Source organism: Colius striatus, chromosome 12 (genome assembly GCF_028858725.1).
Source record: "Colius striatus isolate bColStr4 chromosome 12, bColStr4.1.hap1, whole genome shotgun sequence".
In the NCBI taxonomy this organism is placed as follows: domain Eukaryota; kingdom Metazoa; phylum Chordata; class Aves; order Coliiformes; family Coliidae; genus Colius; species Colius striatus.
The window spans coordinates 23,190,481-23,333,539 of NC_084770.1; the positions used below are offsets into that span (position 1 = coordinate 23,190,481).

Consider the following 143,059-nt stretch of genomic DNA (forward strand, 5'->3'; position numbering starts at 1 on the left):
GGCTGTAATGTGTGTGTTTGAGGAAATCCACAATTCCCTTTGTGCACAGGTTTGTTGGAAATACAGCACAGGTGATCTTACTCCCAGGAAACATCTGACAAGCAAAGAGTGGTTTTTAATAGGTGACTGTTACATTGATCAGCTGTTTATATACTGTGGAATCTGAAATAGTATGTGATGAATGAGGGCGACCTGAAGTGAGGCCAATCACATATCTTCTATAATTGAACTGACACAAGGCCAGATCTGAGAAAACCTTGGGTTTCTACCAAGCTACTAGAAGGAGCTTTGTCTACCATTTTTATTGCTGAACAGAGATGATGAGATGGAAATCCTCAGGGCCAAGTGCATGGCTGGCAATAGCATATCAGCCAAATCCTTGTGTTGGCCTCAGAGTACCTGACTTCACATTTGGAATCCAGCAAATTAAATTACCTTAAAGTGATTCTGCCGCTTTCTTGGGAAAAACCCCAAACAAGCCCACAAAAACTCACAGAAACTAAATCCTTGACACTGAAAGCTCTGAGTTAGCAGAGGGCTGAGTTTGGCTTGGAATGGGAAATCAGTGCTCAGAGAGATTCATTAGACTTTATTAGCATGCTTCAGTCTTACATTAGGCTTTCTCAGTGTCTTCAGTCTCAATAGGCTGTGTTATAATAAAGAAAGAAAGTAAAAAGAGTGTGGCTGAACCACTGAAGTGAAATCAGGAGTAACAGTAATGATCTGGTTTTCCTTGCTGTATTGCAATTGTGCATTCCTCTGCTCTCATGTTGCTCTCTTGCTGAGGTTCTTGTTCTCTTTGTTATGTGAGTGAATTTGTCCAAAACTTTCTTTACAAACTTTTACTTGACAGACTTTTTTTACCTGTAGGTAAAGTGCTTTTTCATTCTTAAAACAGATTGAGTCATCACCCCCTTGTTGCATGAAGAGATTTCAGACATAGGGCATGATGGACCAGCAAAGGATACCTGCTTAGAGAAAGCACATCAGGAACCTGAAATATGCCATGCTTCTCTGAGAAAATAGATATTCACTGCCACTTCTTTCATCTTTCTCTGCTTGTTCAAAGCCTTTAGGCTTGGTTCTTACTTCAGCAGTGACTGCATGATTGTAATTGTGTTTCTCTCATCTGCCCTCAAATGATTTTCCTTGAAAGTCTTCCTCCAGTTGTCACCCACACTGTCAGCTTTTTTTCCTTTTTAGACACATCATGGATGAAAAGGTATTTTCAGTTTGATAAGCTGTAAATTCCAGCCAACACTTTTGTTGGTGCTTCACATCCCTTTGATTGTTTTGGTGATGTCCCTTCGACTGCGATTAAAGACAGTTTCCGCCTCTTTTATCTTTCTCATGAAAATATTACTGACTAGTGTAGATGAGAGGACTGTGATTTTTCAAAGTTTGCTACTGGAACATGTACTTGCTCATGTGAAGCACAACACAGCTGCCTGAGGCTGTGCACTGTCCCTGGCTCCAGTAGAAAGATGGATTGAGAAGGACACTTGAGGCTCGGGGTTCACTGCATTGCCAGGAACTGCTCCAGCGACTCCTGGGCTTTTAAAAACAGCTCTTGGGATTTTGCTTTGAGTTCTGCATTAAAGCATTGTAATTAAGCAAGACTGCAAAAATTTTCCTGAGTTTAATGATGTATTCATCTGCTTTTGCCAATTTGGCATCACCATAACACTCTTAATCAGAGAAATGTCTGAGTGAGCTTCGAATCCCACAACCATGAGTCTCTGCACTATGCTTGAATTTTTCTGCCTTTATCCTCTTCTCAGTCATACTTTCATGAACCTGACTATCTCCAGTCTTTTTCTGGTTTATCCACATTGGAATACATGTTTGCTAATGTGAATCTTGTACCTTTCCTTAGTTTCTTTAAACAAGTACAAGGATTAGGAAAACCTGTTTCTGTTTTTTGTGTGAATGGTTATTTTTTGGAGAGAACTGTATTCCTCCTCCCCAACTCACAGGTGCAAAAGAGAATCTCAGCCCTGCACAGTCAAGCTGGGAAAACAACTGACTTTTAAGTCTTTTCTATCCCACTTTAAAGACTGTTTCTACCCCTACCAGTGTACTTACTGAGGAGGCACACTGATGTACTGCCAGGTGGGCTGCACTGAAACACTACTGACCACAAGCCAGGGTAGAGGAGTGTCGTGTTTCCAGTTGTGGTTGTTGTACCAACAGCAAGAGCAGTGAATCCTCAGCCTTGCCCTCTGATTAGTAGTTATGTTTTCCATCGGTCCAACAGAGTAAAATAAACATATAAGTTGAAAATACTCAGTGTTTGAACATAATCTGGCATTCTTCTCAAGCATTTCCCCCCCATAGTCTCTGAGAAGAGCAATGCATGTTTTCCATCCAGCCTGATTAAGTAAGATTCTTCTGGCAAGGCTTTCCAGATATCTTAGTATCCTGCTGACACGGTATGTGAAGTTTTTGTTGGCCCTGAGCCTGGATTCTGCAAGCTCTTTATCACAATTTGAGTCTCTAAACTTGCAGATCAGAGAGAATGGACTTGTCAGCGCCTTTGAACGGCTGTTTTCTAAGTGTAATTTTTGTCTCATTTGGGAGGATTTTGTTCACTATCCCATTAAAATATTCATGAGTCCTTTCTCTTGCCTCAAATCATTCAGAAGATGCTCTGTGCTCAGTGGCTAGCTCTGTGCTTCCCTCCCTTCTGCATCTTTCATTATTCCATGTGTTCCTAATCTAGTCTTTTTGGTTTTACTTTTGTAGATTAGCAGTTTTAAATATCATTACTGGGAAAGATTAAACTGCAGTATGAAAGAAGGCAGCTTCATTATGAGTGTGCTGAAAATTCTAGGAAATACTTATACCTTTATTGTCTTATTTTTCTTGGAATTAGGATATCTGTAATTTGGCAATCAGCACAGAGTTTAAAAAGCCTGCCTGGCTTTCCTGGTCTGTATTTCACCAAAGTTGATAAGCAAGCAGAACTGGGCCAAAAAAAGGAGTTACAACAAAGATGATGGACTTTCCAAAGCCAAGATTCCGTTTCTTTCCATTTATTAGCTTTCTAACAGGTATAAACTAAATCAGTTTGCCTCGAGCAAGGCTGAGAAATAAAAGCAACTGCTCACTGATGCCATCTCCTGAGACACCCCACAGGAGTACGCTCTTTTGTGTTCTAGGTGGTGTGGTTTAGTTACACAAGGAAGTAAGTTGCAAGATTCAAGTAAGAAGAGGATTTCTGCCCCGAGGCTGGCACCAAGAATCCTTGCTGTGGACCTTACAATGACATTTGTGTGCAGATATCCTGCAGCACGGAAGAGAACTGGGGTATGTGAGATGTAACATGTCCTGAGGATCTGTTGTGTGTGGGGCTGAGCTTAGTACAGTATTGAAACATTTGGAAGAAAACTCCTTTCATTAGCATTAGTAATCTTTCATTACTCCCATCATTCTATAGTTTGACGTTAGTTTTGTACATAAAATGTTACATAATCTCACTAATTTCACTCAGATGCTGTGGCCTGTCTTGGGCGCTGCTCCACTGGCTCAGATTGCTTTGTACATCTTGGCAAGGCACTTGCCAGTTAGACACCATTCAGTTAATACAACTGAAGCAACTTTCCCAGACACTGTTCTGAACCTCCTCTGAGAATGTGTCAACAGCTGTGTAGCCTATCTAGTTGGAAAGGACAGATGAGTATTTAGGTCTTCTATTAATCATGGCATTTTACCTAGCTAAGTAAAGAGAATGAAGCTTCATATCCTTCATCTCTTCCTTACGTTTCTCCTGAAAGAAAAACACATATTCACAAGTTTCTGCAACCTTGAAGGACTTAAACTGTGCTCTTAAATTAAGAGGCAAAGGTGATGATGATAGGAGAAAATCCACAGTGATATGATGTGGAGGATTCAGTTCTCAGGGAAACATTGGCCCTTTTGAAACGTCTGTCATCAGCTGGGAGAGTGAGGCTGACAGATTGAAAAGGTTAGTAACCTAATGACTCAGTGTTTTCCCAACATAAGAGAAATGAATTATCAGATGAGAAGTTCAAAAGACTAATCCTGAACTCCTTTGCTGTTGATGTCAATAGAAAATTGAAAGACCTTCGGTTCTTTGCATCCACAGATACTTTAACGGCAGCTGCATTCACCATTGTGAGTTCTCACACCTCTAGCTAGCTCTCTAAAGTAAGAGAGCTCGCTGACAATCACACTTACAGAGAGTTTTCTTAGTTGGGATAGATTGCTTTTCTGATTTTTCACGAGCAGATGCATTGTTGGCAGTTTGTAGTAACGGCTGGCTGGAGGGTGACAGAGTGGACACTCTTGCTAAAGCTGGTAGATTAGTTTTCACACAGATTATGAAAAGCAATAGAATTGCTTTGAAAACTGTCATATGAGAGAAGGTTCTCTGTCTTTCTACAAAGTCTAGCTACATGAAGGTATCTGATAGTCCTTCATCCAAAGCTTACTGGAATCAATGGTATCTTACAGGCCACAATCTCCCTTTCCTACGAACTGGTACACAAGTCCAAGTTAATTTGTGACTTGACTTTAGAAATTTGGCTGGAGCTATCATAGGTAATGAGTTAAGTCTCCATTTTAGTGTTTTCAGTTGAAACATTTTATAAGCTATTCCTTGGGAGACAAGAAAGAAAGGACAATATTTGTGATATCTTGAGCTAAGGTCTTTTTAGGTCATGTTACATAAATAACAGCAAAACCATAAAAACAAGAGCAGTGAAGAGGAGGAAATACAAGTAAAATCCATAGCCATGGAAATAGCTGTAGATATGATAACTTCTCAGTGAGGAGAAATCATCTCTGAATACAAGGACATGCACAACTTGCACTGGCTGCAGAGGGGCAAGGAACAAGCTTTGAGCCCAGCTCCTCCTGTCACTGGTGACTTATATCAGACTGATTGTTTCCAGGAGCACAGGGCTGCTCTGACCCACTCTGCTTCAACTGCTACATGTCCCTGGAAGCTGCACAGACCATCTGGGAGTCCACACAGCTCTCTTGCATTTAAAGTTGCATCTGATGCACATAATATGTTCAGTTTCTTTGCTGGTGGTTGGTTTATTTAAAATATTCAGTATTATTGCTTTTAAAATGAAAGATGAGTTCCTTTGTCAAGAAAAAGCATGGAAGTGCTCTGTGACTGATGCTACCAAAATCACAACTTCAGCCAGAGCACTTTCCTAAAAGGCTGAGCATGCAGCTTATGACAATTTGAGTATTTCCATATCAAGGACCTAGTGCTTCCCAATAAAGTTATTCTCTGTACAAGGAAGAGGTGAATTGAGAGTGTAACAGCCCGTGTCACAAACTTTGAGAACCACTAGGTCCTTGTTATAGAAATACTCCAATTATACTGAGCTGACTGGAGAGGGAAATGGGTTTAGGGAGGAATGTGTGGTTTTTTTCTTAAAGAGTGCATTTTCTTAAGCTCAACTAGTAACAGTTTTTGGCAGTGCCCATCTTAGTTTACTTAGTTTGTGCAAACAGATAATACCCTTATACTACATGGTTTAAAAGGGAAGATTTTCTATGTGACCTGAATTTTGAGCTGATAGTTACAGATCAAGGTACTCAGGCAACTCTCAGCACCTCTTCTTGTTTAGAATAACTTGAAACCAAAAAGCATCACAATCTGAACACGTCCTTTCACACACACAAACCACCTAGGGAGGTATTGGGAAAGTACAACTGCTTCCTTTTGTAACCTGCAGTATTCCTGCCTTGCCAGTCTTCAGATGTGATGAAAACACTGTCCTTTTGATAAGCTCATATTTCAATTAAACCTTTCCATTTAAAAAAATCCCTCAGAAGAATGATTTCCTTTTGTATTGCAGCATCCTCTTTTACTGCCTTTTCCACCCTTTCCAATGCAAACTCATCCTTTACACCAGCAAAGCTGACAGACCTTTTGACTGTCACTCAGAATTAATTAGCAGCCCTTTCTTTATCCAATACTCTAAAAGCACTTCAGAAACATGCAGGTTTGGTTACCCTTTGGGGAAGAGGTAAGAGGAAGTGGCTGTGTTACGAGGTGTGATTTTCAGGGACTGCAGAACACAGCTCTCACAGAGAGCAGAGCAGTGGTGACAACCAGCACTTGCATTCTCAGCCCCTGTGACTTTTCATATCTTTTCAAATTTATTAAAGCTGTGGAAAAGAAACTGTTATTGTTTTATTCAGTGGCTTTACAGAATGTCTAAAAATCACCCAACTTGCTTTATGCCCTGTGTTTCTTTTACAATCAATTGTGGGTCTTTTCAGCCTTACCCCAAACTCTCTTTTTTTCCCCTCTATTCTTCCAAATTTTTCCAATGTTTCAAATCAGAATAGAAATCTCCCTAAAGCAGTCCCAGGAAAACCTAAGCCCTAGCTGCCCTCCCTAATGAGTGAGCTTCAGAAATACACTCTGGAGCCTCTTTTTTCTCCTTGAAGCTGGCAGAGGCTGCCACCTTCCTGCAGAGCTGCTCCTCTCCTTGGGCATCTCTGGGAAAGAGCAGCACGTGTCTGCTACTTTGCTTATCTGGAGAAGGAGTATTAGTCTGCATAAAAATCATCTCTTCCCTTGAAGTGAAGCCCCTGAGAGTGTTTGCAATGTGTGTGCAGAGTGGACATGATTTCCCCCTTCCTTTATTTTTCAGTAAAAGAAGGAGGTTTGCTTTGGTTGTGCATGCAGCAAGCTGTCCCCTGTGCTTTGTCCACATTCTTTGGTTATCATTTGTGATAGCAGTTATAGCTGAGGTGTCAGGGTAAAGCAACCCTTAAAACACTGGCTTCCTTGCAGAAATCTTTGGTGAATAACAGTGTCTTTTGAAGAAACAGGTCAGTGCTAGAAAGATAATTTTTGTTGGTAGAGGTAAAAGCAGTGATAATCAGTGAATGCAAGTGCTTAGTCCTCTAGAGGCAGAACGTGGTTCCAGAGCTTTCAATCCACTCATTAGAACTCAATTTCATCCTCACTCTTGGGGCTGCATTTCCTGGTCTGCTCATTCAGCCTTCCTTGAAGCTGAGTGGGAGAGAAGTTGATGAGGAAGTAAGCATGGAAAGAGAGACTAAGGGCTAAGACAAGGCACTGCAGAGCTCTGGAGACTGTACAGCAGGCAGTGAAAGGTGCAAACAGCGTTACAAATGGCTTTTGTGGTCATTAATTTTATTACTGTTGGAGAAAGTTCCACATATACAGCTGATTATCTTACTGCTTCCAGATGGGGTCATAGCTGGGTCACTGAGGCATATGCCTTCTTCCTTTTTTCCCCTCTCCCTTCAGAAAGGGATAATTGTTTCTTCACAGCTGTTTGAATTCACCAGTTAACTCTCTCAGCACAGTTTTCCCCAGGAGTGTGGTGGTACCACTGCTCAGCTCCTGCTGGGTTGCACAACATCTGCTTTTCCTCCAATATGCTACCTGCATTCTGCAGGATGTGAAAGGAGTGATTGCTGAGCACAGTGCTGCATTGGCTGGATTTGTTGAGTCATGAGGTATGACCACACTGATACAGTTGCATTTTGGGGGCTCCACTGCCCCTGGAGCTGCACAGCAGTATGAGAAGAATTCATATCATGCTGTTCTAGTCAGAGCCCGCTGTGCTCTCTATTAGAGAGCAAACAGTTGCTGAGAGGAGATGTACTGCAGAATTGCTTCCCTGCCAGCTGCCTTGTCTCCTCCTAACAATTCCAAGAGCCAGTGGCTGCTCAATAAAAGTGACACTGTGAAGTGTCTCGTCTCGAGAGAGCAATTACACCACACCCAGCAGAATGTCTCAGTCTCCATGCTGTCCAGAATGGAGATTCTCTCCGCTTTGGCAGCTGTATATTTTGCCACCATTTCTCTGTCTTGCCATGAACTAGAGAAACAGCACCTTCCTGCCTAGAGCTGTCCCTTTCTCCTCTTTGTGTATGCAGCACATACAACTTCACATCTCTTCCCTTTCAGCCCTGGAGTTATTATTTCATAATTGTGTGTCTCACTCTGGGTTGGTCCCACCTTGAACTGAATTTCCTGAGTAACAGCACATGAGCATCTCTGGCAGCGTGCATGCAGTGCAGCCCAGACAGCCCCGTCCCAGCCCTCAGACCGCCTCTTTGCTGCCATCCTCATGGAGCCTGGCACTCTGTTCCCTTCCCTCTGCGGAAAGATACACCGTGCTCACATCTCAGCCAACCAACACTTGGAGGCTTACGTACCATCAGCTCAGTTTGTCCCTTACTGAGTCGGTAACTCTCCAGAGGTGTTGTAGTCCCAAGTGACTGTCTGTATTTACAGCAGGGAAGCGAAAAGGCTGCAGTTTGTGAGCTCTGACAATGGGCAGTGCTGAACACAGGCCCACCTGCTCAGAGAGGCACTGCCCCACAGAGGGATGGGCTGCAACCTGCTGCTGAGCACCAATAACCTCCAGGTTTCCAAAGGAACATCTGCACAGCGAGGTTCTGTTTGTCTCGAGTTGGAGCTGGTACAGTCCAGCCCATAATGAGCACAGAAGTTAAATCATATTTCTAGGCTTAATGGCATTACTCCTGATTTACACGGCTGTAATTGCTCCAAATCAGTAAGCACCCTTGTCCTCCAGCACAGCGGAAATGGATTCAGTATTAGAGTATCTGCCTTTTATTAGAAGCCACCATGGACTGAATTCATCCCAGGCAAATAACCAGATGAAATAATTAGCCACAGTTTAACCATCTTGTGTCTGATGGTGCCGTCTGAGTCTGTCTGGGACACACCAAACAGGATGGGGTGTTTCATAGCTTCCTAAAAATCTGATTAAAAATATCTAGAAAAACTGAAACCATTTTCTTTCCCATGGCAAAGACACCTGGGGAACCTTGTATGTCTGCATTTCTGCCTGGCACAGAGGTCATGTCACCTTCTGGGATGAAATATTGATATGGCTGCTGTAATATCCTTCTCTCTTGAGTGGCAAAAGGAAGTAAAGCCATAAGTCAAAGCTTAGCTTAGTGCAAGGTGTGAAAATAAGTCGTGATTCAGACACTAAATAGGATAATTTTTTCACCTGTGTCCTGTTTGTTGGCTGTATTTTATGAATGGTGAATATCTGATTGTCTTTACAGGCATTTGTGGATTGTTACATGCAGCGTGTCCCCCGGAAATCCCTTCGTAGAATATCAAGTGATGCTGACTCCTCCTTTAGAGAGATGTCCTTGTGCAGGGCTGTGTGAAATGAGGCCAGACAGGAGATTTCCATGCCTAATGTATTTTCACTTTGTGATCATTGCTTAGCAAAGAGAACTGGCTTCAGGATAAAGAATATATACCTATATTGAAAAGGAGAGGAGAGGCAATAGTAAGGGTCTTAATCTACAAATTCCTGCCCACCTTGACACAGTCCAAACCAAGGATGCAGCAGCAGACAAAGGTCTCTTCTTCTTTCTCACGGTTTCAGTAAGATCATCACCTGTGGCTTTTTGGCAATGCTGTATTATTCCATTCTGGGACAGGTTCTTTAGAAAACTTAGGAGGAGGTGATGGCACTAACTCTCTGATAGCCTTCCTGCCCTTGCCACCCCCAGACCTAATTGAGTCTGCTCAGGAATGGCAGGGAAATTTGGAAATGGCATTACAGTTGCAGAGAGAGTGTTCCTGTAAGCTTTGAAGGACTGCAGTATAAATTCATCATTTAGAAGAGAGCAGAGAATCTAATTCAGATTCATTTGCCCCAGCCACAAGAGAAGTTTCAGAGCTTAGACCTTACTGGGCGTGCAAGTCAACTGCCTGAAGGCACAGCTGTGTGGAAAAAGCCTCCCTCTCGGTGCAGTTACTTTCTTACTGCTACCGAGCTCTGGTTTTAGTTTTAAGATGAAACTGGTCTTTCTATATCTGTTTTATTAGAATTTATCAGTCACGTTAAGAAGAAAGCAAAAGAAGAAGGGAAGCAGCTCGATTGCATCGCTCCTGAGACCTTTGGCTTATAACTATGAAATGACCAGGGGAAAGAGCATTTCCCCATATTGTAAGTTATGGTAAAAGCTGCCATGGAGAATGGCAAGGTCCAATTCATGTCATAAAATACATTCTGTGGGAAGACAAACTGTAGTAACACGTCATCTGCCTCGAAAGGGTATGGCCATAAATAAAAGTGACTTGCTTAAAAACAGCCAAGTGCAAATGGAACGTACTGCTCTCACCAAAGAGCTCCAGAGCCCTGGAGGATGTATATTCACAGCCAGTAGAGCAAGGGCAGTAAAGGGTGTGAAGAGGGTTGTGCTGAGGGAACTTCTGGGAAATTTGTGGTCGGTGTCTGCCATCAGGGCTGTTGGACATGTGGTGCAGGTGATAATGACTCAGGATATGGGACAACAGGTTTCCAATGTAAGGCAAATACATTTCTCGAGCAGCAGTGATGTGTCAAGAGCAAGTGAAGGTGGCACAGGGGATGGAAACAGGGAATTTAAGAGTGAAAGTAACTGATTACATAGTAGGAAGCACTAAGACATGCTGGAGTGAATGAAGCTGGTTTCACACAGTTCAGCCTCCAGGTTAATTGAAATTGCAGCAGAAACTCTTTAATGATTGGAGTATCTATCAAGCCTCTGCTTTGTGTTCACTAGCTTCTAGTGAAGAGGGAACTCTACTGCAGCCTGCTGTCATCTGTCTCCTCTGATCAGTTGCTCATTTTCATAAAACTTGTGAGAACTTTAGCTTCAGCACTGTCAGACTGAGATGAAAACTTTCATTTTGTCAAAAGAGATTGAGGGTGGGGAGTGGAAGAGATGTGCAGGCATGGTCATGTGTTTCTGGAGGAAGCCAAACTAAAAAGTCAATGCCCAAACAAGGGTGAATGATGCTTCTTTCTCTTCTTGGGTCTTGGGTATGCTTCTGCCCAGGCTGACACTGTTAATCTTATGAACACTGTCCTTAATTTAAAGTTCACCTGCAGGGGCAGAGGTGACAGTGATTTGTAAATAGAAGGAAATGAGCCCTGGCCTTTAGCTGGCACAGCACAGATTAACAATCAATAGTCCAGCAGGACAAATAAATCACAAAAGCCAAGTCAGAGCCTGTGCAGTTAAAGGCCAAATGGATGCTCCAGATCCAATGCTTTGTGTGGAAGGTGGGATGAATGCTCCTCTTTTGCAAATTTCTGATGTGACGGTTGACCTTTAGTCCTGATAAATAACACAGAATCCTCAGGAGAGAGGCAGCTGTGATGTGAAAGGGAGGATGGAGAGGCAAAGGCTCCCAGTCAGGCTGTGTAGGAGTGTGGCTTTCCAACAGGTCCTGCAAGGAGGACAATGGCTGTACAGGGCATGTGGGGCTGGCTGGAAGGCTCAGTCTGTTTTGAGGCACTTCCTAGAGCCATGGCAGGGCAGCTGGGAAATCAGAAATGAAGGAAGGGTTATTCAGGTAAGTTATTGTTGCCCTTAGCTCAGATCCTTGCAGTGTGGGCTCTGGTCACACAATGCAGCTGCCTCCCCTTGTTGTCTTCCATGGTCTGTTCCTTTGGGCTCCAGCACCTTTTAGAATTGCTGCCTCCAACCCTGCCCTGCCCTGGCAGGAGGGAGGATGCTTGAGCACCCCAGCTGTTGGCTTGACACAGCTGATGCGTTTCAAAGTGAATAGAATAGAGCAGGGATGAGGTTGTTAATGGCACAGAATTCTCTCTGAGTGGATTTGTAATGTTACCCAGGCTAGCAAGTAGTAGCAGCAGCCTTACAATATTACTCTTAATAAGAAAATATTTGTCCTGCACCCCCATTGCATAATTGAACTCAAGTGGTGCCAAAGAGAAAAGAAAGCCTGAGTCCTCCAAGAAAATTGCATCAAACATATCTGTCCACTTAACCTCTGAGTGCTGGAAATCACTTAAAGAAGGACAGGGAGCTGCTGGAGAGAGTTCAGTGCAAGGCCACCAAGATGATTCAGGGAGTGGAGCATCTCCCTTCTGATGAAAGCCCTGAGGGAGCTGGGGCTCGTTAGCTTGCAGGAGACTGATGCATGACCTCATGAATGTTTATGAAATCCATAAAGGGTGGGTGTGAGGAGGCTGGAGCCAGGCTGTGCTCAGTGATGGCCAATGACAGGACAAGGGACAACAGGTACAAGCTGGAACAGAAGAGGTTCCAAAGAAACACAAGGAGAAACTTCTTCACTCTGAGAGTGAAGGAGCACTGGAACAGGCTGCCCAGTTCCTGTGTGACCTCTAGGTGGTCCTGCTCTGGCAGAAGGGTTGCACTGATGAGCTTTCCAGGTCCCTTCCAGCCCTGGAGATTCTGTGAAATTGTGTCAGCTTGTAAGTTTCACGGGTATTGCACTTTCTCCAAAGAAGTGTTTCATGACATGACAGAGTGCACTTGACTGTTTTTACCTCTATATATTCAGCTGGAGCAGGCAGTCAGCGTTTGGTGCGGCTCAGACTGGAGTCATGGGGAACTGGAGCTGTGTAAAGCCCCGGCTGAGCTGAGATCCCCTGCGCGGCAGCGGCGGGCTGCAGGGTCCGTATGTCGTGTGTGTGTGCACTCACCCACCCGCAGCCGCGGGAGCAGGGTCCGTGTGCGGGGTGCGCGCCCACCCACCCGCAGCCGCGGGAGCAGGGTCCGTGTGCGGGATGCGCGCCCACCCACCCGCAGCCGCGGGAGCAGGGTCCGTGTGCGGGGTGCGCGCCCACCCACCCGCAGCCGCGGGAGCAGGGTCCGTGTGCGGGGTGCGCGCCCACCCACCCGCAGCCGCGGGAGCAGGGTCCGTGTGCGGGGTGCGCGCCCACCCACCCGCAGCCGCGGGAGCAGGGTCCGTGTGCGGGGTGCGCAGCCACCCACCCGCAGCCGCGGGAGCAGGGTCCGTGTGCGGGGTGTGCGCCCACCCACCCGCAGCCGCGGGAGCAGGGTCCGTGTGCGGGGTGCGCAGCCACCCACCCGCAGCCGCGGGAGCACGGTCCGTGTGCGGGGTGTGCGCCCACCCACCCGCAGCCGCGGGAGCACGGTCCGTGTGCGGGGTGCGCCCACCCACCCGCAGCCGCGGGAGCAGGGTCCGTGTGCGGGGTGCGCAGCCACCCACCCGCAGCCGCGGGAGCACGGTCCGTGTGCGGGGTGTGCGCCCACCCACCCGCAGCCGCGGGAGCAGGGTCCGTGTGCGCGGTGTGCAGCCACCCACCCGCAGCCGCGGGAGCAGGGTCCGTGTGCGGGGTGCGCGCCCACCCACCCGCAGCCGCGGGAGCAGGGTCCGTGTGCAGGGTGTGCACCCACCCACCCGCAGCCGCGGGAGCTGCTTGTGCTTCACCTTCACGGAGGCTGCAGCGGCGTTTCTCCTCTCCGAGCTCCGAGTGCAGGAGTGCGAGAGAATGAAAGCAACAGCCCAGCTCGAGGTGCACAGCCCCGCAGCGGCCGCGGGCTTTACGGGAATGACACGGCTGACATCAGATGTGAGTTATTTGCATTGGATTTCGGTGTCAGCAGCGGAGGTGTGGCTTAGCCGGGACACTGTTTCAGCCTTCCGACACAGCTAAGAGGCAGCTCCGGCTGAAGAGATACTCACTCCGTTTCTGCTCTCCTGCTCGCATCTGACTCCTCCCTCCTGCAGCTCGGAACAGCACAGGGTGAATCCAACAGCCTCTCGTTTCTACTATGTTTCTCTCTGAGCTACTAGAGCTTCAACATACCTGATGTTCTGCCTTCGTTTCAGCCGAACTCGTGAGCAAGGCACATTGCTTGTTATCCGGCCAAAGTGAATGGCATGCTGTAACCCGAGGAGCCTACGTTAACCATCCTCCAGTGCTGAAAGGATTATGAAGAACTGCGTTTTTCCCACCGGCTTTGATACATCATTGTGCCTGACTGTTCAAGAGCATTAGTTGTTCTGGTTATCAAGGGTGCTTTCACCTAAATGTTTCCTCATCCGATGCCACAAGGGAGTCAAGGAAAACAGAGGAATTTGTGATGTGAAGCTAACAGTTCTGGTGTCAACCAGTGAAAACTTGCAGAGTCAGGCAAAGCAAAAATTTGCCAAGGACAATGTCAGCAACGCCGAGTAATTTGTCACTCAATGGGACGAGCTTCTTCACTGAAAATCACCACCTTATGGAGAAGCCCAGCGAGCAGAGAACTTTGAACGTCTTTCTGTTCTGCTTGACTTCTATCATTGCATTCACAGCACTTCTGGGCAGCGTTTACTCCCTGGTTTCCCTGCTGAGAATGCAAACCAAAACCACGGTGTCAATGATTGTGACCTCTTTGTCAATAGATGATCTCATCAGCGTTGTGCCAGTGATTATTTTCATGCTCACCCAGTGGTCAAGTGACATCCTCCCCCAGTCTCTCTGCACCACCTCAGCGCTCATCTACTTATTCCAGGGCATTTCTAGCAACCTGAAAGGGTCTCTTATAGTTTCTTACAACTTCTACACCATCAACAAAACTGAGACAGTGAGCTGCAGCACTTCCAAGCGGCGGGTGAGCATGGTATGGGCCATTCTCACCATTTGGATTGTCAGCTTGCTGATCTGTATTTTGCCTCTCTCTGGTTGGGGCAGGTACATCCCCACCTCCTGGGGTTGCTTCACTGACTGCAGCAGCTCCTACGTCTTGTTTTTATTTATTATCTACTCGCTGTGCTTTTGCCTCCTCACAGTTCTGTCTGTTCCTCTAACTTACCAGCTCTTGTGCTCAGATGAGCAACAGCTCTTACACATTGATTACCAGGAAATCTCCCGAGGCTACACCACCCCTGGGACACCTGCAGACTGCAGTGCTGCTACCCCATCCCTGTCACTGCTGGACCCTGTGGATAAAACCCTGCAGCATTTCCAGAACACGTGTCCTGGCTCGGAGGCAGTTTTTAGGAGAGGTGTGGCTGAGAGCAGTGCTCTCGAGCCCCGCTGCAGGGACGGCACACAGAGCAGGAGCTGTACGGTGGGCTTTGCCCAGAAACGGTTCTCGCTGATTCTTGCATTGACAAAAGTCGTTCTGTGGCTTCCAATGATGGTAAATTGTCAGATTGCTTTACTTTGTCATGTTTTTGTTCGTTTAAACGGGATTCGAATTGCTGTGCCATGTATTGAAACAGATGAACAGCAGTCATTGCAGCTCTTCCTTAGAGTTTATGCCAGCAAAAGTCCTTTTAAGCAGGTTTGTGTCACTACATGAATTTAGCGGGCTTGCAGCAGGTTTGGCAGAGCCTGATTCATCAGTGTGTCACTCTGTCATCACATCACTTGTCTCACCTAAATACAGGATGAATAAGGTCCACCCTTCTGTCTTGCCAGCTGTCTGACAAGCCTTTGTTCAGCATCATGGGGTCTGTGAACTGCACTAAGCCAGCTCTTTTGCCCCTCCTCACATCTCTGACTTATGTCCTGTGCCATACTGGTTAAAAAAATAGGAGTTTGTTAGAAAAATGAGTTTTGCTTGCATATTTATCATGTCTGTAGCATTGTGAGGGTGGGAAGGAGTACTGGCCATGTGCATGCACTAGTATATTTGGGAACAGCTACAGTAGTGTATCATTAGAAAGGAGTTTGTGAGAACACAGCCCATGGGGCTGGGGCAGTGTTACCCCTGCCCCAGGGTGGGCACAGACCTGGTGCCTGAGCTTCTCCCAAGGGAAAGAGCATTGCAGAGCACCCTCAGTAGGGCAGCCTGCTGCACTGCCAACTTCTCTCTCCTGTTCCACATCCAGAGTTGAGGTTCCTCAGGACCATGCATGAGAGGCTGAGCTAGCAGTCTCTTCTAAGTTGCCTAGATTGTGAGTTGCTTGTTTGAATAGTTCTCAGGCACTGGTATTTAGCTTAAGCAAGAGGGTTTCTGAGGAATGTGGATTGAGGAGGAGAGCCTCTGTCAGTGTGTTCACTCGCTGTTACAAACAACATTTTGAGGCTCAGCAAACGTGATTGACAACCTGTGCCTTGTGTCATATTCATGGCGAGATGTTCTGATTATTCCTGGAAGTGTCTCATGTGCCTGAAGTGATTTAAATTTCAAAATGTTCTGTCTTTCAGATAGAAATGGTTGTCCAGCACATCACTGGCTTCCAAAACCTTTCCTTTGAGACACTTAGCTTCCTGCTGACTTTACTGGCTGCCACAGTCACCCCAGTATTTGTCCTATCAGAACACTGGATTCACCTGCCCTGTGGCTGCATCATTAATTGCAGGAGGAATTCGTATGCAGTATCTTCAGAAGAACTCAAAAGTAAGTTCAGAAGGGTACATGTAGCTGGAAGGTTTCTTGTAGTAAAGAGGATAGGAAGTTAGTAGCAGGACTTAGTACTCCTTGAAATCATTTACCTGAGTTATATAGACATCATTCAGCAAAATACATGAGGCTCACCATATCAGTGCAAGGCAGCTGGATGGAAATGGTGGATGCTGAGGCACAGGAGCTTGGCTGGTTTTCCCAGGTCACTGCCCTGTCTCTCAGCAGGGTCTGATGGACGCTGAGTCCTTGTTCTGCTCTCTTCTCCTGTCCTGCCCTGGGAAAGAGGTGCCTACCAAACTCTGACTTCTACAAATTGAATACATGGAGCATGCTAAACTTATTTCCCTGCATGTTTATGAAGTTTACCTTGCTGTAACAGAGGATGCCAAGGCTGTGTTTCACTGGGCCACCAGCTGGAAGCATCCCTGAGTGCCACAGCCTGTGTCCTGCCCTAAGACAGCTTTTGTTCTTGTCATAAAGAACTTGATTGTGTGGTAATGATCAGAGGGACAGAAGACAAAGAAACACAGCTACCACTTCATGATCTTATCTCTAGTGAAGAACACATTTAGGCTCCTGTGAACATGAATAACACTGTCCTATTTGTGGCTAAAACATTGTGTAGTGCTCTCCTGTAAATTCCCTGGCTGCAGATGTGTAGGAAATACCTCAGCCTCCAGCGTTGATGTGTCTGCATAGAGGGATTGAAGCTTATTATACCTACTAATAGAACTTCAGTATCTTTATTAGTGACTGATTTACATGCATTACACACGTTGATACATGTTTGTCATCTGGGACAATCCAAAATGTACCAACTTCACAACATTTAGCTGTTCAACAGTAGGTAATTATGGACAGTTTTGAAGGGCAGAGACCTGCTAGAGGATAGTAAATACATCTGCATCTGTTAGACATCTGTAACATCTGATGAATGTGTTCTGCTAAAAAGATCAGTGAGGAAGCCTACAGAGAGGGAAAGTAGAACAATAACTGGGTTTTTTTAATCATAATTATTATCAAGAATAACAAAACTCATTTCCATTTCCTATTTATAATGCTGCAGTTGTACTCATATCTAAAAATGGTAGGTTTACATATTAATGTTTCAGAAGCAAGACTTGCAGTGCTAGGGTTTGATAGTTGTCCCCTGAGGCCTGGTCCAAGGGGAACTCAAAGTACTGCCAAGTTGTATTTTAAAAGTTAGAATTAGGGTAGGATAGATGAATGAAATAGGAATAGAATAGAATAAAGAATAAGGACAGTTAGATTGGAAAGGACCTACATGGATTATTTAGTTCAACTGTGAAAGTTCAGAGGTAAACACTTGTGAGGTTCTGGGTGTTGTTTCCCATCTCTGACATCAGTGGGTGAATCCCTGACATGCACTGCCTGTGTAGGGAGAAAGTTCCTGAATCCCAGAGCAAAGCCATTCCCATTCACAGCTTTCACTCCTTTTGGGGACACACTCCAAGGACAGAGTGGCTGGTGCTACCATCGTGGCACTGGTGCCCTTTGAACCGCTTTCCCAGGGAGGACCACTGCAGCTCATCAGGAAGGCAGTTTATTTCAGATGTTATTGAATGATGCTGCTTAGAGAGATAAAGGTCCAGCAGATGGAAAAGTAGCAATTATGAAATGATTTAGATAAATCAGTGACTTTTAGATATTTATACTAAAGACTGTTCTCCAGTTTTAGCACAATGACTGCTGAGGTCAGGATTTCACCCATAATTACGTATGATCTAGTGAGCCCACAGACAGATGAGTAGAAATAGAGCTTATATAAATGTATCCACATTTCTTTTATCTTACAATTTAGCATGAAAGCTTTGTTGGGAAGAAGATTTCATTGGTTAAATAAAGGCCACTTCTCTATTTACTACATAATGTAAGATGAAAAGGGTGAGAATGACAAATCTCAAGTGATTTGTGTGAGAAAGGTGGAAGAATGAAAGGGTACCAATAATGATTTGGAACTTTCATTTAGTCGTTCAGTTGGTGTGTAAGATTAGTTGGAGCTGTGATTTTAGAATGGAGAGAACACAGAAGTTTCATTGTCTAAATGCTTTAAATATTTATTTTTACGGTAGAATTCTGTTTTTCTTGATGCTGAAGGTTAGTCACAGGTTCTCAGCACTGTTGTAGCATTGTGCAGTTTCTCGCCTTCAGGAATACGGCTGAAACAGGCTGTGAAAAGAAGAGTATTGCAACACTTGAGTATTTTCTTCCTCTATGTATCCCACAAAACATCATATGTGGTGTGCTTTTCAGAAAGAGAGGTAATAGACCCATTTCTGGGAATCCATTAACTTTGGAATGTGTCATTTCTGAATTCATTGAGAAGGCAGGGCAAGAACATGATACTTGAAGAGTCTTTCCTGTCAGCAAGTCAGTGTTTTTATGGATAGAACATTGTTTCTAGCGGTAGATAAATATTTATTCCATGTTTCAGAATGTCATTTTCATGGTATCTGCAATCACACTTTCCTTCTTGGTTCTGACTCTTTCTAATTCAACGTTCTTCCCTTCCTGCTTAGCCAAGCGCAGAGGTTTCGAATTCAACCTGTCCTTCCAGCAAGGCTATGGCATCTACAAAATATCCCACGAGAACCGCCACCGTCACGACGGTAAATCCTCCTCCTATCACAACCTGGTGAGCTACGACTGCGATGACCCCAAGGAGCCTGGCAGGCGGAGCGGCGGCCCGCGGAGCGCCGGGGCCGCGGCGTTCAGAACCGCGGGGGCGGCGGACAGCTCCCGGCGGGCGGCGGCCGCGGACGGGGCCGGCAGCGGGGCCGGGGCTGGTGGCGCCGCCGCCGCCGAGGGGCCGGAGCGGAGGCTGTCTCATGAGGAAACCCACAGGCCCGGGCTCAGCGACTGGGAGTGGTGCCGGAGCAAATCGGAGAGGACCCCTCGGCAGGTAACGCAGGAACTCACCCTGATTTCTGTCTGACAAAAGAATCATTTATACCTAGGTCGCAATTAGCCGGTCTTACTGGTGCTTGCTTTCAGTAAAAATCGTACTTTGCATCGTGTGTTTTGGCAACCACGCAGCTGTTTGCAGATTCTGGTCCTGCAATAATTTCTCTTGTGTCTTCTTAATCGTGGGGGTTAATAATAACAGCAATAATAACCATAATAACAATGACAATGATGATGAGGATGACGACCATGGTGATGATGGTGTGTGTGCACCTGCATGATCTGTAGATGGTAAGAGTTCTGTACTTATTATGTTAATTCATCTTAATGAATAAGAAATTTCCCTCCAAAAGATAACATTTTCAGGAGTGTTTCCAGGTATCTGGTGACCTTTTTTTTGCCGTCCTTATATTTTGAGTAGGGGAAAAAGAGAATTGCAAAACCAAACATGAACGTCTGCAGAGAAATGCAGATTTCAGTCTGGGCACAAAGATTCCTGTTGAAATCGAACAAAAAGACTGCAAATATTGCATTATTCATCCCTTTCCTTTAGATTGTGGATAGAAGTTACAGGAAATGTGTTAGTTTTCAGGAGCTCTGAGAGCAAAGTTAAGGTGGAGTCTTAACACATTAGCACATCAAAGACTTGTTAAAGGTGTCTGTCACCACAGCTTGTGGGGTTCTTTGCACAGAGGTTCAGATTCTGCTGTCTTATGATGTTGCCTGTTAAAAGGGTTTAACTGTCTCCATAGAAATGAGAAGTTTGTAAATCTGAGAAACATGCTTCTGGGTGATGGAGTTGTACATCTCTGCTCTATTCAAGAACAGTGGAAGATGGTCAGTAACATTCTTGGAAAGCTTAGTTTTTCCCAAGCTACCCTGCTGAGGGTCTGAGTGTGCCCTGTGGAATTCAGTACATGTTTGGCATTTCAAGGGGTGGGAGTGGGGTGAGAGCCTGTATAAAGTCCATAGGGCAGGGGCTGCAGAAGGGTTTAGGTTGAGAAGGATCTATGGAAATCATCTAATGCAACCTCCTGATCCAAGCAGGGCTGATTTCAAAGCTACATCAACTTGCTCTTGCCCTTTGGCACGTACATTGGCAGGATGTATGAGATGTATTTTATATCTAAATGAGGGAATGCCCTCTGCCTTGATAAACACCAGTTTGCTATTTGAGTCAAAGTAGGAATTTAATACAAATTGGACTGATGATCCTTTTCACGAAAAAGCAAATGTTCACTCTGTTGCAGTGGGCAGTGATGAACTGCTGTGCTTGTGGGCAAAAGTAAATGATGACTCAGGCTGGTTTTCATCCTGTAGCTCTTGCTAACCCCCCGTGTGCCGTGTACAGTTTGGTTAATAAAGTCAGTATATCACTAGGTTCACTGTTAACTGGGGCTCTCCTTGCAGTAGTTTCCAGATGGTCTTTAAAATCAAAAGTAATAAAATTTCCTTTCCCCATCTCCTGTGGCTGCCATTGCAAACTGCCAGCCCTGTGACTTCCACTACAGCAGGTACAAGCATCTCTTTGGGAGGCAGCTGGCAATGACCGCATGTGGATGGCTTTATTTACCCTTGGGCTTCTTATGTCATTTTTGGACATAACTCTTCAGTACTTGAATTACAAGGAATCCCACTTCATCCTTTTCTGACATTTTCCAAGTTATAACCCAGTGTGCAGTTGCCAAGCATTAAGGCTCTGATGGTCTAAAAGTTCAAGGCTTCTGAGTTACAGATCTCACCGTTTCTGACATTCAGTGTGAGTTTCCAGAGCCTCTCAGCGCTGACATTTGCTTTGCTGCTGAAAAGGGCAGAATGTGAAACTCCAGCAAGCTCTGTAAAAAAACCTTTAATGCATTTCTCAGATGTGTGTTGGATGAAAGATCAATTTGGGCTGAACATTAAATATGTTGAAAGCCATCCCTTTTATTTGTCCTGTCTCGAAGTCCCAAAGTCTCTAAGAAAAGTCACTTTCCCCTCATCACTCTCCATTTCTCACTTTTGTTAAAGGAATCTGTCACGGTATTTATTGGCCATGGGCATCTGTTTAATTTGTCAATTAAGCTAGTAAGAGCTATTAAGCTGTTCCTTAAGTTGTAAACCCTATTAAGCTCTGACTGGGGAGAAGGTACCAAACCTTACGAAGAAGGAGATGATTACCCTAGTAATTGTCCTAATAGGACAGTAACTTTCAGTACTTTCAGACTACAAATGCTTGATCACAGGAATAAATACAGTTGTTCTTATAAGAGTACTTTCAGCTTTCTTTGCAATAAGTAGGGCTTGTAGTAACTTACAGCAAGAGGAAGGACAGCAATTACACCAGGATTTTCAGCTTAGCTGGAAGGGATGTGGTAAATCTGTCCTTACTGAACTGGTGAATTTCCACACAGCAAAGGGCACAGATGCCCTGCATGAGAACTTGAGTAAAAAATCATCTGAGTCCTTCTGCACATACTTATCAAAAAATGGATGGTGAGTTGAATGCATTTTTCTCACGTGAAGATTCTTTCACCATAGCTATTGTACTGGCTGGTTTGAAAGCTTTTGAAATTAAGAGCTCTCATGATAGCCCTGAGGGCAGCCAGATGCAATTCTTTGAGTTCCCTCTCCTGCCATGTGCCTCTGTGCTCCTTCACGTTCACAGACACAGTCTTTTATTCACACAACCAAACAATTTGGAGTTCTGCAGCAAAACAGGGGCCATTGCACCAATCAGATCTGAAAAACACCACACTGGTTGGAGTTGCAGGTGAGAGAACCACAGTCGTCTTTGGGCAGGAATTAAAGAAAGCATTATGGAACAAAAGCTGCCTTGCCAAGTGCAATGAATCCAGACATTTCGATCAGAGCTAAAAAGGCGCAGTGGTCTCATCCTGATCACCAAGCAGCAGCAAGCCAGACACACTGGTTTTTCACAGAGGATGAGTTTTTCTTACCAGCAGGCAAGTAAACCCTTTGCAACATAATCATCCTGCTTCCAGTAGTGCAGCAACACTGACTTTACTGTGCAGATGAAGTCACTGCCTTAGTCTTTTCCTGGTGCTGGCCACAGCACTTCCCAGTACTGCACAGGGCAGCAGAAGTGAGCTGGGTGTCACCAGCTTTCTAAGGGCCCACTCTCAGGCCTTTTTATTAATCCTCCTTGTAGCCACTTTGCAGGTTGAACAGGAGAGGAGAGAGTAAAAGCAGATGAGCTGTAATGCACAAATAATATCAGGCTTGAGCAGGCATCATTTCATGAAATAGCAGCTGCCCAAAGTGTCTCTGAGAAAGCTCAAGGAGCTGGTGATGAGACCTTGCAGCTAGTTAGTTTTGTGCTTCTATTTACTCAGAACTGGGGTGAAACCAGAGAAAAGCAGGACAGGAAAGGGTAAGTTCAGTTACATGTATGGATGGAGTGAAGTGACTTTATGTCTACTCCAGCAAAATCCACACTCCAGAGCCACTGAAACAGTGCTGGTGAAATCTAGTGCAGTTCAAGGAAGAGCCATCTTTCCTTTTATGGCCTTGTCTTTTGAGGAGTGTCCAGTTTACTGTATATCATTATGTATTTGTTTTTAAGCATTCACTAATATGTTTCAGTCCCCCACCCAGCCATGTGCTATTAGCCAGTTCCAGTCACTGCACTGCAGCTGCTCTCCAGGCTTTTAACAGACCACAAAAAACCCCCAGGGTGTGAAACATTCTGTTCCTCATTTCCAGAAACATCCATTCACACAGGCTCTCTTTTCCCCTCTGATAACCAAAAACCCTCTGATCATACATCTCTTGTAAGCTCTGCCTGTACTGACAGTACTTTAAAGTTCTCTGCAGTTTTTTCCAGGCTGCCATCAAAAAGAATTGACCTGATCTCATGGAAATTAGTTGATCCCTTTCTTGGTCATAGATGTTGCTGCTCTCACTGAAGAGTTGATCCTAGTTCTGATCTTAGAGGAATTGGCTTCTGTCAGGAGTTGATGCAGTGGGTTAAGTTCCACAGGCAGCTCCTCTGCCTCTGTGAGGTACTAAACTGGAGGTCTAGGCTGCTGGAACTGTGATGTTTCTCATATGTTCCCTCTGTTAGGGAGGAAAATGATGTGTGAAGTAGTAAACACTCTGCAGTGCCTGGTTCTGCCCTTCTCTGCTCACTGCTCTGCTGGCTCCCATGGCAGCAGGGGCCAGGGGAAGGAACACAGGGCTGAGCTGGAAGTTCTTGCTTGGCCAGTGCTGAATCATCTTAAGAATATAAAGGGAAAGTGGAATTTCGCTCTGTCCTGCATCTGGATAAACCTTACTGAGCTTCCTACAGATCAAGTTGGGGCAAAATACTCACCAACCCAGCAGGACCACGAGCCCTCTGGTCCCTGCACAGCTGTAACAGCTCGTAGGGACAGCAGATCCTTTGCCTGCCACTCCCCTGGTTGGATATGATTTTTGCTTTCTGGAAGGAGCCCAACAGCAGTGCCATAAAAAGCCAGTGAGATGCAATGTTTGCTTGTTCCTTTTTCTGTCCCATGGGCTGGCAGCCCGTTGGGTGGGGTAGGAGGAAATGTCTGATCAGATGAGCTGAGCCTGAGGCAGACTTCAGGAGTTTCCCTGCCAGGACTTCTGTGCTGGGGCTGAAGGGGAGCCAGAACTGGGATGGGGATGGCAGGGACTGGTAGAACCTTTCTGTGCTGTGGGAGATAGGATGTGTACAAGAGGAGGTTCTAGGAAGGAAAGGGAAGGCACAGCTCCTCCCCTAGGCTACTGCAGTAAATCCATCCTTGGAAATCCTTTTTTCCATATTATACCACACTCCTAAAGAAAGGCAACACTTACCTTGGCTTGTGTTTGCCTTTTATTTCCTTCTTTAGCACTTTCCAGTGACTTTTCTCAACCCTTTCACCTAAAAGCTGTGGTTTTGCCTCTGTTTCAACCTGGGCAAAATGAGCACAAAAAGAAAGCTCCCATAAATCTTGTCTTGCTGCAGAGTTAGCACATGGCAGTGGCTGTGCAGAGGAAAGGAAGGCAGAGGTGGCAATGCTGGGTGCAGCACTGTGTACCAAATCACAGTGTTTACAGGCAGAAATATGCTCCTGGGCTGCATCCAGAGAGGAGGGACAAGGCTGTGCTTTTCCCATTAACACTAATGGAAGTCAAGAGGCTGGAGCACACGCCAGTCCCTGCAAATGTGCTCCTCAGGTTTCTGTCCTACTAAGCCATCTTGTACATTTTCTCCCAGCTCTGCTTCTGTAGCAAGAGGTGCTCAGAGGTGGTCAGTGGCTGTAGCCATCATGCTGATGGTCATTGATGGTGTTCTCACAGTGATATGGAAATGTTACTTACAGTGAATGCTGAGCAGGTTGGCCCAGTGTTCATACCAAGGGTAAAAACCCTCTGAGGCAGAGCACTATCTGCAATCTTACTGAATTTGAGGTGGTGATTGCAATCCCCCTTGAAGGCAGTTTGCACTGCTCGGGAGGGGTGAGGATCCAGTGAAAGGTTTTGCATCTCTGACTCAGAATTTACAGAGTAAGGAAATAGAACTGCTGGTCTCCTCTCAGTGTCAGGTCAGGTACAGTTGGAATTAGTGTCTGGTGTTCTGGTGTGGCCCAAACATACAGTCACCCTGCAATTAAGAATTGCAATGTGAAAACCTGTGTGCTTGGCTAAATCCTGGCCAGCTGTCCTGACCAAACAGGATTAGTTTCAGCTGAATGGAGACCAGTCAGCACTCAGGACTCTGTGGTTTGAAATCTAAACCCTGCCAGCAACACCTGCAACTTGTGAATATGTCTTGGCTGACTTTAAAGTTCATCCTTGCACACACTGTGTGGTGGGGAGTTGCAGGTTTCCCTACAGACTGCACAGTCTGCCTCATGACAGAGGCTTGAGAGTGAAGTCTCCCCAGCAAACTTACCTCTTGCCTCAGGTGATAGACTAGGATTGGCTTTGGAAGCTGGAAGATGAAAAGCAGCTGTGGGTAAGTTACCTTTAGCAACTCAAGCTTTATCAAAATGGGGGGAGAATATCCAACCATGTTTTTGTAAAGTGTGTAGATAGCAAGGTTAGTCAGCAGTGGGTCTGACCCCAAGCACAGCCTGTCCGAGCAGCCCAGCTACACAGAAATGGGAAACAGTTTGGGGCTGGGTCACAGCCTGTTGAAAGCTTTCATTGAAAAGCTGCTGGTGTTTCCTATGTGGGGCACCAGCAACCACTCGGGTACTGGAGGGGAAGGGAACCCTTACCAGGACTGAGAGGAGGGACTGCCACTGCTCACTTGCCCAAAGGGATTCAGGGGATCAGAAGGCTGCCCATTCTAATTTGTGGTGTGAAAGCAGTATTTTTTCATTCTGTTGTTTTCAGGCTTTAAATAAGCTGTGAGAGGGGTATCAATTACTTTGATTCAGCTTTTTAAAGATTAGGGTGCCAGACAATATCAGTGATGGCTTTGATTTTCTGTGGGAGCTGCGTGCTGCTTGGATGATGGCACAGCCTGGGAGTGATAGTAATGATGCTGTAGCTGGTTGTTTCCTCCTTGTCTGTTCTGTGAGTAAAAAGGACTCCATCAAAGTGATTTCTCTGGAATAAAAGTGGCATGAAAGGAGAACAAGGCAGCAGGTTTTATTTGATACCTCTATGGGCTGGCTGTAATTGAGAGGGAGAGAAAAATGGTACTTGTCATTTCTGACTCTTGCTCAGCTGCATTTTTGATATATACTGTTAACATCTCATAAAATAGCAGTGTGTCTCCCTTTCCTAAAGAGATGGAGTGTAAATATGTCCTGTGTTTTCTTGCCTGTACTTCAGTGCCTTCAGGCAGCAGCAGGCTCCCAGGCTCACAGCACGTTTTTGGCTGATTCTTTTTCTTTCTTTCACTTGATAACTCATCCATGGTTTGCCTCAAGCAAACTCTTTCAAGAGACTCTTTGTGTAGAACCTATTTATGTCTCCTGCAAAGAGAAAGCAGAGGGGGGCCCTGTAAATTCTTTCACTTAGGAGGAGTCAGTGCTGTGTCTCTGTGTGTCTGCGGGTTGAAGGTTCCTTAGCAGTGGTAAATACACAGCATCTCTCTCACTCCAGGAAAGTTGACAACGTCCCAGCAAACACCTCCTGTGTAAACACAGCATGGGAGCTGAGTTACCCATAGACTTGAAGGTTCTGTTTGCTTTCCTTTTGCACTGTGCTGCTCTGCTGTGATGTTCTCACCTGATCTCTTCCTGCTGGTGGTGTTCCCTTGGCTGGAATATCACTGTAGCATTTCACCACCATCTTCTAACTTTGCTCTGTGTGGGAGAAATCGGTGTGGTCTTTGTGATGACTGATGACTCTGCTTGCAGCTGAGCTGCAGTTGGCACTGTATTGAATTGCATGAGCAGGAGAAATGTTGAGAGTAGAAACATTTGCACAGGAGAATATAGGCAAAGCACTTTCCTCATGCTGGCACCCCACCAGCTTCTATGGCTGATGTTTATTCTGTCTGGTTCAGACCTGTTGCTTGAACAGGTTTTGGGAATGCTGGATACAAGTGTATGTGCACACACAGGACAAGAGAAAGGAAACGAAAACTGGGCAGTGGAGAAGTAATGAGGATAAATGGGCTTTGTGGAGCTGACCAGTGGCTGTATGGCAGAGGCTCTTACAGCAGCAAAAAGCTGCCACTAATTGGTATCAGTGTTCCTTTTCTGAGAGAACAGACAATGCTGCAAACAAAATCAATATCTCACTGACCAAGGCATCCTTGTACATTGGCACTAATGCTGCTTAATGGAACAGGAGTTAAAGCAGCAGTGCCATTTAGACACCTTGCAATGGAGCTGTCACACTCCAGGCTGATATGATCTCCATTTTTTAAAGGCTTGTTCTGTTCTTCAGTCTGTTTTTCTTCATTATCTTTTCCTAGTAAGGTAAAACACCGTTTCAGTTTAACTTTACCCTACCTACAGCTCAGCAGAAAACTTGTTATTGTGATGCTTGCAAATGAACTCGGAGGTTTTATCCAGGACTTTCAGTCCATGCATCAAATAAACCTCATCAGAACAAGGCCCAGTCTTGTAGCTGTTACAGAAAAGGGAATGAATGTCAAGGGACCATCTCCTGTGCAGTGATGGCTTCCTGGCAGCAAGGCGAGGGATGGAGCTGGACCAGACATCCCAAGCTCTGAGTTCTGTACCCACCACATGCTGCCCCATGGACCTCCTCTCTCTGCTGTAGTGCTGACCTTCAGGCAGTCAATAGTGCAACCAGCCCCAGCAGTCAAGACTGTAAGAAGTCAGTTTCAGACATTCATGGCTGGAAGATCTGGGCAGTCAAATATAACTGTACAAATGCTGTGTTCCTTAGAGTGTGGTATGTAGCTTGCAGGAAATGTTTCTGTGGCCACAAGCACTGCTTTAACTGGGGTCCAGTTGGCAAACCCCTTCTTGTCTGAGACTCAGGGATGCTGTGGAGTGGAGGTGCAGGGGAAGAGCTGTCTCTACAGCCAGGAGTGAGGTGGTTGCCTCATTGCTCTGCTTTTAAAACCTCAGGTAGCTTCTCTGCCTACCTCTCCGTGTGAACATGGATGTGTACACATAGACCATGACCTTGGCCTTCAATTGAATGGTCAGTTATTGCCCACATTCACTGTACCACATGAGAAGAAATACAAGAGCCACCATTCATTTGCTCAGGTAGCCACAGTGCTGACATTCTAACAATTGCCAGTGCATGATGTCACAATTTAAATGTTGCTCTAATATAGCCTTGGAGTAATATCTCTGTTTCTTGCACACACCCCAAATACCTTGATGCAAATAGCTGAAGCTAACACTGAAATGTTAATTCTTTTTACCTCAAAGTGCAAATAATTAGAAGTTGTAAATATGCCCTGTTGTGTTGTGAGAACAAATGCACAGAACTACATAAGGACCAAGTCTGTAGGGTCACAGACAGGTTGTTGAAAGGGAGAAGTTTGGTGAAAGCCAGCCCCATCAGCAAATCCTATCAGGAAAGCCTGTTTCCACACTAAAGGCAGCTGTGTCACCTAAAATCATCTGCTTTGTCTGTGAAGACTGTTTAAATGTTAACAGATTAGAAACAGCAAATCTTTACATGAAAATATAGATTGACTGTGATAATGTTATCGTTAGGTAGGTGCAGAGCATCCAGACCTGTGTAGGACATCAGCGAGGACAGAGACACTGAGGCTGATGGCAGATGATTGCCATGAAGCTCTGCAGACAGTGCAGAAGTTCTGCTGTGTAGGTTTGAGTGCTCTTACCTTGGATGCCTCTGCTGCACTTTCTCTTACTAATTTGCTCCACATAAAGGTCTGTCAACGTCAGGCAGGCCAATGACAAATACTGCTTTGCAGGTCATCTGAAGTAAGCTTGTCTATTCTTGTCATAGCCTGTTAGCTCTCTAATTCACTGCAGTCAGCCTCTTAAAGGACAAAACATCTCAGTAATTAATTTTGCTGCAGCTAATTTTTCTTCAGAGGGAAGTGGAAGACTAAGGCTCTGTTTTAAAATAAACAGAAAACACATTGTCTCCGGAGAGGAACGTCGGGATCCTTCCTGGAAACGTTCTGAAAATAGGACTTTTCAGCTAGAGCTGTGTTCCACCAAAGCACTCAGGAATGCAGACTGTTAGGACTCTGTTTAGGTCGCTGATGTTTCTGTTTGGGGAGGCAGAGTGGCCTGATGGGAGTGGTGTTGGACTGGGGAGCAGCACAACCTGACATCTTGCCTCTACCACTGTGCCCTTCCACAGGCTCCACAGAGTCACCCTGTGTTCTGGGACCTCACATCAGAACTCTCCTGCTGTTCTCTAATCCCATCTCTGCTCTGACAAACACAAAACTGGAGCTGCAGGAAAAAAATGTACATGAATGATACATGTGTGTGTCACATGCTGCAAAACTGCGACACAAAAGCTGCAAAACAGCAGTTTGGCTGAAAAGAGAGGGTTTTACCTAGCTAAAGAGCCACTTGTGGAACAGTCACCTTTGTTCTCAGGAGATGATGCATTAATTGATAACCATGTTTGGAGAACAGAGGTGTTCCTGCCTTCCTTTCCCTGCTCTGCAGGCATCTGCTCCTTGAGATTAAAAATCACCAGGAAATGCTGAGAAGTCTGTTCTTAGCCAGCCTGGACAACGGCCTCTGCAGATGCTCAGCAGTGGAGAACTGGGATCACCGAGTCTGAGAGCCTTGTAACAGCAGATAAATATGTTTCATATCAAACCCCCAACATATGAAGGAAATGTTTGGGACTTGAAACATTAATATGTTAGCCTCAAAGAATTTTCTAGGCTTCCTGTAGCAGAACAAATTCTTTATCCCTTGTAAACTGCAGTTTAAATGATTTTGAACATCATGTGTAAATCCATCAGAAACAATAGCCCAGGTTGACTGCAGTCATGCATTCCTGGCTTTTCTGCAAGCACCCAGCTCTGAAATCTGCTGTTCAGCTCCTGCAGCCACTAAAGGGAAGCAGAGTGAATGATGTACACCCTTGGGAAGCCCCTGGCAGCATACAGAATGAGGCTCTGCTTTGGCAGGTGATGATATTCAAGTTTTCTTTGAGTGTACTTGCAGATCAATACCCATTTATTAACATTTCACGTAAGTGTAAGTATTTCATGGCAACCCAAGCAGAAAAGTGTGTTTTGCTTTGGTTTCTACCAGTTTGCAAGGAGGAACACGCTAACAGATTATGAGTTACCTTCCCCATTCCTTCCCTCCCCTCTCCAGCCCCAGGGATTCTCTGTGCAGGGAAGGCTGAGGAGTTCCTAAGTTCCATAAATGGCCTTGGTTGGGATCATCTACACACTATAAATCAGAAGGCCCTTGGTGAGCCCTTTCTCACCTCTTTGAGCATTCCCAGACTGAGACCTTTCTGCAAGGGCCAGCGGTTGTAGCCTCTGCAGAGGCTGAAGCCTCCCCCTGTGACAATATCCTCCCCTGGTGAATCCAGCTCAAACTGTGCTCAGGCAGCTGGAACAGGACAGGGGAGCCTGATCTGAAACTACAGTGGTTATAGGGAAGGTTTGCCTCAGCAACAACAACTGCATTCTGTTGTCTGTGGCATCTGGAAGGCGAGTGGTTTAATTGAACAACAAAGGGGTTTGCTTTATCAATTATGCAGAGATTCCTCTGTTCAGAATGCATCAGCACTCCTTAAGGAACAAGTACATTTGTGATTTACATCATTGGAATTGTTGGTCTTTGCTGTTTAAAAATGCATGTGCTGGTCCATGTAGTCCTCCAGCGAAACCCCTGTCCCAGATTCTAACAGGGAGGACAGCCTCCAGCCCTCTCAGGCAGGAGCTGTACAGGGGCTGTGCCCTGTGCTAGGGCATGGTACAACTAAACCCTCTCCACAAGAAGTGGTCCAGGCATGGGCAGAGGCAGCTGTGGTTGGCAGGAGCCGATGGCAGCCGTCACGGCAGGGCTCACGCTGCAGCTGATGGAATCCGTCTGCACCTCTGTTAATCAACTTTGCCAATTGCCAGCTTGCTGCTTCTGCCCTGCAGACCTGCAGAAAACAGTCCTGCAGAGGGATTGCTCAGAGTTAGTGCCAGACTGCAACTCTCATGAGATCTGGCAGGCATTGGATGGCATTCCGTTGGAAGTGGCCTCGGCATAAGGGTGGTGACTTTGGCTTGTGGGATGTTTTGGTAGGGGAGTGCCAGGGTTTCTTTCATTGAAACACTGGAGCATTTCCAAAGGGAAACCTTTCAATCCTACTGGAAATTAAGAAATTAATAGTAAACAGGTAATGATTTTATATACATCTATGCATGTGTACAGTGAATAAATGTGTACTTGTAGGTTTCTAAGCATGTGTGCAGGCAGAGAACAAGGACCTGGAAGGGGATATGAGAACCAGAACAGCCTTAATTTACATCTGCTGTGTTCAAGCACATAAGTGTCTGATCCTGCCTTCACCTCTCCTAGTTGAGAGTGAGTAAGGTCTCAGAAAGACAAATCCTCACTGCACAGGATCAGAGTCGTTGATAGCAAGGCTTCCTTGTCCTGTGAGGTTGCCATGGATGCCAAACTGGTATGGGATGCATGAGAGTCAGAAAGAAAGCACTTCAGCTGAGGGGTGTCCTTGTGGCAGTGCTACAAATCCTGCTGTAACTAATTGTGAAAAGCCAAACACAATATCAGAGCTGGAGGAAAAACAAGCCTACATTTTATTTAGACATTATAGTAATGATATGTGTATGTCTCATGCTGCAACACTGCTGGGACACAAATGCTGCAACATGGCAGTTTGGTTGAGAAGAGAGGGGTTTATTGCACACAGCTCTTTATGCTGCTACTATATTCCTGCATGCATTGGCAAGGTGGCATCAAAACATTGTCTTTGTGAAGATGACACAAGAAAAAAGTCACTGTGAGTTTCCTGTACCCTCTGAAAAACATCTGTGCAGAGATGCTTTAAAAAGAGAACACGTAGCAGAAGTGATGTGGGAGGAGTTAACGTGTGTGTTTGGTTTAGAAACCAGGGGCTTTGTGAAATACAGGAATACGAAGCATGTGGGCAAAAGGAGTGAAAAGAGCAGCACCCAAAACACTCAGAAGTGTTACTCAAATTGCATCCCCTTCCTTCTGCTTCAGAACTATATTGCATTGTAAGGCTTAAAATCACAAAGCTGAACTGCAGGTAACAGCAGGAACAGAAGGTGAAATACTCTCTCACAAGATGTACCAGCGTAGTCTGGTTTGCTGAGACATTCCTATGTGTGGCATTGGATGTTTTATATGAAGCCAAAAAGGATATTTAATAATGACATCAAGGACAAGACAAAGGTCACATTCTGTTCTCATTAATAGTGATTTACACTGAAAGTAATTGCAGTAATAGTCAGCTTCACCTGGCTGTACATGAGAGCAGAAATGCATCCTTCCCTCCTTTGGGCTCCCAGGGCTTTCCTGTCGGGCTGCTGGGCTCTGTGTGGACATGTGCCTGGGAGCAGGGGGCAGCTCCAAGGGACCCCAGGGGCTGGGGCTCAGCTGCCAGCCTTCTCCTGGCCCTGGGGCACAGTCTCTTCAGGTGCTTTGGCTGCAGAGGTGGCTGCAGGGTCTTCCCCTCTGTCATGGAGCACAGAAAGAAGTCTTCCTGGAGCTGTGGCACTTTGATGCCAGCCCAAGTAGTGCTGGTTCCCCTGAGCACTTAGCAGTCAATTTTCAGCTCAGTGGCTTAGCTCCCTCATCAAGCTTTAGTCCTGCCTTCTCCTATCCTGTAACTGCAGGGCTTGATTTCATTTTTAATACATTCTGCTTAGTAAGTTCTGTAGTGTCAGGTAAATGCAGTAATTAGTTGGGGTTTTTAAACCCTAAACATCTCGCATTGACAGTGGATGGGTTTGTTTCATACACATGTCCTTTGCCAAAGCCTGCAGGTAGTGACTGGGTTTCCTCACAACTTGGATGCTGCAGGGAGGGAGTTTAAGCTGTGGTCTTCAAGCTGCTGCCTGCAAGGGCAATGGTCACTGGGCAGGCACTTCTGACAGCCAGGAGTGCATGGTGTTATGGTGGCACAGCTTGCAAAGAGACAAAGGGATCCTCCACCTCTGGAAGCAGGTGAAGGTGTCTGTGAGGGAACAGTATTTCCTCTGGAATTGTTCCAGTGGGAAATGACATAGTTTACTGGCTTCCTGGTTAGTGACTGGCAAGTGGCACAGAAGCCTTGGTGTATCCTTTTCATTTCTCAAAGTAAATACTGATTTCTCAACAGAAAACAGGCTGTTGGGAAGAGCCACTAAATCTGTGGCCATTGGGAAGTTTCTCTTTCTCCAGAAGGTGTGTATTCATTCCAGTGAGTGAGGGTTACTCGTTCTCCCTCCAGCTGCCTCACTCATATCCTCCATCTTCTTGGTGTTCAGTCTGACAAACCTGCAGTATTTGTATCAAGTAGAACATAACTTTGCACTGAAGTAATCAGGTCTTGTTTAACTTTTTTTCCCCACACTCTTTAGATGTCTTTCTGTATAATCTAAGTGCTGGTTTAGGCTGTTCTTCACACTCTGAGCTTGATTAACTGCCAGAAATGCAGGGACTCTTAACTGACCCTGCAAAGGTCTTCCAGTGTTGATGGCAGAAACTAGGCAGGAGGCTGAAAACAGAGCTGAAGGGCTTGTATCCAGCTGAAACACCAATCTAAGTGTGTGTTACTCAAACTGATAGGAGTCCAGGCTCTATTGCAATATCCAAGATACCAGCCTGGTGCCTGTGTGAACCACAGGCTTTGCCCACTTGATTCCTCAAGCTGAGAACACTGTTGCTGTCATATTTCTCCTCTCCCAGAGGAGTGATCCTAATTACTACAGCAAATGTAAGTGCCAACAGCTATCTGTGCTTTATAAATGAGCTCCCTCATGGTTGCTTTGAGGCAGAGGCAGGTGGTGCTTACCCTGCAGAGAGCTGCGTTCCCCTGCGCTCTGTGCGTGCAGCTGCCGGGCTCTGGGGCCTTTGCTGGCCCCATGGCACAGAGCCTCTCTGCACACTGCAAGAACAGTCCAGTACCATTTTTCCCTGACAAACCTGTTAAGGAGACCACCACAGCTTTGATTTCCTTCCAGCAAGACAAGCCAGCTCCCAGGGTTTCATCAGGCAGCTTCTGTTGTTGAAGGACCACATTGAGTCACAGTCTGGCAAGACTTTTCCATGCAAGTTAACCTGATTTCCTTTGTGTGCTCTTTAGTGAAAGTGAGCTGATGTGGCATTTGATTTAGTGGCTGTAAAGTTGTGTCTGATTCGATAAAAGTCTCACAACAGCAACTTCCTTTAATAACCAGCAAATAATTGCCCTTCCTACCTCCCTGCAAACTATTTCACCTTTCCACTCAGCATCCTAAGCCTCTGCTTTACTTTCTCAGTTACATTAGAACAGGAATATGAAACAGAGCTGGTCCTAATGGAAGGCCTCCTTTCAGTGGTGAAGTAATGCCAGCACTTTTCTACACTGCCAATTATTGGACCTGGTCTTTCTGTCACTCCTTTTCTTCCTCTCTCTCTGTTCACTCAATTTGCACAAGACAAATCAGTACCTGGGAGGATGATATTGGAGCTTCTGCTTCAAAGAGTAAGCTCAGGGCATCCCTCTGTAACTTGCCTGGGGAAGACTGATCTTTTCCAAAGGATGTCTGTGGTTTGTCCCTTGGTTGCAGGTGCATTGATCACAACAGTCACAAACAAGGAGGCATATCCTGATCTCCTTGACAGCTCACCTTAGCCTTCCCTTGCATGGACAGGAAGAAATGTGAGTGCTATCCAGACTCCTTAAATGGCTCAGACTTACACATCCTGGTAAACCAACTGTCTGTGTGGACTTTCTTTGCCTCATACACTGCTGTAATACTGCTTCTTATTCTGAAATCATGCAGAAAGTGCCCCAGTCCCAAGGCAGGTCTGTGTGTGTCAGTGTGTCCAGGGCAGCAGGAGGCTGGCGCTGGGACTCGCCTTGCCAGGCAGCAGCAGTGGGAGGCACCTCAGCATGGCTGCAGCTCACCCAACAGAGTGATCTGCAGATATTTGAGGCAGATTTCAAAGATCATCAGTGGGTCCTGAGAGCAGCATAGCAACAGCAACCCTGTGCAGGGTGATTCACCTTGCTCCTTGGCAGCTTTTCCATAGCCTCGGTTCATGCTTCTCGCCAGAGTGTGTGTGGGTGCAGAGCTGCATCCTGCAGCTTCCTCTGTTTCCAGCACTCTGCTGTGCATTTCCCTCTGAGCCTGTGCAGCCCTTCCTTGTGAACTGCCCTGTCCCAAAGTCAGCACTTCACTGACTGCCAAGGAGCTGCAGTTCATTTTCATAGTAATTGTCAAAGAGTGAAGAGCCAGTTTTCAAACATTAATCCCTGCCCTTCTCAGTGAGCAAAGCCCAGCTGTAGCAAAGTACATAAGGACAGAGCAATAGGTGAGTGCCTGGTGAGATTCTACAGAGCCCGAGTCTGGTGTTTTCTTTGCTGTGTGTGTCTACTTCTGCCATCACTTTTGTTCTGTCCAGTGTGAGTCACTGAACTTAGCTTCCACAGTTAAAAATGCGAGTTTTTGTAGTGTGGGAGTCAGGATCTGTCCTGCAGCACTGTGCAAGGGAACATGCAACGACTTACCACTGAGCCAGCTACCCCAACCTACACAGGAGCAAACCTCTCCACTCCCCATATTCTGGAGAGAGGCCAGTGCAGGGCCACAGGGATGCTGAGGGGACTGGAGCATCTTCCTTATGAGGAAAGGCTGAGGGACCTGGAGCTGTTCAGCCTGGAGGAGAGAAGGCTGAGGGGGGATCTCATTAATACTTACAAGTGTTTAAAAGGTGCATGTCAAGAGGATGGGACAGCATTTTTTTAATGCTGTTTCAGGTGACAGGACAAGGGTGATGGGCACCAGCTGGAACACACAAAGTTCCACTGAACACCAGGATAAACTCCTTTGGTGCTGAGGTGAGGGAGCCCTGGCCCAGGCTGCCCAGGGAGGGTGTGGAGGCTCCTTCTCAGGAGGTTCCCAACCCCACCTGGACACGTTCCTGTGTCCCCTGAGCGAGAGGAACCTGCTTGAGCAAGGGCTGGGGCTGGAGCAGCTCTGCAGGGCCCTTCCATCCCCCACCATGCTGGGACTCTGTGATTCTGTGGCTGTAACTCCTGCAGCTGGCATTAGGTAACGGTTGCTCTTTCTCTCTGCAGCGGTCGGGCGCAGCTTTAGCCATCCCCCTGTGTGCGTTCCAAGGCACTGTGTCCCTTCAGGCACCCACGGGAAAAACACTCTCCCTGTCTACGTACGAGGTGAGCACTGAAGGGCAAAAAATCACACCCACCTCCAAGAAAATTGAAGTGTATCGATCCAAAAGCGTTGGTCACGAGCCAAACCCAGAGGAGTCTCCCAAGACGTTTGCTGACACCAGCGTTAAAATCCATTTGGAGGTGCTTGAAATCTGTGCCAATGAAGAGGCCCTGGATACGGTGTCAATCATCAGTAACATCAGCCAGTCCTCCACGCAGGTGAGGTCTCCATCCTTACGTTACTCACGGAAAGAAAACAGGTTTGTCTCGTGTGATTTAGGCGAAACTGCCTCCTACTCCCTCTTCATACCATCCAGCAACCCTGACAGTGACATTAACATATCAATCCCAGACACCGTGGAAGCTCATCGGCAGAACACTAAAAGGCAGCACATGGAGAGGGGTGGTTACCAGGAGGAAATACAAATGCTGAATCAAGCATACAGGAAGCGGGAGGAAGGTGGCAACGGCGATTAAAAGGTGTTTTATCCAGGCACTGGAACTGATTTCACAGCCATGGCTCCTCTCAGCTCAATGCCTTGCACACACAGTGTCAGCTGGGGTGGGTTAACATGGAAATGAGTTTTGAGTACACTGTGAAACAGATTAGACCTTTTATTGATATGGGGACAGGATAACAAGTACTCTAGTGCTTTACAGCTTTGCATTGTGGATTTCCAGTTATTTATCTATCTATTTATTTGAGGACCGTGTGTGTCTAAAAGGAATGCTAAATAAAGTCTCAAAGCCCAGCTTGGGTTGCTTGTTGGCACTAGGTGGTCTGTCTGTGGGAACCTGGGCAAGATGAGGGAGCAGCTTACAACAGTCCTGGCTGACTTGCAGTTCTGCTCTTACTGGTGTGCCAGACTGGAAACATCTTGTCTGAAACTGTGTAGCCCAAACCTAAGGCCAGCTCATGTAGTTGAACTCATTAAGCTGATGTGAAAAGATAGGTAAATGGTTTCATTTTCTGCTGCTCTGCCCATGATTGACGTGTAATAGCTGTGTATGTGGCCAGTGTGGAGAGCTTTGGATGCGGGAGGCTGGAATGGGAGCACACACATCTTGTAAATGTGACATTGTGGAACTTCTGAGCCTTCTCATGGCTGACATTTCTTCCATGAAACGTGACAGGTGTTGGTTCATTTCATACCAGTCGCTCTGAGGGGTCCCCTTTTCTGCCTCCATGATCTATTACCAAGTTAAGTTGTTTCCCAGCCTTACAGGATCATTGCAGCTTGATTCACATAAAGGCACCATTTGAAATGTTTGAAGACCTGGGACATCAAAATTGATTTGAATAACTCCTCCTGCTTGAGTTGTCCCTAAGCAAGGAGCACTTTCACAGAGCTGTCTTTCTCCTCAAAGCCTATGTGAAGCTGACAGTTCTCTCAGCACAACCAGGAGAGTGGCTGCAGGAGTCCCACTGGCTCACAGCAGGGTCACTGCTGCTCTTCCTGCCCTGTGCATTCTGTCAGTAAACCTGTCCTCACTCCTCTTCGGATGGACCCTCGTGCTTTAGGTCTGAGGCAGGAGCTGGGGGCTTCAACTGGTTTGTGACTCCTTAGAAGAGAGGAAAGGAGCTATTCAAGGTGGCCAAGCTTAGAGACAGAGCTTAGACATTGACCTCAAGAGAGTGGTCTTGAGTCCCAGCCTGTGCCACCCTCAGGAGGAGGGTCAGTCTCTCTTCTGACTGGAACATAGAACTCAGTCTAAAGCCAACCTAAAACCAGTCAACACTCCAATTTGTGTGAAATTCAGACAAGCTGAGGTGAGGAGACAGTGAATGGAGTCCTCAAGTCTCACGTTAGATACGCTGCCTAAGCTTGAAATGCTGCTGCGTTTTGACTGAGAGCTCTTCTTCTGAGGGTTTGTCATTCTACTCAGTTAAACAGAGGTAAGTGTGCTCTCAAGACTTTCAGCAGTTTGATTAAAAGTGACACTACTTCTTTAAAGCACAGATTTAATTTCCAGTGGTATGCCTGATGGCAGCATCACTCAGTGGGAACACGCCAGGGAGAATAAGCACAACCCTGTCCGCTGCTCCTTTATGGGTTATGAACAGCCAGACCAAAAGGGCCAAGTACTGTGTCTGTTTGCACTTAACGTTTGGTATGGAGGCATGAAAGCAATCAGATGACCTGCTTTCTCATTCCAGCAGCATAAATCAGGCCTGCCATTGCAGTGTGTGGGGCTGTGCTGCCGTGGCAGTGATGTAGCACCGAGGAAAACCAGGGTCAAAGACTGCAGGTTGCTATGACAGAGATGGATCACTCTGCAAGTCGTGCTTTCTGTGTGCTGCCTTTCTGGGGTGAAAACAAAGGCTTCTAAGATTGCCTCAAGGCTCTTAGTTCCACTAAGGTGCTATGTTATTTCAGATTTAACAAGAGACTGCAGTAGGTGGAACAATCAGTGGTAAGTCTGTTGAATAAATCTATATCCACACTTAGAGCAGAGACACATGTTCTCCTGTCTCATAAAGTGTTGCTTTCCTTTGTGCAGAAGGAAGGCACAAGGTATCTTTACTGCAACAGAGATACTAGATCCAGATAAAAGTACCAGAGTTGTGATGGGGAATGCAGTCCATCACAGCTTCAGCTTGATCAGGTGTTCTGTGTTCCCTACAAGTGATTTGAACCCTGTTAACAAGATTATGTGCTGGCTCCTCAAACTCTGATGGATACATTTACAAAGGGTTAAAATTTGGAGGCATTAACATTCTGTGTAGCTGTTACCCAGAGTTTGATCTAATTGCAGTGTTGTCTTGCTGCTGTAGTAAAACCTGGGGTTTATGTAATGATCTGTAAACTCAGTAATGTGCAAGTGTCTGATGGTTTTATTTTTTGCACTATATGACTTACAGCATTAAACAATGGAAAGTGTCTGAAAAGCCAAGGTGTAATTATTGAGCAGATGGCAGCAACCAAAAACTGTCTCTTTGAGAAAATTTGCCCCTGGATTGTGTGTTCCTGTAAGTGTTGCTGTGTCTTCATTTAGCATTTGGACTTAATTTTTAAAACATTTCTTTTAGAAAGGAGTTTTTAAGCATTTTTTTTCTCCCTCCTCTGTTGATTTTTCCCCTGTCTGACCTTTTAATATATTTCAGTGACAGGTTGACATTTGAGGGCAAAGTGGTTGCCAGTGCCCCTTTGAAGGTGACTTGAAAGAGACCTCGTCTCTGTTCAGACACCACAACCACCGACTGAAGAAAAAACCTCACGGAAAGTGTGACTTGAATGAGTGTCTGGGCCTTCCCTGTTGAATCATGCAAGGAACAAAGCTACTGGGAAGTAATTTTTCAGGTGATCTTTGGTAAGCAGTGTATCCAGTGGGTCAGAGATTCCCTTCAGAGGGGCTCCTGTACACTGGGAATAACATTACATTAACAGAGTTACAAGCAAAATGAATGTGTGACATGGGACCAGGCCTGAGAATCCCAAATTCCTCAAAGGATTGTGCTTCTGGAGATAAAAGAGACAGCCAGGTGCTCAAAGGTAAAGATTCTATGCTAGTCTTGATAGCAATTCCATCTTACAGCATTGTGCTGTTTGAGTGATTTGTGATAAATAATGAATGTGCCTGATGTGTTCTCCTACATGTGTAGACTGGGGGTTGGTGCATAGATGCTGGGATGTGATCTCACTGCCCGGTATGTATGGCTGTGATGATTTCCAAGCCGAGTTATGTTCCTCTCTCCATGAAATCTGCAGGTTTAGATGGCTCAGAGCTGAGTAAATTCTGCTTTTCTAGAGTCCAGGAGCAGCTCCTATGAGGATTACAATACCCATATCTCTAAACTGCTGTATGTTGCACACTGTGTTGTATAGAAGGAACTCACTTTAAAGCCCTTGGCTCCTTGCACAAACAGCCTTTGCTCCTGGAGCCCATCCTGCTTCCTGCAGTCCTGCCAGCATGTGGCAGCAGGAGCTGCTCCTGGGACTGAGAGCTCTAACTGTGAACCCCCTTTTATTGTGCCTCTCTCTTTCCCACTGTTTACCCAATATGCTTTGTGTTTCCTCATTGGGAATTAGGCTTCAAGGAACCTCACTTCATAGTACTGAAAGGAGAACATGAACATGTGTGCCCTGGGAGCACGCTGGTGCTTAGTGACCCTTGTGTGCATTCCTTTCCATCCCCACCACATGCTGCTGAAGGGGATGGAAACCAATGAAAAGGAGCTCAAAAAGCCCAGTAATGTGCAAACCACTGAGAAACAGAGAGAAATAGGTCTTTGCACATACATGAGAAAAGGATGCTTACGTGAATAGATGCACATTTACTAACTTTCCAATATCTGAGTTTACAAAGGTACTAAAACTGAATTTGACTGAATTCTTTAGAACATGTGGTGGGTTTTTTTGCAGTGTTAATAAGACAGGGCTGAAATGCAGAAGCCATGTGCATCACTTGGGCATCTCCCATATGATGGGACTCAAATCCCATGTGTGCACTGCTTAGGTGTCCAGATACATGGTCATGAAGAGATACTGGATCAAACAGAAGAAATCTTTCCAAAGATTTCACCCGAGTGGTGTGAGGCACATTTCCCATCCTGGTGTATCTAGAGAACAGAAGCAGAAATAATTGCCACTATTTATATTCACCTAGATGCTAAAGAAGGCCTGGAAGCCAAGCTGGTTTGTGTGGGGGTGATGTTGTGCCCCTGACATGAAAGGTCCCAGCAGAGCAGCGGGATGTTTCCTGCCCTCGCTGCCCCTCGGGAAGGACTGGGGCCACTCTCCCTTGCTTGGCCAGTGTAGGTACACCAGTGACACCTGGCAACAGGGGCTCTTTTAACATTTCTTACATGTTTGAGAATATATTTTGTGCTCTTTTTTGTTCTCTAGTTGGCTGTCACTGTGAGACTTCAGACGAGTGCTGTGCAATTACTGTTAATGTAGGATGACAAATGCAAGGAGTCATGGAGTGTGCTCCCCTTGTCTGTGGTTGGCCTCAGATGCAGCATGAGGAGAAGTAAGGAAGAAGTACATTTATTCCTAGATTTCTCATTTTTCTCCCCCATTCCCTCCTGTAATTTGCCTTTTGGATATCTTCCTCAGTACCCTCCAGTCTTTGTACTCTGTTCTCAGCCCCCGTGATACCAAAGATACAAAGAATAGACCCTCTTTTGGCAGAGAAGGCAAGCAAACCTTCATGAGAGCTGTAGTTAGGATACTAAGAAAGGAAGGAAAGCCCCCTTGGCGTAACCTTTGCACAAACAAGGTAAGCAAATCTGCCTGCTAAAAGGCAGTTTGGGTGCCAATTAATGCTGAGCATCCAGGTTATACTGAGTGAGTGAGTGACAAATCAGGCAGTTGTGAGTTGTGACCCAAGTCTATCGCAATGACCACTGGAGCCCTTTCCCCAGACTCCATACCCTTGTGTGGAGGCAGTTACATGTTGTATTGCCATATGCATTAGATGGCTATGAATACTCATTTTCTTCATGTCCATAACGAGTGTGCTTTTGTCACTCGGTGTGCACATAAAGAGGAGAGGTCCCCCCAAGCCCCGCAGCCCTGGAGGACCCTGGAATGGGGCTCGAACCACGGCCCAGGGGAGGGGATCAATCCCAGGGCCCTGGAACGGGGCTCGAACCCGCGGCTCAGGGAACGGCATCGACCTGACGGTCCGGAGCGGGGCTCGAACCCGCAGCCCCGAGGAGGGGATGGACACGAGGGTCCGGAGCGGGGCTCGAACCCGCAGCCCCGAGGAGGGGATGGACACGAGGGTCCGGAGCGGGGCGCGAACCCGCGGCCGGGGCGGGGCGGGGCGGGCGGAAGTGAGGCGGCGGATGCGGCGTCGCTGGGAAGCTGCAGCCGGGCGGCCATGAGCTACGAGCACCGGCGGGACTGGGGCCGCGGCGGCGATGGCGGCGCCCCCTCCGCCTCCTCCTCCGCGGGGGGACACGGGGGCCGCGGCGGCGGCCGGGGCCGCCATCCCAGCCACCTCAAGGGCCGCGACATCGGGATGTGGTACGCGCGGAAGCAGGGCCAGAAGAGCAAAGAGGCGGACCGGCAGCAGGTGAGGGGCGGCCGCGGGCTCGGTCCCGCCGCGGGCTCGGTCCCGCCGCCACCGCGGCTCCTCGGGGACGGGGAGGCCGAGGAGTTCCAGCCGAATGCTGCCGTTTGACAGCGGGAGCGGCGTGTGGGCCGTCCCGAGGAGCCGGTGTGAGGCGGCCCCGGCCGGCCCCACGGCCGCAGCGAGGCTCCCGTGTCCAGCCCCGGTTACCGGGCAGGGGCAGCTCCAAGCGCAGCGTGTGACGTTTCGGTGCTGATGCACGGCGGGCTTGTCTGTGTTTCGCCAGAGAGCCGTTGTGCGGATGGACGAGCGCAGGGAAGAGCAGATCGTGCAGCTCTTGAGTACTGTCCAGACGAAAAACGACAAGGAGCAAGAAGCCATGTCCTGGTGGTCCGGGGATGAAGATGGGTAAGGAGAAGCGTTTGTTTACTTCGAATTGAACACAGAATCACAGCATCTCGAGGGCTGGAAGGGACCTGGAAAGCTCATCCAGTGCAACCCCCTGCCAGAGCAGCACCACCTAGAGTAGGGCACGCAGGAACTCATCCAGCTGGGTTTGAATGTCCCCAGAGAAGGAAACTCCACAGCCCATCTGGGCAGCCCCTGCCAGTGCTCCTTGTGTTTCTTTGGAACCTCTTCTGCTCCAGTTTGTCCCCATTGCCCCTTGTCCTACCATTGGCCATCACTGAGCACAGCCTGGCTCCATCCTCCTCACACCCACCTTGATGGATTTGTAACCATGAATGAGCTCACCCCTCAATCTCCTCCAAGCTCAAGAGCCCCAGCTCCCTCAGCCTTTCATCAGAAGGGAGATGCTCCACTCCCTGAATCATTGTTGTTTCCCTGTGCTGAGCTCTCTCCAGCAGCCCCCTGTCCTTCTGGAACTGAGGGGCCCAGAACAAACTTGCCACAAACTGGCAGGAAAATGTATCAGTAGATACTGATGTTTAGCCAGCGAAGTAGGTCAGCAAAGATACTCAGTTTCTTCCACATCCTCAAGCTGACAGGGCTGTAACTGTCACCTGCAGATTATGGTGGAGTTTGAGGTGTTAGATTTTTACTTAAAATTATAAAATCCTGTAAGTGATCCCCATGCCTACTGGAGTGGGTATATGGAATCTTTAAGCTCCCCTGGCCTCTGGGATTACTCCCCAGAGCTGTCATTCGACTTAATCCTGCAGTTACTCTGCAGTCTCAGAATGTTTTCTCAGCCTCTGTGAAACAAAGTTTATTCTTAACGTTTGAACTGTATGTAAATAACAGGAGTGAAATAGACACGTGTCTTACTCTGAGTCCAATGGAATGGCATCCTGGCTTGGATCAGCACTGGGGTGGCAGCAGGAGCAGGGCAGGGATTGTGCCCCTGTGCTGGGCCCTGGGGAGGCTTCAGCCCGAGGGCTGTGTTCAGTGCTGGGCCCCTCACTCACTGCCACAGGGACACTGAGGGGCTGCAGCGTGGCCAGAGCCGGGCACAGAGCTGGGGAAGGGGCTGGAGCACAAGGGTGCTGGGGAGGGGCTGAGGGAATGGGGGTGTTGAGCCTGGAGAAGAGGAGGCTGAGGGCAGCCAGCAGCACTCTCTGCAGGAGACTGTACTGAGGTGGGAGTGGGTCTCTTCTCCTCAGTAATGAATGACAGGAGGGAAGGGGCTCAAGTTTCCCCAGGGAAGACTGAGATTGGAGCTGAGGCAGAACTGTTTCCCTGAGAGGGGTGTCAGCCCCTGTGCCAGGCTGCCCAGGGAGCTGGGGGAGTGCCCAGCCCTGGAGGGATCCCAAAGCCGTGGAGGTGCTGAGGGCTGTGGGTCAGTGGTGGGCAGGGCAGGGCTGGGACTGCAGGAGCCTCAAGGGCTTTAACAACCTGAACGATTCTGTGATTCCAGTTGAGGTATTTGGGTCTCTACTTGTTCCAGGGCAGTGGTTCTGGCAGCCTGTGAAGCAGTCATTCTCTGGAGTTGTGTTCTTGCTTTCCCAGCTCTGCATGAGACCAGAGCACATGCTGCATTTCTAGATGCTGAGATACAATTTTTGATGGCTGGTGATTTTCAGCCTTTAATTGTTGCAATGGCATCCACCACATCCTCATCAGCTGACGGCCAAGTAACCTGTGGATGCCTCAAAAACAGATTGGACATTTGCCTTGGGTGGTTCAGTTGCTCTTCACGGTGGCCAAACGCATATTGGGTCATTCTGAAGTTCTGTTCTCTGCACTTATTTCAGACCCACTCCAGAGCAGCCTGCAAAAGTGAAACCAGTTGCTGCTGAAAAAGCTCCTGTAAGTCAGAGGCCAGTCTTCAAAAAAACATTTGTGGATCGTGACGTGGAGTATCTGTTTGAGAAGAACGAGCAGGATGCTGATTTGGACGAGCAGCTTCGAGAGGACCTACGGAAGAAGAAATCTGATCCTAGATATATCGAGATGCAGGTACTGACCCATGTGTTCAGCAGAAAGCTTTTGACTGGGTTTTCTTTTATTTAAGCTAAACAGAAATCACAGCTTCTTGCCATTTCTTTACTAGAAGTTGCCACGATGTTACTTTAGCTACAAAATCCCTTCAGAATGTGTGTGTACCTGTCACCAGCACAGGGGCTGAGGTGACAGTCTCTGACTGCATGCAATACACAGTATTTAGCTGAGTGGGGGTTTTGGTGTGTTTTTTAATGGATTGAGTCCCTGCATTATGTCTGAAGTGGAAAGCACGTAAGTGGCCTCTGAAGGAATTCCCTCTGAAATGTGTAGTTGTAGTGGCCACATGTGAGGCTGTCAGCCATGAGCAAATGGTTCTCCCGCTGATCCAAGGCCCCTGGCTTCCAGCTGTAGAGCTGAACCTCTCCAGGTGCTGAAATGGTGGGTTTAAAGTTTTGTTAACTCTAAGGAGGCTGAAAGCATGCCTGGAATGAAACATCTCTGTGGTGGGGCTGTGTTAATGTGCCTTAGCTGAACAGGTTGTCACCTTGCTTAGCAGTTTAGCCTAGATCATAGGCTAAAAGTGTTCTAAAATGTGTTCATGTACTTCAGTGTTGAAGAGGTGATTGAAGATTTATCCTGTTATTTTCTTTCCCCCAGAGATTCCGAGAGAAGCTGCCTTCGTATGGGATGAGACAGGTAAATGTGTGTTCAGTCTGAAAGAAGCTGCTTTGCTGCTGGAAAAGAGAAGGCAGCTGTGTAACTGGGACTGACAGGAAACCTTTGGTACCTTTTCTGAAGGGGCTGAAGCCTCCCAGGTTCTGACACTGGGTTTGGCCTCTTTGCAGTGGGCAGTTCAGGTTCCCTGCTTCGGGATGCATCCAGAGTTGCTCTGGGGCTATGGAGGGTTTCAGCAGGAGGCACCATGATTTGTGGCAGTGGCACTGAGTGCCACGTACATCAAAGTACTTGTTTAAAGTGGAAGATTTTTTCCATCTTCCTTTCCCAGTAAGGCTTCCAGAACAGTCCCAGTTACTTGGGTTTTGGATGGAGTAAATGACCACTGGATAAATTGACTTGCTTTCCTTCTCTTTACATATATACAAATATTGTGGCCATTTGTTGAACACTTTCCCAGTTTAAACTTGAGTATAATGCCAAGTAAACCTCTTTGTAATCACAGACTTGATGGCTTCACTGCTGGCTCTCACTGCCACTAGTTTCCCACTCAAAGTATAATGTCAGTGACAGGATGAGTTACTATTGAGTGATGTTAACTCTTCATTTGGTGTCACATATATGGAACAGCAATGGAGTATTTGGGTGTGTGTTCTTTTGCCTGTTCAGGGAATGGTTAGTGAGCTTCCTTTCTGAGGTTAATTTATTCATCAGAACTTGGTCTTTCCTGGTAGTGTTTGCTTCTCAGAACAGCTGTGCCTCCTTTCACAGGGTGGGAGGGAGAGGCTGGGGGTGGAAGGAATCTGTTCCTGTTGGGATAAAACATCTCAAAATACTGCACTGAATAATACTGAAAGCTTCAGGTGGTACAGCCTGGGAGTCCAACGGGGAAGATGCTTGGTTTGAGTCACAGGAGGTGCACAGAAAGCAAGTGCAGGGCAGAAAAAGTTAAAAATGTACGTCAGGCTTCCACTGTGGTGATTCTGTTGTTCTCCTGCTGGATCTCACCTCCTTAAAAGTAGAATTGAGATGTGATGTGCTGTAAACCGTAAGCAAGTGAAGTGCCAGTGCACAGAGATGAGTTCTGTGTGGGTTTTCAGTGTCATGGGAAGCAGATGAGTGTCAGTTTCTTTAGTTTCTGACCCTTCCCTCTGAGTTCGGGGCACGGGAACAGCCACTTGCCAGAACCCTTCTGAGGTCTGTTTCGAACAACAACGCCATAAACGTTCTGTGTTTGCTTGGAAACAGGAACTTGTGAACCTCATCAACAACAACCGGGTGACTGTGATCAGTGGGGAGACTGGCTGTGGGAAGACCACCCAGGTCACCCAGTTCATCCTGGACGACTGCATCGAGCGCGGGCAGGGCTCGACGTGCCGCATCGTGTGCACGCAGCCGCGCCGCATCAGCGCCATCTCCGTAAGTGCCCTCGCCAGCCTCCTCCTCCTGCTGCTGCACACTTCTGGCCAGTGTCTTTCTTCCCTGATAAATCCTGAGGAAGAATTACCACCCTTCTCAGAACTGTTGAGTGAAAACACGTTTCTTGCCAGGCCTGGGATCCGTTGGCAAGGTCATGACCTGGGTGTACAGTTTGCTTCGTTGTTTGAAGTTAGGAGCTCAGAAGATTCCTGATGGCCAGATGGGCCCTGTGCACCTCTCAGACAAACTGCTCTGCTGTCACAGGGACTCATACACAAATGAAAGCTCAGGAGGAGCGTTCAGCCTGCTGTGGGAAGCCAAGATGGCTTTTTGTGTGCTCATTTTCAGTTGTCTTGGGTTCTATTGCAAATACAGCACTTGGATATTTGATGAGCTGTGGTCAGTAATGGAGTACTGGCACTGCAGACCTCATCCTTCTCTGAACTTAATCATGGTTTATAGCTGTGGTTTTAATGGATCTGGGCAGTGCAAATGTGGATGAAAGTAAACATTACTGTTGCGTGAGGCCCTTTGGAGCTTTGAGGTGCACAGTGATTACTTTTCTTAATAGTTAAGTAGCAAATGATGAGAGAACCTTTCTTCCCTGAGGAAAAGCTCTCCCTGCTGAAAGAGTGAGTGTATTGCTGATGCCTAAAGGGTTGTGTCCTTTAAGCATGTCCTGGTTGCAGACCTGTTCTTGTGTTGCTGACAGTAAACCCTGTCCTCACTGGAGGAGAAAAAAAGTCACTTTTCAGGGTGTTTCTTTGTAGTGTGCTTAACATCTCAACTCTAGGTATTTCCTACTGATGAGCAGCTACATTGTAGGTCAGTCTCGTGGGATTGAATGATTTAGTTTTAATGCACTGTTTTTGCTGTTCCTGTTTCCCTGAGGTGGCTGAGAGAGTGGCTGCTGAACGGGCAGAGGCATGCGGTAACGGCAAGAGCACGGGCTACCAGATCCGTCTGCAGAGGTGAGACGCTCCTGGGGCGGCTCCTGTGCGTCCCTGGGAGCTAGTGGGTACTGTCAGGCAGGCAAGGGAATCTGGAAAGTGGATGTTAACACAGTGCTTTAGTTCTGAAAGGTCTCCAAAAGGAATTGCTATGAATGGCTGGGATAGGGAATGAAGGTTTCTGGCATCTAGCAGGAGGTGGGAATGCAGTTACTGTGTTCTGTGCAGAGTGTAACAATGGCCAACTTGAACTTTGCATACTAAGGCCTTTTTTAGCTCTTCTAGAAGATTCTGCTATAGATAGAGACAAAACTCATGACCCCAAATCCATGGATTTCAAAGAGAAATGGCAGTACAAAAGGAGAGAATGATGTAAGATGTGCTTCTGGGGAAAATGATGTGTTATTTCCTGCACTCCTCTATTGAGTAATCCCACTTGGATTGGGTAGTAAAGATGGGTGCACTGAGAACAACTCTTAGACCTTGTGCCATAGAGCAAAAACTATTACATTCAGAGTCACCTGTGATTTAAAAAGGCTCTGAAATGTCACCAGCAAATAACTGGGTCTCATGTACCACCGAGGAAAAGCTGCTGGCAAGAGATGATGGCTTAGTCCTTCCAGCATTTTCATTTGAGTTTATAGAATCTCACGTACCTTTTGCTGTACTGTTTCCTATCAGGGGTGTGACAGTGCTGTATATTTAGCTGTGAGCCACACTGAGCTTAGATAGCTGCAGGAACTCGGGGTCAGCAGGTCAGGGTGCAGCTGGTGAGAAGGTGATGGCAGGGAGGTCAGTGCTCCTGTCAGTTTACAGGCAACGAAAGTGCTGCTGCTGCAGCATCCTGCCTTGTTGCCCCAGTTGAACTGGGAGTGAGCAAGCCAGAGGATGAGGCAGGCTTCATAACATCTATAGTGACCTGCATTTTGGTTTTAAGCTTTTAGAATACTTTGCAAAATACAGAGCAGAGCTGAGGAGCTGTTCATGTGTCTCTTTCAGTCGGTTACCGAGGAAACAAGGTTCAATTTTATACTGCACCACAGGAATTGTCCTACAGTGGCTCCAGTCAGATAAGTGAGTTTCCCTATTTAATAAGAAACTGAATTCAGTTATGAAATGACTTTGACTACTGAGCTGTCCCTAAGAGGCTCCACTCTGGTGTGCAGCCTGTAAGGCTGAAACCAAGGAAGTTTACCTTCTTGCTCCTCTGTTCTAGGCACTTGTCCAGCATTAGTCACATAATCCTGGATGAAATTCATGAAAGAAATCTCCAGTCAGATGTTTTAATGAGCATTATTAAAGACCTTCTGGCTGTCCGTGGGGACCTGAAGGTGATACTCATGAGTGCCACTCTGAATGCTGAGAAGTTTTCCGAGTACTTTGGTAGGTGAAATGCTTCCCGTGCGTGTTCCTCTGCAGTAACTGGGGCTTCTGCAGTTCTCACAGTTTAATGTTGATTTTCATCCTGAAGAGGTAATGCCTTCAGTTTTACAGATCGCTGCCAGCTGCTGAAGAGATGCTTATTCCTTTGGTTTTATCCCATTGTAAGCACATGTTGTGTCTGTTGTGGAAACAGAATCTCCAGAGCGTGTTCATGTTTAAGTGTTTACTATGTTATAGAAGGCTTGGAGTGGGCAGCCGGGTTGAAGCCTTCTAGTTGTTCAGTTTTCCAGCTTTATCCTGTAGCTAGAAGCTGGAACCAGAGGAACTTGCTGGAGAAACATGCACCTGTGTTTTTTTATTCAGCAGCTATTTTTGGAATGGAGTTTGGCAATTTCCATGTGGATTTAAACATAAACCATCAGGGAAACCCTCTAGACTTGTCCTGCAGACACAGTGAAGGACCTTTGCTGCCTCTGTAATTTCAGTACAGAGCTGTGTTTGCTGTTTCAAACCCAAGTTATTCCTTCCTCACAGATAACTGCCCGATGATCCACATACCTGGCTTCACTTTCCCCGTGGTGGAATACCTTCTCGAGGATGTCATTGAGAAGCTGAGGTCTGTGTCTTTGCTGAACACTGCTCTGGGTGGCATTTTTGGTGGGGGTTTTTGCTCTTTTCCAAAGCTCACCTTGGTATAAATAACCTGGGGAGGAAGTAGCTGTGTTTTTCAGCACAGGGGGGTGGTTTAGTAGCCTTTACAGCAATTAAAGATCCCTTGTGTTTGTGTCAGTGTGGTGAATGTTGAGGGTGCTGAGCCACGCTGGTCCTCCTGCTCCTTCAGCCTTGCTTTCCCCGATGTTCTGGTGCTGACCAGAGGTGGAGCCCGCCTCTGTTTCCTTCGGGGCAGAAACGCAGGACTCTTCTTTATGTGGCACAGCTGAAGCATGGCACGTTGAGCAGAGCTGGGACAGCTGCTCTGCAGCTGGCTTCAGGTGCCTTTAGTTTCCAGGTGTGACTCTGCCTGTGATTGAACCGTTCAGGTACAGCCCAGAGAGCAGCGAGCGGCGGCCGCGCTGGAAGAAGGGCTTCATGCAGGGCCAAGTCAGCAGGCCGGACAAGGAGGAGAAGGAGAAACTCTACAGGGAGCAGTGGCCAGACTACTTACAGCAGCTGCAGGGCAGGTTGTCCTCAGCTTCCTTCGCTGCTCTATCTCTGCCTTGTCCCATGCTCTGCTCATCCCATTTGTGCTCCTCTTTCCCTTTCCCACCGTGTCTTTTGTACCAACTGACCAACCCAGACTGTTTAGATCGTGGGTAACCCACGAGGAGGAGAGTGATAGTGTAAATGCTTCAGGTGCAGTTCAGCCTCAACATGGTGATTCTTAACCTCACTGTTCTAAACTGTCAGTGATTGCACTGAACTAAATCCCCAGAGTACCTCAGAGGTACATTCACTGAACAAAGAAAGAAATAGACTGGTGGTGGGTTACCTGCATGTGTGATTGCAGAGCCTTTAACAAGAAGCATGAGCACCTGACTGTGTGTTATGAGTTACCAATATGTCCACTTTCCATGCCTGAAGGTATTCTGCAAGCACTATAGATGCCTTGGAGATGATGGACGATGAGAAGGTTGACCTGGACCTCATAGCAGCACTGATCAGACACATCGTTTTGGAAGAAGAGGTACCCTCCTGTCTCCTGTCATCACACTTGAGTGCTGGGGCTGGGCTGTGCTCAGTGGCTGTGGGCAGTGTCAGAGCTGACAGTTGGTTTGGTCCATCACCACGTATAAAGACGACTCATTTTTTGTTTGTTTCTTCTGAGAAGTCATCTAACAGCTTTAAATATCTGATCACTAGTTAAGCCCTGAGTTTAGGATGTGGTTAGTTACAGTGTTTATTGAAATGATGGGGCAGAGTCCACGTTTAAAGGGAGCACACACCTGAGCATGTTCTTGAGCAGGCCTCGTGGGTTTCAATGAGAGCTGCATACGTGAGAAACTGGTCAAACTTGCAAAAAGCCTTTTATGTGCTCATTTGTGGTCCCTTCTGAGCCAAGGGGAAAAAAGAGCCTGAGTTCTTTCACTGACAGCAGGGATTGTCTTGTAAATAAAATGGGAAGGGTCTCTGAAGGTTTGGATGCCATTCTGGTTCAGTTGCTGTGTTTTTTTCTTTTGGGTAAGCTTTTAAATAAGCCTTCCAATAAATCACACACCTGACTTAGTTGATGGAAAGCAATATCATTCCACATTACATTTGAACTTTTAGTTCTGTCTTGAAAATGATACAGTAGCTCCTGTTAGATTTGCAGCTCAAATATTTCTTCTAGGGTTGGCACAGTGGTGTCTGAAGCACTGCTGGGTGTTAATGCTTCATGTAAAGCATTTGTTTGTGACTTCAGATAAATACATGAAGCCAGCTCTCTTATACAAAAGTCTTGTAAATGTTGTTCCAAAGCTGAGTCAGAGGTTTGAGGTATCCCCTCACACACAGATGTGTTGGTGTGCAAGCAGCTGGCTCTTTGCAGAGCATGTACTTCATTCTAAGCTCCTTTCCCTTCGCTCCCTCTTTTATACACAGGATGGTGCAATTCTGGTGTTTCTTCCAGGCTGGGACAACATTAGCACTCTGCATGATCTCTTGATGTCACAAGTCATGTTCAAGTCAGGTAAAACCAAACTGTTGCATGGAAGTGGAGTTAGTGGCAGACTCTCAGTTTCTGCATGTGATTGCTGCTGTTGCTCTGGGGTGATTTGTTTTTCCCTGTCTCTCCTCTCAACACGACTGCAGTGTGGGCAGCACTTTTTGCCTTTCTGTGCTCTTTCATCTGCTAATGAGAACTCATTTTCTAGGAGTAAACAATCTGGAAAAGCATCTGACCTGCATCTCTTTTCCCTTTGTCCATTTTCATAGCTATGATAACTTCCATCCAAAACACTTTCTTCTGTGTTCACTTCCTCTTGGCTCTCCAGCAGCTTCTATCTGTTGCTTTGCTGATAGTTCTGTTTATTCCTAGAAGCTGTCTTTAATAGGACACTGAAATGCCAGATGCCTGTCTGATGCATTGTAATTTGTCCTGTTTGCATAGCCCCTGTTTTCATCCAACTTATCTAACTGTGCTCTTCACCCACTGAGGTGGTGTCTCACAGATCATGTTGTGCACATCCCATAGATGAAGATGTTGTTCTGTTGATTGAACCTGAGCAATTATTCGGTAACTTTAAGATGCAATGTAAATTACTGAACATAACTTCATATATTTGCTTAAACTTGTCACCAAAGCATAGTGAAACCCCTCCTTTATACCTTCTAACTGTGGAATTTGCCATTATGGTGCACATACCTGTGAATTCAGAGGGAGAAACAGGAGAGTGACTTGCAGCCTGTCCTCTCTGTCCCTCAGCTGATTCTGTGCTGACTCCCTGTGTCTCACTGACCTTTTGTTTTCAGACAGGTTTGTTATCATACCTTTGCATTCACTGATGCCTACTGTCAACCAGACTCAGGTATGCTTTTCTTTTATTGCAACATTGCACAAGTAGAGAAGAACTAACATAAAGGTGTGTGTGGTTGTGGCAGACACATCACTGGGCTGTGGACAATTACAGGTGTTCAAGAAGACCCCTCCAGGAGTGAGGAAAATCGTGATTGCCACCAACATTGCAGAGACCAGGTAAACAGCTGCTTACACTGCCCCAAACCAGCCATGCCACAGAACACGTGCAGCTCATCCTTTAAAGGATAAACCTGTTTCAGGGTTCCCAAATAGAGATGTTTTCCTGTTTGTACCGTGCTTTTATAACACTTCATCTTTAGCAATGTTTGTAGACTAAACAAGGAGTTATCCTGTAATTGTTTTAAGCATGTAGAAGATGGCTGTTGCTAGAATGGCTCCCCTCTGTTGTACGTGGTGAATCTGAGCTGCCTGTCCCCTCTGCAGCGAGCTCGTGCTTGAGCTGCTTAGTAGCATAGTTCTTAAACCCCCTAAGTCTGTGTTTGGAATGTCATTTGTACTGTGGGCTCATAGTTTGGGAGGGGACAAGGAGAGGCTGGAGCCCTTTGAGACCCGAGGTCAAGCTTGCAAAGATGAGTTGCTTTTTTCCTCTGTTTTCTTGCCCAGTATCACGATAGATGACGTCGTGTTCGTTATCGATGGGGGGAAAATAAAAGAAACTCACTTTGACACACAGAACAACATCAGCACAATGGCAGCAGAGTGGGTTAGCAAAGCCAATGCCAAGCAGAGGAAAGGTCGAGCAGGAAGGTAAGAACAATGGGGAGACTTGGGGAAGCTTAGTGAGGGCAGGTTAGTGTCAGTCAGTGCTATTGCTGTGGCCAGCAGCAGATGCTGGCACAACTCCCATGTGCTTATGGGCAGCAGGGTTTCTCTCTCCTTTGAGAACACTGACCTCACTCATCCTGCCTTTCACTCAGTTTCCCTCCTTCTTGTAGAAGAACAAGCCCTGCTGGGTTTTTGTGGCTTGTTGTTAAGTTTTTGGTGGTAGTTTTTGCACTCACACCTCATCTATGAGACTGATACACCAGGGTGAGAATTGCCCCCAAACTCGTATCACTTAGCTGCCTGTCATTGTGTTCTTACATTTCTCTCCCTCTCAGAATACCTTGTGAAATGTTTTCTCCCTTGTTCAGACTTGGAGCTCCTCTCTGGTCTGTGTTTCTCCCTCTGAGCAGCTGGCAGGAGGTTTCTGTGTTCTGTATTGCCTTTGTCCTGTCCTTGGGTCTGTGTTTCAGAAAGCTCAAATGGCTCTGACAATTGAATACGCTTCAGTTCTAATTCCTCAAAGTGTTTTGGGGAAGTTGTTTGTAAACAAACACATTCATAGTGTCAGAGAGAAACCCCTCCCCCTAACAACTGTTTAATTACATCACTGCAGAGTCCAGCCAGGCCACTGTTACCATCTGTACAACGGGCTGCGTGCCAGCCTTCTGGATGATTATCAGCTGCCAGAGATCTTGAGGACACCTCTGGAAGAACTCTGCTTACAGATCAAGGTAAACCTGGGAATCCTCCCACGTTTTCATTATCCACTTGTCCATTGGAATTAGAGGTTGAGAGATGAAGTTAAGGCAGCTGTGAGCTTAGGGTCATCTTCAAGTCCAACTTCTGCTACACCACAAGTACACTTTATGTAGCCAGTCACTGCAGCAGCTTTTGCAACAAGCATCCTTGTCTCCAAATGCACCAAACCCAGGAGAAACAAGACAGCATAAAGGAAAAACTCAAGTCTCTTACCAAGAATTTGGACTATGCTTCCTCCCCTCAAACAGCATTCAGTCAGAGGAGCCTCGGGGAGGACACAGTGAGTCAGGGGATATGGTGTCTTAAAGAACTTTACTAAAAAGAGCCAATGTGCATTTCCTCCTTGGCAGTCTGTGCTGGGTTCCTCGTGCATGCACAAGGAATGCCATGTGTGTGCACCCTCAGTGAAGGCAGAGCCTTATGTTTCCAGCTTCATCATGAGCACACTTCTATTTTGTCCTCAGCTCTCAAGTACTGACATCTTAATTCAAGTTATCAATTACTCACAGTGTTTTTTACCCTCGAGTGGTCAGTGCTTATGGATTTTAAGGAGCCACCTTGCTCATTGCTCCAGGGTTTTGATTGTTTTCTGTCTTTTCAGATTCTGAAGCTTGGAGGAATTGCCAGTTTCCTGAGCAAACTGATGGATCCACCATCTCGTGACGCTGTCATGCTGGCCATAAACCATCTGATGGAGCTGGTAAAGTATCACTTCATCAGGCAAAACCCCTGACTGTGCTGCTTGTCATCAGACAGTTCTGATCCTACAGGCCCCTTACTGTGTCCCCTGCAAGCCCTTGCCATATGCTGCAGACCTTTCCTCACTGAACAGAGGAAACAGTTTCATGTAATATGTGATATTTGTTCCTGAGGAACCTCCTAAACTGCTCAGAACACACCCATGCACCCTGCATTTCTGTTCCACACAGACACTCCTGTAACTCTCTGCTGCTGTATCACCCTGCTCGTGGCTGCATCTGCCAGGGCTTCCCATCCCAGTCAGATCAGCGAAGACTTTGAGATCTTTCTGTGAGCAAAGAAGGGATGTAGGAGAGAGATCTCGGGTGTCATCTTCCCCAGCATCCAAAAGGATCAGGGACACATTTGTACTACAGACTTCCTGCCCTGCTATTGTTTGTACCAGTCAGCTGTAGCATGAGATTCAGGTGAAGGGCAGACTGATGGCATGGCCTGTGGATGCTTGGATAAAATGAAACTTCAGCCATAGGTGTGATGGTCTCTGACAGTGCTGTAAAGGGTAAATGAAAGCAGAAGCGACACCGAGGGTAAGACACAGTTCTGAAATGAAGCTTGACAAGGAGAATAGGAATACATTCAATAACTGTTTGGGGTCTTTCTGGCCCCAAAGTCTGGAGCCCAATACAGCCCCTGGAACACAAAGGTGGTGACTGTTTTCTTGGGTCCAGTGGAACGTTCCAGTTTCTCCAGAACTCGTTTGATCACGTTCCCGCAAGGCCTCTACCACAGGCTGTGCCTTCTCCTTTGTTCCCTCAGGATCCTCGTGGGGACTGGAAGGAAATCCTCCCCATTGCCAACACTCTATTCATTCTTTCTTCTTTTTTTCCCCTCCTTTTGACAGAATGCTTTGGACAGGCAGGAAGAACTGACTCCTCTGGGTGTCCACTTGGCACGGCTGCCAGTTGAGCCACATATTGGAAAAATGATCCTCTTTGGAGCTTTGTTCTGCTGCTTGGACCCCGTGCTGACCATTGCAGCCAGCCTCAGCTTCAAAGACCCCTTTGTCATTCCTCTGGTAATGTTTCTGAGAGAAGAGTTACACATAAGAATCTCTGAAGGGTGTGGGGAGTGACTGAGGTGTTGCAGTTTGAGAGCCCTGTGGGTGACATGTGCACTGGCAAAAGGTTGCCCTCGGGCTGTGAGGTGTTGCCTTTGCCTGCAGAGCACTGGGAGTAGCTGTAATGTGCATGTGTGGTGCACACAAAGCACTGCTGTGCATGTGTACCTCAGTTAGCCAAAGAGAACTGCCATGTCATGAATGCTTTTTGTCTTCTAATCATTCTCAGGGCAAAGAGAAAGTAGCAGATGCAAGAAGAAAGGAGCTGTCCAAGAACACCAAAAGTGATCACCTGACGGTGGTGAATGCCTTCATGGTGGGTGGCTTTCTGCTGGGGTTTGGAGCAATCTGGTTCATTCTAAGGAACAAGCTGATCAGTTTATGCTCTGTGGTGTGTGTTTGCTGGCTTCTACAGAAAGATAAAACCAAGTTAATTGACCTAATTTCTTGTGGATGGGTCTGAAAGAGGCAAAGAAAGCAAAGCTGTAGTTGCCTTGCTGAAGACATTGATTCTTGCCCTTCTGGCCTCTACCAGAGGCTGAAGCTGACCTCCCAGGTGCTGGGGGTTGAGCTTTATAGTACTGAGGTGAGGAGGAAAGAAATGTCTGGAATGCAGTTTCTGCCCAGAACTGTTGCCAACAACTGAGGTTGTGGCAGCCTCAGCTGGATTTCCCTCCTCACCATGGAAACAGGAAGTTTTTGATTCAAAGTGTTGTGAAGTTCTGGTTTTCTGCTCTGTGCTGCAAACAGAGGAATGGATTTACTTTCTACTTGCCCTCCAGTTTTTGCTGTCCTTCATTCTGTAGCATGTGTTCACTTCCAGATGCCTCTGGTTTTGGTTTCTAGGGCTGGGAAGAGACTCGGCGTCGTGGTTTCAGAACAGAGAAAGACTACTGCTGGGAATATTTCCTGTCTTCAAATACACTTCAGGTAACATCTTAAACAGCTTTTAAAAAGGGGATCAGTGGGGCAAAGAGCCTTTTGGTACAGGATCAATTTTTCTTGTTTCCCAGATGCTGCATAACATGAAAGGACAGTTTGCTGAGCATCTCCTTGTAGCTGGATTTGTGAATAGCAGAGACCCCAAGGATCCCAAATCTAATACCAACTCAGGTAAACAGTGGAAGGAAATGGAACACCTCTGGCAGCTGAAATCCCAGCTGGCAGAACAGCATTGCTCACCTTGCTGTCTTCTGCAGACAATGAGAAGTTGCTGAAAGCAGTCATCTGTGCTGGCCTGTACCCAAAGGTGGCCAAGATCCGTCCCAGCTTCAGCAAAAAGAGGAAAATGTAAGGCTTTGGTCTCCTGCCTCTTTGTATTGGAGGTGTTTTCTGTATTGGGTGGTTTGACAAGGGGAACTTCTATTCACAGCTCAAGTCATGGCTGTGGGCAATTCATTGGAGAGGGGTAGGTGAAGGGGTGGGACTGCTGATCTTTCCTGTGTTGGGCTGAAGTGTGACCATACTGTGCTGCAGATAGTGTTACAAGGTACCAGGGACACTGGAGGAGTCCTGCCATCATCTTTGGAATTCAGCAGCAGCTCAAACACTGTCCTTTTTTATTATTTGGCAAGATAGGGCCCAGAAATTCTGGTCTTTTGATTGATGACTTCTTACCGGACCAGACTGTGTTCTCGGATTAACTGTTAGTGCCAGCGGAGGGTGAAGGTTTGGATCAGCTTTCTGGGTGACAGCAGGGTAGCTGGTCCCTTGTCCCATGCTGACACCACTTCACACTGGGCCAAAAAATCACACCCCCAAGTTCTTTCTGTGGTTTTTGCAATAAGTTGTTTGAAACCTGGCGTGTGTACCCAAGTCAGTAAGTTACTGCTTGGAAAAAGAATGCCACTTGTTTTCTCTGGCGGACAGAATGACAGTGACCTTCTCATCAGATTTGCTCCCTTGGCAGTGTCCTTAAGTGCAGAGAACTGAGCAAAGCTCCATCCCTGGGTGCAGCTGAAGGGCTGTAGGAAAGCACTTACAGTTCCTTTGAACAGAGCTGAGTGTGGTGGTAGAGGAGTTCGTAACTTGGGCCATGCTGTGCTAAAACTGTCAATGTCTTATTTCTAGTCTAACCTAAAATAGAACCTTTTTTTGTTTGTTTCTTCTTTTAAGGGTGAAAGTTTGCACCAAGACAGATGGAACAGTTAACATTCATCCTAAATCAGTGAATGTGGAAGAAACAGAGTTCCATTACAACTGGCTGGTGTACCATTTGAAGATGAGAACCAGCAGTGTATGTGAAAGGCTTCTGTGTGTGTCACTTGGGTTTGTGGCTCTCCTAGAGTTGGTCCAATGCTCCAAGGGATGGGAGAAATGCCTTTGTTTTGAACCCTTCCTGTCTTTTGTGCCACCAGCTTATGTTCTTTGTGATGCTGGTGGTGGTAACTTCAGGGCTGGGGTTTTTTTGCTGGGGGAGGCAGGGAGGGGGTGTTGAAGGTTCTGGCAATAACAGGTGTCAGTTCTGATGTTTAAGTTTAGAATCTGTGCAACACTTCTGAACGTGCTCAGTTATCCCCCCAGTGACTGTTACAGAGCAGCTGGTGTCACCACTGTGTAAGGGACTGTATCTGGCACCATTTTTGCTCCTGTTGGTCTGATTTTGTGTCACTTTTCCAGTCAAGTTGCTTCATACATGTCTTACAAGTGTGACTGAGTAATGCTCTCCAGGGATTCTGTGGAGAGCTTCAGTTAGGGTCACAGCTCCCATCGGGGATGTTCTGAAGGACAGCTTTGTCTTCTTGCAGATTTACTTGTATGACTGTACAGAGGTCTCTCCTTACTGCCTCTTGTTCTTTGGAGGAGACATATCCATTCAGAAGGACAAGGACCAGGAGACCATCGCTGTGGATGAGTGGATTGTCTTCCAGTCTCCAGCACGAATAGCACACTTAGTCAAGGTGAGACTTAGTGCAGCATGCACCACTTCTTAGAGATTTGGAGCTGTGCTGTGGCCCTGCTGAGGTATCAGTGTAGGGAGAGAATGATGTGTTATTCCCAGTAAACAGCTCAAGTGCCCAAGGGAAACAGAAGAGGCCTGCTGAAGGTGTGCAGGGGCAATGCAAGTTAAAGCTCTGTAGTAAACCCAGTGTCCTGCACAGTCTGCATCACGTGGTGAACTGGGCAGAAGGGAGCAGTGCTGTGCTCCCTCAGTCTGGCCTCAGGAGCAGGCAGTGGATTTGTTTCCAGTGCAGTACTTTGGCTGAAGTGCATGAGCCTGTGGTGTTTGAGTTCAGCTGGAGCAGCCTCTGCTCAGAACTCCATGGGCATGTAGAGGGACTGTAGAAGCATCAGAGAAGAGACCTAGAGTGGGTTTAAGGAACTTATGGACAGGACTTACAGTGGGATTGATGAGATTAATCTCTGTAGCAAAAGCCCATGAAATATCCAGATGGATTTAGCATCATGAAGGTGAGACTCTCCACCTCTGAGTGGAATGCAGAGCTGAACAGAGCTCTGTTCAGTTTCGGGTCCTAGAAATCACACTGGACTTGTTTAAATGCAAATATCATTAATCCTCAGTTAGTTTGTCAGCTGATGGGTGCAAAGGCTGCTAAAGGCCATCACAGCTGGAGGTGGGCATCTGTCATAAAAGGTCAGAGTGGTGGCATTTGAGAAGCAGCTGCTGATCCTGAAAGGAACTGACAAGACAGCAGGTATAGAGATGGGGGGCACAAGGGCCTGAGGGATTAGAGCTTGCTCTCGGGTTGTGCTGCTCTACGTGCCTGTCTCTTCATTCTTTCCTCATTCCAACAAACCCTTTGCAGAAATTAAGACAAGAGCTTGATGATCTTCTACAAGAGAAAATCGAAAGCCCCTGTCCTGTGGACTGGGCTGCTGTGGACTGCAGGGACACGGCCGTGCTGACAGCCATCATCGACCTGATCACCACCCAGGAGAACCAGAGCGTCAGGAACTACGCTCCCCGCTTCCAGGGCGAGCGCTACAGCTGACACTGCCAGCTGCCCCGGGAACCCCACACACTCACCTCCTTGGGTTTGTATTTATAGCAGTTACTTAGCTAGAGGACACGCTGTTTTTTAGGGTAAGCTGTTAATTCCTGCATACTGAAGAGCGATGACTTCAGAGTAGCTGGGACTGTGTGTTCGCATGGGCACCTGTGCCCGGGGTAGTTGCTGTGTTGTGGCTGTTTCTTGTCCTGCTCTGGTGCTTCTTCTCTTTTTGTTTCCCATCAGGTGAGAGATATTCCCAAAACTGCTAAAATATTGCAAAAGGATGCTGAAACTGCTCTTGCTAGAGGTAGAAACAAAGAGTTTCTATCCCCAAGGCTGGCTCAGAAGGGCAATGTAACTGACTTTAAACAGCAAGTGGCAGTGTTTGTTTCATGGGGACTGGGGGAGGAAACATTTGTTGGAAATAATCTCCTCTTCTGCCTTTCAGCCCTGTCAGTGAATCCTTCACTTTCTGTGCCTGGCTCCCCTGGCAGAGTCCAGGAACCATGTTGGGAAGGGCTGTGGGAGGCTGGAAGCTCTCAGTAAAAGAGTTGTATGGAAACTGTTAGTGCCTGTCTTCCTGGTTGTTATTGTTCTGAATGTGGTTGTGCTGTGGAAGGCCTGAGCCCTAGAAGAAGGTTGTACAGGAAGGGAAGTGGGGAGAGGTGTCTGTTGGTACTGGGGGGAGCAGGGCAGGGGTCAGCCCTGTGTTACACTGAACAGGCAGGGAAAAACACAGAAGGAACTTGGGTGTGTGAACAGTAGACATCAGACATCATTTCCTTTATTGCTTCTCTAATCATAGCGGTCTCTCATTCCAGAGGAACTGTGTCCAACAATAAGAAACATGGAAAACCCTTAAAAAACCCTCTGGGCATCTCTGCACAGAGTTAGTTCTGCACCATCTGTACAAGGCATTAGACATCTCTATACAGTTCCTGGCAGGATGTATTTCTACATTCCATTAAACATCTGTGCTCAATAACATTTGGTACAATATTAGCAGGTTTCTTCTATGTTAAATAACTCTGTGCTCCATTTACAGTTTCTCATTACTCTTTTCTCAATCCATTGATAAGAATCCCGTCCCAGGCTGCAGCCACATGCTCAGCCTCTCAGGCTCAGGGCTTCTCTGTACAATTGCTGCCTCTCCCATACATTTGACGTTGTTTCACAGCTTCACCTTCATAAACATCCAATTCCTTCCCCACCCCACTTCACAGGCTCTACAGTCCCACCCAGCCCCTTTACAACAGACAGAGATTGCCACAGGAACTTGGACTTCACTTTTCCCCCCACAATTGTTTCTACCCTGCTGAGCTCTCCACTGCTCCCTCCAAAGGTGAGGATTTCATACTGCCCTGTGCCCAGAGCAGAGGCCCTGCCCTTCACTGCGTGTCTGGTTGTTTCTGTGCCCTTCTGAGGCTGGACTGCAGCTGCACAGCTTCTGCAGGTGCTGTGTGTAGTGCAGCTGTGAGCAGCCTCCTGCACAGAGCAGCACCTCAGTGCAGCCCCTCTGCCAGCACAACCCCTGCACTGTTAATGATCCTCATCTGCCTTCTCCTCCATTCTTGCCCGAGGCAGCTCCTGACACCCAGTCCCTCTGTGCCAGGCAAAGCTCACAAAGAGACCCTGTTAATCTGTGCTGAGGCAGCTGCTTCCCACCCTTCCTCAGTACTGTCTGAGTCTGGAGCAGTGCAGTGGAGCTGAGGGGACCTGGCACCTTCACAAACTCCACAGCTCTCACTTCTCCCTCTTCTGCCTGTGGACCCCAGATGATGCTAATAGGCACTAACAATGCAGGTAAACTGACTTGCAGTTCAATTTTTTGCCTCCACAGAAGGAAATAATCAATCTCCTCTAGTCCAGGAGAGGAGAAAGACTAAAAAACTGACAAAAAAGTCCCACCCCACCAAGCCAGGACCCTACTCCCACCCCAGAACACAGTGTGTCATGTTTTCTGCATCCTCACACCCCTCCTGGGAGGCACCAGCTGAATGTGAGGAGCAAGGTCAACACCTGAGGAACACAGACATGCTTCCAGCAGTTCACTCCCAAAGACCTGTTCAAAGTGGATCTGAGACACAGATAACCAACAGCTTGTTCTGGCCAGAGGCTGGCAGCTCTGTCTTCCCTTCACAAACCCTGTACCTGCTGCAGCAGTCAAAGTCTGAGCTGCCTCCCTGAGTAACACACCGACTGAGAGCCCATCAGCCCTGGGGACACCTCTGGCTCTGACCTGGAGCTCAGGTTGCTTTGCTCACATCCACTGGCCACTAACTCCATGTTACAAAGCCTGGCCCCTCCTGGCTTGGGCCTGCAGGGTTACTCTGGGTGATGTTACACAGATCTGGACACAGCTGCATCCCATTAACTGGTACAGGGGACATCAGGCTGCAGCTTCTTACCTGGAACTCCAACTGCTCCTCCCTCATCTCCAGCTCCAGGGGTGAGGTTGTGGTGCACAGGCTGTGACACATGCTGCTGCTGCTGCTGGAAGTGTCAGACGCTCAAAATCAGGGAGAACACGTGAAGAGGCCGAAGGCAGGAACTGGAGCTGAAACTGAGACTTGAGTCCAAACACACACACGGCCCATCTCCAGGGCCCACGGCTGAGTGCTGCTGGCTGAGCCACGCCTCAGTGCAGAGCTCACACACAGAAGCCAAAGAGGGGTGAGTATCCAAAACCTCGGTGCTCTCTCCAGGCCTAGCCGCTGCCTGGTGCTGGTGACTCCAAGCCTGGCCGCAGCAGCGCCCCCGTGCCCTGGTGCCAGCAGCCGCTGCGAATGCCTGACGCAGCACCCGCGGCCTACACGTTGGTCTCGAGGCCCAGCAGCCGCCCCATGCGCTCCATGTTCTTGTCCAGGGTGGCACGGCACGTGATCTCCCGGGCACAGTCCCGCGGGAACCAGCCCCGCTCGCCGTCCCGCAGCCGCTCCCCCTCCGACCAGCCTGCGGGGACACACGGGGGCACATGCTGGGGGCTGCTGGGGGCACACAGACCACCCTGCAGGGACACACACAGGGGCACAACACTGCTGGGGGCACACAGACCACCCTGCAGGGACACACACGGGGGCACAACGCTGCTGGGGGCACACAGACCAGCCTGCGGGGACACACATGGGGGGACATGCTGGGGGCACACAGACCACCCTGCAGGGACACACATGGGGGCACAACACTGCTGGGGGCACACAGACCACCCTGCGGGGACACACATGGGGGCACAACACTGCTGGGGGCACACAGACCACCCTGCAGGGACACATATGAGGGGACACGAGTCTGAGGGGGCTGCTAAGGACACAGAGACCACTCTGCAGGGACACACATGGGGGCACAACGCTGCTGGGGGCACACAGAACACCCTGCGGGGACACGCACGGGGACACAACGCTGCTGGGGGCACACAGACCAGCCTGCAGGGACACAACACTGCTGGGGGCACTCAGACCACCCTGCAGGGACACATATGAGGGGACACGAGTCTGAGGGGGCTGCTAAGGACACAGAGACCACTCTGCAGGGACACACATGGGGGCACAACGCTGCTGGGGGCACACAGACCAGCCTGCAGGGACACACACAGGGGCACAACACTGCTGGGGGCACACAGACCAGCCTGCAGGGGGACACACGGGGGCACAACGCTGCTGGGGGCACACAGACCACCCTGCAGGGACACACACGGGGGCACAACGCTGCTGGGCCACACAGACCAGCCTGCAGGGACACACACGGGGGCACAACACTGCTGGGGGCACACAGACCAGCCTGCAGGGACACACGGGGGCACATGCTGGGGGCTGCTGGGGGCACACAGACCACCCTGCAGGGACACACACGGGGGCACAACGCTGCTGGGGGCACACAGACCAGCCTGCAGGGACACACACGGGGGCACAACACTGCTGGGGGCACACAGACCAGCCTGCGGGGACACACGGGGGCACATGCTGGGGGCTGCTGGGGGCACACAGACCACCCTGCAGGGACACACACGGGGGCACAACGCTGCTGGGGGCACACAGACCAGCCTGCAGGGACACACACGGGGGCACAACGCTGCTGGGCCACACAGACCAGCCTGCAGGGACACACACGGGGGCACAACACTGCTGGGGGCACACAGACCAGCCTGCAGGGACACACACGGGGGCACAACGCTGCTGGGGGCACACAGACCAGCCTGCGGGGACACACATGGGGGGACATGCTGGGGGCACACAGACCACCCTGCAGGGACACACACGGGGGCACAACACTGCTGGGGGCACACAGACCACCCTGCAGGGACACACACGGGGGCACAACGCTGCTGGGGGCACACAGACCACCCTGCAGGGACACACACGGGGGCACAACGCTGCTGGGGGCACACAGACCACCCTGCAGGGACACACACGGGGGCACAACGCTGCTGGGGGCACACAGACCAGCCTGCAGGGACACACACGGGGGCACAACGCTGCTGGGGGCACACAGAACACCCTGAGGGGACACACATGGGGGCACAACGCTACTGGGGGCACACAGAACACCCTGCAGAGACACACATGAGGGGACACGATTCTGGGGGGCTGCTAAGGACACAGAGACCACTCTGCAGGGACACACACGGGGGCACAACGCTGCTGGGGGCACACAGACCACCCTGCGGGGACACACACGGGGGCACAACGCTGCTGGGGGCACACAGAACACCCTGAGGGGACACACACGGGGGCACATGCTGGGGGCACACAGACCACCCTGCGGGGACACACACGGGGGCACAACGCTGCTGGGGGCACACAGACCACCCTGCGGGGACACACACGGGGGCACAACACTGCTGGGGGCACACAGACCACCCTGCAGGGACACACACGGGGGCACATGCTGGGGGCACACAGACCAGCCTGCAGGGACACACACAGGGGCACAACACTGCTGGGGGCACACAGACCAGCCTGCGGGGACACACACGGGGGCACATGCTGGGGGCACACAGACCAGCCTGCAGGGACACACACGGGGGCACAACGCTGCTGGGGGCACACAGACCACCCTGCAGGGACACACACGGGGGCACAACGCTGCTGGGGGCACACAGACCAGCCTGCAGGGACACACACGGGGGCACAACGCTGCTGGGGGCACACAGACCAGCCTGCAGGGACACACACGGGGGCACAACGCTGCTGGGGGCACACAGACCACCCTGCAGGGACACACACGGGGGCACAACGCTGCTGGGGGCACACAGACCACCCTGCAGGGACACACACGGGGGCACAACGCTGCTGGGGGCACACAGACCAGCCTGCAGGGACACACACGGGGGCACAACGCTGCTGGGGGCACACAGACCACCCTGCAGGGACACACACGGGGGCACAACACTGCTGGGGGCACACAGACCAGCCTGCAGGGACACACACGGGGGCACAACGCTGCTGGGGGCACACAGACCAGCCTGCGGGGACACACACGGGGGGACAACGCTGCTGCGGGAACACAGAACACCCTGAGGGGACACACATGGGGGCACAACACTGCTGGGGGCACACAGAACACCCTGCAGAGACACACATGAGGGGACACGATTCTGGGGGGCTGCTAAGGACACAGAGACCACTCTGCAGGGACACACACGGGGGCACAACGCTGCTGGGGGCACACAGACCAGCCTGCAGGGACACACACGGGGGCACAACACTGCTGGGGGCACACAGAACCACCCTGCGGGGACACATGGGGGGACACAACTCTGGGGGGGCTGCTGGGGGCACACAGACACACACAGGGACACACCACTGCCACAGGGGCTGCAGCCACCACACACCTTCATAGTGACTGAAGCCCCAGAGTAAGATCATTGAATCACAGAATCCTTTTGGTTAGAAAAGCCCTTTAAGCTGAGTCCAAGCCCCCTCACTGCTGAGCCCACCACTCACCCATGGCCCTCAGCACCTCGGCTACACAGCTTTTAAATCTCTCTCCCTAGGGACAGGGACTCCAGCACCTCCCTGAGCACCCCGTGCCTTTGGCAGATCACTTTTTAACACATGTAGTATGTAACAATAAATGAGGAGTGATCCTGGCCAGAGGCTGCCCTTTGGAAACCAAGGATCTCCCACGGGGCTGGGAAGATCAGCTTTTGCCCACTGCAGGGCCAGTGCTACTGGGAAACACATTTTGCTGGCTGTGTGTACCCACAGTGGTGGCACAGGGTTGGTTACTGACAGCAAAATTCTCACTCACCATCAGGAACCTCCTGATAAACCAACACAACATCGGCGACCTGAAGAGACAGTTCATCTGACTGCTTGGCTGTGTAGGTTCTGATGATCTCTACCTGAGTCAAGGCTGTGGAAGAAATAAGCCAGGCTGAATTAAACACCTCACACAACAGCATCTTTTATCAGAGGCTGTGCAGTGTGCCCTGGCTGAGGGACCCTGCTCCTGCCACCCAGCACTTACTCGTCCTGTCCGTCTCCTGCCGCTCCCGGTCCCGTCCCAGCGCCGTGATCCATCGGGCTCTGTCGCTCCTGCAAACACCAACAGCACTCAGTTCACAAGTCCTGCTCTTGACAAGGGGCAGGAGCATCCCCCTGTTTTGCCTCTTTCTTACTAGGTAAAGAAAACAAACCCAAACCTCCTTTCTCCTGCTCTCAAACTCTGGCCAGAAGCTGGGACACTGCTTCCAGTAATGTCTCACCCTCAGAAACACTTCACCAGTTCCAGTGGGTTTCATCAGGCAAAAAGCCTATAAACATGGGATCTATTGGTCTTATGTACCTTTACTTTCCAAATACCACAGGGAACCTTCTCAACTCCTACCTCTGACTAATACTTAGTAGCACTACTCCTTTCCAGTGCATCCAAGGCACAAGGCAGCTCTAAGTGCAACACAGCTATTTTAATACACAATCCCAGCAGACTTCCTGGCAAGGACCATCTGCAACCTGCACTGCCAGTGGCAAAAAACCCCAAACAAGCAGGAATAAACCACACCAAACACAAGTTTCTGTGTGCTCTCAGTAGGACAAGCTAAGTGAGATCAGGCAGCGAAGGACAAAGCAAGCTCAACCCAAACCACTGCTAACAGCTGAGCTAGAGCAACTCAACCATTCTACCTTTGGGTTTTGGCAACTGAACAAGGTTCCCTAAACAAACACTTCAGTGAGACCAGATTCTGTCTCCTGTTTGTCGAGGGGCTTTGCTCTCAGCACAGATTAGAACACGAGGCAGCTGCAGGGTTCAGTGTTGCTATTCCTCCCTGCCCACAAAATATCTTTGCTGCTGTCTTTAGATAACTTTGGTTTTTAAGCATTGGGAAACATTTGCCTGCTGCTGAGACCTCTGATCCTGAGCTTCTGGGGATGAAGGGATCAGGAATGAGAGCTGTCATTCAGAGTGAAAACACACCCCACTGACCATCACAGCAATATTTGTGCTGCCTTTCTGGCATTTAATAAGAAACTCGTGATTTTTCAATCCCAACACGTGTTCTTCCTCAGCTGCTCATGCCCAACCCATACCTGGTACCCACTGATCTCATAGTGCAGCACTTGGTACTTCTGCCCCCAAAAGTAGGTGGTACTAAACTTGCTGTCTTTCAACCAACATAACAGAGCCCAGATACAATTTTGCATCAGCTTAATTAACTTTGTGCCTTTTCTATAAATACATGTTATTTAGGCTGGTATTTTCCTTCCCCTGTAACCACTCTCAACAGGGAAAGTACATCTCCTTTCAGACAGCTCAGAGAACAAAGGGGCTAATGCCAGACCGTCTCCTCATGTAAGGATTTCTGTCTTCAGCACCTGGGTGCACCACGTGTTCTGTGCCTCATTCACAGGGCAGCAGCCAGTGCTGGTACTGCTGTCCTTGGGAACCACCACATACCACACAAAGTGACAAAACATGAGCAAACTATGGTGGAAATCTTGGTGTCAGCAAAACCAGTTCAATTTTAGCTGTGCACAACTATTCCCTAAGCACCCCAGACTGGCCAATGTGGCCTTCCTAGTGCTCACTCCCTTCCCAGCCTCCCCAGAGTGCAGAGGCAGCGCGCTTCTCCTACACCCTTCCCATCCAGGACACAGACCATCCACAGAAACAGACCATTTTCCAGTGATATTTTCATATATCATTCCAGTGATGTAGTCCTTTGCAGAATCTTTCCCTCTGCCCAACAGTCTGCCAGGCTGCTATTCATATTGCAAATCAATAACCAATCTGCAGAACAAAATGTCTTTTCATTAAGAGCCCAGGCAACTAAAAATGTCCTGGGTGTTTCTCCCGATGGAAACGCCCTCCCAGGCGCGCCTGAATCATCTGCCTGCTTCACAACGAGACCTCTCCAAGACATCATTAATCATCTACAGTTGCTTTCAGGGTTATTCTAAACTTTGAAAGCAAACCTAAAACTGCCAATGTTTCCAGGCTGGGATCTGTCTGGAGCACTGTTTCACGTCTCTGCCCTGCCTCCAGCTTCCACTGCGACAGACAGAATCCTGCACTGTTGTGAGGGGCTGGTCGTGTGGCTGTTAATGGCACCACAGAGGGATGAGGGGACCCGACAGAACAAGAGCTTCTTGTTGCTCCTTTCTAAAGCAGAAGCTTTCTAAAGCACAAGCAGCCCATCCCAGGGAGGAGCAGCCGGCAGGGTAAGGGACGGCAGGGATCAGGGACAGGGCAGGCGTCAGGCAAGCCCTGCACTCGGGCTCCCTGTGGTTTGCAGGTCACTTACTGCGTCTCTGCTCCCAGGAGCATCTCCACCTTGTCTCCTGCGTGGTTGCTGAGGGCCGTGAGCCTGAAGAGGTGAGCGGCAGCGCTCTGGCGCGAGTACAGCGCAGCCGACGGGCCCTTCAGGGGAGAGGCTGCCGGCTCCTCGCTGGCGCAGGGCTGCACCTCCAGCTGCTCCCGCAGAGCGTAGTCCGTCACGTTGTAGCTCTCCTCGCTGCACGGCAAACAGGGGAAGAGAAAACCACACCAGTCTGATGTTTCATCCTCCACTAGGTACAGCTGGCAGCAAACTCGGTCATGGAATCCACTTTTAACTGCACACAACAGCACAACTCCTCTGACACCTCACATCCTCTCCACTGCTCCTGAGCTGTCCCTGAAGCTGTCAACTCCCCAAGCTACAAAGCTGTTTTTAAGCCCTGTGCAATTTCACTCAGTAACACAGGCAAGTGACTTTGGCCTTTCAGAGAGCACCTTGTAAAGAAACATCCCAGCTGTGTGTCACAGGAGTAGAGATCGCTGCTCTCCTCTGCTCTGGAACCTCCCAAAAGCAACCAGACAGGACTCTAAGAAATCCTGTGTTAGCAGCTCTGCCGCCCCTATGGTTGCAATGCAGGTGGAGAGGTGGACAAAACATCAGCCCTGGCAAATCAGAGCAACGTGGAAGTGCTGCTCGTTCTGACCACAGGAGGGCCGGAATGAGAACACACTCCCTGCCCCCAGCAGCAGCTTCTCCTCTCTGGCTGGAGAATCACTTCAGCTCATCGGGATGATCTTGCCAGGTGAGCACATGGCAAAGCTGGCAGCAGCAGCTCTGGGCACAACAGGCTGGCCCCAGGACAGTGCTGCTGGGACACAGCCCCGTGCTTCAGTCCCCTGTGAGGCATCTAAGGCCATGCTTCAGCACTCCAGTCACCTTCAGCAGCATCTGCCAGCTGAGGAGCCTGCAACCTCTGTCTCTATCTATAGTGTGGTTGAAGAAACAGTTAAAAGAATGTATCTCACTTTTCATGGCAGCAGTCAGTCAGGAGAGAAGCCACCTGAGAAGGCCCCTCTGTTCCTGTGGGTTGTGTCCCAGGAGGAACCACAGACTACAACACCCACAGACCCATCCCCACATCACCACCTGAGCCCAGGCAGAGCCCAGGCGTGGTCTAATAAACACCCCAGTAGTTAGTTCATGGTCTTCACAGCTCTCACTTTTAATCCTCCAGAAAAAGAATTGCTAAAACACAACCAAGCAACATTGTGACTCATTATGACACTGTTTTCATGACTCAAACCCCAAGTTATTGGTGACTTCTGTGACTCACATGGCACTGGAAGGACGTTTCTATTCCTCCAGTGACGAGGGGTTTATGGATCATACTGCACTGGTGGGGTTTGGTGGATTAACAGTCTCCACTAGTGCATTTACTGTCAAAACAAAGTTCCTGTCTCAGCCAGGAAGGGTTTGGTTTTACTTTTGTTCTGAGTTACACATGTGAAATGGGCTTTTTACAGCACAGTTTTGTACATTCTCAAGCGATCAGCACAGAAGATGATCCTAATGGAACTAACCCTCCTCACAAGTATTTTCCTCTCATCTTTTGTTGGGGATTTTGGGGCTCTACAAAGGAAGCTCAGTAAGATTTACTCCATGGGAGGGCTGAACCAGAAGATGAACATTTTTCTTCCCTGTTTCTTTTCCTCTCCAAGTCTCAGAATGACTCCAACAATTTCCCTGCATCTGCTAGTGGTTTCCACTCTGAGGGCTGGAACCACAGTTCCCTACTCAGGTACCACTGACAGAGACACAACCATAACACAACCTCAGGCAAGAACTTAACGTGGCTTTAAAAGCTCCTCACACAGTTTTGAGCAACCAAGCATCTGATCAGACTCTTGTTTCCTTGCTCCTTAGAGGAAAAACAAGTCTCATAGGGAACAAGATGGACACAGTAAACTCTTCCAGAGCTCTGTGAAAGTGATCAGTGCTATTAATTCTGGAGTTCTGAACTCTGCAGAGTCAACACCGGGCCAGGAGTGAGCTGCTGCCTGCTGCACTTGGAAGGTTCTACCTACATGGTGAAGGGAGAGCTGAGGATGAGCTTTGGGGTGAAGATTCCATAGCAGGACTGGAGCACTGAGTCACCAGTATTTTTAGCACAGCAGCCAGGAGGGATTTTTTTTGGTGTGCAATGTTAAGAATCTTCTGAAAGGCGAGTGCTCAAGTGAAAACATAAACACTCAAACTCAACTAGCAACAAGTGTTTGTGCCTGCTGCTGGGGCTGCAGGCAGGCAGCAGAACAGCTCATCAAACTCAACTAGCAACAAGTGTTTGTGCCCACTGCTGGGGCTCCAGGCAGCAAAACAGCTCACCAAGGACTCAGGGCTTGTCCACCAGCCCCTTCCCTGGGGCAGAGCTCGTGCTCCCTGCTCAGCATGGCCAGGGGGCTCTGGAGGGAGGTCCTGCCCAACAGCACCCATTGTTTAGGGGTACAGGGGGAGCAGCTATGTGGTAACAAGGAATGCTCTTTAGTTCTGGCTTCTGGGCCCATTTAGGGCATTTCAGTTCCAATAGCTGGGAGCTGTTCTAAATCAAAAGCCCCAGTTTGGATAGGATACGCTGCTATACAAATCTGTGTTAGAATCTGGACAACAAGCCATCACATAGGAAACCGATAAACAGTCCAACAACACAGAGAATGGATTCTTCCCTCTTCCCCAACTCAGACAGTCACTTAGTTACTGACAAGACTATGTGAACAGTGGGCCCAGGAGAAAAGAAAGGCACTGCTCAGAGAAGCGTGGGACTGCGATGTGCTGCCAGGGGTTTAACAAGGGACTTCCACAGGAACATTTCTGCATCGTCTCTCATAAACACTGGATCTCAGCAACACCATCGCATCACTAAGCCAGGGAGACATCTATTCCCTTTCCTTCCCATCTTTATTTAAAAAAACCTTCCCTTAAACACTTTTACCCCTCTCCATTTAGCTCTCTCTTTGACTGAATGTTAGCTTTCTCTTCCCAGATTTTTTATTATACCTCGTTCCTCAAAATCCATTGAACATTGAACAAAATCCATTGAACATTGAATCCATTGGGTTTGGAGTTTCACAGAAGAGTGGCTCTTAAAAAGAGCTGTTTTTTTGTTTCACTGCCCAGCACATATGCAAAAAAAATGCTCTTCAAAACAGTTTTTAGCCTCAGGAATAAGGTTTATCTGTCAGGTATTACCTGAGAGCAACAGTAGCAGATGTAAATTCCATTCCATTCCATTCCATTCCATTCCATTCCATTCCATTCCATTCCATCCCATCCCATCCCATCCCATCCCATCCCATCCCATCCCTCTAAACCTCCCCTCAAATCTAGTGATAAAAAATGTAAGTGGAGCCTGCAGGACATTGTACCCCAGACACTATTCTTAGAGAATGGGAAACATGGAGAGGAATGAAAGTTCTGACTTCCTGCCTCCACAGCATCTGCCCTTGCTCAGGCATCAGGGGTGAGCTTTGGTTTTGTTGGACAACTGGGAATTTCAGTTGCATTTGCCCAACATAAATCCCATTGAACAAGTGGTGACCTTTAATTTCTGAACTCAGCCCCATGGAGCAGTGTTAGAAACTCAAGTGACTCCTGCATTCACATCCCCTCAAGTACATTCAACAGCTTTACAAATATCCACTGTACTTAAAACATATTTAGGTCGTATCTCCTCCTCATGCTGCAGAGGGAACAGATCCACCTACTTCTCTGTGAGTCTCCTTCACTCTTCCAAACAAGCAAGCAGCTAGCAAATTTGTAGGCTGGCTGTGGGTGCCACCAAGCTCTGCTCCCCAGGAGCTGAGCACAAAGGCAATTGTATTTCAGTGAAGCTCTTACCTCTTCTTCTTGGTGATGATGAGGACGTCATTAAAGAGGAAGAAGTACACCTGCTGCTTAGAAGTCCTTTTGGAAAAGAGCCCCATGTCTTCTACATAGGCTGTTAATTCGCCCCTTTTCACCAACCACCGAGAAGAGGAGACCAGTGGAAACGGCTACAAAGCAAGAAGACAACAGTGAGACTGCATGTCCTGGTCACACAGAGAACAGATCATCGCTGAAGCTGTACCGTGACAGAGGCCAAAGGGCTGCTGGCAGCTGCCCCAGTGACCATGAACCTCAGTCCTGATCTCACCCACTGCCACTGGCCCCAAACCGAGCAGAGCTGGTGCGTGGGAACATCTCTTTGTGGCCTGTGCTCACCGATATTTGCACCCAGACCTGCTGCAGTAAATGGTGCTGACTGCTACATTTTAAGCAGCTTATAGACTGTTCTTCATTCGCAAGCAAAAGAACCAAACCTTTATTCCCGTTTCCACAGAACTGGCTCTTCTGCTTATCAGCCTCCCTGAGTTTCCTTGCTGTTGTGTGAGGCCATGATCAGCCCTGCATGACTTCACTAATGTGATATCTGCCTTCTTCCCCCTCCTTTGAAGCACCTTTCACATGCTCATACAGAAACATGCCTTCATTCAGTTTGTCAGCTGTCCTCATTCTGCTTGGGTGCGTTTTGTATCTTCTCACCGCTTCAGCTGCCCTTCACCCAGCTAACTTCCACTTGTCAAGACCTGCCCCAAGCACTACATCAAAACCAAACCATGGTGCTTTGACTGTCATCTTGCTGTTGAAGGACAAACTACCGATTCCTTAACTTTACATGCAGCTGCCTGCTTGTTTTCGGACTCTGAGGTGTGATTTCACAGTGGCTCTGAAACGGCACATGGCAAAAAGGCTTTTTCCAGCCATGCTTTTTCTGCAAGTCACTCCTGATTAATCCCAACATGCTGCAGTTACCTGCTACAATTCCCAGGGGTTTTGCATTCACACTACCAAGGTACTATTGACATATTGAATCTGGATGAAGTTCCAGGTGACACTGCAGGACTGTGACCCCTCAGCCCCCAACAGCTCCCTGCGGTGTCATGAAACTGGAAGGCTTTGGGTGGGATGGTCCTTGAATGCAGAAGTCAAACCACCCAGCTTCATGAACAGAAAAGCACCTTTGCAATAAAAAAAACCCACCACAAAGATGAAAAATGTAAGAACTTCTGAACCTTAAATAAAAATGAAATTCCCCAGGTTAGCCAGGTACAAGAGTGACATCACATCTGAGCAGCTTCTCCTGCACCCCCATGGAATAGTCTCCTTTTACATCCAATAAAATAAACAAAGATCCCAAGAGACTCTGAGGCTGAGCAAGAACAGAAGTAGCTTGCCTAATTTATAAAGGTTATAATCCAGAATTGCAGCATCACCACCATTGTTTTGCAGAGAAAAAGTACTTTAAAATCTTTTATTTGAGGACAAACTAAAACTTCATCTGTACAAGTGAGTTCATCACCTTTTCCTTATTGACTGTATTCCAGAGGCAGCTTGTTTTTACTTTTAATATTAATTTCTCCTTAATTGCCCAGAGTACATCATGTGTACCATCTCCTTTCTCTATAAAACAAGCTGTCAGAACTTAAAAATGTCCTGAAAAGCAGCCAGAGCAGCCTCTTGCAGGCCAGCTGGCGAGCTCCCAAACCACAAGGGCCAAACCACTAAATGGTTGTATTTAAGATGCACACAGGAAAAAAACTCTCCTAAAAAAACCAAAACACACAAGGTTGCTGTTTCTTCCCCAAAGCCAGTGAGCACTGTGTGTTACAGCACATGGGGAACAACTGCCCAGGGCCTCTGGATGCTGTGGTGTGGATCAGGGCAGGACGGCGGCTCCGTGCTCACATAGGGCAAGAGGGTGCTGGTGTCCCCTAAAGACTGGGAAGGACAGACCTGAGGTGATCCCAAGGACAGTGAGCCAGAAGACAACACACTTTTCTTCCCCACAAACCTTCCCTGAAGCAGCAACTAGACCCATGGTTAAACCAGCAAGAGCTGTGGGACCTCAGGGTGGTCACCAGCAAACGGCCATTGAGGTCTGGGAGTTTTCATCCCCTTAGGACTGGCCGTGATGGATACACCCCATCCCATCACCAGCCCAGCTGCTTGCTGGGCTGCAAGAACAGCACTCAGAGAGCGAGGTGAGCCCACCACAATTCCCCTCACATTCCCACAGGAGCTGCCCACAGCCACCCCAAAAGCTGCTGACAGACACACCGTGCCCGACAGCGGCCCCGGGAGCAGACACCCCCTTCCCAGGGACAAGGGTGAGCCTGTAAACCACAGACACACTGAAGCACTGCTGGGTGCTGCTCTAGCCTGTCAAACAATGCACAAGGCCACAGAGCAGACTGGCCCAAGGACTTCTGACTATCCAAAACTACTTGAGACTATCCAAAGACTTGAGAGCATTACCACCATTGTCAGCAAGTGCTGGGATGTCACTTGTTAAGGAGTGTTTTATTCACTGCTGTTGTTATGAGTAAATCTTATTGCTGTTTTGTAGTCAAAGACTGAAAACAAAAATACTTCAAACAAGTGGACACCCATCTATTTGCAGACAGCATTTCCTCAGAGACTGACCAAGGCCCTTTAAAGAACTGCATTTTTAAAACCACGAGCCTCTACTGATTACGTAGGATAATGAGCTCATCCTCTCACACAGGACACTCATCGTGTCATGGCAGGAGACAGTACTCACAGAAATGGGATTTTAACACACACTGACCAGTTAAAAAGTAAATGTACTTGAAGGAGCATCTTGGAAGCACAATAAAGTCCCTTCTGACTGGGACAGGGTCTGTTGCTTTTTCCTACTGTAGCAGCAGTCAGCCTCTCTCCTAACAGCAAAATCTTCACAGCAACCTCATCTTACAGCAAGGAATACTTCATTCAACACGTACTAAAAGCCCCTTTGCTGTAACACAAACCCTTCCACTTAAAATGAAAACGCTTGACCAAAGTTTAGGGTTTTTCTCCTACTGTAACAGATCATTTCTTTGCAAGGACTAATGTGGTATGAAGATACCACTGGAGTTCCACTGGTCACTGCATCAATTACAAGTACTAGCTTACTGTAAAGAAACACACCATAAGTTCAGCTGCAGTGAGGGATCCAAGCAAAACCTCAGAAGTGCCTAGAGATCACAGGAAAGAGTCACTGTACCATGACTGCAAGGGACTAACACCCCAATGGAGACAGGGTTTGCTCCACAAAGGTGAGGGATCCAAGCAAAACCTCAGAAGTGCCTAGAGATCACAGGAAAGAGTCACTGTACCATGACTGCAAGGGACTAACACCCCAATGGAGACAGGGTTTGCTCCACAAAGGCAAACCCAGAGTCTGGACAGACCTCACTCTGCAGCAATTCATGCTCGTTTAGTCTTTTAAAAAATGAATATCCCAACAGCCTCTTTCTCTGCAATGCCTCAGTTGGAAGGTTAATCCTCTTGGGTTAAGCAACAGCCCAGTTACTCTCTGAGTTTCCCGGGCTTGAGCTACCCCAGACCATGAACTTGCCTACACTATTTTACTTCGTTTGGCAATGAACAATGTCAAAACTTCACACATTGACAAAGCTGTTACATGATTTATGCTTCAGAGACATCACCATACCTTGATTTTAAATTCCAGCTGTGAGTTGATGGTGTACATCATCTCTGTCCTCTCCATCTTCCGAGCACCTTCGTTGCATAGGCGCACCAGCTAGAAACGAGACATTTCTTTCACAGGTTTAATGAGCTTGAGACTCGTACTATAAACTTTTATTCCTTTATAAAACGCATTTCTGGGGAGGCATAATGTTTATAAAGGACCTGAGGTTTTCATACTGTGTCACAGACATGATGTTTTCAAGCGCAGACTGAATGTCTCCTCAAGTGACCAGCTCTGCTGTGAGGCTGGACTCCTGTGCTCCTGAGATCCCACTCCTCAACCTGGACCATCCTACAATACTGTGACAGCTATTTCTCCCTCAGTGGAGTAAATTCAGCCCAAAGAGCCGACTAAGAAGGGTTATAGCTCCCTGACCCAAGTTCCTGATCAGCTCCAAAACAACACATCAGTGTGACACATGGCCAATGTCTGCCACGTGCACCAACTACTCCTTGAGGAGTGTCCCAAGGCAAATGTCTCAGCACCATCCTGTCCAACTACAGCAACAGTATCCCAGAAAAACCTTCACTGCAGTTGACTTTCACAATGTAATTTTAAAGCAGCTTTGCTGAAGCCTGCACATGGGGCTGGGGAGCACATAATTTACAGCTCTTACGCTTCAGTGCTCTTCCTATTTGCATTATTTATGCATTGAAAACATCAATTTTCCCCTTAAAGCAGACGAGAATGCTCGAGGCCCAAGGTAAAGTCCAGCCCCAGTGCAAAGAGAAAGATATTTTGTTCTAAAGAGGAACCCCCAGCACTTGGCATGTCACAGCAGTCCATGATGCACTACAGCTTCTGAAGTTCTGAGATCCTGGAGGCTGAAAACAGCCAGTCCTTAGAACACTGTGCTATGAAAAGAAAACCTAAGGATCTCTTTTAAAGAGTTGTCCATTTCCAGATTCTAAATTTATTAAACAGATGGCCTGGCATTGCCCATCAATCTAAACAAAAAGGTTATCTGACTGCTCAGGTTCAAATGGAAGGAACCAGAATCTATTGCCCAAGGAAATGCACAATCTGGACTTGTGCTCTGCCTCCACCAGTGATTCCTGGCAAAAAACATGACTACACAAGAAAGGAACAACTTTGAACATCTGACAGAAGGTGATCTGGTTATCTCACAATGAAAGCAGAAAGAATGCTGAAGTCTGCTTAGAAGACTCAGACTTTCTTTATTGTCAGGAGAGTGTTTTGACTTTTTCTGTGTGGTTCACCAGACAATTGTTGGAATGACAGGCAGCCAACAGAATAAATGTATCCAGCTACACAATGAAACAGGCAAACAAAATGAGTAATAAACACGAGGAGTCATCCTCAAGTGATTAATAAGAACCAGAAGCAGCCACTTCTCCCAGTGACAAAAGCATGTAGTGCAATTTAGTAAGGAAAACAGTCAAAGCAGAGAGAAAGCTGCATCCAGATGAAAGGCTGAAGCCCATACCTTGCTCACTTCCTTCAGAGCTCGCTTGCAGTTCTCGTATTTTGATGAATCCTTAGGGGTTTTCTGACAAATGGTCTGAAATACAACGCTGGTTACTCCAGAGGATAAAGAAACACAGACTGCAATAAACACAGGACTGTACACACATGCTAACTGAAATCCAAGAGGTGAAGTCCCAGCTGTGACTAGGATAACTCAGGGACTGCCGGATCACTTCCTCCCAGTGCTCTGTCGCCCCCAGGAACCCCTCCCTGAAAGCTCTCTGCAGCAAAGTCCTGTTCTCCACCCCCTGGCCAACCTCTATCACAGCACCATGGTGAAGAGGTGGGTCCTACCCTTCCCTCTCTTCACTAGCTTTCTGCAAAGCACAGGAACAGCCGATGGCAGCTGCACGTAACCCAACTGCAGCCCTATGGAACCAGGATCTCCCTGACTCACAGCCTGCAGCTTTTCCTGCAAGTGGAAATGCCCATTTATGCACAGCTCTGCTTGGCAATAAGGAAGCTGCATCACATTACTCTGACCTCTTAGTGGAAGGTACTTCGAAAGTATTAACAGCAAAGGCTCTTATGGCTCCGCTGTTACATGCACATGGAAGAATACACACAACAGTATTTACTTTTCAAAAAGCTCATGGAAGGGAAGGCAGCTACAGCCCCTAAACAGAGGGAGAGCTGCAAAGTGAGGAGAAGTAAATCCCACCTATGGCTTACAGACAGCAGCTATACCTATTGACAGAGTTAGAGGGGAAGATGAAACAGGCATTGTGAATCCATGACAGACCAGCTAAAGCACTTTTTCAATCGAGAAATGAAAACACAGTAAGATATTTTACACTAGATTAGTCTGGTTTAATTATGTCCCCTCTCCTGTGAATGCAGTTGGAGCCATATTTCTGGTATCAAAGCCTGAAAAACCCAATTCACTTGGAAGTCTCAATGTAAGGTTTACATAACCATCCCCAAGAAAAATGAAACTGAAAGAGTGGAAAACAAACACTTTGTTTGTTTGTTTAGATTCTTTCAACTGAAGAGAAAGAGGAGACAAACAAAAGCAAAAAAGTACCAAGAAGAGGAAGACACACATAGTAACACACCAAAGTAAGGCTGGATTACTGCTCCATTTTTAACCTGGGAATGCGCTCCACAGAAGCGAGCATGCCACGCCTGGGAATGAACTAGCCAGGCAATCCAGTCAATAGTCAAGCAGTGCACATTTGGAGTCCTGTTTCTGGATCCAACCAAGCCAGAGTCTGAGCCTCGATTTTAATCTGCACTGCTGCTGGTGGTCCTGCTCATAAACTGAGTTATGGCATCTTAACTGAAACACCTCAAATCTCAGTGTGACTTTTGCCTCACAAATCCTCACGTGCATCGCTTCACCCTTCCCAAGTGCCTGGTGACCTGCACAGGGACACATCCATGTTCAGGAATGGCTGCTCTGGCCTCCAGATGGAGGTTACACCATCACCCTCTCAGCTGAGTGTCTCAACGACCCTGTTCCTGAAGGTGTGTGCTGCAAAAGGACCCTTACTCACCCCATAAGACAGGAAGGCTTGGGTTCTAAGCTGCAGGGTTTCATATTCATCCTAACACCATGCATGATTTTAGTGCTATGTTCCTCCCTGGTTTTAGAATCATTTGACCCTTTGCTGTACAATTCTTTTTCTGTGAGAATGTCTAAATGTTTAATTTTTGAGTGGGAGTTGAGTAGCAGGAGGCACTGCTCACAGTGAGCAAACACACTACAGTGCTTCATCCACAGACCACTACCTACAGCCCTGTGCCTGGGGTAAGAGAGAAGAGACCGGAATAAACCAGAAACTGAACATAGAAGGATGGGAGCACCAAGGAAACAGGGAAAAGCAACTGTCCTCACATCCATCAGCAAGGGAAGACGAGTCACCCTCTGCATGGGAAGAATGAGGAAAGAGATCATGGGTAAGTTCCGGCAGTCTTCATGGGCCTCGATCCGTGAGAGCACCTCTTTAAATGCTGGATTTGTGGCTCTGAGGGGACAAAGAGGGACAGAAATAAATGGCATATTTTACCATAGAATTGTGAAAGCTGCTAGATGGTAAATACATCATGATCTTATGAACAGGAAAGTGTGATTTGAAGCAGGTCCATCAACTTAGCCTTCAACTTTGTTTACTCCGATATGCAGGATCAGTACTGGCATTTGGAGGCCCCAAGTTCTCCCCCAGCACAAGCACTAAGTGAGTGCAGACAGAGCCACATGGCACGTGCAGGGACCCCACTGCCTCAGAACCATACGGATGAGTGCAGGGGCTGCCAGACACAGCCACACACAGAGCTGGGGGACGCAGCCAGGCCTCTGCTCTCAGGAACCTGCACAGCAAAGGAAAGCTGAGCATGCCTGTGCATGCTTAGTCAGAAGCCCCAGGTACCACAGCCTGCTACTCCCTCCTACTGTGATTTTGCAATCCTATTTTGAGATGGGTTCTTACAGTAGTTTCTGCAGTGTCCGCTGCTGATAGACCTCATTGGTGCAGTACTTGACATATGGGTCAAAGGTTGAGGAGGTATGCTTCTCAACTATGTCACTGATGTCGTCAATGAAGATGTTGTTCTGATGTCTTGCTTCAAGTTCTTTAAAGAACCTGTGTGCAAACAAAATAAATCACTCATCTTAAAAAAAAACATGAAACTCTCACAGCAGCTCACACTTCACCTGACCCCACCCCTGGCTTCTGTGAACTCAGGACAACTTGAAGAGTTTGTGGCTTTGTCAGAGCAGGAAGGGATATCTTCACCCCACACAAGTGCAGGGGTGGTGGTGTCACCTGGCAGAGCTCAGTGGGAGCAAGGCTGGCAGAGTTCCTGCCCATTCTCCAGCTGCCAAATCCCAAACTGCACTGGTTCGACTCGAATTTCCAGTAACAGGGTTGGAAAAGAAACAGAACAGCTTCAAGCATCAATGCATTTCCTCTTGCAATAAAGGAAGGGTAACACCAGAAATGCTCCATGAAGTAAAGTTATATGTGAACTGCTGAATAAACAAAGTTAGAGCAGGCTGCTAAGGTGCTCACATGCCACACACTTCAGCCCACCAGTGAAACCAAACATGGGGTGGGAACAGGGCAAATGGGAACAGAAACCTGAGCTTTTTCCCTTAAACATGCTTATTCTAAGAACTTCCCTATTGTTCATTCTCTGTTCCACATGTGAGTCCTCTGAAAGCCTTCCACCCATTTCTGCATTTCTACTTTTACCAGAAAACAACAGCCTTTTTTCCTGTGATGTTCACTATGAATATCTCACTGCCTGGGATGTAAGAGTTCAAACAGATGAGCTACTGCAGGTCACTGCAGTTACCCACACTGACACCCAGACAGCAGTGCAACCCTCACAAATCTAGAAGCTGCTGAAAATCTCTCATGCACTAGTTTTGCTTGTAGCCTCTCTCCAAGGTGATTCACTAGAAGGATCCTGAACTTCTGGGAGTAAAGCAGCTAAAAACATTTTCCTATAGCACATAAAGTTAAGGCAATCCTTGTAAGCCATGATTTCACACCAGCCTGAAGGACTGTCACACACTGTACTTGGTCCCTTTACTACACTTCCTCACCACTAACACTGCCTCTTCACAACCTGCCACTTTGCCGTGTTGCAGTTGTTTTAAGAACCAATGTTCTCCATAGTGTGTCTTACAAACCAACCTCAAACGTGGAAGAGGAGGAGGAGAGGATGGCCAGGAGCTTGTCTCACAGCATTGAACAACATGAGTTAACTAACAGTAAGACGTGTTCAGGTGTACTTAGAAGCATTCACCAGGCTCTCACTCGGTCAGTCACACAGTCAGAGGGATCAAGGCAGGTGGTTTGGTTTGATTTTGTTTTGGTTTCTAGTGTTCTGGGACAATTACTACAGATTGAGCTGATTGATTTTTATCAGTATTGTCATTTAATGAAAACAGGACGGTGCCTACAAATAGCCACCAAACTGCTTACTGCAGGGCTCAGCCTGCTCCTCTCCTCCCCTGAAGCGGTGCAGCAGTTTCTGATAGCCCTGACACTTCTGGAAGGCAGAGCCCTCCAGCATCCTTCTGTCCTCCACACACCTCCAAGTCACAGTTTTTGATTTCTCATGAACAACAGCAGCTAAATTCCAGCCCCTGACCACCACACCAACTGCAGCTGACTGGAGTTTGTTTCTGCTGCTCTCAGACATGTTTATAGTTGGGAGAACTTCTCAGTGTGCTGCCAACTTGCTTTGCTCAGGAAATTAGGAAATATAACATTTCTTCCTGCTGTGTGTTATGGCACAGTACTGGACCATGCTGGGCTACAACTTCCACTTTTAGCATTTATCTGGCGCTTCATCTATGACATCAGTCACATTCACTCTAAGGAACAGTAAAAATCTTGGACAGTAGAAAGAAGAGAGGGGCAGAGAGAGGCAGCACAGCCAAGTCCCATCCCCCACAGCACATCCTGCAAGGAACACTTCCTCTGGAAATCATGCAACAACATTTGAATCACAAGTCATCCTTTTGTGCATCCAATCTGCTAATTGCTGCACACAAGCAGGGAAACAGGCTCACTGTAACCTTTCACTCCAACTTTCAGGACAGTTTCTGTCAAACATCAGTACTGAGTGATGGAGTGATTGTATCCAATTTAATCAACTAGCAATTAGTTGTGCTGTGTGCCTGGCTCTTTTGGCTCAGTACCAGAAGGATTTATTTAAAGCATCTGTTTCCGTTAAATCCAGAACTTTTCTGGTTAAAGTCAAAGCCAATTCAGTGAAAGTCGAGCAGCATTGCAAGAGAGCATTTGATTTCTCTCATCTTGCCCTTATGTTGTTTAAAAGAAACATCCAATTTCTGACACTCCCAAGCTCCCCCTCCCCTGAGGACTCTCAAATGCAGGTTGAACTCATTTCCCGTTTGTTCCTTTTAATAGCACGAGATGTGAAACACTGGAGAGCTCACCAACGCTGGACTCTGACCAGCCTTTATGACAAGAGTTTCCTCCTTAAAGTGGCTCCTGATGGTCTTCCCATGTCTTTAGACAGGTCATTAACAAGCTGATAATCGCCATCAGGAACAACATCCTAACACCTGCTCAGGGAACTTTCTTAAAGCCCTGGCTTTTCCCTACTCATTGGCACTGTTGCCATCAACAACTCATACCCACAACCTTCTCAGAAACTCCAGTAAACTCAGCTGTGAAACACAAACGTGCAGTGCTACATGCACAGTGTTACAGACTGTTTCAGACTGTTCACTTTCATAATGCCTGAACTAAGGTCTCATTTACAGCTGCAAAACTCCCATCAACACCAACAGACACCTTAAGGAAAGAGACAAAACAAGTGCCCTAACATCAAGTCATTGTGGTTGATGTTTCTTCTCAACACTTACTCTCCCTTCACACCTAGATAAAGCTATTAACTGAGCAGGACTATCTGAATACTCCAAAATTACCTTGCATTGGATTAAGAAAAATCTCATTGAGCAGGTCAAAGAGTTCTTACCTAGGCAGCCCAAAGGAAGAGTTAGGAAAACGCATCAGTTATCTCATGGAATCAGTTACCATCCCAGATCTAAACCCACACAGACACAAATCACAGCATGTAAAAGGAATATACAGAAAGGTCAGAGGTACTGCAGAAAAAAAAAGGTAAACAGATTGTTTACATCAAAGGTCACTTTAGAAGAAAAGTGATCCCAAAGCCTTTGTGCTAGGTGAAATGGGGAAAGAGCAGACTCGGCAGAAGTCTGAAGCACATGTGGAACACCAGACGTCACTAGAATCAGGTGATCGGCACCCAAGAGAGCTAAGAGGAAAAAAACCACCTATTCTGAGACCATTTGATTGTATTTGCAGAAGGACAGAACACACACAAGAGCACTGCCAGGCTGCTGCGAGGGACAGAGGGCACAGTGTCGTTAGGGTTGGGCACTCAGCTTATGCAGCAGTCATAAAATCAAGGTTCTCCAGCCTTTACCTGACTTTTTTTTCCTACTGCTTATGGTACTCATTTTTTATCTCCCGTGTGTTGATGCAATTCTCTGTTGCTGACCATTCTGGAAAGTGTTATTGCTTCTCTCTGTCAGAAGTCATGGCCACTGAAAGTATCAGGCTGTCACCATCGAAGCCATTCTCTAGGTGGAAGTGAAGTGAGGGCTGGCTCCTACATCACTTACTTCAAAGTATAGTATTATTATTCTTGTTTGATGCTTTCAAAGTTATAACGACCTACATATCTGGCATAAAGAAGATTACCATGCAGTTTAGTTTCTTAGTGATGCTGTTGCTGACACATTACTATTGAGTAACAGAAAAAAGCCACTGAAGTGGAAGCAAGTGCCATTTAACTTCCTCCTTGACATAAGGGAACTGGAAAAACAATTACTGATTTCAGATAACTTCTGATAAAGCAATTGAAATTCCAATTAGCCTCTCCAAATCTGAGTCTTCTTGTCAGGAACAGCTTAACACCTGCACCACAGATTATTGGGGGGGGGTTGCAGTGTGTGTGTGAAATTAAAACTGCAAAAATGGGGCAAATGACAACCTTATTTCCTTAGTTTTTACACTGAATCAGAATCAGAGCTTTTAGCCAAAACGAGAGTGATTAAAGTGCAGGACTGTGTCCACAGGGGTTTGAAACCAGTGCTTGTTACGGGACTTACCACGACCTAAATAACAGCAACTAAAACATATATACAAATATATTTACCAGGCAAGCAGTGCAAAGCTAACTCCCCATAAAAACACCTTCTATCAGGCAACAGCCACCAAGCAACCACAAAGCCAAACAAGGAAAAAACCCAAAGACCCTGATGGTCTGCCTCATTCTGTAACAAACTGGAAGAGCTCTCAGGGAGTCTGCCCACAAGCAACTGCCCCAGTGGTAAGCCACTTGCCTCTGCAGCTAATCACAGCTCTCTGGCAGGAACCCAGAACAAGAAAAAGGCCACGGCAACCCTGCCAATATATCCTGTTACGGGGAGATTCCTGAGATAGCAGGTCAGTGCTCACAGCATCTAGCTCAATGGTGTGCATTTCACAGCACCAAATCTTGATTCCACCAATTAATACCCACTGACAAATGAACCCACAAAGGACATGCTGTGCCACCAGAGCTGTAAATCTTCCTGATAAACTACACAGACACCACCACAGGAGTCTGCATTTCAAAAGCCTTTCCCATGCTGAACAAAGTACTGCTTTTTATCCTGCTCAGAAGAAGTGGTGTGCTTCTGCCTGTCTCCCCCAGGCTGAGAAACTGCCCACAAGCTCACTTGTCATGGACAAAGACCATATAAATGACTCTGAGGCTCTCCAGGCAGAGGGACAGGCTGCTCCCATGCAACACAGCTGTGGAACAGCCTAGCCACAGGGTGAGCAGAGGGAACAGGGACCCACACACGCACGGCTTCCCACACTCTGCAGGCCTGGGCTGCCACCAGCAACGCAGCTTCACCAGCAGGTCTGAGCAGCAGGCAGTGCTGGGGGTGTTACTGCACGTGAGACATCCAATCAGTCTCGATAGCTGGGAGGAAATTTTTGTTACTAGAGAATCATGAACCATACAAACCCATAAATTCAGCGCTGCTTAGTCACGAGGGAAACATATCAGCCAGGGACCTCTCCACCACAGCCTAGAAATGATGGTGACTTTAGAGCACCCAGGAAGCTCTCCAGAGGAAATCTGGAACGTGTCAGCTTGTTTCAAGCGACAGATTCCCCCAGCAGGCTCCTGCCTCTTCCCTCTGAGCCCCGTGGCACTGCCATGGCCACACAGCTCCCGCAGCCCTGTGCCAGAGCCAGGCCGCCAACGCTCCCAGGTTAATGTTTCTCCCAAGGGCACCAGTGCCAAGCTGACAAGTGCCTACCTTCCCCAACCAAAGGAGAGCAAGTGCAAAGTCCAAGTGTGCTGCTGGCCACGTGGTGCTGTTTTATGGCCCCGCAGGGCTGTTTGAGGCAGAGCAGCAGCATCTGGCACGGGAGAGGCCAAGGACAGCGGCAGGGCCCATCCCAGCAGAGGCCAAGGGCAGGGCACACGCTGTGAGGGACTACACCACACAGGATTTCTCTCTGCCATCACAGGCACTTCAGGCTCTTTTCTACACATCTGTAGGAGAAGTTACCACGGCAGTAAGCCATCACACACAATTAAAGGTATGGAGAAAGCTGCAGGTCTCGATACTGCTGCACAGAAAGCTGCCCTTCATGTATAATGTATCAGTAAACATCTGTGTACATCATCTTCACATTGCCTCAGTCCCACCCAGAGCAAAAGTTAGAGTAGGGCAGGAAGGACAGCTGAAGCCACACTTGGGCAGGCAAGGTTTCCTAGCGTTGAGCACTGCCCAGACCAACCTCACTGCTGCCTGGAGCAATGCGGTGTAACCATCTATCTGCAGTGAGAGCTTCCAACCCATGGATCTGAGGTTTAACATCTCGTTTAGACAAAGTACATCGTCCCAATGGTGCATGAGAGCAGCCAAGGGAACGTACATATATCCTCCCACTGTGACAGTCTTGCTAAACAGATATTTCTAGACTTACTAATGACTTGGGGCCTTTTCAAAGCTGCACATTCTTTTTATGCAAGAAGAGCAATGGCAGTTCTCTGAAACCAGAATGACCTCTTGAAGACTTATCTCTAGGTCTCAACTAAGGAAGGCTGCTGCTTCAGTCCTTATCAGTCTCTGTACAAGGAAAGCAGCGATGCAAGTTGGAATAATTGTTGAACATTCACTTTAATACCAAAGAAATGCAGAGATAAACACAGTTTTCCTCTTTTGTGCTTCCTGCAGCAACAGTGAACCAGAAAATTAGTGAAAGGTTCCTAAGTTGCTACTAGAAGAAACCCTGTAAGAGCCAACAACAAAGCTGACTGAGAGGATCTGTGTGGGCACTGTCAGGCTTCCATTTACAGCGACGCTCTGCAGGGAAGGATGCCGAAACACCTACTGGATAAACGGTTTTGGGTTACAGCTGGAAGGCTTTAACATTTTTAAGTACTTTTGTTCTGTCCTTAAACATAAATATTCACATAAATAAGTCTATGCAGAGGTTAGGCTACAGAAGAAGAGTTGGAGGCTCCAAGAAATCAGCTCTAAAGGCTGCTGCGAGACTATTATTTATTTATTTAAAACAGAGAGTATGTTTCTCTAACATCCAGATAGGTTTCAGTACAAATAAACATTATAGCAGGTGGCAGCTTCTCACCACAGCTGTGGCAACGCCAGTTTCCACAGCTTTTCCCCAACTTACTCCTTTTCCTACCCTGCTCTTTCGGGCATGTCACCACAACTGCTCATAGGCTGGCACCTGATGGGATCTGGGAGCTGCTCCAACAGCGAGCTGAGGGAGGTGACTAGGTTGGCCTGTACATTATTTTTCAGCTACATCTTATCTGGCTGGCAGCTGGCTGCACTGAGGGGAAAACCCCCACTGCAAGAACCAGAACTGGACCTTTTACACCAGCGTGCAAAAAACATGAAGGGCACAAATAGATAAACCCTACCATGCTGGTCCTGCAACGAGGGCTGCAGAAGACTTTCTGAAGAAATACAAGTTTTATGCAACTAATATTTAAGTTTCACACATCCACCATTGGAAAAAAAATGCATCAGGACAGTTTATGTTCACACTGGTGCTGGTTAGAGACACGGTACAATCTGTTAGAGTGACACAAGTTTATTCAGGCTTCTGGTTCCAAATAGCTTTAATAACTGACTCCAGGTTCAGGCTAAACTCAATGGTAACAGATGCACAACTGCAAATCTCTGCCAACACTTTCCGTGCCACTTGCAGGGTCTCTGAGGATTCTCAGCCAGCCTCTCCAGAAGTGACCTTTCACAGCACCTCTGAGCGGGCATGAAGGCAAAGATAAAGACACCTGAGCAGAGACTAGGAAACCTAACAGGAGCTGTATTTCATTTCACAAAGGAGAGCACAAGCCAGAGACAAGCAATTTGTGAACAGATTTGGTTTCCTTTATGATGAGTTAGTGTCCCTTCAGAGAGGCTCTGACACAGAGGACACCATCTACAGCACTGGAACAGGACAGAAGGAAACGTACTGAAGAACTCTTTACTGCTCCAAACCAATGTTACATTAAGACAGACTGCTCTCTGTAAACCTACGACTTAAAACACATCCCCACTGGCAATCCCACTCCAGCTCACTATCAACAGTAAAAATCTTGGGCTGAGAAACCTTTCCACAGGCAGCAGCCAAAAAAAGCACTTGCCTGCTTTGGTCTGTGACTGCAGGTGGCACGTCACTGCTAGGGGAGGGAAAGCTCTGGGATGACAGTCTGGGGTACCATGGAGGGTATTCCATGTACACTGTTTGTCCAGGTGACTGCCAGGCATTTACTAAATCAACTATTATACAATGCATATTTATGCACAAATATTTTCCTTCCTGAGAAAAAAAGAGTTTAGATACCAACATTCTGTTAAATTCTGTTCACCCAAGAGAACGAGCTGAGGGAAGCATTGACTGTGCTCAGACTCAGTGCTCCTGAGCACTGAAGTTCCATATCTAATCTCCTCTCCAATAAGGAAGCTAAATTACAAACGAACAATCCCTGGGTCAGGAACACAAGTGCCACCTGCATGTTCACCTCAGGTTACTGTTTACCAACGCTGCTAGTCATCTGCAAAGAAACAGTACATTTCAGCTCCCAGAAGAACCCTCTAAACAAATAACTCCGAGACAGTAAAACCAAAGAGTTCAGCACGGAGCACTGATGTCAGAACCCTGCAGGAAGCAATCTGAGGGAACAGGATAAACGCACTGTGCCAGGTCACTGATATGATGCAAAGCCATGAATGTGTTCTGTGGGCACCTAAAATCTGAACACTCCACAACATACCCTCCAGAATCCCTGGAATCTCCTGACAACCAAAAGAGGCCTCATTGGCAGTAAAAGCAGATCATGGGAGAAAGGCCAAAAGCACAGCTGGTGAGCTCAGCAGCACTCTGTACCCCACACAACCCAAGCACCAGGTATGGTCCAAGTGCTCACCAGTACTGCTGGGGGTCACTGGGGAGGGAGTTCTCCCTCTTGTTCCCATCACTCTGTCCATCACTGTCCAGTATTACAAGTCTTACAAAGAAACTGAGCAACAGAGCTCTGAAAGTAAATGTTTTTAATGCCTGGTTAACTAACACACACACTCTCAAACAAACACAAACACTGTATTTTCCTATGGAAAGGATGAAGCTGCACCAGCTGAAGTACGTTGGAATGAGGTGAAACATTAACCTCATTTATCAAAAGGTGCTATGAGAAAATGTACCTGGTTCCTAACATACATTCACATCTATAAAGTTAAACTGAGATACTCAGACAAAACGTGAACTCACCTGACAAACCCACACAGGCTTCTGGCTTAAAAATCAAGACACAGAGTTTAAAGTCAGAACCTGTCTAAACATTTTGCATTCATGTCTTTTTCTGCTAGTACTGATCCTCTGATATTCCACGAGCTTCTTCCCTTTTGCTGACCTAATGGCACAAGGAGAAACAAAAACACCGAAGCCTTCCTTTCTCCTACCAACTCGATGGTTTGACCTGTCAGACCATTGACTATTCAAGCCATTTCACCCATTTCCCTGTAACTCCCCTTTCCCCAGACAGGCTTTTGGCAATCTGACCTCTCCTGCACCACGCACTGGTGCTGGAGGGAGACTGATTGAACAGTGTTCTCAGGCTGCATGAGCTTTTCTCTCTAGTTAAACTGGCCCATGGCAGCCCCATCCGACCGGTCTGTGCCTCGGGTTGCTGTTTGTGTGATTTTGTGGTCTGTCAGCTGTGAGCTCCCAATCACACAGACAGACAAATACCCCATAGAAGACTTCAGCTCTCTGAAGCCACCTTACAGGACGTTTTCATAAACCAACTGTATGCTCTATGCTGCCCAAATTACTCAGATGGACTCTTCTTTGTTAAGACACATTCCAATGAGCTCCCAAAAGCAGATTAGGTCTCTGCTGTCTGCACTAACAAAGGCAGCTTTGTTCCCCCAGAAGTGACCTTGCCATGCATTTGAAGCCTATCTCTGTTTCTGGAGAGTTTCCATCAAACATGTTCTAAGCCAAAGTTCCCAGACACAAGCTTTAAGCAATTGTGACTGGAGATAGTATTATCATCAGTTCATGCTCCTCAGCTCACCGAACTCCTGTCTGAGCAACCAAAGCCACTGATAACTACACTCAGGCTCAGACTGATATTTTTAAGTAAAGGCTGCTTAAAATACAGTGTAATGGGGCAGATGCTCAATTGTATTACAATTTTATAACCAATGACTTCTGATACCTGGGAAGACCTTGGCAATGGAAAGCAAAAGGCTGGAGATATGAAGCAAGAGCCTCCTGTTTTAGAAAAATTACTTTGGTTATTTACACAGATCAGGCTGCAGAAAGCCAGCACCAAGTTTTGCTACAGTTTAGCAGTATTGCATAACTTGGGAAACAAAATCTGTTTTCATTTAAGTTTAAAAAGGAGTTACAAATTCTGTTTTTACTCCAAGTTACAAAACATCAAGTTCTCAAACCATTAGACTTTCCAGACAAGAAAGAACAAGATTATAATTTTAGGCTAGTGTGGTATTTTTCCACTCTTCCCCCCCCCCCCCCCCCCCCGACCTCCCCACCACTTCCTTTGAAGACTATTAATCAAAAGGGTTGCAAGAATTCCCCTAAAAATATTGCTCTCCCCACCCCCATCTCTGCTTTAAATATTTTAAGTGATAAATTTAACAATGGATGTAACGATTTGGAACACAGGGGAAAAACACAAGGCAGAACTCCAAAGCACAGCTATTCACACAGCTATCCTGGTATGGTCAGCTGAGCAACAGAAACAACCCAAAGCAGAGCAAAGTCTGCAGGCTAATTAAAATGACAATTACCCTCTAATATTGAGAAATGAAGGTGTACTGAGGAAGTCCAAACATACACCTACTATACAGCTCCTAAGTTAGGTTTAGACTTGACACGATATATTAGACTCTCCCATGTGTATGCTCCATGAAGCAAAACCTTATTACTGCATAAACTTCAGGAGACAAAGTCAAACTGCTGTACAACAGATGTAAAATTCCACAGACTTCATGGGGCTTCTGAGACACAGAAACCAAGAAAGAACACGACCAGGACCGGGAACGTGAAACCTGACAAGTTCCACAAAGGTAAATGTGGTTAAATGCTAAAGGATTTAGAACATCACAGCTTATATAAAAGCAAGACTCTGCATATTAACAAGTGCAACATTTGACTTCTCATTCATAAATTGCCAGGCCTAAATGTCTGCTGAGTTTGCTGCCTTGCAGCTGTTCCTTCATCGTGCAGTATCGCTGAAGAGCCTGTTTTGTACATGGCATGTGCTTGCTTGAAAGGCACTTTGACCACCAGGAATCACTCTTCAGGTATAATTGTTTTACATGTAGCTTTATCATCACTAGATTTAAACTGACAAGCTTTTGTACCTGCAGAAATGCCCTGCTACACTTACTTCTTGCTGGCTTCGTAAACATCCGTGATGTTGGAGAAAAGGTGATGGCTCTCTGTTTTGGTCATTGTGAGGCTCAGCTCCCTGGAATTCTTAAACATCCGGATCAGAATCTCCAAGCTCAGCAAGTAAGAATGCTCAGATGATATCACTTCAAATATTGCCTGTAATGTGGAGGGGGGAAAGAAAAGACTTGTCATTCACTGGGCTTTTTTGTTTTAAAAAACCCAAACAAATAAACACAGGAAGGAAAACGAGGAAGAGAGATGCAGAGAGAAGTTATTAGATGCAAGCTAGAGATTGTAACACAGATATCCATTCCCACGATAGCTGCATCATTGACTTGAAACAAGTGATTTAACACTAGGAAAAAATCCACTTGCAAAAAAGACATATTCAGACTTTTCAGTACACTGGTAGAGTCTGAGGACAAAGTCCAGGGAGGGGAATCACTCCCCAGTGATTCCTGGCGGGGCTCTGGTTGGTTGGGTTAGGTTTTTACATTTAAAGAAACCCAACCATGCCTGTTTCTGTGGAATTAGGAAGTTTCCAGCTGTGGTCCAGTTGGAAGTCTCCTATCAGTCACATTACTCCTGAGCAGCCAGTGTTTGCTTTTGCTCTTTTTAAACCGAAGCTGCCAAGTTGTTTCCTTGAAAGCACTCTTGGGTAACAGCACTTGGCTCACCCAAGCACCTACAGGAAAGCAAAACCCTTTGCAAAATGCAGGCTTTAGCCACAAATCCACAGTGGTGACTTGGTTGCTTTAAAACATCAAAGTTGAGAGCAGAAGCCTATTCATCTGTTCGACATCTTCTACCTCTCCAGGCTTTATTTACTTTATATCCAACAGAGTTCCCATATGTGTAGACATGGAAATAATCACTTTTGTCATAACTCCAACAAGTCACACTTGTCACCAGTGCAACACAAGAATTGTTAACACAGAATAATACCACCAGCAGAGGTAACAGACCTGATCTCAATATAACTGATGTTAATACTCGCATATTTTCTTGCATTTTTGCCTAATTTCATTAGTTATTTGCACCTGCCTTTGCCAGGCATTCTCAAACCAAAGGAGAAATATATACTTGAAATACAACAGTGCAGATGTGAGTATTTAGAAAGGCTAATACCTACGGCTCTGCAAACCCAAAAGGGGAAAGAGAGAGGGTCTTGCAGATGACAGGAGTCTATACAAACTCTGTTGTCATTCTTGTTTTGGCTGGGGGTTTGTTGATGCTTTTACTGAAGGCCTTCACAAACTTCTTCCCAGTTTCATAACAGAGACTGATTAGCATAGTGAGAAATAAATGGGACAAAGAAAGATACTTTGCTTCTATATGTGGAAGGAAGGGAGAGAATATCATCTTACCATGACCCAAACACATGTTGGAGAATAAAACTAAAAAAGGATTATGAAACAATCTTGCCTGTGACAACCAGCAACCACAGGACACTCAGAGGCATTTCCCAGGTGGCTGCTAACTGTTTCTGAATGACATCTGAAACCATACTGTGGTTCACTTGCATGATATCAAGGTAAGCAGATGTGAGATGGAAAAAATAATCTGATAGGCTATAAAAAGCAATTTGAAGAACAGGTAAAGAATAATTGATACAAGGAAATTCAAAAGAAACACAGCAAAAGACAACTTGGTTGTGCAACTACGAGTTAATGATACCTATTTGTGCTCCTTCAGAAAGAATGGGCTTCTAATAGTCCAGTGTAAAACCACTCAGGCTTGAAAACAGTTTTGGTAACACTGAAGACTTTACATTTAAAAGGCATCTTAAGAACTTATTCCCCTTGAAGGGATGTAAATATGACTCAGGGAAACATCAACTAGAGGCTCCTAAAGGATACGAGTGAAATAAATGCCTTGTGTCTCAAAGCTTCCCAGCAGGAGAAGGCAGAAAACCAGAACACATGGCCCAAACTGCTGCACACTCCCTTCCCAGAAATGCAGCTTTATAAAAAACCCCAACAAACCATTATCTAAATCTCACACATCTCTGTATTTCATGTATCAACACCACAACTGTCGGCCATGCAGCTGAATTGATATTTGAGGCTTGCTATACACATATATGAACTTCACAGAACATGCCAGTCAGGTCTCACTCAGCTACAGTCACTGAGGTACCTCCTGGGGCAAGATGAAGGTATTGGAACAAATGACCACGGCAGGTAACGCTACAGGGCTGCTAGTAAATAAAAAGGTGGGATTTTTCCTGTTGAAGGACATACCTCAAGAACTGCAGGGATATAGCTGGCTAGGTCAGGCTATTCTTTTCAACACCTCTCATTCATTTTTATAAAGCCCCTGTAAGTAAGGAAGGAGGGTAAAACAAAGTGGATAAAAGGAGCAGAGAGGAAAGCAGATAAAGAGGACAAAAGGAGCAAAGGGAGAGGGACAGAGAGAGAAGACAGAACTGCATCAGTAATGGTTGCTGTTGGCTGCACTGGTGACAGTACTGGTGCAACTACTCCCTTTCAGTGTGAAAGGAAAAAGTTTAGCCACAAGAGTTGTTCACACTTGTTCACAAGATTAGTTACAACTAGGAGGCATAGTAAGAAGCTGCTGCTGTTTGTTCCTCACTGCCTTTAAAAACCTCTGTGTCACCTTCTACCCTCTGTGAAGGGTTAATTGTACACCTTCCCCTGGAGCAAGCACAGGAGGAAGCCCTCCTCCAGCCAGAGCCCAGGGAGGCACCCACACACAGCGGCAGACAGGCTGTGTTTATTTATTTTCCCCGGAGGGAGTAGACACTTCACTGCAGGACAGGAAGCAGTGTGATGAACTTGTCTCCTTATCAACAGAGCAGGACATCAAGCATGCACTGCATCCCTACAAAACCAGCAAAAGAGGAATGTGCTGAAGGGTACCTCTTGTCTCTTCCTTTCCTCCTGACTGATCGCTTCCGATAACCCGTTTTTCTTCACCTAAAAAGAAAGAAATCAAAACCTTTAACGTCTTTTATAGAAAAGCAAGAGTCTAAGATACAGGGCCATGAAAACAGTGCACTAAGCACCCAGCTAAAGCATCTACCCACTTCACAAAGGCTGCAATGAACCGGCACAAGTTACGAAAATGAAGCTGTTCACATCTGTCATTTGACTTTGTTGGAGGCAACTAAATAACGTCATTAAAAACTATCCCAAGACACAAAGACAGAACTGCTGCAGCAAAGGCATGCAGAGCTGAACCCTGCTCACCCTGCACTGTCTCCCTGGACTTCACACACACACAGCAGCATGGAAACTGCTTTCTCCTTACAGAAGTTACGTGTCTTGACTCACACACGTACATCACAAGCCTCATTTTCCAAGTCGTCCTGAAAAATCTCCCTGTCTTCGTTTGACCAACACCCCTCAAGGCACAGACTGGGTAGGTTTCCTGCTGAAAGCGTGGATCCATCCTGCTGCCTTTTCCCTCCATTTCCCAGCACAGTCACTGCTAACAAACACCGCAGACACATTACTCTCCCTCTTTCCTAACCCAATAGTCTGACATTTTCCAGCTGACCTCCTGTTATAATCCCACACTCACTTTTCAATACACACTCAGCACGTAATTTTCCCCAAGTTATAAACACAGACTGACAATAAGAGGTTCAGATTCCCATCTTCCCTTCTCACAGTGCACTACCTCTTCCCATACACCTCTCACTCCCAGCCTTGTAAATCAAGTAAAGACACTGAACAAGTTCTCTGTGCCAGAAACCATAAAGAACAAGCTGGTTTATTTAACTGTCCACAGGGCACAGGACACGTTCTCTCACACGGGTGACCTTTGGACTGCTTTGCTCTCACGACTAATTAATGCTTTTGAAATTAGCAGTATTACTGGGTAGCATTCCTTCCAAAATACCTCAGCTATTGGACAATTAACTGCTGGTTTGCCTAGAAGGCAGGAAAAAAGCCCCAAATTCACTTAATTCTAAGCAAACTTTTTGGGCAACATGAAGCAAATTAACTACAGTTAAAGTACCTCGTTTGTTTAAAAAGAAATTTAAAGCAAATACTTTCAAAGCCACATGGGCTTGCCTTCCTCACAACTACTGAATCAAAGAGGGAGTCATATTTCAATACCTTAAACTGCAAAAGGCCATCTACTTCTGCAAGACAGCTCTTCCAAACAGTCTATATAGCCCTAGACGATCTGGCTGAGGCTTAGCAACTAATTTATATCAAAACGAACCGTCTCAACTGCAATGCTTTTTATGCAAAACAAACACAAGTAACTGATCAGGACCCACATGCTCATCTTGCAAAAAACACAGTTCAGCTAAGTCAGAACAGGACTAAATCCTAGCTCAAGTTTGATCCACACAACTCCAACTCACTGAGAGGAACTACAAAGCATAGACTTCACTGTTGAGTTTACAGCCTGTTTGGATTGAAACCTGTTGTCTCAGGCTTTCTGACAGCACCTCTCTCAGAACAGTCACACACACGTGTGTGAACTGCAGCTCTCCCGAGGAACCCTCCCAACTCTCCTGTGCAGCTGAGGCTGAAGCAGCCATCTCCAGTGACAGAGGGAAGGACCAAGACAGGCTCTTACATTCAAAGTGCAAACAAGACAGTCATGCTCCATTATTGTTCTTTTTGTCCAGCACAGTTTAAAAAGTAAAGAAACCCACACAAACCCAGGAATGGATCTTACACTGTGAAATTACAAAGCATGAATTCCTTTGCATTCTGAAGTTGTATTTAATGTCACCTTACACCACACTGATTTTTTTTGCTTGGCAATTTCAAAGCACATACCCTCAACCAGGCTCTCATGTGGCCACACCAGCACTTGCACTAGAAAAAGGGAGGTGTTGGGTAACCAGGGAAAGCAATTCTAGCAGCATCATCAGTCTGTGTCTACTAAAACTGACTGAGAAAACATGGTCAGTGGTTTCTTTATACCCTACATAAAAGCTAAACCGAGAGCTCCTGACTTGGATTAGTAGAATCAATAGTTTAGGTTGGAAGACTTTCAAGACCATCAAGTCCAACAGCTCCCTCAGCACTGCCACGGCCACCACTGACCCACATCCCTCAGCCCCACAGCTACATGGCTGTGGATTCCCTCCAGGGATGATAAGGTCTAAGTAATTGTAGGAAATTCAGCTAAATGTGGTCTCGATGCAGTTGGGATACTCATTTGCGTGTTTCCATTACTCCAGTGACTAATTGTATGTTTCCCTTTTCAATCAGTGAATGCCTTGCTTTCAAAGTGAGTCCCCTGAGAAGCAGAGGCACAGCGTGTGGTGCTGTCACAGTGACAAACCGGTTACAGTGTAGAAGATGATCACAACACTGCACATATCACTGCTTATTTATTACAAACCCAACTGTGCCTGTAATGTGAGGATTTCACACCACTGTTTGCTATACACGTCCAGGATGCATTTGTTTGTTTCTGAATAGGTGCAAACTTGTTGATAAAAAAAAAGTAATAATATTTGGAGACACTTGATGTTCTGGAAGGGCAAAGACAACAAACTTCATACAAAACCTCCAGTAGTAAGTAAAAATCCTTACTACACAATGAGTAATACTCACAACAGACAGCTGACTCCATGTAGATCTCAGGGGCTTGTAGTGAAAAACAACCTTTTCATCCGATTTCTGCTCTCGGGGCTCTGACTCTTCATCAGAATCTATGTCCAGAGCTTTTTCTTTATAGTTCTGATACAATACAGCATTTTCTATAGAACAACAACAGTAAGCTGTTAATTGCTAGAAAGTTAGCTTAGCTGCTTTCAGAAAAATTAAACCAGTTAAACAATGACAGAAACCAAAGTGTCAATGTGCCGTGCCCAAACTCCGAGAGACAAAGACAGGATCTCATTTGGGATGGACAATGGTGCAGTACAGTAACAATGGGTCACTGTGCCGTTACTAGAAAGATCCACACTGACTGAATTAAAGAACAGACATGTCCTTTGTCAAGAAAAAACAGAAACCAATTTTCTCTTCCTTGCTTTGCTGTACAATGTTTCATAATTAGCCATGGAACAAGTGTGTTGGTAGAGCAGAGCCACTGATCTACAGGTCCAGCTCTTTCCATCTGCAACACCACCGTAAGTCCACTACCCATTCCAGCTTCTATTCTGCCAGCTTTAAATCCCACCTTCACACCTCACTGAGAGAAGGGAATGATCCAAACTTCAGAAATTCGAGGTCAGAACTAATCCAAATGAAAACTTCAAAGCTTGCTTTGAGTAAGGGAGAGGCCTTTGAACCTTGAGACAAAACACACTCGTTTTGTACTTCAGTACTGCCCCTATTCATCCAGTAACAGCAACGGCAGAGAGGCACAGGGCTGGAGCAGGGCCTTGCCATTTCCCAGCCTCCCTGACCACACACCCTTCTCAAAAGCTGAAAAAGGAAAAGGACAGAGAAATTCAAGACTGAAACAACCTACAGACGCATTAAGCTGTCATGAAAGCAAACTCTAAAAGGTGCTTTAGAGACGAGCCAGGCTTTGGACAATATCCCGTCTTCCCCTACAAGTGAAAACAGAAAGTCTGGCTGCTCTTAGGGCGGGTGGTGGATCTGTTCCACCTGCTCAGACCGTGCAGCCCTGGCCGAGCATTATACAAGGTCTGGCCTTTTGTATTTGTTCTTTGGAATGTGGCTATAGAGTTTATACCCTTTTTAAGACAGGAAATTGTGTTCAGCAACTGAATTCTGAGAGGCATTACAGATAAAGTTATTAGCTGGAATCAGCCCAAGACAGAAGGGAGCCATTGGAAGGGAATTCAAAAAAACGTCAGAGATGGTGTGAGAAAAGATGAAAATCAGAGTAAGATGGGGTGATGCAAACAGAACAGAGTGGAGAGCTGTGAAAATAAAGGAAAACGAAGGTAACACAGCAGCTGGGATGACCTTAAGGAGGCATTATGCAGAGAAAAGCCAAGAAAGTAGCAGTTATTGCAATGAAACCCCCACAGACTCATGGCCAGGAAAGAATTCCTTTCTTGTGGAAATATTGGGAAAAACAGCACACTTGGCAAAGCGCAGAATCGGTGAGGAACAGAGACATCAGATACAGGGACTGCGGTTTCCTGACACTTCAACTTTAAGTCTAGGTAGCAAGAAAAAAGGATTACAGTCAAAGAATTCAATCCAGCACCCTGGCCTTATGCAGAAAGGAGAGAAACATCTGCACAAACCATGAACTCAGAGAATAGCAACTCAGGTGTCAGCTGCAATGGCTCCAAAACCCTCAGCTGATCCATCAAAGCTATGTCTTGCAGCTGGGGAGGCGTGCAGGCAGTCCCAGGGACAGGCATACAGGCAGTCCCAGGGGAAGGCATGCAGGCAGTCCCTGCTGCAGGAACACACCTCACCCCTGTCACCCTGCAGGACTCTAACGCTGCGACAGACAGATGGACCAGCTGTCTTTTAGGAGGGGCAGCAGTTTAAGCTGAAAGGAAGCCCTGCAAAAATACCCCATTCTATATAACTGCCATTCTATATTCTTTAAAATAAAGCATGTCTGATGCTAAAACAATGGTCCCATATTTTTGTCAGTATACTGGAAGAAGCTATTTTGACTATGTATAGAAGAAATGTGCAAAATGCTCCTGAAGTTAACTTCTCTTGTGACTGAGCATATTGTCAAGCCTGGGCTGAAAAGGTCTTACCTTCCCCATCAAACGTCCCTTGTCCTTTCAGCACTTTCTTCTGACAATTTTAACAGGAAAGAGAAACACATGCATTAAAAGGAGGATGCAAAATACCCAACAGTAAAAAGAACTTCTGTTTTATTTGATACTTAAGGCCTAAATTAACAGCCCCTAATCTACACCCCTCTGATGTGAAAACAACTCATGAAAACAATTGCTTCATCACAGAGTGACAAGCTACACCACTTCTCCTCCTCTCACCCACTGTTTACATGTATTTGTCCCAAATGCTTCATTTTTCCCATGTCTCAAAAGCCCAGTCTATCAGCTTTACAAGGGCTCAGTGAGCCTGTAACTCATTGCACTGCCACTGAGTGCTGTGCAAGGCTGTATGGAGCAGCCGAGTGGTTGACGGGCTCTTCCCACACCACAGCAAGGATCTTGGAAACTAACATTCTGAGACCAAAGCAATCCTTTGACATGAACCAGCTGCTTTGGTGTGACAAGTGCTATGGGCTAAGAAGTCCTTTAAAACAAAATTGCTGCTAGCAAAAAGCCAGGACAGTGTCACATCCTATCTGAAACAACTTAAAGTGCACTGCCAAAGCCACAGCACCCCGACCCTCAGCACCTCCCTGCTCAGCAGCACATCACAATTTCATCCATTCCTAGCTCACCACTTGCAGCACTTTCACAAAAGTTTCCATGACCGTAACTTTTCATTTGGCTGAATATTATCATAAAGCTGATAAGGATGATAATAGCTACAGCATTAGCCCTTGGCCTGGAGGACTTCATGACACAATCCCAAGCACTCCACGGAAATTTACCAATGTTTCTTTTAAAGTAACAAATTACATTTAAAAGGAAAAGAGTGCAAGATGGCAAGGTGATACCTTGAAGTAAAATCGTATTTTCAGTGAACATTTGTAATTTAACACATTAACATTCAACATAAATCAACTACTCCTAAGGGATTATAACCAAGAAATAAACCCAGGATTTCTGCCCTTCCTTACAGGCATGAAAATTAAGCTACAAAAAGATATCCCAAGTGGTCTCTATCTATTAAAAAAATATCACACCCTAACTTTTACAAACACCTTAGAAGTAACATCTCAGATACAGGAGTAAGGCAGGAAGCTCTTTCTGCTCTCAGTCTACTCTAGCAGGCAATGTCTCTTTTCTTCCTGTCGTACTACCTTCTGGGAAACAGGTTTTAAGGCATCAATTTGTGAAAGAAAAGCTCGAAGTGCTGGGGAATCCAGCAGGAAATAAGTGTGAGGCTGCCATCCACACAGCTGGGAGCTGCCCAGATTTCAACAGAATCATGTCCCTGAAGCCTCTGCCGCTTCAGTTTGAAAACACTTGTAAGGGATCTGTGGGATATCCTAACTACAGCAGCAGCAGGAAGCAAAGTGACCCCCCCCAGCAGAAACTGCAAATCACGCTCTTGTGCAGCCTACTCCACTTCAATAAACGTGTCACTGAGAGCACAACTCACCTTTATCCTCCCCAGGCTCGAAAACTTCTCTTTATCTTCAACAACTGCTTTAAGTATAGGCTGGGACATTCTGTTCTTCTTCTTAAAGTTAGCAGAGCTGTCGAAGTCCACGCCACTCACCACGGCCCGGCGGTACGACGTGGACCTCAGGCCGCGCCTCAGGGTGCCTGGGCTGTCCAGCTCGGCCTCCTCCTCAGCATCGGCCACCAAAGGCACGCTGAGGCTCTCCACCATGCTGCGAACCTTCAGCACCCTCTTGCTCGTCTCCGCATTGTGGCCGTGGGCTTTGCTCGCCACTTTTATTTCAGAAGCCAGGCTCTTGGGGATGATCTGCTGCGTGCCCACTTTGAGAGCGGCGGGGCTGTTGGTGCTCAGGACCACGGGCTGGTCCTGAGGAGCCGCCGGCTTCTGCGGAGTCACGGCTGGCTCCGGGGACATCTCCCGGGAAACCTCGGGGGGGCCCAGCGGCACGCCGTCGGCTGTTTTGGAAACCCGTCCGCATCGCAAAGGCTGTGCAGCCGCGCTGCCGCCGCCGGGGGAAGGGGAGGGCTGAGGGCTGGCTGTAAAAACAATCCGCTCCTGCTGCGGCGAGAGCGCCGACGGGCTGGATATCCTCAGGGGCCGGCGCAGCGGGCCGCCCGGGGAGCCAGCCGCGCCGTTCGCGGTAAACCCGACAGAGCTGTTGGAAACCAGAGCGAGCGGCGGCGGGGACGGCTCCGGAGGCAGCTCGGGGGAGGCCGCCTTGGAGGCCGGGCGCCGCACTTTCCCGTTGGACACCGGTGCCGTGCCGGCGCTGAGACCCGCGGGGCCGCCCGGGCGAGTGCTGACGCTGCCGGCGGGCTGCGTCACGGTGAACACGCACCTGTCCTCCACGGGGAAGTCGGTGACGAGCAGCCCGTTGGCGCTCTGGTACGACTGGGGCCGCGGTTTGCTCCAGGCGCGGGGCACCGGCCGCGGGGTCGACCTCCTCTTCCACCGCGCCGCCGCCCCGTCGGGGGACAGATCCGCCTCGCCGGTGCCGTCCATCGCCCGCTCCTCGGCGCCGCGGCCGGGCAGCTCCGGCAGCTCCGCCTCCCGCCCGCCGCCGCTTCTCGCCGCCGCCCGCTCCCTGCGGCTCGGCAACGGCGAACGGCAGCGCCCGTCAGGCCGCGGCAAGTCCCTGGGACACGGCCGCTGCCCCGCGCCGGGAACGGGAGAGCGGGGGCCGAGCCCCGCGGCTCACGGCCGCTGCTGCCGCTCCCACCTGCGGGAGCCCGCGCTGGGCCGGCCGGCCCCGGGAGGGCAGGGCCCGCTCCCGGCCGCGCTCCGCCCGCCCCGGCTCCAGCCGCAGCCGCGGCGCCCAGGGCCTCACCTCATCGCAGCTCCCTCCGGGACGGGGGAACGGCCGCTCCCCGCCCCACCTGCGGCTCGGCCGAGGCGGCGCGCAGCCCTTCCGCAGCCTTCCAGCGGCCCCCCGCGCTCAGGCTCCGGGCTGCCCGGCGCGGCCTGGCCCCGCCGCCGGCCCCTCCCCTGCCCCCCGCCCCGGGGCCGCAGGTAGCGAGCGGCGGGAGGGGCCGCTCAGCAGCCGAGCGCGGTTCGGCGGGCGCGGGGCCGGCTCTGCCCTGACCCCGTGCTGCGGGCCCGCAGGGTGAGCGCACGGGCTGCCGTGGGCAGGGGGGCGCCTGGGTCAGTGCCGGCGGTGGGCGTGCAGAGCAGCCTCACGGAGCCTTTCTCCAGCCCGTGCAATGCCTAGGAATCCCCCCCAGCCCCGGGCTTTTCTCTGGAGGGGTGCACAGGCACCTCCACGCTGCGAAAATGACTTCATAGGTGCCCCGTGCCCGGAGCCGCGAGCGGCTGTGGCATCCCCGCGGGGGGCTGCTGCGAGGGCTCGGCCCTGGGGACAGCGCCGGGCAGAGCCGAGGCTGCCGAGCTGCCCGCGGAGGGACGGCTGGGGGAAAGCTGGGCAAAGGAGCAGCTTTTGGGTAAGAAAAGAAATAAACCATGAATCTGCTGGGAATTCCGACAGATTACATCACACTGGAAAAAAAAGTGTCTCTAGAAATGCTGAAACTTAACTAGGGCTTTGGTGCATCGGATGAACACGGGTAAAGGAGCAGAGAGCCGGTTTTCAGAAGCAATACAAAGCACGTGCTTCACGTTGTGTGCCCTGCTCTGGCCCCAGCAGGGCACGGGCTCCCGCAGCCCGGGGCAGCCCCTGCAGCAGGCTCCCTGCCGTAGCTAACACCGGCACTTTCTCTCTTCCATTACACTGAAAAGTCACAGCATGCCCTTACTTCACTGTCTGCTTCTCTACAACTAAAGTTTGTCTCCGCTTTAGCTGGAAAAAAGTAACGATCCGGATGTTTTAAAAGCCATCTTGTCCCAGTGTGTGGGGCGTTTAGCATGAGCGATTATTTAGCTCCACTATCAAATGTCACATTGGATACAAATATAAAATACCATTTAGAATGTGTTCCTAGCATCGAATCCCAAAACTGAATTGTCAGGCTTCCCTCAAATGCATGGAGCATCACATGTAGGTGTGAGCTCTGTTCCTGTGTGTGCATGCATCCACTCCAAAGAGGCAGAACAGACATTCCTGGAGTACTTGAAAGTGCAGCCCAGGCCCTGCCTTCACAGCCTGGGACACCACTGCAATGCAGTGTTTGGAGATGGGACAGTAAGGCACTGATACAGCACCATACCCATTCCTGTTAATCTTGACCTTTGCTCAAGTTTTCTGCCTCCCAAATTAGTGGTGAAATGTTCAGGTCATTTACATCTAAGTGACCTCAGGAAACAGCTAAATAGCTGGCAGCTGTGAAAGCATTGTTAGGCTGAAGGTGTTTCCTCACACCTGACTGAGAGGACACTTGGCTTTCATGACATGCAAGAGACAAACTCGATTTCTCCATAGACTGACTGCAAGGGAGTAACAGCAAAAGCTTTGATGTGGAGGCTGGGCTTGCAGCACACACCAGCACTGCAGTGTGGCAGGTGCCTGGCTCCTGAAGCCCTGCCACTTAGCAAGGAGGGCTTCTCTAGGGCTGGAGACCAGCTGAGGGGTTGGAGGGAGAATTCTGGAGGTCCCTGAGCTGTGCACCTGGAACACAGGCATGTTCCTGGACAAGCCAGAGCTCTGTTCTTGAAGGAGAATAAGCCCACAGATCTAGAGAGTGTTCAAGTTGCTAGGGATGGCAGGAGGTGGTTCATTTCCCCTGAGTATGTTTAATCAAAAAACCCCGCTAGGTCTGTACCTGGCAGATGCAAAATCTTGATCTCCTACTTAGAAGGTTTGAAAGCTGAAGTGATGATCATGTTTGTTACAAGATAGAGAACTGTAACAAAGAGAAGGGCTGTCATCAGACTTGATGGCAAACTACTGCAAAGGCTGTCTAACCCACCCCCCAATACAGGCATGAATCAGAGCAGAAAGGGCTGGAGTATATCACAGGGGCTGTAACTCACCCCAGTGCACCAATAGGAGCCTGACTTTGAGTATGCAATATTTTCTAATTCATGTGTAGCAAAAGAACTTTCTTGTTTAGGATGGGCAGGGTTTAAACTTCTGCCTAAACTTGAAGGGAGAAGGGCCAGAAAAAAATTGGTTAGATTTATAGTTGTTCTCTCCAGATTTGCAAGAGTTCATCTATCACCAAATGTGAAAAAACCCAGAGCAGATGAAAAGGGCTCAATTATCTTGTTAAAGACAGTAAAAAAAATGTTATTTATACTGAGCCTGTTTAGTAGGAAGTAAAAAATCACTCAAAAAAATGGAAGAAAACAAAAGGAACAGCCAAGCATCTGCTTGTGCACACAGACATCAGGTGGGCTCATTCCTCTGTCAGGAGAACCCCAGCAAAACAAAATCTTACTCAGAATAAAACAAAGCAAAGCACAACAAAATCAACCTTGGTAGATTTGTATGTCTCACAAATGGGAGAAAGCTTCAAATTGTCCCGTGAACTTCCAACAGGCAAAGCACAGGAGGAGAAGCCACAGGCAATAACCTAGAGGCCAGCTCGGTTGTCCCTGGGGATTTCACTGCCTTATGCATTAATTATAAAGAAAATTCACACACAGCATTATTTTTAACGTTGTCTCTCAAGTTTCCACATGAAATGGCCACAGAGCTGAATGCAGTGGCAGCATGTTACTTAACTCATAAATCCTAATTATTAATGACTGAGGTAATCAGCTTTTACAAGGTTATTCTTCAATGTGATTATTAACTACGGTGCAATTCCAAGGGTAGTTTCAGTTTCTGAACAGCCACCTCAGTGTTTGATTTCATCCACAGTCAGAATGAAATAAACCCCTTACAATAAAATTGCCATCATAGAAAAAATCAACGATGTAATTTAAGAGAAGAAACTCAAACATAGTTATTACTGCCCCAGACAAAGGTGTCAGTGTGAAATCACTGAGTGCGTTTCCAGAAATGAAAAAACCTGATAGCTCAACCTTGCAAATAGCTGGAGATGTTCAGGACAACCTGCCAGCTGTAGGTGAGAGGAGCTGTGAGGCAGCTGTGAGGCAGGACCCTGCACCAGTGGCAATGGACTGAGATTTCAGTACCTTCACCACATTTTGTGTGTGTGGTGTTTCCAGTTTGGCTGTGAACACCATTTCCTTCCTTGCTTGAATTCTGGCTCCTCCTTTGCTGTTGTTCCATTTTATTTTCCAACAAAGTCGATATCTACAATCCCTTCACTAGTGAAACTCCCACGGACTTTATCGTAGGTAATGATGTCCAGCAGCATTAGTGAGCCTTTCTATTGTTACAGTAGGTAATTTCTGTGAAAGGCTCCCAAATTTCCCACAAGTTACATCCAGTTCTAATGTTTTGTTAATGTCCCTTCATCTCCAGTTCATTTATAGACACTGGTTTCCCAGTTTTAGGACTCCACTCACGTGACTGAAATTCTGGCAGTGATTTTCATCTCCATCATTCTAAAAACATCCCTTCTATAGGAGAAACAGGTCAGGAAAGTCTCTGGAAAACGCAGAAATAAACTGTTTTAAGTGATTGCTGTAGTTCAGAAGGTGTTGCTATTCAAACAGTTTGGCAGGAAGGAACTTCAAACATTTCCTAACCAAAGGACTGAAGCATTGCTTGCCATAGCTGAAGACATTTTGTGGTTGCTATTAGAAACTAAAGCGAGCTTGGGAGCCTACAAGAACACGTCTTTGCAGCTGAAAGATGCTGTTTTCAATGTCTGCTCTCTCTTTATTCTTTCTCTGTCTGCATGTTGCACAGAAAATGCCTGACCAGGCAGCAGGAGGAAGAGAGGATCATTACTGTGGGTATGTCTTCAAGAGCTGCTTCTTGTTCTTTAAGTTTGGTGGGTTTTATTGGTTTTTTGGTGTGTGTGGTTTTTTCTAAAGGAATGAGTGTTCAGCTGGAAGCCATCTGAACATGAGCCAGCAGTGTGCCCAGGTAGCCCAGGCCAATGGCATCCTGGCTTCTAGCAGAAATAGTGTGACCAGCAGGAGCAGGGCAGGGATTGTGCTCCTGTGCTGGGCCCTGGGGAGGCTGCAGCTCCAGGGCTGTGTTCAGTGCTGGGCCACTCACTCACTGCCAGAGGGACACTGAGGGGCTGCAGCGTGGCCAGAGCTGGGCAGCGGGGCTGGGGAAGGGGCTGGAGCACAAGGGTGCTGGGGAGCAGCTCACAAGGGACAGGACAAGAGGAAATGGGCTCAAGTTGCCCCAGGAGAGGTTGAGATTGGAGCTGAGGCAGAACTGTTTCCCTGAGAGGGATGTCAGCCCCTGTGCCAGGCTGCCCAGGGAGCTGGGGGAGTGCTCAGCCCTGGAGGGATCCCAAAGCCATGGAGCAGAGGTGCTGAGGGACTTGGACTCCAGATCTTAAAGGTCTTCTCCAGCCAGAACAATTCTGTGATTCTCTGACTCTGCTCATGCAGAAATTAAAAAAGACAAAAATTGGAGAAACACTGTGGTTTTGATTTGGTTCCTCAATGACAGTAATTGACGGGTCTGGTTCCCCACTGCCACTCTTTGCTGCTGGAGCTGGTGTGTGGCACACTCTGCAGCCTCTCACAGTGTCAGTCCAGCCCGGTGCCACCCGAGTCGGGTGAGACCATCCCACTGCTGAGGGCTGACCCAACACCCCGTCCCTGCAGAGGCCCAGGCTGCAGGCAGTGCTGCAGGGGGGCAGCGGCTGAAAACAGAGGCTGAGGCTCTCAAACCCCAGGTTAGTGACCTCAGCCCCATTTAATGGCTTACCTAACCCCGGCTGATTGTCAGAAACGCCAAAGCTGGGTTTAGCTTCAAACAAGTGGACAACTGATTATTAACTCAGAGTTAGGCACCAGATTTCCTCTCTGCTGCATTAAAAGGCTGCGATTTTATGAACGCCATAGCAACAGAATCACTGGAGTGTGAGGCAGGGAAGCTCGTATCTGTTTTTCACTAATGAGCTGAAGCTCTGAAGTGTGCCTTTCCTCCTCAAATCCCAGTTTCCCATTTGTACTCTGTGCATTCAGATTCCACACTTCACTTAGCTTCTTGGCTGAAGTCCCTTCAGTGGAAACTATGCATCAGTGCATGTGTAATGGGTGAGATCCTTGTGCTGTGAGAGGCTCTGGGGGTGTTATTATCAACTTCAACAAGACCATGATTTTGGCTGCAGTGGGACTAATTGGACTCAAACAACCATGAGTTTGATAGAATCCCCTGCTGTACTTGGTGAGAGGCCATTCTCCCATTTCAGCAGGCTCCTATGCACTGCATGTTGTGTCAATATTGCCTCAGTACCAGTGTAGGTAAAATTGTGCCTTTCCTAAACATCTTGAAAAGCTGGCACTTGTACTATCTTTCCCCTTCAAGCTATTAGAAGTGTTCCCAGTTTAACTCTGAACCTACTAATTAGCTCGAATTAGAGGAAGTTGTTCTGTTATTGTGTGTGCCCAAATTCAGTGATATAGCTTCTCTAAGCTGAGTTCTCTCCTTTCCAGATTCATGTTGTTGTTCTCTAGCAGTCACTTAAGTGTTCTTCCCATTTGCAAGTAATTTCTGTCCTATCATCTATGTCCTTTTCTCATCCTTCACCTTGGCTGTGACGTATTTCCTTGCCCACCATACAGATTCTCACAGTTCATTTGTATCTCTGTTTCTCAAAAGATCCTTAAGGATGAAATCATAGACACACTCTGGGCTGAACCTTCCATTTTGTCATCCTCTACAGTACCACTTTCAGAACTTGTATCTTTCTTCTTCAGACAATAAGGCCCTCTGGAACAATTTTCTTCTTTCACTTCCCCCACTTTAAGATAGGAGGCTATTAATAGTGAACACAATTAGATGTGCAATGAGTAAGAAGCCATACAGCTCTATCAAAATCATTCTCATACTTAAATTATATGGGAGGTTTATGTGTGGACGTACATCTCTATATATGTACAGATCAAACAAGTGCACAAGACCCCAAAGCACATCTCAGCACTTAGATGTGGCACTTCTACATTGAAAGCACAAGCGTTAACTAAGCAACTCAAGCATCTCTTGAAAGTACTTGTCTTACTACATGGTCGGCTTGAGTGCTGTCATTGCAGTTTGCTCTGCTGGTAAGGACCATTCTCCACAGGCACCAAGACAGAAATGACATGCCTACAGCCAGCCAGGAGCCATTACACAGAGCAGGATTGGTCAGAGAATCGTACATGTCAGACCCAAGTCTGCTACATCACTGCTGCAATAAGAAATACAAGACTGGCAGCACCAGAGCTTCCTGTAGCTTAGCATCAATCCTATCTAAAGGAGATCTCCAGCTGTCCTTTCAGACCTCCTTTCCAGCAGCCTGTGCTCATGCAGATTACTAAAAGCAATAGCAGAGAATGTGGGATTGCTATCAAGCACAGCTTCACTAGCTGTGCATCTGCATCGGAGCACTCCCTCCTGCTGGAGCAGGGCATGGGGGAAGGTCTCCATGCACGAGTCACCCCTGTGCTTGCACAGGTCCCAGCATCACTAGGTATCTCAGAAGCTGCATTCACAAAGTACACTTATTGCGTGGTTTGGAAATGGTAGTTCTGGCAATTGAAGGTCTAGCACAGATAAGTGCAGCCGTGAGGAAGGCAAAAAGGAGAGGGGAGACGTGAAACAGAATATTGCAGGAGAGAAAAGAAAGCCCTTCAGCTGAAATAACAGCAGGTTAGATGCAGAGTGAGAAGTCTGAGAACTCACTTCTAACAAGACTAAAAAGGGAGTGAGAGAAAATGGGGGTAGAGACACTTACTGAGCCAAGAACAGAATCCCCAAAGAGAAGTCTGGATTCAAAAGAAAGGGAAAAAAAGAAGTGGATAGACACAGTGTGGTTTTGCCAGGCCTCTGTCTGGAGGAGAACAGCTAGTGTGCTCTGCCTGAGAGTACACTTGGCTGAGGTTATTAGTTTTATCTGTGAAACAAGTCCCCTTAGACAAAACATTTATTATTGTTTTTCATTTGGTTTCAAAATTAGTCACCGACTATTTTTATCCCTTAAATCAAACCAAAGGTGAGTGATCAAGATCTTGAAAAAGGCATTCTTCCAGAGAGGCAATTCTGGACCCAAAATAAGCAGAAACCTTGCCCAGCGTAGCTGCCGTGGAGAATAAGCTGTTTTATAAATGTTAATAAAGAGTTTAAACACTTTTCAAGTTACTCTGAAACAGCTTAGCATGAGAGCCATGGGAACGGAGCGACTGCAGCAGGGCAGCTGGCCAGCCAGCACTGCTCTCCGAGCCACATACTTTACCTAGTTGAGAAGAGCTCTAACGGGCTAGAGCCTTTCTCACAGGACAGAGACTGACTCAGCTGAGTGCCACTGACTTTGTAAAAGCCTTACAAGTACCTGCAACCGAAAGTAAACACAGCACTGGCTTGATGGCCATGGAAACAAAACAGGAGCTGGGACAACACCTCAGAGGTTTCTGTGATTCATTAAGCTGAGCAGCAACTATTAGCAACTGGCTTTAGGGAGATGAAAAAAGTAATTTGAGCTTGCACTGAGAATTCTCAGTGGTTTTACAGCAGAGGTGACAGTGCTCTGTCACCTTCTGAATGATTAGAAGGAGCTGTGTTGTGGTTCCTGTTACAACACTGCTCATATTTGTACACGGTCTCACTGTGCTCTGGGGTTTTATTCTTACAGGCTAAAATTACTTACTTTGTATGGAGCTTTTTTTACTGTTAATTATGCTCTTCTGAGCTATAGAAGATAAAAGGTAAGAGCACACAGACATATAGCAAGAATGGTTCTTCACAGCTCTCAGAAAAACCTGCCTGGCTTCTCCCTAGCGAGCTCTGTGCAATGGTCAATACATGACTGGACTCATGTGTGGTGGCAAAGTGCTGAAGCTTCATTTACAGTTTTATTCAAGGCTTCTGAGGAAATGAAAGACAAATAAAGTGGCTGGGAATATTTTAAAATGCAGTCTGAAAGCTAGGGGGAAAAAATATCCTTTGTGTCACTGCTTGGAAAACCTAGAAAGAGAACTGGAAGCTGCCGTTTGTCTATGATACTGAAGCATGCTTTGTTGTTCTTGTTTCTGTGTGTTCTTTCTATCTTAAAAAAATAGCCAAATAAGAAAAGAGATACTAAATTGCTGGCTTCCCCTGTCCTTCAGTACTGACTGAAGCTGGCACTTGTCAGGCCAATGCTTAGAACTACCCCCCACAGCGTCCGTGTGCTCACCGGCTGAACAGGAGATCTCTGAAGCCATGGATGACATTCCCAGGCCATGTGTTCTTGGGTTTTCAGTGAGAAAAGCCAGAATCTATAAGGAAACAGAGAGCCTGTTTTACTCTTTAAGCGAAAAGAGAAGAACACATGTTACAAGCCCATTTACCTAGCTCGGTATCTACTTGCTCTGTATCATAATGAATCAATTCTGTAACCAAAAGAAATTCTTAGTTATCTCACTTCCATAAGAGCAATTATTTGTAAGCCCTAGGCAATTATTTTTAAGCCCTAGCTCAGGGATGTTAAACATCAGATGGAGATGCTTGCAAGAGGTGAGCTCTGATGTGCTGAATGGCAGAGAAGGCTCGTTTCTGTCACGCGAGACATTTCTGTGAGCAGGTACCTCCTGTGGCTGTTACTGTACCCCGCTCTGCCTGTGCCTTGACAGACTCTTGTGACTTGGCAACAACCCTACAGTCAAGCTCACAGGAAAGGAATTTGCTCTGACATTACAGCCTGAGCCATGGCACAATCCACACCTCTCCAGTTGTGTAACTGGTAATTCTTTGTGATCCGTTCAGTTCAGCCCGTCCACACGCCGCTGTAAGTGCTCCTCAATGAGTTTACTGGCTTACAATTAAGTTTTATGCTCAATTTACATATGCCAGCTTTGAACAGATTTCAGTGAGCCCAATGGGGGTACAAGAAAAACAACAGTTCACTGAGCTCAGCTGGGATGGGGAGGGGAGTCCTGCAGTAGCTTCCACACTGAGCTCAGGACATTGCAAATCAACTACATCCACTATAAACAGTGTGACAGGGGCTTCATTTCTTTAGTGGGATGAAAATAAATAACTTCTTTGAGAAACTAATGATCTGAAGAACAAATTTAAACACTGAATAACTGTTGGAAAGCTTTCTGCAGAACGTAAAGACATATGTGCCTTAAAAACCAGACACACGCTCCTTCCTCTCGTAGCCTGATTCTCTTCCCTGTGCTGGGATGTTTCACCTTACTGTAGTTAATGGTAACATCCACTGCAGTAACTCAGAGCATGAGGAAATTGATTCTGAAGGAGACATCTTTTGCATTACTGTAAGCCTGCAGCTCCAAAACATCACAAGAACTGGAAACACTCAGATCCCGAGTGAAGGCAGAACGGTGTGAGCGGTGCTCTGCCAGTTACTGCCCACTGCCTCACACCTGAACACTCCCAGCACCACCAGCAGCCCCTGCTCCCACCCTGGGCAGGATCCAGCCACCCTCAGGGACAGATCTTTGCATTCACCACAGCTGCATCAATAGACCACAGGCAATGGATAGGGAAAAGCCTAGATGGCCCTTTCCATCTCGGCCTCATTGGTAGCAATAAGAAAAACTGTTTGCAGGGAGCTTGAAACCAATTGTTTCCTGTCATCCATGAGCTGGGTGGATGGCTCAAGTGGCAGGCAGGGCATCAGAAGCCTTCTCACTTGTTTTGATGGGCTTTGCAATCAAGTCTTTTTGCAGGGTATCAGCCAGAAGAGCCTGCCAGGTGTCAAGCTACAGCTAATCAGCAATTTAACATTCAAAAAGCTGTTTCCAAATCTCCTGAGGATTCCAAGAGAAATATTCAAGCCTGAAGTAAGAGCCCTTAGAAAGGACAGCCAGCTGCAGATGTTCTTATCCTTGTGAGTGAAAGCCTAGAAATACTTGAAATACTCCAGATAGTTATGACTGGCCAGCAAACTCCACAGCAAATATATATCTTTGTTTTAAGTAAACCATTAACAGAACAGTCCAATCACAATGACAAAAACCACACTAATGTTCTTGGACTAAACTACTGAACTGCAACTAGCCATCCAAAAGTAGAGCTGCAAAAACTGAGAGGCTTCCAATGGAGGGAAAAGCATATAAAGAGCAGGCTTCTATGGCACAGGAGTTTCAGAAGCTGATCATTGAAACACAGGAGAAGAGGTTTGGTACAAGTCCACTGTATTACAATGAAAGAGATCTGCTCTCAAATTGGAGTCTAAGGACAGCCTTTCTCCCAGAGTCCTACTTGGAGGGAAAGGTTTGTTTAAATTACAATACAGTTAGAAACTTTTCATTGCCTTTTGCATGGTCGTATTCTGACTCTTGGTTACCACACTGATGTAATTCATGGTTATGATTTCAGAAGGAAAACAGCATTTTAGCAACATTCCATACAGGTTTCAATGAACTCCTTGCATTAGTGCACCTGAAGTACAAATCTATTTGGTGTTACATACACTGTTTAGATTTTGAGCCAGTTTTATGGGTGGAACAAAAGCCCGGCCAGCTCTCAGTCCTCCTCTACTTCATGTCACCGTACACACAGCTCAAACACAGCAGGAAAACCAAAACTTCAGTGTAAATATCTGCATTTGCTACATGAAGCTCCACACAAATAGGAAATTGATGTGGAAAGAGGGAAGGTAATGATAAGGAAAACCTTTTGCTCTACTTTCATGCATCTTCACCTTGCAGGACTTTGCTTTTGTAAGCTCCATACAACTGTTTTTTTTCCACCATGTTTCAATTAACTACACAACCTTAAAAAGATTACAGCAGCAGGCTGCAGCTGCTCTTCTCCTTACCCCAGATAATATCTGTTTAAAAGCATCCACCCAAATTCTCTCAAATCTTACCATTCACTTTTTTTTTTAATGAAGTAGAATCCTATTTGTTTCCCTTGGAGGAAAGCACAGTAAAAGTATGGCTTGAATCCATTAAACATGGCCTTAATCCATTAAACCCATTCAATCAGATTTTTCAGTGGTGAGCCTTGGCTCCATCCTTGTAAGGGAACTCTCACCCATGTGACTTGGGCTCTGCTGGCCCTTGGCATCCCTGGTGAGGTGAGCAGGAGCCAAGGGCACAGCCTTCCCTGTCCCACAGTCCCTCCCGAGGGCCTGCATGCTGCCTTTCACCACAGAAACAGGGCAGAGGGATGCACTGGTCTGGGATCAATATTTAAACACTGCTTTTGTTCTGCAGCCTTCCATTAATGACATTTTTGGGCATTTTGGATCCATTATTAGATATACCTGGGTACGTTAACATGTATAAATGCTGGTACTTTTTTTCCCTAGTCATCTATCTTCACTCTGTCCACAGCACCAAGTGCATCCATAGCTGCTTGGCTTTCCCACATGTGCTTTCACAAGAAGCTCTTTCTGCTCAGAAATAGCAGGCTCTTGGGCTCAAAGGAAGGTACACAGATGGGAGCAGGGCCAGGAGAGGTGTCACTGTGCCCGACGTGTACACAACTGCCCCCACAGCTGAAGGGGAAGGCAAATGGCCCCATTCCTTTTACCAAGGCTGGGACTGCTGGGAAGCTGTCAGCAAGCTGCACAGAAAGGAGTGGAGAGGCCCTTGGCAGGGCAAGGAAAGCATGTGAACAGTCCTCTATTGATGATACAGCAATCCCAAAGGGAAAGAGCACTGAAAAGGGAAGCGCTGGCGTTTTGCCCATTCAGCTCTTGATTTCTTTACTCAGATTGTTAAGAGAGGTACAAAACAATGCCAAGCATGTTGCTTAGCAAGTTAACGTCCAAGCAAGTTCTTTTCTTCTTTTAGCATGTTTATTTCACCAGTCTTGTACCTGTATATATTCATATACTCACATAAGGACAAGGTTCTGAGCAACCTGCTCTAGTTGAAGTTGTCCAGGCCCATGGCAGGGGGATGAGACAAGATGACCTTAAAAGGTGGCCCCTCCAATTTAAACCATTCAATGATTCTATGATTCTTTATACCTTTCTTTAAAAATAGCAGTTAGCTTGGAAATCCCTCTGTCATAGATGATTTTTCTCAACCCATCATCACCACCACCTGCCAGAGGAGTACTCTGCATGCCTTGCATGCTTCCAAACCTGCTGGATGGAGCAGGTGAGCTTAAGCAAAAATGTGCTGTACATGTTTGCTTGGGGAAATACAAATATTCACAGCTGACTTGCCACTGACAAAGTGTCCGAGGTCTCTTTATCAAGAAGGGTACTATTTCCCATTGTCCCTATCCTTCCCAAAGGGAAGAGATATTCCTCTCACTTATTCAAAGGGAGGAAAGGCAAATAATGAATCAAACAATGGGCTGCTCCTTCCAGAAGCTCCTGGTAACCAGAGGTGATGCCAGGATGGTAGGGCTGCTTTGCCCAGGACTACAGAACAAGATAGCAAATGGAAGGCAGCCACTGCACACACATAAAAGCTCTTGTCAGGGCAAAAGAAAAGCTCAGCATGGTTTTAGTTCTGTATCTAAAAAATACAGTATGAAAAGCTCTTCACAAAGCTGAAGAGAGGCAGCTGAGCTAGCAGTTAGAATAGCTCCACATTAACAGGCAAGGAAGCGGGTAACTTGGGATCCATTAGGAGAGAGATGTCAAAGTGCTTTGGTCTGTTTCTTGACTTTTTAGAGAGATCCTCTTTCCCCAGGGGCTGGAGACTGACACTGCACTCACACCTGCTTCACCTTTGGCCCTGTCTTGCTTGGTTTCTTTGGAGAAGTGAGAAGACTGTTCTGAAAAACTGGAGTGGAACAGAAGAGATTTCAATGTGCACTTGTGATAAATGCTGTTAAAGACTGTTCATTGAAAAAGAGTAACATCAGTAGAGGAGGCTGTGCCCAAAAGAACCCCAATGTGTAAAATAGGGAGAGTTGCTGAGATTGTAAAAAATATCTGGGAATTATTTCACATATTTCAACAGCAATTAAAGGTAGGACAAAAAGTACCAGTGTCCTGCCTTAGAGACTACTTTCTTCTCTCAAGCTGCTGCTCAGCAGACACTGTGCTCTTCCAGGCACAAGGATGTGGATGGAACAACACACGACCAGAGTGAGAACGCCTGAGATGTGGAAAAACAAGTGAAGAACAGGCAGTTCTGAATTCTGTGTTCACAGGCAAAACCCAGCCAGTGACAATGAATACAAGACTTGATCAATTCCATAAAGAAAGCCTCTGTTTTGATGTACATGACTTGAGAGAAAGTTTCTGTCAGGCTGCTTCGTTTGCCCTGTTCCATGGCTCGCTGGGGTACAGGACTTTGGCAGGGCAGCAGGGACAGAGTCCATCAGGGACAAGGAATTGTTGTGGTCCATTGCCCCCCAGCACAGCTGCTGGGGTGAGCTGGGCCTCGTGCTGCTCCTGAGGCCACCAAGTGTTGTCATCAGACTGCAAGAGGTGCTGTTCATTCCTTCCAGCCCTTAAGATACTGTGATTCTGTGATCACCCACATCTATGGTGTGTTTGGAACAAGTCTGCAGAGTCCTGCCCAGGACCTGAGCTAGAAGATCAGATTTTTTTCCAGGAACCTTTAAGATATGGATGTCTTATCTGCTGCCTGCTGGGGGACAGTGTCTCATCAGCCTGTGAGCAAAGCTGTAACGGAGCACAGCCAGCAGTGCTTTTCCCTGGGGAGATGTGAGCAAGCCACACACCACGGCTGCTCTGCTGAGAGTTGTTTGGTTCTGGGAACACTCTGATGGGCAGCAGAGGAGCTGAGCACAGGGTAATAATGTACCTGGCACCTCCATCACCTCATGGGTGCAGAAAGTCTTCTGAAGCTAGAGCAGAAGTCACCTTGGAGCAGCTTCAGCGAATGGTTTTGCCATTGCCCTTTCCTTGCTAGAAAAGAACAAGGGAGAAGGTTCCCTCCGTTGCTCCAAGACACTCTCGCTCGCCCAGTGTCCAGTCAGCAGCATCTGTCCCTCACCAACACCCAACTCGTTAGTGCCCAGCCAAACACAAGTCCAGTTTAGTTTTTATGCACAAGGAAACTCTAGGCTCCCAGCTGGTTGGTTAGCTGGCTGCTCAGGGATCTGGTGTGTTGTATGGGACAGTAACAGGCTTTACAGCATCTGGGACATCAAAATCCAAGGCTATTCATCCTTTGTTTCTCCTGCATTCAAATTCTTATGTTAGATAAAGAGCTACAGAAGTTCATGACTTGCATTCCTAGACTGATAAGCTTGTTTCCAACTAACCTTTACAAGCAACTAGCTGAAAATGTATGATTAAAGCTTTGAAGGTGAAGAAACTGTGAAACCGTTTGACAGGAGGCATTGCTTCAGCTGGTAGCAACAGAAGAACTAGATTCACTCTTGCTGCACCTTATTTTAGCCCCCAAAAAAGAGCCTAGCAGCAGTAGAATTGTGAAAAGCAAATGCAGAAAGCCAGATTTCCCTGTCCTTGAGGAGATAAGATTCAGGGAAAAAAAAGTTCCTTCCCCTGGTTAAACTGTTGGATTACAGGTGGAGGAGCCTTTGTCACAAGCTCCCCTTGTGACCTCAGGCTCATTCCAAATAGCACCTTGCATCTGCTTCCCAAAACTGCCAAAGCTGAACTCATTGAGGTTTTTCCACACCTGACTGATCTCACCTGGAGACAGATGGTACAGGGAAAGATTAAAGGTGCAGAGAATTGGAGAGAAATCTATTGCTTTGCTTTGCCAATTCGTTAGAGCTGCATAATTTCCATCTTAATTCTTGACAGCTCCCATGTGTTACAGCCTGATGCACACCCAGGAGACAGAGACCTAAGCAGAGGCAGGTGACCCTCTTGTGAGGCTTTCCCTGAGAGGGGTCGATGTGCCTGTGGCACTGCTCTGGGCTGGTTTGGCAGAATGCTGTCAAGGCCCATGTCCTGCAGTAAATAAGGAAAGGCCTCGGGGTGCCATTGCCTGATGCTGTTTGGCAACACAGAAGTGCCAGGGTATGGTGCATTCTGCTGTGTGCAGAATTGTCTGCACAACTGCTTTTGCAAAAGGGAGACAACTTGTATTCTTTTCTGTTGTGTAAGATACATATTAGGTCTAGAACTTTCTAAAAGTGTCACCATCAGCCTAACTTTGTTCTTACTAGGTGAGTGGCAAGAGAACTGAGCTGAGCCAGTAATCTGAGGTTTGGAGGAAATCCTTGCCTAAAACTAATTAATGCACACTATTATGAAATTTGTCCACATAGCAACTTCTCCAGCATATATTTCTATTCACTTCTCCCCATAGGGTGAGGTTCTTTATCTAACTCATTCACACATCACACAATCCTGCATTTCTATTTCCTTACCTGTCCCTTTCCCTTGCACATATAAAAGAAGCAGCAGATCCCTGAAGAAAACAGTTCTGGATTAGGTTTTGCGCTCATTTAAATCCACAGAAGTTCTCTGACTCTGTTCTTTTTGAATCAGCATACAGCTCAGCAGTAGGAGTCCATCAAAGACTCTACAAACCACATTCTTAATCAGGCTAAACTGCTGCTGACCCAATCCCATTTAAATTCTGCCCACATAACACAGAGCTGCAGCTAAGACATCTAGTGGGATAATTGCTATTGGACATTAATTAATAGCTGTTTTCATTTCAGATCAGAATAATACAACCATGCCAGCTTGCCAATCATGTTACTGCAGAGTCAGTGTGAGATATTTGAGGCAGAAACACGCAAAGGCCATGTTAAACAGGGATGGATGGGCAGTTACACGCTTCCAGCCCACCAGCAATTGGATCACTTGAGAAAAATCGTCTCACAAGGGATACACTGGTTTAAACAGATCCAAAAAGCACTCATCTATTCTTTGCAAACATATCTACTGACCCTGAGCTCCAGACACTGTTTTTTCTCACATTGCTTTTGCCTTCAAGATGCTTCCACTGTGCGCTGTCCTTATCTCTTGGAGCCTTCACCTCGCATTCCTGCTGGATATTCCCTGGCTAAGGCCTGCCACTGAGCAGGCAGGAAGGAACAATCCTCTCACTCATTTTCATTTTGCATAGAGCTGCAATTATCAACCTTTCACCCTCACCCATGTTCTGGTGCCCTCGTACTGACTCTGTTTGGAAAACATATCCAGCAAAGCCTCACACAACGCCTACTGCACATCCAGATTTCTGCCTTCAGCAAAGCTCAGCATTCAGTTCTGGCACCTCTCTGCTTTGCTCTGTTCATTTGGGCTGCAACAAAGAGCAGTGATCCTTAGCAGGGTGCTTTAAATAGATGCATTACTAAGTGACAGTTATACTTACAGATTAGGGTATCTTTAATACCTTTTAATTTAAGGAGGGTACAAATGAAGGAGAGTTGACATGAAACACTGGAGAACAGCACCCTGAGACCTACGTTTCAGACTCCACTTAAGACACAATTCCTTTGGCATTCACTGCAGCATTTTAGCTGTGATGAGCACATCTGGCGTTAATAAGAAACATAACACACTTCAACAAGAGTCCCACTGCTGTAAATTGCAACTCTGGAAAGTAAATAGAAAACAGTTCTTCAGAAAACCACAAAGTGTAACAGAGAAATCTGCACAGTTTATCACTATACTTCTAGTTTATGGAACCCTAAGGCAAAGGTAAATGAGCCTCCTGGCTGGTGCTGGCTGGAAAGCACAGCCATAAGCAGAAAGCTCTGATTATAAGTATATCCATATTGTATATGAATGCAACTTAGTTAGCTTAGTGGAAAGATTTACAGCTTATGTTTTAGTCCAGCACATAAGTTTATTCCAACTGTGCAAATACTTTGCAGAAGTGAAGATTCACTTCTTACATGGAGAAGGAAGGGGTTACACTTGCAGAGAACATTCATTACTGAATGTCCATATGGCCTATTTACACAAATGTATAAACATATTAATGAATAATGCAATATTCCAGCCTAAGAATACGACAGTTTCCCTCTTTATCTGTATACGTCAGTGTGTGGCTATCATGTTAGTTATAATTGGCAAGTATGACATGAGAAATTACTGCCTTAATAATACCAGCTAAAAACAGAGCCTGCAGCAAATGCTCATCCTGCTCCTAAGTCTGATACAGACTTCCCATGCAGACTGGAGCACTCCACATATAGACTGGCAAGTTCTTCTGCAGGCATGTATGTATTTCTAGACCCACAGGCTTAATCGCTTTCTGTGCCTGTTTGCCATGGAGATGAAAACAAAGGAAACCTTGGAGAGACCATTTAATGTTAGAATGTGCAAGTTGGTTTCATATATTCTTGATATACACATCTTTGCTACATAGAAAAAGCAGGCAAAATAGCCCTTGGATCCCAAAGTGGAACCACATGAACAGCAACAGAATGTCAAAACAGCAGTGAGGGTAAAGGAAGGCTTAGTAATCAGTGTGTAAAGAGAACACAGGAGCCATTACTGAAACGGTACAGATGGGAACATTTTAATTGACATTCTGGATTCAAATTCACAGCACTTATCAGTGTTGGCATGGAAAAAAACCCCAGCATTTCTTCTCCTGTGTAACTTAGCTAGCTTCTCTCATGCAGTTGGACACCACTGTTTGTGGGAAATGCCCTCTCTAGCAAATAGGAAGAACAAAATAACTGGCAGCATAATGCTGCCTGGCGTCTCTTGCCTTCCCCAAGTCTGGCAACAGATGGAACTGTTGGGGACATGGAGATCACTGGAGCATATCAGAACTTTGATTTTGGGGTTATCTTGCTCATTTAAGAGGAGCTGAGAGACCCTTGAACTTTGAATAAAACCTCCAGGAGTGTATTTCAACAAATTTCTGTACAACTCCTTGGGATTCCATCTGCCACAAGCCAGGCTGCTGAGGAACACTCCTGTTGTCCTTGTGCCTCGAGAGAGTGTGATGAAGGCCAAGTGATGGGAAATACTGAAAAGGGAGAGGAAATTTAAAAAAGGGGGGAAAAAAAAACCCATCTCAAGAGAGCAGATCACAGAAACAGTGAAGTTTCAAGTCTGAGAATTGGCAGGTGGCCAAGAAACATACTGAGTGCAGAAGACGACATGGGGATTGTGAGGAATTGGCAGGCAGACATCACAGGAGATGCCAAATGAGAGCACACAAAGAGAGTGAAATGAGTCACAACTTATAAAAGGAGATCTAAGAAAGAAAACTCAGCACAAGGGGAGAATGAGAAAAAGGAGACATGATCCAGGACTTGCAGCTTTAAAATGTTGGACAAAGATGACTGCAAAACCTAATTCACCGGATTGAATCTGGTAGTTGAGGAAGAAAGGCAACAACCCGAAGTGATGGGGCACACAGTGAAAGCACTGGAACAGAACTGGGATAATGCCAGCCAAAGCAATTGAGTCAAAGTCCTGATTTCTTTCTGGGCAGGGCAGTTTGCAAACTGCAGGTTTCTATTATTGGTTGTCTCTCCTTATCATCCGTCTCTGCCTATGCAAAAAGCCAGTCAAGGCTGCGGGCTGTGCTGGTGAGTGGAGGTGCTGCAGGGCAGGAGGCACATTTAACAGGAATGCATTCCTTTTACAACATTCTGTTGGCTTCTTTGGGGATCTCAGACAAACTGTGCAAGTTTAGACTTCACATCACAGTTCTGCTGCACACAACTCTTACAGCTAGCCACAGCTTTATTTCTGTCTCTACCTGCTAGCTATGATTAAGAAATAAAGCTCTAAAAAAAGCAGAGTCCTCATTTCAAGAGAATTTTAAATATAAAAGGATTGTGCCACTTGTTTTGTGGTCTGTGCAGCATCTGCTCTGCAGCTTTAACTTCTCACTGCAGTAGATGTATTGTCTGCTCCCTGGTTGGGTAGCACTTCATCAGAAGCCTTGAGCAACCTCTAGGGAGCTAATCTTCCATCTTTTAAGCTCTGCCCTGTGACCCTCCTGTAAACTGAAGTCATCAGACAAAGATACTATGCTGAATCCTTACCCTGAAATGCTTTATGCAATCTCTTTGTGGATTTACCACAATCAATACAGGCAGTTGTAATCTCAGATCTAGGCTGCTCTATTCACAGATGCATATGCACATCTACAACACAAACACAGGACTCAGTTGTAATTAAAACAACTTCTCCCTTCATATCTGCTTTCCCTTTGGACAGAAAGGTGTTTTTTTACCATTAACATCTTCAGTGCAAGTATGCTTTGAATCATTCTCTAAGAATCAAGTACAGCAGATACTTAGAGAGTGGGTGGGTGTGGAGGAGGGCTGGTGGGCTGGCCTTTCCAAAACCTCTCATCTTGATGAGCACACACCTCAGTATGACAGAGCAAGAAAAGCAAGACCTGGTAGGTGGGTGTACAGACCAGAGATAACACCTTAGCACCTGGGAACTGCTCTGGACCAAGGGCAAGGAGTGTCTGTGCAGCACTCCCGGCTCCACAGGCAGCACTCACAGGGACTCTGAAGGCCATGGTCCCTTCCCTGTGAGACCACAGGTGGATTTTAACCAGCTGTTGGCTTAGCTGAACCTCAAGACACTCAAACTAGTAGTGTTTGCATCCCAAACTTTGGGAAATCCAGGTCACTTGCAAATAGGCATCTTGGATCAAGTGGAACACCAGCCACTTGCCTTCATGCCAACCTGACCGCAACCTGAGGTGCAAACTGTGAACCAAAGGACTCAGTGTTATCTACACGTGCTGGAACAAGCCTTGGCATTAACAGGTCACCAGGCAAGATGACCACATGTTGCAGCATCTCAGCTAAAACCTTCTGCAGAGAAACCAGAGGCACGAAGAAGAGGCTGCCTGTCAGCTGCAGTTCTCTGCTTTTACTGCAGGGAAAACTTCTGCAACCTAATGGCGTGAACTTGGATCAGTAGAATCTCTTTCAAGTGAGGAATAAGTTCTGTGAGGCCGGTTCATACCGGTGTAATTTCATTCACGTGAAGGAATGGATCACTAGAAGAAAACAATCTCCTCTCACGTTTGACATTGACAGAGGTGAGCTGTTCAAAGACTGATCTTACAAGATCATTGCTTTCCTCACTTGCATGTAAGAATTGATTAATGAAAATGTCTTTTATCTAAAGTGTTCTATTACAATGCACCCCTGTGAAAACTGAGACATAGTGTAAATCTATTGAAAACTGAGTCACAGGCACAGTCTAAACCCACACTGTAGGTTGCTGCAGAAAACCTGACCATGTTCTATGAGCCTGTTATACAAAAGGAATTTTTGCTTTTCTTGCCATTTGAAGTTGCCACAGGCATGATCTTAGCTCTCTGCCAACTTCAAATGTCTCTGCCAAGGTTCACCTGAACTAGCCTGCACTTAACCTTCCCCACCACCTGCCCCCACCAGGACCCACCTTCTGAAACACATCAGTGATTGAGCACAGATGACAAGCAGCTACAGATGTGTCTCATTAGCCTGTTATGAATCTATGGAAGCATCCTTTGAGATAGAAAGGCCTCAATTGTTAATAGAATAGCCAGCAGCTGATTGCTATGGGTTTTGTTCCATCTCACACATCACACAATGCATTTTATAGTACCAAAACCATGAGGCTAAATTAACTTATTTGAAGAACACTTTTATAAATCATGTTGTTATTTCAGAGGAAAAACCATCTTTTTGTGACATTCTGGAGAAAATGTGAAGTCATTTACAATTTTTACAGTGGTTTAGAATGTCCTTCAGATGTAGCAAGCTATCCAAAGGGCTACTGTGAAGATACACACTCTCATCAGATACGTGCGTTACTCACTGTATAAAACAAACAGCACACAGGTCACTTCCCCATCAGCCACAACCTGAGGAGGACACAGAATGTCCTTCATGTCCTGTTCATGTTCATGTCCTGTTTGTACTTGGCTGTTTTTTTTGCTCCCAGTGTCCCCAGGCAGCTGAAGGCTGCCCTCTCCCCAGCACACTCCCACATCCCTTTGGTACCTGTGGCCCTGAGCTTGCAGCTGGGCTGGGAGAAGATGGGTGATGCTGCTGCAGGTAGGTCCAGCTGGGCAACATCTTTCATGCCAAGTGTGGAGCTGCCTCAACCCCTGACCTTATGGCACATGGAGAACAGTGTGATGGTATTTTAAGATCACTAAAATATGCTGATGGTTTCCACATCAGGTGAGTGCAGACAGTCTGAAATGGGGAGTTGTCTAGCAGAGACCTTCCCAGGATTAAAACTGTTCAAGTGGGGGATTCTCCCTCCAAAGGGTTCTGGCAGGGTCCAGAATAATTTACCCATTTACGTGGTTTTGTGAAGAAGTACATAAGGGAGTACCATGGGACTTGCAGAAACCCCAAACCAAGATGACATCTGTCCCTGCAAGGCTTCCAAAGCAGCACAGCAGGCTTGTGAGCTGAGATGGATTTTGAACATCCAGCACCGAGTGCTGCAGAGGGGATGGAAGGCACAAGGCCTCACAGATCACAGCCACAGCTTTAAGAGTGCCAAAGCATCAGGAATTTTTATGGCTTTTGGTGAAAATTAAATAAAGGCAGTAAATCACTTAAAAGAACAAGCAGAAAGCTCATGGCAGAATGTGGTCTCACATGTTTCTCCAGTGTCTCTGCACAAGCACTCGGAGCATTTGCCGTGTGTAGAAGCCAGCCAACCACCTATTTTTAAACTCACTCAATTCAACACATATGGGCTGAATTCTGCAAGAAATAATGACCTTCTCATGCAGTTATTGAAATTGCCACTAGACAGAGCTGTTTATCTTATTTTTAACCCAGGGAATATTGCTAAGTCCAGTGAGGTGCCAGAAATCCAAGAGGAGTTTGTGTGACAGACTCCTTCAGAAACGTGGCACGTGACTGGAACAACTGCATGGCATTTGCAGCCAGGGTGTCACTTTTGCTCTGCACTATATATAATCTCATCAGCAGAGTTGAGGGCAGCATCTGTGCCTCATAAATTCTCCAATCATTCACCAAGAGTCAGTGATAAAGAGATGACAGCTGAAAAAAAGATGAACTGTTTTTTACGTGATGAAACTCCAGTGTGTGTGTTGAACTAGAAAATAAGCAAAACATCTGGGGCTCCAGAAGCACTGTCACAAGTCCCTGACTGTAGAGTTTGCTGTCAAATAGATTTTGTCAGAATTTTGCAAAGGCACAAACCCCACCTTTGGAAAGCACAATTAATTCCAGGTGGGTAACAGGCATGCAGAAAGTCAGTGAGTGAGAGTGCCAGCAGGCTGGGTTGAATGATTAAGAAAATGCAAACTTGTTAAAATATGATATTGTAGTTTAATCCCTGGGTAAGGATCCATTCTGCCACGTGCCTTCCTGCCCAGCACAAAGCAGCAGCTCCTCCTGCCAAGTCATGCTGACACTACCCCAGAAGTTAAGTGCAGAGCTATGCCAACTTATAGCATCCAACTATCTGGCCTTTTCTGACTAATTTAAGGTAAAGTACATCTTCTCTAAAGCAAAGCAAGTGTTCATTTTGGGAGGTAGCAGAGAGATGAGCACTAGCCTGCTTCTCTGATTTGCATCACAGGCAACTGGGAGCAGGAATTTCTGGAATTTCTGCAGCTGCAGCAACAGCCCTGATTCCATCTCCTGATTGCAACTGCAACAGCTGTGAAGCCACAGCCAGCTCGTGCAGGCCAGCGTTCCTGCACGGCCCACGGATGGCACAGGGCTGGTGGAAGCAGGATCACAAGTGTTAATCAATTAATTTCCCTGCTGGTATGGGGTGGGGGATTTTCAGTTCCATCTCAGTGTCAGGCACAGTCAGTGCTGAGGCAGGTCACTGCCTCTGCTAGGCCAGAGACTCTCTCTAAGGACATGTAAAGGCTGCAACAGGACTTAAACTGTCTACAAGTTGCACTTCAGGACCTTAGGTAATACATTTGTTGATGAAGAATGTACCTGTCAAACCTTTGTGTCTTTCTTCTCACTTACTCAACTAAATCTGACTTCCACACTTACTTTCTGCCAGTCCTTGCCCTGGTACCAGACCTGTGCTTCCTCCTCACCAGCTGCACACACATCCAGATGCTGTGCAGCAGCCCATGTCAGTACACAGTAACATCTCATCTTCCCCTCAAACCACCACTTGCCCACAGCAGCAGCCCAGTGACTTCAAAAGAGTGATGCAAGATAAAGTGGGAGAGCAGCACGTTCCATTGTGTGAAAGCAGGCAGTGGCAGGGCCTCCCCAGTGCCTGGAGCTACTGCTCCTCCTTGGAAGGCTGCCTTCAGACACACACAGCACCCTCAGATACACACAGCATCCCCAGACACACTGCACTGCTCTGCCATGGCAGCCCCTGCCTCCAACTGCCCCTGTAACTTCGAGGGCTCCTCTCAACATTAATCACTGCTGGTTTGGTAACAACTGTGTTTGACAAAGTATGGCAATCAGAGCTCTGTGATTTTCAGGACTCCAAACTGTTACTCCATTTCTAAGCCACAACTGAGTCTTACATCAAGTAAATGTTTCAGTGAAGCTTTAGCATGAAGTTATGGGGATGTTTTGAGATACCTTTTACAAGTCTGCAGTTGCACTTGCCCTTCAAGTGCCAGTCCAATGCATTTATCTTCCTATCACACTAAAGTCATGCTCAATGATAAAGAGAAGTGAGATAAAAGTACTCAGCCTGACTTGGGTTTCCTTGCTCACCCCAAACAATAAAACAGGCACTGAATACACACTTTGATGTTGCTCTTCATCATTATTTCTCTCCTCAAACACCACTGATACCTGAGGCCAAGACACACAGAGCCTGTTTGGGTACTGGTGCACACAACATCAGTGCAGAGGGGTCACAGCAATGCTGCTGCCCAGAGGAGCAGGTGAGGAGGCAGATGGCAGCTTCCTGCTTTCTGCCCACTTGGGACAGCAGAGCTGAACTCTACCCTCTGTCCCTGGGCAAAGTACAAGGGCACAGCCTAGCTATTAGCCCATTAAACAAGCCTAATTTAGCATTTGCAATTTCCAGCAGTAATTATTTCAGTAAAGCTTCCGAACTCGGAGACATTTCTTGCACCTAGTGCCTCCTCACCTCTTGCAGCACTTCTGGCTGAACGCTGAGGGACCAGACATACCCAGTGGAGATTCACAAAAGAGGAAATAACAATCCCTCTGTCAGTTCCTCTGATGATCTTTGGGCACTGGCAAAGGATCAGTCAGATTTTGAAGAGGTATATGGCAGAAAGAAGCGACTGCAGGTGTGTGAGAAACACAGAGGGCTGGGCACAGAGCCCTTTGGATCAGGAGGCAAAACTGCCAACATGGCCAAATACAGGAGCCTGAGGCATTCTGGCTGGACAAGGATAGACAAGTGCATGGCATTTTGGGTTGATTTTATCTGCCAGATATATTCTGGTTTGAGTATATTTTGGTTATGCCAGCAAGGAAGGAATAAAGCCTGGACCATCTTTTTGGCAGCAAGGAGTCTTCATGAGTACAGTAACTTGAAAAACAAAATGAAAAGAAACAACCTACTTTGGGTCCCAAAGAGCAACCACCACACTTGTCCTCTGTGCTGCTATTGCTCCCAATAGCTGTGACTGCAAACAGAGACATAGGCCAGCACTGCCACATCATCCACAGCACTATCCCCAGCGCTCAGCACCCCAGGCAGGGCCTCACTGACACAGACCCACCTGGAGGAGCTGCTGTGATGGCTCTGCTCAGCTCAGCCCCAGTGCCATGCTCAGGATGCCAGTCCAGAGGCAATTTAGTTTTAGAACACAGTAGATCCTAAAAAAAAATGCCTGGTACAGAATAAAAGATCTTTGGATGAAAGTAAAGTTCAGATAAAGATGAAGTAAATGATGAAATGCTTGAGCTCAAAAGGCTGGAAACGTCCTTGCTCTAGAGAGGCTGAAGGGTGGCACTCTGCTGAAGTCAGCAGTGCTTAGGAACACCCAACCTCTTTGGCCAAAGTGCCTGGAGACCTTTAGATCAAAGACTGTGACCCTTTCTCAACGCAGAGCCGACAGCGGGGAGGTCGCTGGGCTCCGAGATCGGGGGCATCAGGATGCCCGAGCTGAGCAGAGTTAAACCGCGGGTCAGTCTCAGCTCCTCCTGCCAGCAGCTGTTCCTGCGTCTCTGTTCCCCAGTTTCACCGCAAAGTGGCACTACAGCAATTGCCATTCGCTCCGGCAGAGGATGAGCCACTTCTGACAGCCAGGTTTGGGGGTTTCCTGCACTGAGTCACCGCTGCCAGAGGGTTCACTTCGTTAAACCTTCATGAACCGTTTAGATGGGAGTTTCCTGCCTTGCTTACATAGCAAAAACATCTGGCAGCACTTTCTGCTTAGTCTCCCAACTTTTGGCTACTCTGAACTAATGAAAAGTGCAATGATACACTTGCTTTAGCAGAGATATAAACTATCCCAGTCAGTAGTTACTGAGCAGGGAAACACAGCCCTGGGAGAACAAGAACAGAAAGAGTCCCTCAAAATGTGGCATACTTGCCTCCTCTGAAGGCTTCATGGTCTGGGCCCAATGAAACTCTTGCAAAGACCCTCATTGATGCCAGCATCAGACAAAGCTTTATATAGCTAGGCTTGCTGTTTTCTAAGAGACAGTTCATAGCATTTGTACTGTATACTAAGGACAACACATGCTTTCACCTCCAGCCCAGCCAACACAACGGAAGGCTCAGCAAGGACTTCACCTGGCAGCCTCATTTCTGTTACACTTCCCTTTGGGGAATGTTTCTTTTCATGAATCTTGGAGCAATTAGCAGAGCTTTGTTATGGGATGGATGTGTGAAATCCATAACTGCTCAACTGGGTTCTCACTTTTCAGTCTGACAGAGAGGGACTGTTCACACAGCAGTAACACAGCAAGAGCAGTATGGTGTGCTTTTGAGGGGGCAAGAAAGTGCTTTAGAGGCTCACAGATGCTATTTAATGCTATTTAAGCTGCTTTGTAAATAGGTAGGAGAGCTTAACCAGTTCTATAGTATTAATCACCAGATTGTAGTAAAGAATCCACTTTTGCTAGGTGTAAGTAGAGTGCAAGCTGGCCCTTGCTACTCAGGGCAGACAGCACAGAATCTGAAATGAAATCAGCTCTGATGCTCTGGCAGCTACCTACTAGCCTGGGCTCCCTTTTTCTAGAGCTCACTGCTTTAATAGTTCCTGTTACACCAGTGACAATTTGTCTTCAAACAGTCATTTTCTAATTGCACTTGATTAAGATCCACGGTTAGAGATACATTATGATGATAGTGTCATGACAAACTGATGGCAAATAATGCTGTGAGAATGAAAGCCTGTCTCTAAACAAGAAATAAAAGCACCTGCTGTTAAATACATTAAATGTATGTATTGAAATAGAAACCATCTTCAGATACACCAGAAATGTTTAAATTTAAAAGTAAGGCAGGTATGAGAAAAGATTAATAAAAGGGCTACAGACACTATAAACATCATCTAAAGCTCTTGTTAACACAGAACTAATGCAGGAATGGTCACATGAAAGAACATTTGCCAGTAAAAGCTGAAAGGGCAGGTGTTTACAGAAAATCTCTGCTGGAAAAAAATGCCAGTGCAGTTTCTAATCCTGCCAGTAAGAAAATCCAGCGACACAGGAATCAAGAGATCTCAGTGACTGATCTTTTGATCAAATGGTTCTGGCTGGTGAATCACAAGCTGGTGACTGTTCAACTGCTGCACAGAGCCTCACAAGCTGGCTACTTTGTCCATTACTTCCTGGATCTCATCTGACACAAATGATGAGAGTAATAAACATTACAGATTAAAATACAGTTATTAACTAAGGAAAAGTAGAGTCTCTAACTCCCACACCTGTTTACCGTGCTATCAGCTGAAGTGACTGCACTGAAGAGAGTTTGGTAATATTAGCAACATCTCTGATTGAGTAACGTGTATGAACTTGTCTGAACACACTCTTGCTACTGAAAATGCTCTAAAATTAGTCTGAGAGAGAGAATATGAAGGAGCCAACATAACTCAAAAACAGAAAGCAATAGATTTCATGCCACATCACATTCTTCTAATGCTTTAGCTTGCTCTGAAATACATGAGCTCATCTTTTAATTCATCTGGGGTGCAGCACATCGAGATGACCAAAGGGTGTGAAACAGAAGATGCATTGTGTGGGCTCATCCTCCCGTGCTGCAATTAGAATATAGGAACACAAATGGAGCTATCTCATTGTGAATAAGACCTAAGTCTGAAAACCAAAAGGCCAAATAACCAGTAAAGCAAGAGAGAGAAACAGTTATTTCTGAGGTTTACCAGCCGACGGAGAAGCACAACTGCTTCAGCCTTACTGTACGGTTGTTCCATCCACACTGGTGACTACACACGACCGAAAGCAAGCGACAGACTGCACTGCACATCCCATAAAGGTGACAAGAGGCTCTGACTGCATGGTGCTCACAAGGAAAGCTTGTCTTCCTGGAGATGAAACCTTCACCAGAAGTCCCTCTTCTCTCCACTGCCTGGCTGTAGGAACTACAGGAACCCACAGTGCCAACTTCAGAGAGACTGATGGGAATCTCTTACTGAGAGAGCAAGGGCAACTCGCTGGCTCTTAAAGGCTTCCAAAGCAGTGGGGTGACATTCTACATGCCAAGCTGAGGCAGGAGCTCTCCCTTGCTGTCCATCCCAGTGCCATGTGCACAGGGCAGCTCTCCCTTACTGTCCACCCCAGTGCCATGTGCACAGGGCAGCTCTCCCTTGCTGTCCATCCCAGTGCCATGTGCACAGGGCAGCTCTCCCTTGCTGTCCACCCCAGTGCCATGTGCACAGGGCAGCTCTCCCTTGCTGTCCATCCCAGTGCCATGTGCACAGGGCAGCTCTCCCTTGCTGTCCATCCCAGTGCCATGGGCACAGGGCAGCTCTCCCTTGCTGTCCATCCCAGTGCCATGTGCACAAGAGAGCTCTCCATTGCTGTCCATCCCAGTGCCATGGGGACAGGGCAGCTCTCCCTTGCTGTCCATCCCAGTGCCATGTGCACAGGGCAGCTCTCCCTTGCTGTCCATCCCAGTGCCATGTGCACAGGGCAGCTCTCCCTTGCTGTCCATCCCAGTGCCATGTGCACAGGGCAGCTCTCCCTTGCTGTCCACCCCAGTGCCATGTGCACAGGGCAGCTCTCCCTTGCTGTCCATCCCAGTGCCATGTGCACAGGGCAGCTCTCCCTTGCTGTCCATCCCAGTGCCATGTGCACAGGGCAGCTCTCCCTTGCTGTCCATCCCAGTGCCATGTGCACAAGAGAGCTCTCCATTGCTGTCCATCCCAGTGCCATGGGGACAGGGCAGCTCTCCCTTGCTGTCCATCCCAGTGCCATGTGCACAGGGCAGCTCTCCCTTGCTGTCCATCCCAGTGCCATGTGCACAGGGCAGCTCTCCCTTGCTGTCCATCCCAGTGCCATGTGCACAGGAGAGCTCTCCCTTGCTGTCCATCCCAGTGCCATGGGCACAGGGCAGCTCTCCCTTGCTGTCCAACCCAGTGCCATGTGCACAGGGCAGCTCTCCCTTGCTGTCCAACCCAGTGCCATGTGCACAGGAGAGCTCTCCCTTGCTGTCCATCCCAGTGCCATGGGCACAGGGCAGCTCTCCCTTGCTGTCCATCCCAGTGCCATGTGCACAGGAGAGCTCTCCATTGCTGTCCATCCCAGTCCATGGGGACAGGGCAGCTCTCCCTTGCTGTCCATCCCAGTGCCATGGGCACAGGGCAGCTCTCCCTTGCTGTCCATCCCAGTGCCATGTGCACAGGAGAGCTCTCCATTGCTGTCCATCCCAGTGCCATGGGGACAGGGCAGCTCTCCCTTGCTGTCCATCCCAGTGCCATGGGCACAGGGCAGCTCTCCCTTGCTGTCCATCCCAGTGCCATGTGCACAGGGCAGCTCTCCCTTGCTGTCCATCCCAGTGCCATGTGCACAGGGCAGCTCTCCCTTGCTGTCCATCCCAGTGCCATGTGCACAGGAGAGCTCTCCCTTGCTGTCCATCCCAGTGCCATGGGCACAGGGCAGCTCTCCCTTGCTGTCCAACCCAGTGCCATGTGCACAGGGCAGCTCTCCCTTGCTGTCCAACCCAGTGCCATGTGCACAGGAGAGCTCTCCCTTGCTGTCCATCCCAGTGCCATGGGCACAGGGCAGCTCTCCCTTGCTGTCCATCCCAGTGCCATGTGCACAGGAGAGCTCTCCATTGCTGTCCATCCCAGTCCATGGGGACAGGGCAGCTCTCCCTTGCTGTCCATCCCAGTGCCATGGGCACAGGGCAGCTCTCCCTTGCTGTCCATCCCAGTGCCATGTGCACAGGAGAGCTCTCCATTGCTGTCCATCCCAGTGCCATGGGGACAGGGCAGCTCTCCCTTGCTGTCCATCCCAGTGCCATGGGCACAGGGCAGCTCTCCCTTGCTGTCCATCCCAGTGCCATGTGCACAGGGCAGCTCTCCCTTGCTGTCCATCCCAGTGCCATGTGCACAGGGCAGCTCTCCCTTGCTGTCCATCCCAGTGCCATGGGCACAGGGCAGCTCTCCCTTGCTGTCCAACCCAGTGCCATGTGCACAGGAGAGCTCTCCCTTGCTGTCCATCCCAGTGCCATGGGCACAGGGCAGCTCTCCCTTGCTGTCCATCCCAGTGCCATGTGCACAGGAGAGCTCTCCATTGCTGTCCATCCCAGTCCATGGGGACAGGGCAGCTCTCCCTTGCTGTCCATCCCAGTGCCATGTGCACAGGAGAGCTCTCCATTGCTGTCCATCCCAGTGCCATGGGGACAGGGCAGCTCTCCCTTTCTGTCCATCCCAGTGCCATGTGCACAGGGCAGCTCTCCCTTGCTGTCCATCCCAGTGCCATGTGCACAGGGCAGCTCTCCCTTGCTGTCCACCCCAGTGCCATGTGCACAGGGCAGCTCTCCCTTGCTGTCCAACCCAGTGCCATGTGCACAGGAGAGCTCTCCATTGCTGTCCATCCCAGTGCCATGTGCACAGGGCAGCTCTCCCTTGCTGTCCATCCCAGTGCCATGTGCACAGGAGAGCTCTCCATTGCTGTCCATCCCAGTGCCATGGGCACAGGGCAGCTCTCCCTTGCTGTCCAATCCAGTGCCATGTGCACAAGAGAGCTCTCCATTGCTGTCCATCCCAGTGCCATGTGCACAGGAGAGCTCTCCATTGCTGTCCACCCCAGTGCCATGTGCACAGGGCAGCTCTCCCTTGCTGTCCATCCCAGTGCCATGTGCACAGGGCAGCTCTCCCTTGCTGTCCATCCCAGTGCCATGGGCACAGGGCAGCTCTCCCTTGCTGTCCACCCCAGTGCCATGTGCACAGGGCAGCTCTCCCTTGCTGTCCATCCCAGTGCCATGGGCACAGGGCAGCTCTCCCTTGCTGTCCACGCTGGTGCCAGGGGCACAGGAGAGCTCTCCCTTGCTGTCCACCCCAGTGCCATGTGCACAGGAGAGCTCTCCATTGCTGTCCATCCCAGTGCCATGGGCACAGGGCAGCTCTCCCTTGCTGTCCAACCCAGTGCCATGTGCACAAGAGAGCTCTCCATTGCTGTCCACCCCAGTGCCATGTGCACAGGGCAGCTCTCCCTTGCTGTCCACCCCAGTGCCATGTCCACAGGGCAGCTCTCCCTTGCTGTCCACCCCAGTGCCATGTCCACAGGGCAGCTCTCCCTTACTGTCCACCCCAATGCCATGTGCACAGGGCAGCTCTCCCTTACTGTCCACCCCAGTGCCATGGTGACAGAGGCCTCTGGTCCAGGAGTCTGAGGAAATGTTTTCCAACTGAAAATGGAATGCAGTAAGTTTCAACCAACTCTGCACAGAGAAATGCTGTGTGTTGCCATGACCTGCCCATGGGCTACAGGAGAAACCTCAACTCAGAGCTCATTTGGTTTTTTGGCTTTCAAGTGCCAGATGTTATTTTTATCCTTTTGTAAATTCAGATGTGCTCTGGACACATCATGTAATTGTGGCCTTGCCTGTGTAACTACTTCAACTAAACAGAAAAATCAAGGAACTGATGTGCCCATGAGACCTGTCCTTTGGCAGGCTTCATTTTTATCCTGTGATAGTCGTGGTCTGTGCAGCCACGAAACCTGATCTTTACAAACCTGGGTCCTTCTACACTGGCCTCCTCTTTGTTAGGGAAGCAGAGAGAGATCAGTGACTCAGGGAGGTGCTCTCCCTATGCAGAAAGCACACACTCCCTTTTGCAATAGTAAATCAATGGCAACGGCTGTAAAGCTCGATGGCACCGTGCCAGCTTCTCCTTTCAGACGTAACTAGCTGGCTTCCCACAGCACATTTTCATATTGCAGTCACATGTGAGTATCACCAGCTAAAATGCTAAATGCATTTTAATACACATAGGACTTGATTTCTCTCACTTTCTGGCAACCAGCCACAGTTCCCACAACGTGTGAAGCTGCAGCAGTACAACATGACAGCAGATTCCTCACAAGCCACCATCCACACTAAGTATTATTTATTAACTTTTTAAATTGAAGTGATATCTTTATCATCACAGTATCCCTGACTAAATGTTACTCTGCTGGAAAAGACATCTCCACTTTTCTTTAATCTGTATATGCACAATGCAAATAGTGGAAAACCTGACTGAAAATAAGTAATTTTTGTTACCTTCAGCAAACAAACTCTTTCAAAATGAATCCCAAATTTACTTCCCAGGTTCTCCTTGAGTCAGGACACGTCTGGCAACACCATTGGGAATTCCTGGCATGTGATAAATACAACAGTAAAATAACACAGTGCAACTAACCTGGCACAAGGTTTCTAATGGGGCTCTGACCTCTCAATCTGTCAAGTTAATTAGGAAGATCAGACAACCATTAATACTGCAGTCCCCCCAGGACACAGGACGTGTTATTAACACAGTATGGCACGGGAGTGTGCAGTGGTGTGAAGCTCTGGAGGGTGTCTGTGTACCACACTCCAGTGAGTGTGAAAGCAGCCATACAGCTCACCCGTTGCAGGCTGTCAGCTGCACCTCCAATGTCAAACGGGTAGCCATTCAGAATTCATTACTCAGATTCAGCAGTTGAAGAAAGTAGCCATCAGCATCCATCCACATTTCAATTAGAGCTGCTAACCTTGTTGTCCCAAACAAGGAAGAAGTGCCCTCTGAAATTCTTGCAACTGAGATAAAAAGTGATGAGTGGGCTCTTCCATTGCTCAGTAATAGAAGTGAAATGGGACCAAGCACATAAGGGATGGAAGAGGTGCCTGAGCAAACAAGTACATGGATGAACAGCCCGTGAGCCCAAGCGCTGTGCAGCCCGAAGGCTGTGAGCCTGGCATCTGCCACTGACAGGGCTTTGGTGAGGATGTAAAGGACCAAAGACGTTGGAGTGATTCTCTTGGGTTACCTACAGGGCAGCTCTGGCTGCAACGGTAACTGGGCAGCAGCCAAGAGGATGTCAGACCAACTGGGCAGGAAGCAACTTCCAGGCAATCAGTGCAAGTGCAGGCAGCGGGGACAGAGCCACGGGGAGGTCAGGATGGGATGTGAGAGTGGAGAGGAGCTCTGGGTGAGCTCTTAGCTGGCCTCAAAAGCTGCTGTCATTCCATGTGCTTTGAAGCTATTGGTGTTCACTTAGTTTTTAATAGGAATGAGAAAAGCAATATTATTTTTACTTGCTGTTGCTTTGTTACACTTGCCATCTAACTTGATTCATGGTAATCCCTTTACTACAGCCATCTGCCAATGTGCAGTAAATTACTCAGACATGCTGAGCCTCTTTGGTTGCACTAGAATGTTAATCTGAACCATCTAGGCCTGCTTTTCATCAGCTGGAGCAGTGTGTGCCCTTTCATTGTCACCACTGAGCACATTTCCCAAAATGGACCAAGACCAAGGACCTACTGTACAAGGCTTTTCTTTTGATGTATCAAAACTGCTTTATCCTCCCATTCCCAAGGATGAAGCAGACCCTGGGATGTGCCCTTCTGATTTTCCAGCTGAGGTTAAATGACTGTAACTATCATTTATTGTACGTTTCTGTAAATGAGCATCCTTGTGCTTTAGTTATTTTCTCCACATCATTACAGAGCAAGATGGATTTCCAGAGCTTTGAAGATAACAATGAAAAGTGCTCTGGATATTTAAAGTCATCTACTGTTCAGGAAATGAAGGAAAGTACAGATGCACTCCTTAGGCTGCAGCTGTGTCTTTGCCTCTCCCTCGTTGGGACGGTCAGGTTATGGCTTACAGCCCGAGAGAAGTGGGAAAGATCTTTTTGTCATATTTTTGTCAGCAGTGGTTGAAGACAGTTGGGAATTTCATGAATCTTCTAAAGAAAACAAAGAGTTTTCTCATGTCAAAACATAGCCAAAACTTTGCTGCTGATTAAGCAGATATCCTCCACATGAAGGGGGTCTTCAGAGATGAAGTGGTAAGTGAAGATTGTCATGTGAGGCAGGCGTGCCAAGAACAGGGCTGACATCTGGAGCTGAGCTGGGAGAGGCCAGCTTTGTTCTGTCAGCAGAGTTATACTGAAATACATGTCTGCATGCCTGCAGAATCAGAAAGCAGACAGTTATTATTCAATGATTAGGGAGCACATATCCACCTATCCTGTTTTGGAATAGGATGATGCAAATTGGACTGGCTTCACTTAATCCTTGGACATCACTGAAACCCCAGTGACATTGGACTAAATTCATCATCAGTTAAAAGTTCCCACCTGCACAAAGGAAGGCTTTGGGCAGCCAGAAGGAGAAAAGCAGCTCTGGCCCAACCAAGAACATGAAGTTGTGTTGTCATGTGTGCTTCTAATGGCGAGTGATTTCTCTTCCAAGCAGTATCCAGAGATGCTGCCTGAAACTGGAGGGTGGGATTATTGCTTTGCAGCCTTCCACCAGCTTTGGTAAGGAGGTTATAGTCACAAAAGCATTTCATTTCCTAATAAAGCCATTGCTAACCCTAAGCAAATCAAATTGAGTAGGCAAGAGTGCCCAAGAGGCTGAGCAGGAGATGCTGGGAGGGATTATTGACACATCAAGGTTGTCTAAATGGCTTAACACGTCCTAATGCCACCCAAACCTCCCACTACTTGGAACACTGGGAGACCTACACAGATGCACATTATGGGATTTTCGGTGTTAGAAGGGGAATAAAAGGAAACAGCAAATGCTTTCCAGCTGGCGTATTTAAATGTTCTTCATCTTGCTCTGCGACATGTGCAGGTTAACTGCAGCTGATGACAGATCTCTCATCCAAACGTTGCCCCAGATAGCATGAAGCCATCATACTTCCCCTGCAATGAACCTCACGAGGGAACATTCTTAACATCATATGTCTGGATGACTGCTATCATAACTTACTTAAACATATTAGCTTCAAATTCAGAAACAAGGCACAAGGTTTGAACTCACTGCCTTAAATTAATTACACACTTCCATAAAGAAAGCCTCACAAGTGAAGCACCGAGGGAGCTGACACCTTCGAGCCCAGCTGCTTTAGGTCATACTATCTACGTCCTGCTGCTTACAATAACAATAAGACATGGGCTGGCTGCTAAAGCCAAGTGCCAGATAGAGACCATATGGCAACGGTGCAACATACAATTAAGAGAAACACACACATAGCAAATGAATGTCCTGCAATTGCCAGAGGCTCCTCACACATAGAGGAGGAAACAGAATGGACCCCACAGGCATTCAGTCCCTTACGTTCATTGTCACATTCGTGGCAGGTGACAAGCTCTGTGTTCAGCTGTGGCGTGGACACACCGGCAGCCCTGCGCACAGAGGCACAGCCTGCTCTGTACTCTCAGGCTCACTGAGCTCCTCAGCAGTGGGGCTGGGAGCAGACAGGCGTGTGGCATCTCAGAGGCCCCAGGTCCCACAGCCCAGCCCATCCACAGACCGCGCACAGCCTGGAGCCAGGGACGGGGCTGCAGCACAGATGCTCTGCAAACCAGGCTGGGAAGTCCATAAGGAACAAGGGCACTGGGAAGTGAAGTACCAGTAAACATTAACCTGAGCAAACAAAGAAAATAAACCCAATTGGTTCTATCATTTCTTGGTATTATTTTAAAAAGGTGCACTTTAATGAGTGCTTAAAACTGAACTTTCAGAGACCACAAAGGCTCCCGAGAGAATCCTTCAGGGATACAGGGTAGGAATACCCTTGGTTGTACTCAGTGTATTCCCTAGGCAATGAAAAAGAGGCATTTTATTCATTTTTGGGTTTGTTCAGCATTTCTACCTTTACACTGCTATAAAATACTGAAGATGAAAAAACTTCAGCTGTGGAGGGGAAAGAGAGTTTATTAAACATGGGGTTAGATAACTCTGTTCCTGAGTGCCTTGAAAACTAGTGCTAAGTGAGCAAATGTAGGCAGGGATTATTTCAGATGTGTGTGCTGGGTCACAGCTGTGCCAGGAGCTGCTGCTGAGCACTGGGCAGGCGCTCACTGTGAGGTGAGGTGGGGTGTGCCAGCACAGCCTCTGCTCCTGAGGCCACGCACAGCCTCCAGCTGTTGGAAGCAAAAGGAGTCTCTGTTTTCACTATAGGCTATAGGTGCTGTCAGCACCACAGCCTATGAGTCAGGCTGAGAGAGCTGCTCCACTTTTCTTTCCTCTGCACTAGTCTGACACCCAGCTCCAGCTGTGTCAGCAGAGTTTTTCCGAGTTTGAAACGGATGCAAGGCACGAACCTGCCAGGTCATCCAGGAGGGAGAGCAAACCCAGCCTAGCACAGCAAAATCAAGACAAGGTGTTGCAGATACAAACCCAGGCTGCTGGGAGACTACACTTAAGCAATTGAGAACAGAATCCAGCAGTGAATGACAATCCCAGAGGACAGAAGACCAACCATGATTATTAGCCAAATATCATCAACTGATATTCAGTCTCAGTTTCACAACTTCAGGCACAGGTCAGAGCCTGCAAACTGTGTTATAAACAACCAGTTGCATTTTTCCCTAAAAACATTACACCATGAGAGGCAGACAAACACAGCTTTTGCAGCAGTGTGATTAAGGGGTGACCCAAACTCCCAGACCCCCACAATCAACCTTAAAATAGCTTTATGCACATAATTCGCTAAAACAAACCAGTGCAGATGAATGCCTTCTGAGTAACAGACATGCATGTTTGCTATAGCCTTCATCTGCACAGCTGAAGGGTAGATCAAGGAACCCTTGCCAAATACTTTGTCCCCAGCTCTGCGACTGAGGAAGGTGAGAGAAGACTCTATGTTGATACATATGTACTTGCATTTGTCCAATAGCACTCATGGCAGTCCAAGGAAGTCAGAAAAGGTGGCAGTCAAGAGACAGGGCACCACAGCAGAAGCACAGGTTTTGGGAAACCTCTGCCTTTGTTTCACAGCTGTACTCTCTTCTGTGAGCCAGTTTAGTAAGAGGCCCTTTAGCATGAAAACATGCAGTATCCATCACTGCAGCATTTCAGTCCCTGAGACCCAGTAACACTGAGGACCTGTGGATGACACAGACCAGTAAATCAGCCAATTGCTCCCAGAACAAACTAATACCTGCTTGTTTCCATCTGCAAAAAGACTGATGCATCCCATTATATATACTTGTTTTACATGCCACTGGTGGAACCTATCTCCTCCTTCAGTGTTTTCCTAATGAACGTCTTTCTAGGTATGATATTACCCTTTCCAGCTACTAGCAGGCACAATCAAGATTTATTCCTGACATAAAAATCAAAGGTCAGTGTCCTTCTGAATCATTTGTCTAAATAATACATAGTAACAAATTGATCTTGGCCTACAAAGACAAAACCTCCAGGATGCAATGAGCCAAAATAATTACAAGAACTACAACAAAATGCAATCTCCTCTTTATCAGTCAGCCTAAGCTTTTCAGTATTGCAGGAAGCAATGTAAAGAGGGATCTATGATGTGCCCAACCAAAGAGCTACTCTAAATAATTAAGGTGAGGCATCCCAATAGAAGAAGTGTGAGAAAGGACTGAAAATAGGAAACCTGAAAAATGTTATTACTATCAAACTGAAGCTGCTCACATGTAATTCAAAAAACGAGAGTCCATGTGGACTGTAATCAACGTCCACAGGCAGAAACAGAAAAAGCTGCATCACAGAGACAGTTTTGTCCCTAGCAGGGCAGCTGGGATTTGCTCCCTGAGAAGGAATGTACTCCTGGGGAAGGAGCAGCTTTTACAATCACCACTTTGTCATGCCCTTCATTAAATAATTCAGGAATGTAAAACACCATTTGCCTACTTTAAGATTAGATTACAAAATAACTCCCCTGAGGCCAAGGCAAATTGCAGTACCACCCACATATCCCTACAGCTCCTTTTCTAACTCCAAGGCACCAGATCTCAGAATAGCCACGTGTTTTTAAACGCCCCATCGAAGCCATTGCTTTATTAGGCCTGACTGATGACTCTACAGTAACAGATGATGTGCTCCCAAGGATCTGTGTCTGCATAAAGGAAGCAGGATGACACATGTTCCTGGCTGGCCGGGTGAGGAGGGACCGGACATCCTGAGCAGTGCTGGGGAATTCCCTTCCTTGTAGTCACAGAGCACAACAAGTGACATCAGCCAGAGAAATGCACATGTATCCTTGAATGGCTCAAGGAGAGGAACTAGAGTGATGCTCCTGGTGCTTCACCCGCTGCCAGGCACTAATGATAAGGAGAAAGGGTTGATGCTATACACCAGCCAGAGAGGTGGAAAAAGAGGGGTAAACCAAGCTCCTGAGAGATCAGTGGACAAAGAGTTGAGGCTGGTATCTCTGGCAGTAACAGCAAGAGCCAATGACCCAGGACACTGATAAATTTGACACAGAAAAAAAATGGCAAAGGTACAGCTGACAAGAAATGTCCAAGAGTCATCCTGCTGCTGTGGTGGCATGGAGAGCAGTTCAGCTTCTGATGGCAGCCTGTTTGCTCTGCCCATCACCTGTGGGTGCACGTCTCTCCTCCCAGCTCCCAAAGAAGAGCACTAGCCAAGGAGATCTTGCTGCCACTTCTCCCTGACTGCTCCTCATTCCCCACTACCTCACATTTGTACAAAACACAAATGTCAGCCTCTCTGCTTCCTGGAAGGCCTCAGAGTAAGAGTGCTGCTGTACTGGCTAGCTGACAGCAGCCTGACACACAGGCTGTGCCCAAGGGGACTCTGCCATGGCTCCACAACTTTTGGCCCCTGCAGAGGACACAGCCACCATGCTTAGCTCCATCAGCTTTGACAACATTACTTTGAGAGGGATGGATACTTGGCAAAGGTTGAAATGTCATTCTCTATTACACAGGTTTCACTTGCAAGTTTAAGTGCATCTTAGTTTGCAGGGGCATCATGGAATTACTAATGGAGAAAGTGCTACTGGAGCCTGATGGAGGAGATTTCTCAAGTCCAAAGACTTTCCCTGGTGTGCAGAACCCTGGCTGTGCAGATCTAGTCTATCAGGACTGGGTCCCACAGGGCCTTCTGCACCGCTCTGCCTCCAAAAGGACAGGCAGCTATCACACGCTGCTTGGAAAGCTGCCTTGACATCCTCCTTCATACAATGCTCTTTTACCTGCCCCATCCAGTCCACTGTCCGAGCTCCAAAACTTCTGCATCCCCCATCAGAAGGCTACAGGCAAGCAGGCCAGTATGAAAAGGGTAGAATGGAGCTATGTACCCTGAAGTCATTTCCCATTAAGCACTGTTGACAACAAAATGGCTCATGACATCAGTCTGTGTGCAGTGCCTAGTACTATTCCTTTGACAACTCAAAATTAAATGGGAACAGTAGAAGATGATGTAAAAAATAGCTTTACAATATGTGACTAACTACAGTAAAGCATCTGTGCTGCACTAAGTATGAAAACATACAGTCTGTCTTCACCATACTGAGTATGGACCGAGCAATAGAAAATCTGTGGGGCTCTGATTTTCTGAGAGAAACCCAGAAACATGAGATATGCACAAGTGTTTGTCATGTACTGCCTCTTGGCAAAGACCACATGAGCTCTTGCTCTGTGCTCCCAGGGGACTAATGATGGTGAGATTCACAAACAAGCTGATAAGCAGATGTAGCACTTCATTTCTTGTAGCAATACAAAGCAATGAGAGCACAGGGACACAGGCTGCACTTTGGGTCTTGTAACTTCATGCACCGTCATACTCCAACTTACAGAAGGGCAATAAATCAGTCACGAACATCTCTCTGATTCAGTTATGCCATCTGTGGAGATTTGACAGCAGCAAAAGGAGTGATAACAGGGAGGTGTAGTGCGACCCTGTGGCACAAAGGTGCAGTAGCTGTCTGGCTATGAACCCATTCAAAACAGCAAGGAGATGGTTCTTTCAGACTGGGAAAGGGAAAGGAAAAAACTGCCTTTGTCATCAAATGAACATTAATTCCTAGACCCAGACTGCCAACAAAATATTTTGAAATGGCTCTTCAGTGGGAATTGAATGTCTCAGGGGAATAAGCAATGGGATTTGTAGATTGCAGAGTAACTCGGTCAGACTCCAGCCCAGGGGGCAGAAACAGAAAGTCATTCCCCAGCTGTGCAGCAATCTATTTGAAATATTAGTGATTGCAGATTACAGAACTGATTTTAAATGAATAAACAACTGGGCCTATACAGGGGGTTGATGCATCATTTAAGATGTGAGGGCTGCTGGGAGGATGTTTGAACTGTACATCGTGATGAAACACACCCCCAACTGGTCCCCTCTCTCATTTTTTATTACATTGCATTTGGGCAGAACTTGGTGTATTCAGTTTGGTCAATAATATATGAGGCTTTATCACAACAGTATCTGGAGCAATGATTGCTGTCACACTGGTTATAAAGAAAAGCTAACAATAGAAAGAGAAGCCCTCTGAATTTCCAGTCCTATCTGACTTCTCCTTTCTCCACCTTTAACATTATGTACCTAGGACACAAAGATTCTGCAAGTAGCTCAATTTGACCGAGAAACAGCCAAATACTACTTAAATGCACTGTTTATTAAATGCCCTCATCAGTGTTCGTGAAATCAAAGACACAATTCCCACTGACTCCAGCAGACACGATCACGCTCTCACAGCCTGATCCAAAGATAACAAAAGCCAACAGAAATGCTCATTGATTCCAGCAGACTTTAGTTCAGGTCGAGAACTCAACCACTCACCATCACATATAAAGGAAATTTCAGAGGAATTTCAGAGGAATAAATCAGAGGAAATTCACAGCACAACTGAGGCAAAGGCAGGATTCAGTCAGGGAAATTATGATGTCTTTCAGGGAGGAGGAATGGTGTCTTGGAGAAAGACCCTCTAGCAAGAAACGTCTATAAACAAAGCATTTGAATAAATACTTCATACTAATCATATACTAAAGAAAGAAAAGGCAATAAAGACTAAAACTCTTGTCTATGTGCTTGCTGTCTCATATGTGAGGCTGTGGGAAGGATGCTGCAGTGCTCTTTACTGCACATTTAACTGCAACATACGGAACCATCAGCTAAATAAGTACACTCCGAGGAAAAGACTCTTCCCGCTCTCTTGGCTTGTTGGAGAAACAGCTGAATATTTAATAGCAGAACCAGAGGTACTACAGTGTTAAAATAACTACAGTAGGAAGAATGAAAAGCTAGGGAATGACCATCAGAATGGAGCTTCACCTGAGTGTTTAACTCTTCCACACATCCCACCATAAATCGTATTTAACCAATGATTTGATCAACAAATGTCATAAAAAGAATAACTTATCCTACAGCTTTACATAAAAGATCCATCTATGGTAATATGGGCACTTTCTAACTCAATCACAAAGGAGAGGACTCACAAACCTGTAGCATCTGCATCCTGACAGAACTGTTGTGTTTGCATCTCCATCTCCAACACCCACGAGTTGCTCATACACGGTCGGAGCAGCAATCACAGCAGGAACCAGTACACAAAACAACTTCTTTGGTGCTATTCACCCACAAATGCCTGTACTGTAAACTCTCTGTCGCTCTGCTCACTAAATAGCTAAACATTTGGCCAACATATTGCCAACCATGGGGTAGGACGGTGCGAGGTGAGCCCTGCACCATGCCATCGAGGGCGCTGGCTCCCTGCCCCGGCTCCCTCTGTGGTATCTGTATTCCAGCTGTGTCAAAATGCACGACTCTCACTTTTAAAAGCCCGTATTCTGATCTACAGCCATGGGACACAGATTCTCATGGGGATGCAGTGGCAAAGCCCCAAGAAAAAGGTGTAACAAAACTACTGCAGAAGCTACTGTGCAGCTGATCCATACAGACTAGAGGTAAGAGGAGGAACTGGATTATGAATGGTTTCTTCATAACACTGATTGACTCGGACAGCACATTTCGCTAACATTTATGCTGCAGTGGAACCTAATTATCACTTCACTGAGTGACAGGATGACACAAAACATATAGCCAAATTTTGAAAGGGCAAATTAGGTCGCTCTAATTGCTTGATAATTGCTTTTTAGTGTTACTGGAGCAGTTCAGTATATATACAGTTGAATGCATATCTGAAATTGCATCAATAAACACCATTCAAAGGACATTCTTGCACCTCATGTCTCGGATTCACTGCTTGGCAATGGTAATGGCTGGGAGCTGTAGATGGCCCCTTGTGAACCCGCCTGTGTCTGTCTGTGGTGTCACAGTCACCTGTGAGACACTGTCTCAGATGCCCCAGGGCAGCACTCTAATGTATTCCACATTAACAAAGGTTTTACTCCACTAATGCCTCTGTATGTTTGGCTTTGACATTGATTAAGGGATTAAAGGCACAACTTTGTCAATCAGGCTAGCAGAAGAGACTCCTGCTTCTTAAAGCTGCAGATATTTTCTACTGGGTGGCTTAAGGAAGAATGTGAAGGAGTGGAAGAGGTTCAGACACGAGTCATTTTGCAGTGCAGACACAGCTGTGT

At 47.2% G+C, this 143,059-nt stretch overlaps 3 protein-coding genes across 3 annotated transcripts; 2 read left to right on the plus strand and 1 right to left on the minus strand.

Annotated features, from left to right (window-relative positions):
- Positions 1–13,959: 13,959 nt before the first annotated feature.
- On the plus strand, positions 13,960–36,285 carry GPR149 (G protein-coupled receptor 149). The gene is made up of 4 exons (XM_062006196.1): positions 13,960–14,934; positions 15,948–16,140; positions 18,687–19,069; positions 35,713–36,285. The coding sequence occupies exons 1-4, from the start codon at positions 13,966–13,968 to the stop codon at positions 36,283–36,285; spliced, it is 2,118 nt and encodes a 705-aa protein (XP_061862180.1). The 5' UTR covers positions 13,960–13,965.
- A 5,324-nt stretch (positions 36,286–41,609) lies between these two features.
- DHX36 (DEAH-box helicase 36) lies at positions 41,610–60,456 on the plus strand. The gene is made up of 25 exons (XM_062006212.1): positions 41,610–41,832; positions 42,116–42,237; positions 44,043–44,247; positions 44,890–44,928; positions 46,156–46,326; positions 47,218–47,297; positions 48,276–48,350; positions 48,493–48,659; positions 49,194–49,275; positions 49,700–49,840; positions 50,241–50,343; positions 51,240–51,327; positions 52,110–52,165; positions 52,268–52,332; positions 52,780–52,923; positions 53,555–53,672; positions 54,302–54,400; positions 55,301–55,474; positions 55,746–55,832; positions 56,363–56,446; positions 56,530–56,629; positions 56,716–56,806; positions 57,632–57,752; positions 58,264–58,416; positions 59,284–60,456. Exons 1-25 carry the CDS (start codon positions 41,638–41,640, stop codon positions 59,467–59,469), a joined length of 2,946 nt encoding a protein of 981 aa, XP_061862196.1. The 5' UTR covers positions 41,610–41,637; the 3' UTR covers positions 59,470–60,456.
- On the minus strand, positions 60,221–101,331 carry ARHGEF26 (Rho guanine nucleotide exchange factor 26). Its single transcript, XM_062006213.1, has 15 exons — positions 101,219–101,331; positions 99,868–100,975; positions 98,382–98,421; positions 96,292–96,437; positions 93,622–93,678; positions 90,735–90,895; positions 79,694–79,846; positions 79,102–79,231; positions 77,224–77,298; positions 75,738–75,827; positions 72,080–72,234; positions 68,213–68,422; positions 65,938–66,005; positions 65,719–65,823; positions 60,221–62,421 (listed from the first exon to the last, which is right to left on the minus strand). Exons 1-15 carry the CDS (start codon positions 101,221–101,223, stop codon positions 62,279–62,281), a joined length of 2,646 nt encoding a protein of 881 aa, XP_061862197.1. The 5' UTR covers positions 101,224–101,331; the 3' UTR covers positions 60,221–62,278.
- Positions 101,332–143,059: the final 41,728 nt, after the last annotated feature.

What these genes read in the sequence shown, in the direction of transcription:
- ARHGEF26 (XM_062006213.1), bottom strand. An exon ending in CGAGCCTGGGGAGGATAAAG is followed by an intron (nt 98,422 to 99,867) that starts GTGAGTTGTGCT and finishes TAAAATTGTCAG; the next exon opens with AAGAAAGTGCTGAAAGGACA. An exon ending in ATCATCACCAAGAAGAAGAG is followed by an intron (nt 68,423 to 72,079) that starts GTAAGAGCTTCA and finishes TTTGCCGTGCAG; the next exon opens with CGAGGAGAGCTACAACGTGA.
- DHX36 (XM_062006212.1), top strand. Translation starts at nt 41,638, where the DNA reads ATGAGCTACGAGCACCGGCGGGACTGGGGCCGCGGCGGCGATGGCGGC. An exon ending in CTTCGTATGGGATGAGACAG is followed by an intron (nt 44,929 to 46,155) that starts GTAAATGTGTGT and finishes GCTTGGAAACAG; the next exon opens with GAACTTGTGAACCTCATCAA. An exon ending in ACATCGTTTTGGAAGAAGAG is followed by an intron (nt 50,344 to 51,239) that starts GTACCCTCCTGT and finishes TTTTATACACAG; the next exon opens with GATGGTGCAATTCTGGTGTT.
- GPR149 (XM_062006196.1), top strand. Translation starts at nt 13,966, where the DNA reads ATGTCAGCAACGCCGAGTAATTTGTCACTCAATGGGACGAGCTTCTTC. An exon ending in TTCTGTGGCTTCCAATGATG is followed by an intron (nt 14,935 to 15,947) that starts GTAAATTGTCAG and finishes TCTGTCTTTCAG; the next exon opens with ATAGAAATGGTTGTCCAGCA. An exon ending in CGGAGAGGACCCCTCGGCAG is followed by an intron (nt 19,070 to 35,712) that starts GTAACGCAGGAA and finishes TTCTCTCTGCAG; the next exon opens with CGGTCGGGCGCAGCTTTAGC.